Raw genomic sequence first — 144,179 nt, 5'->3', positions numbered from 1 at the left:
CTTTTACCGACTAATGAGTACATATTGACACCTCGAAAGCTCTGTACAACTGAACCCTACTTCACATCGAAACTGGGATATCCGGCTATTTAATACACAGTGAAAATTTACTATCCTGTACTTGCAGCGTTCGGTGTTCTTGGTAAGATAGAAGATCTGGCTTCTCCCTGTGTTGTTACTTTTCCTTTCTGTACCTACTGCATCGTAGAGCATTCGGCTTGAACCCAGCTCTGTTTATCCTCATCAGTGTTTATAAGTTGTTCCGGTATATAGACCGTTCTTCACAATTTGAGGCCGATTTATGCTCAACTGTATTAACTAATTTATTGCTGTGTGTGACATTGCAATCAATATCAAATCCCTAACTCACGGGGGTTCGAGTTTCCCGGCTCCCCACACCTGGTTTAGCCCGCCTGTCGAAACGCCGTACCAGGGGTTGCCACTGTCGGATGCAAACAGTTACTCGGAGCCACCAGTAAGAGCTAGAGGACTAAAAGTGGACGACCCGCCTCTTGGTAGAGTGCCACTGGCCCGCCACAGTCGTGCAAATAAGTTACTCTTTATAACACTTTAAAATGAAGGATTTTCGTGACTTCAGTTTGGCACTAAACTTGAGTTCCTAATTTGATAAATATTAATAATAAATGTTTACGATATTTATTTGACCGTACAAATTAACATCGTCAGCATGACAATGACAGTCTTTGTATTCACCGGAGAGACACCATCTGGAATTTTGTAGCGGATTTGGCAGAACAACACTTTCTCACAAGGAAATATGTCGTCGGCCTGTGCACTTAGAAACCTCCCACTGAACGTGCTGAAAAAACACCTTCACACGCTTGAAATTTGGTGCAGTTTCCTACATTCTTATTTACTTGAGATAGTAATCATCCTTATTTGCAGGGTTCATTGTTCGATTTTAACAATATTCACCTGACCTTCGATTGACTGAACGACATGTATTGATCCAGTCTGCGTCGGGTCAGTCTGCGTCAGTCTGTTCTCCCTCCCGGCACTTATCCGTGTAAGCAGACCAAGTGCTACACATGCCCCTACACTTCCTCCCTTACCACCATTCAGGGCCCCAAACAGTCCTTCCAGGTGTGGCAACACGTCACCTGTGAGTCGACTGGGGTGATATACTGCGTCCGATGCTCCCGATGTGGCCTTTTATATATTGGCGAGACCAATATCTTAGCCCAACCACACGCGGTTTCACATCATATTGTCTCTAAACTTCAGTAAATTCAGATGTGTTCTGCTGAATCTTTTTCCGCAAAAGAACACCCTCAACCCAGCGAACAATCCTTAAAACCTTCAGTAGGTGATTTTGAATTGAGAAGCAAGTCTTTCCATATTTAAGGAGAAACTCAGCGCTGTATTTCAGCGTGTTGACATCAAAGCCCTGTTCAGTGATACCATCAAGTCCACAGTCGCTAACTCTAACACGTTGCAACAGAAGCCAGTCTTCCATCGGCTCTCCTGTCTGGATTCCTTACGGTCAGTGATCAACAATTCGGTCGCATAAATTTGACCATCCGGAGTTCACGAAACATCATCAGGACTTGGAGAAATAGGTGTCTGATTAAATTTCAAAGTTTATCAAGCCAAAGCAGGATGACATGTTACTGCACAGAAACAGGCGCATCACCCAAATCTTCCTTGTCCACCAAGATCCCTTCCTTCATGAGTTTCATGTGATTGTCTTGCATCTTTACTACATTTTCCCGTCCAGATGTATATTTGTAATTATTCTGTTAGCGCCTCCACCACTTCTTTCGGATCCGTAAATGCATTAAAGTCTCTGTGGACAGATTGTTCTCCGGGCCCTTTTAACATTTTGCCTTTGCACCTTGAAAACCTGGCATCTAACATGAACTCCCTTACGCTGAAATAAATAATTTTCTATCTACCCTATCTACTACCCTTGGGAAGATAGAAACCTGTCTATATTTATCCCCCAGCTTCAGTTACTCCAGGGAAAACAGCAGCAGCCCGCTCAATCTCGGCTAAAGGCCCAGTCACGGCAACAACCTTGTGAATCTTCTCAGCACCGTCCGTAAGCTAATCGGAGCTAAACCAAAGCGTTTTGCAATGAGTACAGGTGACATGCAACTCGGATGCCATGGGCTCTGGCAAGCTTTCTCGATGCGTTTCACGTCCGGTACTCTGGATGAACGTCGGCGATTCCATTCAAATGCCCTGTTCCGTCCTATTTGTTTCTCTCTGGTGAAAGTGCTTCAACTAGTTCACGAACATTATCACCTTGATTCCGAACAGTGGGCTGCCGCCTTATGTTCCAGCTGAGGGTTCATGTCTCTGAACCGATAAACGCGCTGTGGAGTGCAGAGGAACACTGCTCAGTGACGGTGAAATGAAGGAAGAAATTTATGAGAAGATGGTATGAACCGATTGTCACACTCCTATGGTATACATACAAAACTGCTCTTCCTGATGCTCACCATTACCAGCGTGCCGGGTCCGTCTACCTCGCCGTCCAGCGCATTTGCATTCAGTTTCTGATACCAAAATTATGACATGTGCTGTGCCGGGATTACTGAAGGGAGTCACTGTGTTGACACTTGCTCCTCTCCCACCCCCACCGACCACCCCCACCCCGGCACAAGAGCACTGGTTGTCATTAGGCTCAGACATGATGTATTCGCCCATACGCCAGATCATCCAACTAAATGCCGGCCACAAAACCTGCTCAGGGAGTTAGCTGCTGTGCTCGTCATGCCCGAGCGCGAATGCCCAGGACGCATTGGGAAAGCTTAATAATATCACTGGCTTTCTACCAAACAAGGATCTGAACGGTCTTTTTCATAAACGCGAGGGACTTTAACATGCAGGACATTTATACCCAAATTCTACCAACATGTCACAGTGCGGCACACAGACAGGACCATGTTGATGAAAACAGAAGTGGTACTTACAAAGACACCCCATGCACTCATGTCTGCCCATCTGATTTCTTCTGCATAATCCCAGCATACCGAGCGCTGCAGAAAGCGGAGAAATCAGTAACGTAGATCCTGACTGTACAGCTTACTGAGGCATATGTCCCAGATGGAAGCCCTGGCTGATCGAGGTGATACGCTCCTTCTTAAAACCCAAGGTCAGAGACTTCAAATCCAGCAACACAAGAAAAGCTCTGAAAACAGCTTAGAGAATCCTCGTCACAGACAATCCTTGTCCAAGACAGAACACCATTCTAGCAACGACGTTTATCTGGGCATTAGAGGCAGAACATAGGGGAAAGGGAAGGTGGGGACTCAGGGGGGAAGGGATAGGCAGCTGAGAAGACGTAAAAGGCCAGAGTGGGTCATAGAAGAAGCTGGTGGGCAGGGTTGTTTTAACCGATTAATAAATCGATAATCATGCCATCAGGTTGGAGGCGGCCCAGAAGGAAGAGAAAATTATGCTCCTCCTCATTGATGCGGGCCACGTCTTGCGCAAGGGGAGAACATGGACCGACATTTTGGAACGGGAATGGGAATTCGAGATAAAATATTTGGCCACTGGAAGGTCTGCTTTTGGCGCATGAAGCGGAGGTGTTTGGACTAGAAGTACCGCAATTTATGCACCGGAGGCTGCATCGGGAGTGTCGGACAATCAATACAAGTCACCAGCGGATTGGCCTCACCTGTTTGGATTGCTGAATAGAGATAAGGGCGGGGCTGAATGGGCAGGTGTACCATGCTGGCAGGTCGCAGGGCTGAATTTGGATGGCAATATTGGCGAAGGATGAATCGGTACGTGAATCACGGAAGGAGCGATACTTGCAGAAAGTGGAGAGGGAGGGGTTGAATGTTGGGCGGGGAGTAAAGATGTGACTGGTAGTATGAGATAGTAGAATTTGAGGCAGATGATGTGTTGGACTCAGAGGTTCATGAATTCTAGTTCAGAACCACAGGACCTCTACCACTGTTGAGGCGGCGGGAAGATATGGTGAGCGCGAATGTCGGGAAGTGGAGGAGTTGTAGGTGAGGACACCATTCATGGTGGAGGAACGAAACACTCATTCTCTGAAGGTGGAAGCCATCTTTGATGCCTCATCCTGGCAGCAGATGCGGCGGAAACTAAGGCACGGGGAAAACGTCATTGCATTGTACAGGAGACGGAGTACAAGAAGTTTCAGCAAGGGAACCGCTATGTTTACAAACGATGCCGACAGTGTTTCCTCAGAGATCGATACAGATAGATCTAGGAAGGGAAAGGAGGTGTCAGAAATGGACCAAATTAATTTCAAATTTCGAAATTGAAGCAAATTTCTTATCGAATTACATATACGGCACCATATACAACCCTGAGATTCATTTTGTGGCTGAAATACTCAGCAAGGGTATATAATAGTAATTAAACAGGATCAATGAAAGAGGAGAGCAGGAGCAGGCAGAGACAGTGAACATAACCGAACATCAGGTCTGTGAGACTTGAGGATGGGTTTGACGGAATCAGTTTGTGGTAAGGGAACCGTGAGTTTGGAGACAGTGGATGGGAGTTCTCCAGAGTTGATGATGTCACTGATGGTGTCGGAGACAGATTCCCGATGGTCTGCACTGGGATCCTCTTCAAGGGTGGGTATGTGAAGGTGTCTGAGAGTTACTGCCTGGTCTCAACAAGGTGGGCTACAGTCCGTCACATTACAACAGCAAACTCTTTGACTGCTGCTCGATGGCCATTTTGGTGTTGCCCTTGAGAGAGTGGAAGGGGGAAGTGCGTTCAGATTGAATCAGTTTCGGCGAAGAGTGAGGAGTGCTAAAGTCGAGCAGGATGATGTCTCGTTGGCAATTTGAGGTGAAAAGATCCGGTGGGGGGGGGGGGGGACGGGGTGCTAGGCATAGAATTAGAGCGGATGTTCCAAGAATTGGAGGAGGTTTTCGAGACAGGAGAAGTGATGATGACTGCAGGATGGGATATTCTTTCAGAACAGGTAGCGTCGGAAACGAAGCTAAATGTGATGTACACATCAGCTCGTCCCGAAAGATTGGGAAGCTTCAACGCGCTGTTTACGAAAGTTTTTTTTTATTTGTCGAAATACATCACAGACACGGCACATAGCATTATATGTTGTGTCTAACGACGACATGACATTTCGCTCCGTTTCCGAGGAGGGGTGTAGTAATCCGGTTAATCCCCGTGCGTGCTGTTCATTCAGATGAGGCAACTGTGCTGCAGAGACAGAATGGAACCAAAACCGTCAGGTTGGTAAAACGACCGTGCCGGGACTCATACCTACAATCTTCTGATGACTTCGAATCAAGCGCCGAAGTCAGACGCCTTCTCCATTAGGCCACACGGCCGTATCCTGCCAAACATGCCAAGAGAAAAAAAATGGTAAACCTTCTAACTGTTGTCCAGAATTTCTCGTGTAAAATAATTTGTTGACCGATCTGAGAGTACTTATTAAGCGCAGTGTTTTCATCCCAGATGAATATTCGACCAGATAGTGTTAATATGAATACATTTGCAAATTTCATTTATATATAATATTCCGTTTGGCTGTTTCTCTTACATAAAAAGCCATCCATCAAGGCACACGCCACTGACTTTTGAGGCCCCGTTATATTCTGAGATTGGAATCAGCGACAATGGCCAATACTATCGATACATCATTGATAGAGAGGGCGTGGTTCCCTTTTATATCTTTCAGCCATCACTTGCATATGCCAGAACCGAGCAGCCATGCGCTTGTGTCGGTTAAGCATTAGGATATTCGGATAGTCGGATATTCGGTTAACAGACAGTGCTAACTGCCCTTCAGCGTTTCTGTAATTTAGTAGCTATCCGGTTCTAACAATTGCCAATACACGAAAAGTCGTTGCTTTGGAAGCAATTGGCAAATACCTATAATGCCCCTTTACTTGATATCAAACAATATGATAAACAAACTGCTGGATTTTTTTTTTGTTCAATTCGGTATGAGGTTATCTCACTGTACAGCTCAAAATACTCACCATTTCTCAGAGTTACAGAGCATGGAGTTGGCATAGCATGGCAGTAGCGTCTGAAATGCCAATAAAAGCATGTTCTGCTTTTCCTGTGTTTAGCACCTACCTCCAGAATCCTTCCTTTCCCATGTCCATGAATCCTGCTGAGCATTCCAGGCAAAGTAAATAGAACTGGAATCGGAAAACTAATGTGTGGAACATAAACACGAGGAATTCTGCAGATTCTGGAAATTCAAGCAACACACATCAAAGTTGCTGGTGAACGCACCAGCAAGTTTGATGTGTGTTTTGTGGAACATAAGCCGACACTCACAACACGCTGGAGGAACTCAGCAGGTCGGGCAGCATCCGTGGAAACAATCAGTCAACGTTCCGGGCCGGAACCCTTCATCAGGACTGTAGAGGGAAGAGGCAGAGGCCCTATAAAGAAGATGGGGGGAGGGTGGGAAGGGGAAGGCTGGTAGGTTCCAGGTGAAAAACCAGTAAGGGGAAAGGTAAAGGGGTGGAGGAGGGGAAGCAGGGAGGTGGTAGGCAGGAAAACACAATGGGTAGTTGAAGGAAGTGGAACCATCAGGGAGGTGATAGGCAGCTGGGACTGGGGGCAAAGTGACATAGGGTTGGAGGAAGGGAGGGGGAGGGAATTACCGGAAGTTGGAGAATTCTATGTTCATACCAAGGGGATGGAGACTACCTAGACGGTATATGAGGTGTTGCTCCTCCAACCTGAGTTTAGCCTCATCATGGCAGTAGAGGAGGCCATGTATGGACATATCTGAATGGGAGTGGGAAGCACAGTTGAAGTGGGTGGTTACTGGGAGATCCTGTCTGTTGTGGCAGACGGAGCTGAGGTGCTCGAGGAAGCGGTCCCCCAGTCTGCGTCAGGTTTCACCGATATAGAGGAGATTACACCGTGAGCACCGAATGCAACAGATGACCCCAACAGACTCACAAGTGAAGTGTTGCCTCACTTGGAAGGACTGTTTGGGGCCCTGAATGGTGGCAAGAGAGGAAGTGTAGGGACAGGTGTAGCACTTGCTATTACAGGGATAAGTACCGGCTGGGAGATCCGTGGAGAGGGACTTGTGGATCAGGGAGTCGCGGAGGGACCGATCCCTGTGGAAAATGGAGAGGTGTGGCGAGAGAAAGATGTGCTTAGTGGTGGGGTCCTGTTGAAGGTGGTGAAACATAAGCCGAGTTTGCAAGTGCTCGGAAGAAATTCAGAACTTTGAATCAGAAGAGTTAGAAGAACAAACGAGGTGGCCGAGAGGTTAAGGTGATGAACTGCTAATCCATTGTGCTTTGCACGAGTGGGTTCGAATCCCAACGTAGTCGCAACCTGTTTATCTGAGGGGACATCAATTGAAACTATTATATTAAAACTTCCCAGCCTCCAATGTTTGACAGGTTGTTTTGTGAGTCATGAAAAATGATGTTTACAATTGGAATTTGTCTCCAAATTTGGCCATAATACCATAACATTAGGGGAAGAATTAGGCAATTCGGCACTTGGGACTGCTCTGCTATTCTATCATGGCTGATATATTATCCCACTCAACCCCATTTTTCCGCCTTCTCCTCATCTGATCCGACACCCTTACAGATCATGAAACTGTCAGCATCCTCTTTTAATATATTGAATCACTTGGCCTCCACAGCTATCTGTGACAATAAATTCCATGAATTGATTACTATTTGGCTACAGGAATTCCTCCTTATCCCTGTTCCTAAAGGGCGTCCTCATATTCTGGTGTGGGGGTGCTCCCTGTACCATATAGCCTACTGTATAATATAGGACTATTTTATGCCGTTGTAACACGTTGTTGAGCAAACGCTATTAGGCGCGTATTGATCTGTATATACTGTATGCGTTCAGTTCGACTTTCTGTTAGTGAAGAAGCTGGTTATCGTCGCTCCCGTCTCCAGTGTTTTTATTAATGATATTGTGTGCAAACGGCCACAGACACAACAAACTGGCGACGAGGTTAATGAACCTGAATCGCATAGGAACACCGTGTTTTAATCTCGCAAGTAGACCGCAAGGTACGAGTCCGAAAGAGAACGGAAGCACAGCCGCTGTCGGGAGACCGAGACACAGTCGGAGCGGCAGCACGTCGGGAGACTGAGAGACCACAGCCGGCGCTGACCCCAGGGGCTGAGGGTCTGCCTGCCCCTGAAGGGAGATTTTTAAAAAAAGGAACGGCACACACGTCCGAATAGAAGGCGCTCGTGACGCTGGACACGTGAGTAAAGCAAAACGCGCAGTAACTCCCAGGAGCTAGTCTAAAAGAAAACAGGGAGAAAACCGGCTAAAATAACGTAACAAGATGCAAACACGAGGAAATCTGCAGATGCTGGAAATTCAAGCAACACACACACAAATGCTGGTCAACGCAGCTGGCCAGGCAGCATCTGTAGGAAGAGGTACTGTCGACGTTTCGGGCCGAGACCTTTAACTATCTTACTGTCTCTTCTTTCAGTTAGTCCTGATGAAGGGTCTCGGCCCTAAACGTCGAGTGTACCTCTTCCAATAGATTGTGCCTGGCCTGCTTCGTTCATCAGCATTTTGTGTGTTTGTGTAGTTTAACTTAACAAGCATGGCGTTAATTGGAACCATTAAAGCATTTGATAGTGGCATTGAAGACTGGGCAATTTCTTTTGAAAGAATAGAGTTATATTGAGATACTAAGGATGTCAATGAGGACAAGAAAGACTGTGTATTACTTAGCGTAATGGGCGCGAAAACATACGGCCTGCTACGGAGTTTGTTAATCCCTGAAGAGCCAGCTGACAAAACGTTCAACAAATAGTAGATACCCACCAACAGCATTTAAACCCCAAACCACTGGTCATTGCTGAAAGATTTAAATTTTACAATTGGAATCAGAGCAAAAATGAAACCATTTCTGAATATTGTGCTGAATTGCGCAGATTATTAGAAGACAATGTCAATTTGGAGCGGGTCTATTATCAGACGCATTGAGGGGCAGGTTACTGTGCGGCATGTACTGTGAAACCACACAGAACAAGCTCCTGTGAAAAAGACCTTACATTCGAGGAAGCGCTAAACATCTCCATATTATTAGAATCAGACACATGAGGTACCGCAGAGATACAACAAAACTCTCTGGAATATACTACGAATAAAATGTCACTGAGCAGAAATAAAGGAAAGATATGTTACCGTTGTGGGAACGGGTCACATGATCCTGATGGTTTCGGTTTAAAGACAAAGAATCCAGGAACTGTGCCAAACAGGGCCACGCTGGCAGATTATACAAAGCTAGTAAACAGCAGGAAAAGGGCAAAATACAGAGAAACAAGAAACCCCAAAAAGGAAAATACAACAAGGTACACAAAATGAAAGAATCAGTTCTGAAGGATCATGCAGTTCTGATGAAAACGACTCAGAAAAAAAATGAATTGTCTTGTCTGCAATTAGCAGAATGATGAAGACTACCTGAAAGTAAAAGAGAACATGTACCAGGAGAAATTGACATCTCTCAAAACACAGCGACAACATTTACAGGAAGGCACTTCACAGGAGTCTCAGAAAAGGACGAAGAAACTCGATCAACTATACAAGCAAGGAATACGAAATACAGAGCTTTTTCTGCAACTGGAGACAGAAAAAGTGGAAAGGAATTGTATTAGAGAGAAGAAAGAAGTGGAGAGAGCGCAGGAGCCCCCACCTCAGACTGGCCCGAGCCGCAACCACCTCAGGCAGGCTGTCAACACCATGAGCGAGGCCGAGACGGAGTAGCAACCCGAACAGCAGCAGCTGCAACAGCCAGACAAACCCAAATCCCCCGGGGAGAAGAAAGTAATCGCAACAAAGGTTCTTGGAACAGTAAAGTGGTTTAACGTACTCAATGGATATGGTTCCATCAACAAGAATAGTACAGAGGAAGATGTGTTTGCACATCAGACTGCTATAGAAAAGAATAACCCACGGAAATACCTCCGCAGTGTGCGAGATGGTGAAACTGTGGAGTTCGACGTAGTGGAAGGCGAAAAGGGTGCCGGAGCAGCAAACGTAACTGGTCCCAGAGGAATCGATATCATCGCTACAACCCTCACCGGACCGCAAAGCATGCGCTACCGGGCCGCGAGGAAACGATATGATTTGGCGATAGGAGTCAGCTGCACCTTTCCTCGTTCCCTGTCACGCCCACTGTTGAGCTTGAACGCACGCGAGGTCATTACCCGGGCGTCATCCATGTCAGCGCGGGAAGGAGATCAACTCCTCCAGCTTGCAAATGACGGTGGGCTGAAAAGTATGTTTGACATAACATCTCTGCCGGTATTCTGGATCAAAGTCAAGGCCAAAAATCCTGAGATAGCCACGAAAGCACTGAAAACTAATTGCTTCCATTTCCAACATATCTCTGCAACGAAAACTAAATTGCGAAATAGACTGGACATAATGAACCCACTTCGAGTATCGCTGTCTCCATCACCCCTCGATAGGACCGTCTTGTTGCAGGGAAACAAGCCCAGGGCTCCCACTGATTCAGCGACATTGGTATGTTGCAATGATTTTATATGTTCATACGGAGAAAACGTATTGTGTGTTTAATATTTAGACGTTACTTAAAATATTATGATGCTATTGACTAAGTGACTTATATAACTATATAACAATTACAGCACGGAAACAGGCCATCTCTGCCCTTCTAGTCCGTGCCGAACCCTACTCTCACCTAGTCCCACCGACCTGCACTTAGCCCATAACCCTCCATTCATTTCCTCTCCATATACCTATCCAATTTTTCTTTAAATGTCAATATCGAACCTGCCTCTACCACTTCTACTTGAAGTTCGTTCAATACTTACTTCAAACTCCCCTCTTCTCCCCTGATAATTGACTTATCACTATATTCATGCGAGGAAAATATGCGCTGTGTGTTTAATATTAAATTCGTCAGTTAAACCCTTTTAGAAACAAAATTGAGTGTATTAGCCACTTATCACCTATATCCGGGTCATGATTAACACCTTCACCCCCCCCCCCCGGACAGAATCGCCAAAAACGATTTGTAGAAAAAAATCGGCACGCACAGGCATGCGCACTGGTGCCCGCGCGAGGCTTCATTGTCATTGTAGTCTTTTTCGGAGTAAACACAACGTATTTGAATGCTACTGTTGTCCGTTGGCAACCGTACCCCGCCCCCCCCCCCCACCAGGTCGGCCGGTCTGCAAGAATATTGTCAATAATAAACCGGTCCACGGTGCAAAAATAAAATGGGGACCACTGCGATAGGGGTCTGTAGTCAATGTCAGACGCCTGGGAGCTGTGGGGTCTGCTGGGGAGGAGTAGTCGCAGTGTGAGCTGATGGGGAGGAGTGGAGTCAGCGAGAATTTGGGCGCTATGTAGTCATTGGAAAATCGGGAGGTAGGATTCAGTGGAAGTCGGTCTAGTGGTTGTTATGGCCATTGGGGCCGTGTGGGCGGTTCACATTAAGTGGGAACTGATGAAGAGGGCTGTGATCACTGGAGACGTGTACATATTCGAGGGCAGTAGGTAATGGTGAAGGTATTGTAAGGTCAGTTGTAACGCAGAGGAAGTGCAGCGTCACTGGGAACTAGTAGGTGTTACTGGACATTCCGACTTGGGCCGTAAGTAGAATCAACCGGGAATGTGCGGATGCATCCGGGACGTAGAAGTGTGTGGTCTCACTGGCGACTAGCAGGAGGTTGAGAGTTGTGGAGTTAATCGGAACGTGAACGAGGTGGGATGTGTTGAGTTCTTGGTTATTGGGGACATGGAGCGGTGTAGGGTCAGTGGGAACTGCTGGGCAGATGTGCCGTTCTTTGGAGCGGGGAGAAAGTATGCTGTCAGCGATAACCTACAAGGAGGGGTGTAACCAGTCGAGGTTGGTGGAGTGGTGTGGGGTCATTGGGAACTTCGGGAATGAGTGGGGTCAGCGGGTAATCGCAGGGTAGTGTAGAGACTGTGTCCTGGTGCGGAGGTAATGGGCTCAAAGAAGCTGTTGCTGATGCGCTCCGTCAGACGAAACTGGTGCGGAGGTGGAGGCTATGGAGGCTGGAGCTGAGGTGGAGGCCATGGTGACTGGTGCAGAGGTGGTGTCCGTGGATACTTTTGTAGGGGCTGAAGGCTGTGGAGGCTGATGAGGAGGTGGCGTCACTAAAACCGGTTGGTGAGCGTTGGGGTTAGAGGAAAATCGATCAGAATGTGTATGCGTGGTTAGTGGAGGTGTTGCTGAGAGAGTTGGTCAATGTAGATTCTGTTGAGAGATTGCAGAATCAGAGATTAATAGGGCGGCCTGGCCATAGGGTGCATCCTGTTGGATCTGATGAGACCACTGGTTTTATCCAGACCCATCAGTCCCGTGCTTCCAACTGACTTTGTATATATTGACAAGCAAAATAACCTCATTTGTAAACGTTGTGATGTTGCATCATTTGCCCTCCATGAAAGATAACAGAAATCCAGCTGCCGCAAGTGCCCGATATCGGAAATGAAGCACAACTCAGCTACAGAATCTCAGAAACTATTAATGTTCCAGTTCTTATAGTAAATAGTATTAGTAAACGGATGTGGAAACGGCGGCCCAAGGGGTTTGTACCATCTAAACTATCCTCATTTGCCCCCCTTTCGACCTTACCCTGTTAAGTCATTCCCATCAATGGACTGTCTAATTACATTGTGAATGTTCTTAAAGTCTGTACCTCAGAATCATCCTCGGGTACCTCTTCAAAAACTTACCCTCTTACTTGGTCAAAGTGGTCCCGCTACTTCCTATTAAATCTCTCTTGTCACCTTAAATCAACCTCCATTAGTAAGTGATTCTCTCACAACTGTTTCTCTCTGGTAAGTCTGCAGAGACAACAGTATTGTTAGTCTGGTCAGTGATGGGCCTGGATTACCAATGTCGTCATCATCATGGTCAGCAATGACATTGCAGTGTGTCTGCAGTAATTGTTCTGAAAAAGCAGCAATTGAAATATTCTTCATGACAAGAAACCGCAGTAACGTTCTGTTGTAAAATATTAAGTTCTACTATCATTGCACAGCCATTGATTCAATGAAAACACTTCTCGATTCCCAGACCATTACTTCTAGCCACTGAATACAAGCAGCATATGTTTATGCAACCACTGATTCTGTTTCCATGGACCCGCATACGAGTCCAGATTGAAACTTGAACGGATAGGTCAATACTATGTTTGTAAGAGGATTTCATTGTAAGTGTACCAAATTCTGCCCAGTCTTACAAATGAAAATACGTGTCGGAATCTGGGAAATGGCAGGAGGAAAAGGCAAAGACCTGAACAAGAAGGATATCTCTCCCACCTGTTTTCATCTTTAACATTCTAGAACGTGTCCATATTCATCCATTTGTGTTTCAGGTTACCGCTCTGTTATGGTCCGGTCCGTGAAGTCCGGATTCGCTAGGTAGGTCCGGCCGTTTGCCGCTACCTTGTGTTGGCAACCGTCTCTTTGTGCTGTCCCCTCCGCTATGTAGGTCCGGCCGTTTGCCGCTACCTTGAGTGGAGATCTGCCTCTCAGTGTTCTGTGTATGAGTCCCAGCCCTAAGTCCTCTTTCCAAGCAGGGGTCCCGGCTCTGTGTTCCATGTTCCTGTCTCTCAAGATTACCAAGGCTCTAGGCTCTGTGCTCCTATCTCACGATCGACCAAGGCTGTGCGTTCCTCTCTCTCCCACGACCAAATGAAGACTTCATGTTCTTGCCCAGCCCAGGAGTACCTCTTCCAGCCCGGTGCTGAAGTTCCCTCGTCCTGTGCTGGAGGCTATCGTCCTGCCCTTGAACCTCGTCCTGTCCAAGCCACGTCCAAGAACCTCGTCCTGTCCAAGCCACGTCCAAGAAACTCGTCCTGTCCAAGCCACTTCCAAGAACCTCGTCCTGTCCAAGCCAAGGCTTCGTGTTCTCGTCCTGTCCATGTGCCTCGTCCTGTGCAGGAGTTCCATGTCATGTTCTGTAGCCAAGTCTTGCCCTCGCCTACTTTCGGAGTCTGAGCCCGAGTCAAGACCCAGGTTCTGTTTCCTTCTCCAGTCTCTGGCTCGGAGTCCGAACCTAAGCCTCGTCATGTCCTCCCCTCGACGAACCCAAGCCATGAAGATACCAATCCATGTCCAGTCCTGTAGCCACGTCATGTCCTCGTCTAGTTCCGGGGTCCGAGCCCGAGTCAAGACCCAGGTTCTGGATCCTTGTCCAGTCTCTGGCTCGGAGTCCCAGCCCAGGCTCCTAGTTTCCAGTTCCTTGTCCTGGTTCCACTTGCCTAGCCAATGTGCTAGCCGAAGTCTGTGTTCTTGTCCCAGCTCTCTAGACAAGTCCTGCTCCTAGTACTTCAGTGTCTGTGTCTTGCATTTGGGTCCGCTCTCGCCGCCCCACCCCCCGCCCCCCAATTATGACATGCTCATCCTGCAGAGACCTCTTTCTGCTCCTTACAAACTACATCAAAATCTTTTTTTAAACTATCTCAATTTTATTGTACACAAACATATAACTGAGCGTATCTCGTAATTCTGCATATCTCACCTTGACTGTAATTAATCTGACTAGTGATGTGCAATAATTCTTCTACACCAATGATTCGCAGGTAGATTGGCAAAATGAGTTTCAAACTGCCTTGCAACAGGATGCATAGATTCACGTTGGAGCCTTGCTCTGTGACTCCCCTCTTAAAATATCCTACTTTTGGTCCAGAGATGAGGAATGTTGGTGCCATCCAGCAAAGGACCCCGCTTCATCACAATTCTTTCTGCAGTGTGTGCTGTGTACAGTACTCGTCCAGGCAGCACCTCCCGCGTCTGAGCATTGACCAAAGTTGCAGGGAAACTCGCCATCTCAGAGTCTCCGTTTTAATCAGAAACCTGCTTTGCCGAGAAATATATCTCCTTCCGTCACTGTTAATCTCTACCTCTTCCTATTCGCTACTTGAAAGGCCGCAATCCTAAAAATCTTTGCCATCGGAGGAGCAATTGGAGACAGATAATAAATGATACCTTGGTAGCAACACAAATATAACAGAAGTCAACAAAACTAGTATGAGCGTTGATGTGTCGATCAATGAACGGATGTATTGATTAATAACGCAGTGGACAATGTAATGGCGGAGTACGTATAGAAATCAATTGCTGTCGGGACAAATGGCAACTGTTCACAAGTTACTGATAGAAAGCAATTTACAAGTAAAGATGAATCACACGGTGAGACTAGCGCAGTCAGACTCACAAATAGTTTTAAAGTGTGAAAAGGAAAAGTGTCTTCTCAAAGAGCCGAGGGCCACACATGAGTACGAGTTCCACAATGGATACAGAGTGGTGAGTCAGCCTACAGTGATAATCCAAGTTCCGCACATCACGCATCGATACCAGCTCCACGATGGATACTGAGAGCCAAGTCATCCTCCAGTGGATTCAGAATTGGCTTGCCTGCAGAAGGCAGAGGGTGATGGTGGAGAGAGAACATTCAGATTGGAGCATTGCGACAAGTGGTGTCCCACAAGGATCTGTTCTGGGACCTCTACTTTTCGTGATTTTTATTAACGACCTGGATGTGGGGGTAGAAGGGTGGGTTGGCAAGTTTGCAGAGAACACAAAGGTTGGTGGTGTTGTAGATAGTGTAGAGGATTGTCAAAGATTGCAGAGAGACATTGATAGGATGCAGAAGTGGGCTGAGAAGTGGCAGATGGAGTTCAACCCGGAGAAGTGTGAGGTGGTACACTTTGGAAGGACAAACTCCAAGCAGAGTACAAAGTAAATGGCAGGATACTTGGTAGTGTGGAGGAGCAGAGGGATCTCGGGCTACATGTCCACAGATCCCTGAAATTTTCCTAACAGATGGATAGGGTAGTTAAGAAAGCTTATGGGGTGTTAGCTTTCATAAGTCGAGGGATAGAGTTTAAGAGTCGCGATGTAATGATGCAGCTCTATAAAACTCCGGTAAGGCCACACTTGGAGTACTGTGTCCAGTTCTGGTCACCTCACTATAGGAAGGATGTGGAAGCATTGGAAAGGGTACAGAGGAGATTTACCAGGATGCTGCCTGGTTTAGGAAGTATGCATTATGATCAGAGATTAAGGGAGCTAGTGCTTTACTCTTTGGAGAGAATAAGGATGAGAGGAGACATGATAGAGGTGTACAAGATAATAAGAGGAATAGATAGAGTGGATAGCCAGAGCCTCTTCCCCAGGGCACCACTTCTCAATACAAGAGGACATGGCTTTAAGGTAAGGGATGGGAAGTTCAAGGGGGATATTAGAAGAAGGATTTTTACTCAGAGAGTGGTTGGTGCGTGGAATGCACTGCCTGAGTCAGTGGTGGAGGCAGATACGCTAGTGAAGTTTAAGAGACTACTAGACAGGTATATGGAGGAATCTAAGGTGGGGGCTTATATGGGAGGCAGAGTTTGTGGGTCGGCACAACACTGTGGGCCGAAGGGCCTGTACTTTGCAGTACTATTCTATGTTCTATGTTCTATGTTACCAGTTCCACACATCGATACCAGTTCCACGATGGATACAGAGAGCCGAGTCATCCTCCAGTTAGCCGCGGGCTGCACATCGATACCAGTTCCACCATTGTTACAGACGTGAGACGTTCTCCAAGCAACCGAGGACTGCAGAGAAAGGTGAGACTTTGTTCTCCCAAAGAGCCGCGGGCCGATCATCGATACTAGTTCCAGAATAGGCACAGAGTGGTTTGTACTACAAAAACAGAAGGAAATGAGATTGAAAGGTGAGCTTGAACACACCCTCTATTCTTTATTTTTCACATACTTAGATTGTTAATGAAGTGGAAAATGCGAAGACACTGAATGGGGAAATAGGATAGGGATAGTCATAAGGTCACAGATTATTATTATAGAGAAGCAGGCTCTTCCGTCCATCTAGATCATTGCTCTGTGGTTCCGCCTCGCCATACTTATCTGCACCCTCCGTCCCACTTTCATTCACGTACCTACACAACCTCCACTGAAGTGATACAATTGAATCCGCATCTACCAGTTACGCTTGCAGTTCCTTCCACACTCGCTCGACCCTCAAAGGGAGTAACGTCTACTATATACACTTCCTGCATATGTCAACTTTCTCCCCAAGCCTATGAACTCTAGTTGTAGATTCATTCAAGGGATAGAACATAAAACATAAAAATTTGCAGCATATTACAGGATCTTCGTTCCACAATGCTGTGCCAAATATGTAACCTACTCTAGACACTCCCCAGACTTTCCCCAGCGCATTGCCTTCTATTTTTCTGAGCTCCATGTACCTGTCTAAAAAGCTCTTAAAATACCCTATTGTATCCGCTTTCACCACCGCCGCCGGCACTGCATTCCATGCACACACCACTCTCTGTGTGGAAAAACTTACCCCTGGCATCTGTGGTTTGTGTTAGCCATTTCAGCCCTGGGGGTAAAACAGAACCTTTGACTATCGACACGATCAATGCCTCTCATTATCTTATACACCTCTATCATGTCACCTCTCATCCTCCATCACTGCAGGGAGAAAAGGCCAAGTACACTCAACCTGTTCTCCTCAGGTGCACTCTCCAATCCAGGAAACTTCATTGTAAATCTCCTCTGCATTCTCTCTGTACTATCCACGCAGCTCTCTATTGAATCTATATGATAGACCTTGTGTGGGGAAAATCTGCGTGAATTCACCCTGGTCATTTCCAGAACTCTGTCTTTCAATTTATCGCTGCACTCTTTGAAGCTTATTGATATTTCAAACCTGTAAGTAGGTGACGAGAACAGCCCCCAATATTCTATCTGCGGCCTCAGGAACGTGTTTTACAGCTTCAACATAACGTCTGTAACTGGTGTACTCAGTGATCTGATTGTGACGGGCACTGTGATCAGAGCTCAATACGAGCCGATCTGCCCGTGACGTCACTTTCCTGGAATTGTCGATCTGTATTGCCAGGTCTCGTTTTAAATACTGCACACTAAAGTCCACATATTCAATATGTGTGTCCTAACCTGCTGTATCATTCCTCTCGTAGCAGAACACCCTATACTTATCTGTATTAAATGTTATCTGCCATTTTTCAACCCATTTCCCAGCCAGTCAACATCAAGCTACAAACTTGGATAGAGTTCCTGGTTGGACAAACGCCCCCGACCTAAGAGTCGTCCGTAATTCTTCTGATTCCGTTAACTACATCGACCTCTGAGTCATTACCCTACATGATAAATAACAACGGGCCTAACACCAATCTCTGCCGTACACTTGTCAGAGTCAACTCCACTCTCTGCTAATCCAGAAATGAACGTTTACCAATCCGTCCACAAACCGCAGATAAATCCGTGTGCGTGCCTAACTTTTTATTAGCACAGCTGCCTGGATTATTGCTTTCGATAATTTTATATGCTTAGAATAACATACGTACAACGTGTTTTTTGTTTTGATACACGTCATCAGGTGAAACTGCGACTTTCGTCGTTCAAATGACTCGAAATGACTAGAAAAAGCGACAGAAAAAAAATGATCCTATCCTCTCCTTCAATAAGGTATACTCCATTTCACCTGCCGAGCTGATGTCCCGCCCGCAATGTCAGAAGCGAATGTGCTCCGATGAATGGGACACAATAAATCTGTTTGAAGTTGATTGTTCATGTTGATTGTTCAGGATAACTGTCTACGTTAGAAACAACATTGATCAGAAAATGTCCCATTTCAGCAGCTGACGTCAGATGTCTTGGAAAGTACAGTGGCAACGTTCATAATATTTTTTTTTAAGTTATTAACTTGAAACATCCCTTGGGGATACGAATTCATGGCACGGTGACAGAGTAAGAAAAACACTTTAATGTAAGTGTTTGTGTAACCGGTTGTCCCTAATGCGAATGATGTGATAACCACACTAATTGCCTCAGTGGAATTACTCTGAATTGCACATAACTCTGTAAAACCTGCCATCAGTCCATATGACCAGTTGGATCCTTCCGTGCAACTGAACGCTGCCTCTGACGCAATATGGGATATCCAGTGATTTACTACATCGCGGGCATTTTCTATCCTGCAATTGTAGCGATCGGGATCCCTGGTAAGATACTGGAGCTGGTCACTCTTTGTATGGTGCCGTCATCTTGCTTTCGTTCGGTTGCACTGTTTGGACTTCTACTGAGCACAGATGCTACCTTCGTCTGAAATGTGTTTCCAGAATTGAGCATTCAAGCATCTGATCGTTTTGTTATTCAGCTTCCATATTGTTTCTATGTGATGCTTTTTATTTCTTTTGTCAATTACTTTCATGCCGAAATTGCCATAATTGCATTGTTTCACCTTTATCGGATTTCTGAACCGACAGTGGTCGTATTTCCAGTTCAAAGGCTTTTTTTATCTGATCGGTCAGTCGAATATCGACACTCAGGTCTGTTCTCCCATAAAACGTTAAATTATAATTTATGCATTACATCTCATGATTTCAGCTAGTTCACTTCAAATAATGGAAATGGTGTTGTTTATGGAGCGATCAAACTTCACCGGTACGTGAGTCGTGGAAATCAGACGCCCGTTTCTAATCTTTCGGAAGTTCGCCAACCCACTGCTAATTCTGTCCATTATTGTCCAGCCGGAGTGCACGGACGGAGTCCGCACAAATTGGATTCCTGCTTTTCACTTTCAAAAAAAGCATTCCCTGCGTATCTTTGGAAAAATGGTAACTATTCAGATATTTGCAGCTAACGGTAATTCTGTGTTGGTTTTTATTCTCTCCAAATTTCTTGTAGTTAATTTAACGGCCATCGTAATCCTATCTCGGGGAAAATGCGGACTCTCCGAATGCATCACCCGCTACCTGGTTGGAATGGCAACAGCGGATCTGATGGCGATTATAGTTTTCGCTTTAGTGGAACAGACCAACAATATCTACATTTATTCCAGATCCCTGCTCATCACTCCTGTGTGCGCTCTGACACTTGTTCTTATGGTGGTGACGAGGGATTGTTCTGTTTGGTTTACCGTCAGTTTTACCTTTGATCGTTTCATCGCAATATGTTGTCGAAAACTGCAGGAACGATACTGCACTGAGAGAACAGCAACGGTGATTATGGTGACCGTGGTTTTAGTGAGTTGCGGGAGAAATGTCCCGTTTTACTTTACTGTTGAACCTTACGTCATCATTGACAACGTGCCGTGGCGTTGCGTCCTCACACATGAATACGCTACTTTACCCATGTGGAAAGGACTCGAAATACTAGATAGCATTTTAACACCGTTGCTACCAATCGGCTTAATTCTTATCTTCAATGGGTTAACAGTAAGACATATAATTGCGGCGAACAGAGTCCGCAGAGGGCTTCGGAAGAGCGACGATAAACGGAAAGATAACGTGGTGGAAAACCGCAGAAAATCGATGATTTTATTGTTTGCAATTTCAGCTAATTTCATATTATTTTGGATGTCCTATGCAGCTCATTCCCTGAAATGGCAAACGGAAAATTACTATTACCTGAACAAATATTTAAGTTCCCCGGTATATATACTGCAGCAATTTGGGTACATGTCGCAAACTCTCAGTGTGTGCACCAATACTTGTATCTATACACTGACACAGAGGAAATTCAGACGAGAGCTGAAGGATGGAATGCAGTACGTTTTTACGTTAAATGGCCGTCTGTGTAGATAACGTCTTCTCCAATTGCAATTCAACGGAGTTTTAGAATAAAACAGTTTAAAAAATCAGTAGGCTTGGCAAATATGTCATAAACTCAAACAATCATGTGCCTGGTCATCCTGAAATGAATAAATTCCAAACTATGGCAGAGGTTTGACAATAATCCGGGAAACTTTATGCAGCATAAAAGCCAGGAGCAACAGGCCCCGGGACAGCTTCATCCAGCAGGCCATCAAACTGATTAACTCAAGCTGATTTGAGTGTTTTTTCTGTGTTACATTGACTGTTCTATTTATTATAAATTATTATAAATTACTAGGATTGCACATTGCGTATTTAGAAGGAGACGTAACCTAACGATTTTTACTTATTCTTATGTGAAGGATGTAAGAAATAAAGTCAATTCAATCGCAAGGGGAGGAATGACTTCGGACTTTTCGGGGTTCAGATGTTTCAAAATGCTCGCAGTCGGGTAAAACAGAGTAAAGGGAAAGCCTTTTACACACAGGGAGCTTGTGATGGTATCACAGCTGCGAAAATGGAGGGCACTGTGGTAGTATTGTATGTTGTTACGTAACCGGCAAATATGAATATCAATCGAGACAGGTTATATAAAAACAACCAAACATTTATTAAACACGGATAAACAATGAAAAAACAAACGAAAACCTTAACCGGAAGTTAACAACTATGCAGCCGTTCAACAAATCGTCACTCGGCACTGGTTCTTAAAGCGTTAAATATGAAAACAGTTATTAAAGTGGTAAAGTCAAATACAGCTCTTAAACTGATAAATTTGAAAGTCCAGCAGATTTATACGTTCAATTGGGAGAGACTTCTCTGGAGAAGGATTTCTTCATGGACGCGACTTTCTTGTTGGTTCTGTCCAAAGGATTCACGATGCAGGAAATAAACGGCTTAAGACAACGGACCTTAGTTTCTAGAAAGCAAACCCCGCATGAATGTCCTTGCTCTTTTCGTAAGAGTTATCTTTGATGCAGGTCGCTACTTCTTCAACGAAGACTCAATAAGGTCGATCCTTTGTTAAACTGTAGGACGATACCAACTTCTCTTAATCCTTCGGGTCCTGTACTTCGATAAAGTCTTCACTCACCAGTACTGCTGGAAAAAGGTACATCAGCAAATCTAGCAAAAATTGCCAGTCCAGCACTATTGTACCTTGCAACAGAACGTAACACTCCGTTTTAAATATGAAACTGTGTCATAAAAACAAATATGCAACAGAAACAGAGACAGAGCTGCACGTTCTAGCTAGAAAACTAAAAACTAAAAAAACTAACTGCGTCATCTGAGGTCCTCCCTTATCTACCCGTGGTGAACATGTCATCACGTGACCTCACATCGGCGGGAAAATTACATCAGGTGACCTCCAAAAGACCATTACATCATTCTCACAAAAAAAGTCACAGATCTCCTTGAGGTATGTAAAACCTCCCTCCAAAAAAAATTTGGTCTCAAGGAACAAAATTTTAACAAGTAACAATTTACACAAAAAAATACAAAGGTATAAAATTTACAACATACACAATACATACAGTCTTAACTTACAGCACTTTACAAACTAGTATACAGTAGGAGAGTAACAAACCTTAAAATATCACTCCATAAAACAATTTTTCATTGTACATTTAACATCTAGATAGACAATCAGCGATCACATTATCTTTACCCTTAATATGAGTGATCAAAATATTTTACTCCTGTAACATTAAACTGTGTTACTAAATTGGAGTTTAATTTCCTTAACCCTTTTCCTTAACGGTCACAGTGGAATGACCAAATTCACTTTTAGCTAAGTTAACAGTTAAGTTAGCTTTTGAAAGTCTCTCAAATAGTTTCTCCACCGCAGTAATATGTGCTTTCCACGTAGTATTTCCTTTAACTAAATCATCAATACAGACATCTGTATCTTCTCATCCCTGAATCACGCTATTAATCATCCTCTGAAAAGAACCTGGTGCATTCTTCATCCCAAATGGAAGAACATTTTATTCATATAACCCAGATAGGGTTACAAATGCAGATATCTCTCCACCTCTATCGGTCAATGGAACACACCAATAACCTTTTAACAAATCAATTTTTGTAAGGAATTTGGCCTGTCCAACTTTATCCACACAATTATTTACCCTAAGGATTGGATACGCATCAGTTTTTATCACTGCATTCAGCTTCCTATAATCTGTACAAAACCTAATACTATTGTCTGGCTTAGGCACCATAACACACGGTGAACTCGAATTCGAATCAGAATGTCTAATATTTAGATTATTTAGATGATGAAGACACGCAGTCCCCTTTTATTGTCATTTAGTAATGCATGCATTAAACTGTGATACAATATTTCCTCCGGTGTGATATCACAAAACACAGGACAGACCAAGACTGAAAAAAACTGACAAAACCACATCGTTATAACATATAGTTACAACAGTGCAACAATGCTATTACTTGATGAAGAAGTCCATGAGCACAGTCAAAATTCAAAGTCTCTCAAATATCCCACACTTCACGCAGACGGGAGAAGGAAGAACTCTCCCTGCCATGCCGACCACAGTCAGACTCTGAGTCATCCGCAAACTTCGAGCTCTGATCAGCTCTCCGACACGGAGTACTGGTCGCCACCTCTGTCCGAATCATTCTCTAACATATGCTTAATTTCTTGTTCAGCGTTCACATTTTTCCCTGTTCACTCGAGATGGATGTTGTTTTATGGGTTTTTCATCTCTAACGTCTACATCATGTGTAGCTACGGTGGTTCTTCTAGGAACACCTGGAAATAAATCTCTATATTTTAAAATTAACTATTTCATCTGCTCTGTCTGCTCTGGCTGTAAATGAGCTACTTTTCAGCAATATTGTCTAGAATATTTGAATTTGGTAGCCTGGCTGAAATAATATTGTGTTTCAAATGAGTTTCAGATGAATCATCCATTAAGTTTTTATCAAGATCCGACTCGTTATTTACCACAACAGACATAGCAGCAGTCTCTCTCTCGTAATATGGTTTTATCATATTTATATGCCACAGCTGTGTTGTCTTTCTTCGATCTGGGTTTTTTACCACGTAATCCACATCATTTATCTTAGATTTAATCTCATAAGGACCATGAAATTTAGCTTGTAATGGGTTTGTTTGCCCGGGAAAAGAACCAACACCTTAACCCCAGGCTTAAATGACCTCATTCTAGCTTCATTATCATACCAAGTCTTCATTTTCTCTTAAGCTAATTTTAAATTTTCCTTGACCAAGCTACAAGATTTATATAATCTTTCTTTAAATTTTAAAACACAATGTAACAAATTAGTGTGTACCTCTTTATTAATCCACTGTTCCTTCAACAAAGCTAAAGGTCATCGAACTCTATGCCCAAACACAAGTTCAAAAGGACTAAAACCTAATGATTCCTGTACTCCCTCTCGTACTGCAAAAAGTAGCAGTTGTATACGTTCATCCCAGTCCTTTTCATTTTCCACACAATATGTCCTAATCATAGTTTTTAATGTAGAATGAAATCTCTCCAAGGCTCCTTGTGATTCCGGATGATAGGCTGATGAAATAATCTGTTTTGCTCCCAGTTTATAAACTATCCGCTGAAACAATTTGGACATAAAATTACTACCTTGATCCGATTGTATTTCCTTAGGCAACCCAAAATAAGTTAAAAAAAATACATAACAGCCTTTGTCACAGTTTTGTCTGTTATATTCCTAAGAGCCACTGCCTCTGAAACCTAGACGCTGTGCACATAATAGTTAACAAATCCTGATGTCCAGTTTTAGTGTTTGGCAAAGGACCTACACAGTCTACAATGATTTTTGAGAACGGCTCACCAGCTACTGGAATTGGTTGCAGTGGGGCCACTGGAGTAACCTGATTAGGTTTACCTACAATTTGACACGTATGACACGTTCTACAAAATGTCGCCACATCTTGTCTTAAACTAGGTCAATAAAAATGTTCAGTAACTTTGTTCATAGTTTTCTTTACACCTAAATGACCGTCCAAAGGAATACTATGAGCCACGGTTAAAATCTCATTTCGAAAAATTTTAGGAACTACCACCTGATGATTAACCTCCCATTCCTCACTAGCAGGAATTGTAGGTGATCTCCACTTTCTCATTAATACCCCCTTTTCTAAATAATATCCTACTGGTACTTTTTCAACTTCACTATCTGGAAGAGCTTGTTCTTTTAATATAACTATCTCAGGATCTCTACCCTGCTCTGCTATTATCTCCTTTCGAGATAAAGACAAATCTTCCTGATCAGACTTACCACCAAAATCCTGATCAAATAATGTAGGTAAGAAAGTTTCTGATACATGCTTAAAATTCGAATCTTCATTTGAATAGTCTTGGGTAACAAACTCATCCTCTACATCAGTCTTCTTAGCCATAGCTCTTGTTACAACACAGGAAGAATCTGTGTTAGTATCCCTCTTTGTTTCCTCAGGATTTGAATTTATTGTCAAATGCACTTCAGGAAAAACTTGTCCACCTGCTAAAACATTCCCTAACAAAAGAGAAACATCATTCACAGGTAAACTTGATTGTAGTCCTATTTTAACAACCCCTGTAACTAATCCTGACCTTAAATTTATTCTATGTAAATGTACTGGCATAAGGGCACTCCCTACTCCTCTTATATAATTCACCTCACTAATGTCAGGCTCATCACTAAATTTTAGCCCAATGTCTAAAATTAGTGACTGAGAAGCTCCAGTTTCTCTAAGTATTCTTATTGGTACTGAATTGGATCTTTCTTTCAAGGATACAAATCCTTCTGTTATCAAATGTTCATATCCCCTCTTAACTTGGTCAGGCTCTGACACATGTTCATTAGTACTTTATAAACCCTGTGAATTTACAGGTGCTTCAATATGCTGCACACAAGCATCTGGGACTACTTCTTTCTATTTCTTTTTCAATCGAAAGCAATTAGCTACTACATGTTCAGGTTTCTTGCAATAATTACAAATAATACCACAATGTTTTTCCTTCACATTTCTCCCTACATCCTTACCTTTCTCACTAACTTCAGGTTCAATTTCTGATTTACCTTGACTCTCTGTGCTATTTTTCCTATTAAAACTTCTACCTGGAGAAAATGTATTCTCATGAATTAAAGCATACTCATTAGCTAATTTAGCAATTTCCTGCAATGTAGCAGTGCCGCTTTCATCTAAATATGCTCTCACTTCAACAGGAATGCTTCTTTTAAATTCCTCCTGCAAAATCAACTCTTTTAATTTATTATACTCTCCATTCACATTTTTAGATAAAACCCATCTCTCAAAACACACAGATTTCTCATATGCAAATTTCACTGATTTCTTCAAAATTCTTTATCATTCTCTATACGCTTCCGGAACCAACTCATATGCCTTTAATATATGCATTTTAACAATATGATAATCCAGTGCTTGCTCAGCATTTAAAGCTGTATACACTTGTTGTGCCTTGCCTTTAATTACACTTTGTAGCATCACTGGCCATTGCTCTTTCGGCCACCCTAAACTCAGAACAATAGTTTCGAAATGCTGGAAATATTTGTCCACTTCAGCTTCATTAAATGGAGGAGCCAAAATAACCTCACGACTTGCAATAAACTGCTTCTTAGAACCAGAAGACTGATTCGTGGACTTTAATTTCTCCATCTCTAGCTCAAATTTCCTCTGGTTTTCAACTTCTCTTTCTTTAAATTCCATTATTTATGGACATCTCTAGCCTCGAATTCCTTCTGTTTATTTTCAGCTTCTAACCGACTTCTTTCCAAATCAGCTTCTATTTTTTTTAACTTTATTTGTTCAAGATGTAACTGCATTACCAGATTACTCATTGGAAACCTATCTAACACCTCATAATCAAACGTTTTTAAAGTAATATAATACTCAGTGATTTTTCTTTGTATTTGTGGTATTCTTCGTAATTCCTTTGATATCTAACCTCCTAGCAATCTCCAATTTCTCAGGATTTCTCGCATTCACTGAAGACCCCGGTCAAGCGTGTCCGTAAACTCGCCAATATTCATTGTTGCCAAATACCACTGACACACCAATCACAGTAAATCAGAATGACAATTACCAGCACTTAAACTCAAAATCGGAGCATCTCCTGGCCGAGCCCTCACAAATTATGTTACGTAACCGGTAACAATGAATATCAATCGAGACAAGCTATATAAAAACAACCGAACATTTATTAAACACGGATAAACAATGAAAAAACAATGAAAAAACAAACGAAAACCTTAACCGGAAGTTAACCGCTATGCAACCGTTCAACAAATCGTCACTCGGCACTGGTTCTTAAAGCGTTAAATGCGAAAACAGTTCTTAAAGCGGTAAAGTCAAATACAGTTCTTAAAATGGTAAATTCGAAAGCCCAACAGATTTAAACGTTCAATTGCGAGAGATTTCTCTGAAGAAGGATTTCTTCATAGACACTACTGTCCTATTGGTTCTGTCCAAAAGATTCATGATGGGAGAAATAAATGGCTTAAAACAACTGACCTTAGTTTCTAGAGAGCAAATCCCGCATGAACTTCCTTTTCTTTTGCAAAAGTTATCTACGATGCAGGTCGCTACTTCTTCAACGAAGACTCAATAAGGTCGATCCTTTGTTAAACTGCAGGATGATACCAACTTCTCTTAATCCTTCGGGTCCTGTACTTAGATAAAGTCTTCATTCTCCAGTACTGTTGCAGAAAGGTACATCAACACATCTGGCAAAAATTGCCAGTCCAGCACTGTTGTACCGTGCAACAGAACGTAAAACTCCGTTTTAAAAATGAAACTGCGTCATAAAATAAATACGCAACAGAAACGGAGCCACAGCCGCACTATCTAGCTGGAAAGTTAAAAACTAAAAACTAAAAACTAACTGCGTCATCTGAGTTCTTCCCTTATCTACCCGTGGTTAACATGTCATCACGTGACCTCACATCGGCGTGAAAATTACATCAGGTGACCTCCAAAAGACCATTACATCATTCTCACAAAAGAAAATCACAGATCTCCTTGAGGTATGTAACAATGTTAATGGACTGTGAGTTGGGCAGTATTCTGAAGTAAGAAGGGAAGAAACACTCATTTGAGAGTATTCTGTACCGAGATCCCATCACCAAAACGAAAACAACACACAGAGACAGTGACAGATATGGAGATAGATTTTGCACAGGTGCGTAGATTAACACTGCTGTTGTCACAGGCAACTTCAACTTCACTGATATTTATCGGCAATTCCTCTGTTTAAAAATTTTGATGTGACAGAATTTCTCAGCTGTGTACAGGAAGGAGACCTGGCACAAGTAGCGGGCAGGCGGACTAGTGAACAGTCCATCTTGTGCTGATACTAGGAAGTGAAATGGATCAGGTAACTGATCTCTTCGCGTGTCAGCATTTCAGAACGATAGAGCACAGCTATTCGACATACCTTACACTGGGATAAGAGCAGACAACATGGAATATACTTAATTGATACTATTGGGTAGGAACGTGGGAGCCGAATTAGGGAGCGATTTGTTCCTTCAAATGCACAAGAAAAATATGGAGATTATTAATGGACACTTGATTGGAGTTCAGCATGGGTTTGTTTCATTGAGGCGAGGATCGGATGGCCCCGTAAAGCAACATTGGTGGATAAGAGATATGGAACACCTCTTCAAGAAGAAGAAAGAAATATATTTAAGGTGTTGGAAGAAAGGAATAGGCAGGGCTATGGAAAGTCACAATGTGTCCAGGAGAGATTTAGCAATGAACTTAGAAGAATTAAAAGGGGACATGAGAGGACATGGGAGAGCCGCATTAAGGTAGGTGATAAACAGGAGGATGACGAGAACGGGAGTGGGAGAGATCAGAGATAAAAGAGGAACATGTGTTTGTAGTGCAAGGAGGCAGTGATACTTTGAAATTTTGCTTCGGTATTCACGAGTGAGACCTTGATGAATGTGGATACAGCGAAAAAAGTCAGGTGTGCTGAGGCATGCAGAACTTCGAATTACGAGCTGGAAACTGAGAGTACACGAATATAAACCATTTCCCGGTGCTAGAAGGTATGCAATCCAGGTAATTAGAGAAAGCGAGCGAAGATATTGCTGCGATTTTGGACATGACATTTGCGGCTTCACTGGCTACAGATGTGGTACGGGAGGATGGGAGAATGGCAAATGTTATTTTTTTGTTCAAGAAATGTAATAGGGATAGTCTTTTATAGGACGCCAGTCAGACCCCACTTGGAGTACTGTGCTAAGTTCTGGTCGCCTCACTAAAGGAAGGATGTGGAATCCATAGAAAGGGTGCAGAGGGGATCTACAAGGATGTTGCCTGGATTGGGGAGCATGCCTTATGAAAACAGGTTCAGTGAACTCGGTCTTGGAGAGTCGGAGGATGAGAGGTGACTTGATAGAGGTGTACAAGATGATGACAGGCATTGATCGTGTGGATAACCAGAGGCCTTTTCCCAGGGCTGAAATGGCTGCCACAAGAGGACACAGGTTTAAGGTGCTGGGGTGTAGGTACAGAAGAGATGCCAAGCATATGATTTTTGCGTAGAGTGGTGAGTGCGTGGAATGGGCTGCCGGCAAGGTGGTCGAGGCGAATATATTAGGGTCTTTTAAGAGACTTTTGGATAGGTACATGGAACTTAGAAAAATAGCTGGCTATGGTAAGCCTAGCAATTTCTAAGGTAAGGACATGTTCGGAAGAACTTTGTGGGCCGAAGGGTCTGTATTGTGCTGTAGGTTTTCTATGTTTCTATGTATGTTTCTAACCAGCTCTTCCGTCTTACTGACGTTGAGTGCCAGGTTGTTGCTGCGGCACCATCTCACTAGTTGGCATATCTCACTCCTGCACGCCATCTCGTCACCTCCTGAGATTCTCCCAACAATGGTTGTATTGTCAGAAGATACGTACATGGTATTTGAGCTATGCCTAGCCACACTGTCATGTGTATACAGAGGGTAGAGCAGTGGTCTAAGCACAAACCCCTGGGGTGCGCCAATGTTGATTGTCAGCGAGCCGGATATGTTATCACTATTCCGCACAGACTATGGTCTTCTGGTTAGGAAGTTCAAGATCCGATTGCACAGGGAGGTACAGTTGCCCTGGTTCTGCAACTTCTCAATCAGAATTGTGGCAATAATGGTATTAAATGTTGAGCTATAGTCGATGAACCGGATCATGCCGTAGGTGGTTGTGTTGTCTCGATGCTCTAAAGCCATGTGGAGAGCCATGGAGATTACGTCTGCCGATGACCTACTCCGGAGATATGCAAATTGCAATAGGTTCACGTCTTTGCTGAAGAAGGAGTTCAGTCTAGTCATAACCAACCTCTCAATGTATTTCATCACTGTTAATGTGAGTGCTACCGGGCGATAGTCATTAAGGCAGCCCACATTATTCTTCTTAGGCATTGGTATAATTGTCGCCTTTTTAAAGCAAGTCGAAACTTCTGCCCGTAACAGTGATTTCAGAGCCTTACCAGGTACTCCATCGGGACCTTCTGCGTTGCCAGGGTTCACTCTTTAAAGACAGTCTAACATCGGCCTCTGAGACAGAGACGACAGTGTAATCAGCTGCAGCAGGGATCTTCACAGCTGTAGCTGTGTTCTCCCTTTCAAAGTGTGCATAGAAGGCGTTGAGTTCATCTGGTAGTGAAGCACCGCTGCCATTCATGCTGTTGGATATCGTTTTCTAGGAAGTAATGTCTTGGCAAACCCTGCCAGAGTTGCTATGCATCTGTTGTCGCCTCCAACTTCGTTCGAAATTGTGTCCTCACCCTTGAAATAGCCCTCCAGAAATCATACCTGGTTTTCTGGTGCAGGCCTGGGTAGCCAGATTTAAATACCACAGATCTAGCCTTCAGCAGACGACGTACCTCCTGGTTCATCGACGGCTTTTGGTTTGGGAATGTACGGTAAGTCTTTGTGGGCACACACTCATCCACACAGGTTTTAATGAAGTCGGTAACAACTGACGCATACACATCCGGATCCAAAAAAGAATCGCTGAATACAGTCCAGACCACCGATTCAAACCAGTCCTGTAGGCGCTCCTGTGCTTCCCTTGTCCAAACCTACTTGGTCCTCATTGATGGTGCTGCAGTCTTCAGTCTCTGCCTATACTCAGAAGTACAGCTAGGTGATCAGACTTCCCGAAGTGAGGGAGTGGATTAGCACGGTGGTCATTCTTGATGATCGTGTAGCAATGGTCCACTGTGTGTTATTTCCTCTGGTATTGCAAGTGATCTGTTGATGGTAGTTCCTTAGTAACTTTTTTTTTTTTCAGAGTTGCCTTGTTAAAATCTTCCAAAACGATAGTGAAGGCGTTAGGTTGCGTGGTTTCGTGAATGCGGATTCTCAATATTCCTGGATTTCAGTGCTTTAAAAGGGATAGAGAGGGCGGAAAAAGGGGAGGAGGGGTGGCATTACTTTTCAGGGATACTATTACAGCTACAGAAAGGGTGGGTACTGTAGCAGGATTGTCTTTTGAGTCAGTATGGGTGGAAGTCAGGAACAGGAAGGGAGCAGTTACTCTACTGGGGGTATTCTATAGGCCCCCTGGTAGAAGCAGAGATACAGAGGAGCAGATTGGGAAACAGAATTTGGAAAGGTGCAAAAATAACACGGTTGTTATCATGGGTGGCTTTAACTTCCCTAATATTGATTGGCACCTGATTATTTCCAAGGGTTAAGGTGGGACGGAGTTTGTTAAGTGTGTCCAGGATGGATTCCTGTCACAGTATGTGAACAGGCCGATCGGGGGAATGCCATACTAGATCTAGTATTAGGTAATGAACAGGGTCAGGTCACAGATCTCTCAGTTGGTGAGCATCTGGGGACAGTGACCACCGCTCCCTGGCCTTTAGCATGATCATGGAAAAAGATAGAATCAGAGAGGACAGGAGATTTTTTTACTTGGGGAAGGGAAAATTATGAGGCTATAAGGCTAGAATTTGCGGTGTGAATTGGGATGATGTTTTTGCAGGGAAATGTACTATGGACATATAGTCGATGTTTAGAGATCTCTTGCAGGATGTTAGGGATAAATTTGTCCCAGTGAGGAAGATAAAGAATGGTAGGGTGAAGGAACCATGGGTGACAAGTGAGGTGGAAAATCTAGTCAGGTGGAAGAAGGCAGCATACATGAGGTTTAGGAAGCAAGGATCAGATGCGTCTATTGAGGAATATAGGGAAGCAAGAAAGGGGCTTAATAAGGGGCTGAGAAGAGCAAGAAGGGGGCATGAGAAGGCCTTGGCGAGTAGGGTAAAGGAAAACCCCAACGCATTCTTCAATTATGTGAAGAACAAAAGGATGACAGGAGTGAAAGTAGAACTGATTAGAGATAAAGGTGGGAAGATGTGCCTGGAGGCTGTGGAAGTGAGCGAGGTCCTCAATGAATACTTCTCTTCGGTATTCACCAATGAGAGGGAACTTGATGATGGTGAGGACAATACGAGTGAGGTTGATGTTCTGGAGCATGTTGATATTAAGGGAGAGGAGATTTTGGAGTTGTTAAAATATATTATGACGGTTAAGTCCCTGGGGCCTGACGGAATATTCCCCAGGCTACTCCACGAGGCGAGGGAAGAGATTGCTGAGCCTTTAGCTAGGATCTTCACGTCCTCGTTGTTCACAGGAATGGTACCGGAGGAGTGGAGGGAGGCGAATGTTGTCCACTTGTTCAAAAAAGGTAGTAGGGATAGTCCGTGTAATTATAGACCAGTGAGCCTTACGTCTGTGGTGGGAAAGCTGTTGGGAAAGATTATTAGAGATAGGATCTCTGGGCATTTAGAGAATCATGGTCTGACCAGGGACAGTCAGCATGGCTTTCTGAAGGGCAGATCGTGTTTAACAAGCCTGATAGAGTTGTTTGAGGAGGTGACCAGGCATATAGATGAGGGTTGTGCAGTGGATGTGATCTATATGGATTTTAGTAAGGCACTTGACAAGGTTTCACACGGTAGGCTTATTCAGAAAGTCAGAAGGCATGGGATCCATGGGAGTTTGGCCAGGTGGATTCAGAATTGGCTTTCCTGCAGAAGGCTGATGGTCGTGGTGGAGGGAGTACATTCAGATTGGAGGATTGTGACAAGTGGTGTCCCACAAGGATCTGTTCTGGGACCTCTACTTTTCGTGATTTTTATTAACAACCTGGATGTGGGGGTAGAAGGGTGGGTTGGCAAGTTTGCAGACGGCACAAAGTCTGGTGGTGTTGTACATAGTGTAGAGGATTGTCAAAGGATGCAGAAGTGGGCTAAGAAGTGGCAGCTGGAGTTCAACCCGGAGAAGTGTCAGTTGGTACACTTTGGAAGGACAAACTCCAAGGCAGAGTACAAAGTAAATGGCAGGATACTGGGTAGAGTGGAGGAGCAGAAGGATCTGGGGCTACATGTCCACAGATCCCTGGAAGTTGCCTCACAGGTGGATAGGGTAGTTAAGAAAGCTTATGGGGTGTTAGCTTTCATAAGTCGAGGGATAGAGTTTAAGAGTCGCGATGTAATGATGCAGCTCTATAAAACTCTGGTTAGGCCACACTTGGAGTATTGTGTCCAGTTCTGGTCACCTCACTATAGGAAGGATGTGGAAGCATTGGAAAGGGTACAGAGGAGATTTACCAGGATGCTGCCTGGTTTAGAGAGTATGCATTATGATCAGAGATTAAAGGAGCTAGGGCTTTACTCTTTGGAGAGAAGGGGGATGAGAGGAGACATGATAGAGGTGTACAAGATAATAAGAGGAATAGATAGAGTGGATAGCCAGCGCCTCTTCCCCAGGGCACCACTGCTCAATACAAGAGGACATGGCTTTAAGGTAAGGGGCGGGAAGTTCAAGGGGGTTACTAAAGGAAGGTTTTTTTACTCAGAGAGTGGTTGGTGCGTGGAATGCACTGCCTGAGTCAGTGGTGGAGGCAGATACACTAATGAAGTTTAAGAGACTACTAGACAGGTATATGGAGGAATCTAAGGTGGGGGTTATATGGGAGGCAGGGTTTGAGAGTCGACACAACATTGTGGGCCGAAGGGCCTGTACTGTGCTGTATTATTCTATATTCTATGTTCTATGTTCTATTGATCCCATTGCTAAATCCTGCTTGACGTTGGGCTGAGGTGGAATATAAATTACAAAAAAAAATGACCTGAGATAACTCGCATGGTAGATAAAAGGGACGACACTTTACTGCTCGATATTCATTCAAATCCATTCGGTCACAATATTGTGCTGACCCTTCAACCTACACTAGAAACTGCTTAGAATTGCGCTACAGTATTATGTACAGGCATCTATCCAAGAGTTTCTTAAAAGACCCTGTTGTATCCGCCTTCACCAGTGAATTCCACGCACTCACCACTCAGTGTGAAAAATTTACCTCTGACACTTGCATGGAATCACAGCAACTTCGATATATCGAAAATGACCGTGGTCCCAACTTTATACCGATATGCGATATCCACCGTCATCTCGTCTCAAAAGCAAACGGTACCCAGTTTTCCTGCTCTACATCACCGTCATTATACAGGAACGTTTTAACCATTCTTTTCGACATTCTCGCAGAATCAAGATGTTTGCATTTGATCAGTTCTTCCTCCTTGGTCCATTAACAGCAATGGAATGTGCGATACCAATGGTGAGATATTAACTTGTGTCTGCGATGCAATATCACCAGAAGATCACAGAATCAAGTCCTGAAATTTTTAGGTGTCGATGTCCCCACCTGTTTCCACTGCGTCACAAACTGTGCGAAGCACAAACATTTGCCTCACTGACGGGGAGATGGGGTAGCTGTGGTGCTGCTAGCGAGAGGAAAAAGAAAGAGAATCACAAACATTGTGTGCGTGTGAGTGCGTGTGTGTGAGAGAAAGAGAGTTGGGGAGAGATAGAGTGAGAGAGTGAACGAGAATATTATGGAGGAGAATTTGAACAGAGAGTCTGTCATAAGAGACTAGGAAGGAGAGAAAACACGGGGAAAGGCCAAGAGAGCGAGTGAACATTTTAAAGTAGGTTTGAAATTTTGCAGCACACGGCATTTGCTCCGGATGTTTGTCTGGATGGGAACATTTGAAATGAAACCACAACGCATCCTCCGCTCTGCCACAATAGCTTCGAACCGCTAATTCTCCCGTTGCGCCATCTACGTCATCCAAGAACCTCCTTATGTTTAAATCCGTTTATGTTTTCCTGTCATTTATATATTATTTCTATTAATTATTCTTTCTTTACGTTACCTTTGTCAGGTTTGAAATACCATGCGCTGCTGCTAGAAATGCGAATGTTCATGACATTTAACCTGGATGCCCATGACAATAAATTTGATCACAAACTGAAAAGTTGAGTTTCAAGTTCGCCCCAAACACTGCAGCCTAAACAATGTTTCTGCCCAGAATTGAACTGAGAACCATTCGCGTGTAAAGCGAACGTGATAACCACTACACCACAGAAACCGTGCAAAGCGCTCATTGCTCTGCGTTATTGAGCAATGACCCGAGGCACCCCCTCCCCATCCTGCTCGACGGTACAGCCATAAGAACAAAACCTTGTCCAACGTTTCTCTCCGCTTTCAGCAACAAGTATTAAATTTATGCGACATATGCAGTTACATGCATGAACAATTTTTAGATTATGAGAACGCGCAGTCCTCTTTTATTGTCATTTAGAAATGCATACATGCACTGATATATGATACAATGTTTTTCCGGAGTGATATCTCAGAAAACAGGACAGACCAAAGATTAACATTGCCAGAACCACATAATTATAACATATAGTTACAGCAGTGCAAAGCAATACCATAATTTGATGAAGAACAGACCAGGAGCACAGTTGAAAAAAAGTCTCAAAGTAACCGAGTCGATCGACTCCCGAGTCCCCGATAGCAGGCGGCAAAAGGGAGAAACTCCCTGCCATAAACCTCCAGGCACCTTGCACAATTTCCTGTGGGGTGCTGGTCAGGTCGCGACATGTAACAGGTAACTACGTTGCTTATATACGGCAAGGAATTAAAACAGCTTCGGTACCCTAGCTTTCATCAGTCTCCACGGGGTGGCGCTCCAGCTCACCAGCTAAATTCAACGGCGCCTTTAAGATTTCTCACCCTGTCTCTCTCGTCCGTTCTCATCACCTCAGATTACAAGTTAATTGAGTAAAGTGACTGAACAATGTGCCGATACACTTATGGACAACAGGACGCGTTACAAGCCGGAATTACTTGTGAGATGCCGTAATGAATCACGGCCAATCGTCACACCGAATCCGCACTAACACCAGACACACCATCACACTGATATTTCATTAATTATCATGTTCCGATCTGATCCGTCGGATCGCAACCAGGCAAAGACATGAACGGCCAATTAAACGACCTATTGTGAAGGAAAATTATATTGGGAACAACAACCTTCAGGCAAGTAGATCACATCAAAGGTCGCAGTGGAGAGATCGCATTGCAGCTAGAGGGATCTGACCATTGGAAACGGAAGCTCAGCATGTCAGTAGGATCAGGGGAGGTGTCCTCTGTTTAACAGAGGCTTGGTGAACACGGGACATGTGAGAATTATTTTATAAACCGGTCCAGAAAGAACGCAGCTTCATGTTGAGAGAGAGGGAGAGAGATATCAGCATCTCGATACCATTTCCGGCCATTGAGGCTACAATTAATATCTCTTTTGTTCGCGTGGGCCTGAAACAATTCGCCGGTGCAAGGAAACATTGAGCTGAATCGACTGCACAACGAACCAAGGTGAGGTGCTATCAGAGCGTTTCTGAAACATGGCGTCAGGAAAGGTCGGGTTCGTTGCTTCACCATTTGGTTAATTGAATTGAAAAAACAGGAATGTGGAGACACGTGATGTCCTGATTCAACAAAGAAACCATCTGTTCAGACACGTTCAGCAACGGGAAGTGAGGCTACCCGTGTTGAACGAAAGAACCAAACAGGGAGAATGTTTGCAGCGCCGCGGGAACATGCCTTTTAGTGAATAAAGGTGATCTCCTGCAACGCTTGTAAGCTCACTTTCCCTTGCTCAGATCAAAATCAAAGGTACATCGATTCGAAGTTAAATACAAATAATAAGCTGGGCGTCTCACAAGTACAAAATTAAATATAACATTTCAGCTGAATGCTTAGCTTGAGAGATGCCCAGTCACCTGGCCCACTAAAATCACAAGTGCTCTAGGTGAGGCTCGAACTCACAGCCTCGGCATTTCTCCACCCTGTACTGCCATAGAAGTACTGGGCGCTAACCGATTGCACCACTAGAGCCCAGTGCTGCAAACACGTGGTTTTACATATCTGAAAAGAAAAATTAGAAGAAAGTTAAAGATATAGAGCATAAAACATAAAATTATACAGCACGTAAAAAGGCCGTTCGGTCCACAATGTATTGCCATACCAGTTAAAGAGCAAATGAAAGACTCTCAAACTCTAATCCCTCCTTCCTTACATGCCCATATCACGCGATTTTCCTTACATCCATGTGCATATCGAGTCATCAAATGCCACTTATAAACTTGCTGATGATGCAAACATTGTTGGTCGAAACTCAGATGGAGACGAGAGGGCGTACAGGGGCGAGATTGCTAACTAATTGAGTGATGTCTCAGCAACTACCTGGCACTCAACGTCAGTAAGACGAAAGAACTTATTCTGAACTACAGGAAGGAGAGAGATACCAATCCTCATAGAGAGATTAGAAATGGACAGAGTAAGCAGTTTCAAGTTCTTGGGTATCAAGATCTCTGAGGACTTAACTTGATCCCAACATATCGATGCAGTTATAAAGAAGGCAAGACAGCGGCCATATTTCATTAGGAGTTTAACGAATAAACTAAAAAAAAAACACTTTTGGAGAACACTCTGACAGGCTGCATCACTGTCTGGTATGGGGGCGGTGTTAGTTGTGTTACGTACCCCATAACGGGTTTTAAAGAACCAGCAGAAATGGAACACACCTCTTGTCTAGTATTGCTGTTAAAACCACTCTCTTTATTAGTATCTACTTATAATGTAGTAACTTAAGCAAGATGAACAAAAGTTAACAGTGTTATGTGTGTAAATATAACTCCCAAACTATTGAGCTTGGGGAAAACAAGGCCTAGAGTCTTGAGATGGTAAAGTATGAAAGTTCAGTTCATCCACGGAATAGGTGATGAGAGAGAGAGATTTGTAATCCAAGTGGCGAATGCTGTGAGAAGGCAATTCCGTCGATGTTCCACAGATTCCACGACAGCAATACAAAATAGCAATAGTAGTAGGTTTTATCTCCGAAGTTGTTCCACACCACACACGAAGTATCACCGACAGTGATCTTCAGCAAATATCCTTTCAACACAAGTGGTACCACACCCGGATTCAGCTACGAGTCACCCCAAAGTGGTGGCCACAAGATACTCAAACAGAATTCATATATGGATTATCACCAACAGTGGCTTATCACTGAGGGGACCCTCTTCAACGGAACTAACCTCAAACACACAACGTGGTAGTAACTTATCCAGTTCTACGATATACGAAATAACTCCAACACTGATTTGCCACAGGGGTGTCTTTCTTCAGTGAGCTACCACACCCAAACAAGGGTAACACACAAGTGGTATTCACAAAGGTTTCCCCCTCACCAGAGAACCCACTCCTGTGGATTCACTACGTGACAGTCACACCTTCGCATTCGAATGGAAGTCAAACTCACCCTACAGGTTACTTAGAGAGAGAGTCCAAACAGTGACCTCTTTGTCACTAGGTTTCTTCTATTTCAAACCTTCCTCTCCCCTCTTCTCTTCCTTTAAAGTCACCGAATGTGATCGCAAAATGGATACCGACTTCTGTGGTAAAGCATTCAACCCAGGCAAGGGTGCGCACACTAGTAACTTCCCAACGGTCACCCCTTATCCACAATGCGAGAGCAATTGATCGATTGTCCCGATCGATCCTCCAAGACCCACCCTTCTCTGGGCACAAAAAGCTCATCCAGTGTCCAAGTGCCTGTGTGTCCAGCGACCTGGCATTTATCCAAACATGCTGAACACCAGCTCTCCCTCTCCATCCCTCTCTCTCTCCATCCTCTCCATCCCTCTCCCTCTCCATCCCTCTCTCTCTCTCTCTCTCTCCCTCCCCCTCTCTCTCTCTGTGGGCACAAAAAGCTCATCCAGTGTCCAAGTGCCTGTGTGTCCAGCGACCTGGCATTTATCCAAACATGCTGAACACCAGCTCTCCATCTCCATCCCTCTCTCTCTCTCTCTCTCGCTCGCTCTCTCTCTCTCCCTCCCCCTCTCTGTCTGTCTGTCTCTCTGTCTCTCTCTCCTCTCTCTCGAGCAATTCGGTGTCCAAACGTCAGTCTCAACACTCCCGACTGTCTAAAGTGACAGCCTACAGAAAATGTGCACCCTAGGGGTACATAACAGTAGCTACTATACCTGATGTGGAGATGGAGAGATGGGGAGAACGGGAGAATTGGAGATGTGGAGATGGGGAGCCTAAATTTAATGCGGATGTAAGCAAAGAGCTATGGATGCTGGAGAAAAAGTGAGCACTGAGTACTCAGTGGGTGAACTTTAAGTACAGACTGTCCATGAACGATAATTACAGTCTGAATCTTAAAGGAACAGCGGCATCTAACCATTCTCCGGCGAAATATATTGCCGAGACTTGGATAGCAGCCTTTGTTATGTTGGAAAGTTGACGCTGGAGCTCTTCCCTGGTTGGGAACTGCAGGGTACTTGATGTTAATCTTCATCCAGTCTTGAATCTTTCTTTGTACGTTGTTACTTTGAATGTCCAGACTCCTCATTCGGGCTGAGAACTTGCATTTTCATTTAATTGATTATCCGCTCGCAGTGCTTCATTTTCTCAGCCAGATCATGTAAACCTTCACTTAGCTTTCGCACTCTGGGTCCGTTCAATAAGATGTCATCAATGCCGTTAAATCTGGGCCACCAAGTGAGAGATTGCTAGCTACCGACCCGCTAGCTAATGGATCATGCAATTCCGTCTGCCTTTGCACATCGGTCCAGTAAGACTGAGAAAATGATCATTTCCCAAATTACACATGTGCTTCTCATTGAAGCCCTTGAAGAGTCAAGGCATCTATGACCTTTTCAGGAGCTCCGCGTAATATTAGACCAGCAATAGCCGTTGCATTGGGTACGGGTAAAATGTGACCCGGAACAGCTTCAGTGTTGCAAAAAATTGTAGCTCCTGTACAAATGTGTAATTTTTAAAAAATCTTTTCATTTTTGCGCATTTTGGGTCATTTTAGGAAAAGTCATAAAATTTCGGCTGGAGGAAAACGTCATTCAGGGAGTTTTCACCGCGGTCGAAGGTCAAAATGGTCAAAGTTGACCCGAATAGTATGTAAGGTTTAATATCCGTGTCCACTTTAGCCAACCGCGGACAGCATCTTGTTAATTGTAACTACAGCCGGGTAGGTATTTGCAAACCATTGAACACACACATGCGGTATTGAGCAGATCGCGCGGCAGGTGGTGAGACTGCACCAAAATATGCAGTCCTCCTGTAACCTCAGTTCATATTGTTGATTTGTGAATAGTTTAAATTCGGGGGACAGACCTGTAACCAGCAAACATGGAGTGTTCTCTTTTTCTGTGACAGGAGTGGATACCGTGTGGGCCACTGCCTAATGATGTGACTTTAGATGCGTGTTTTCACTAGCCGTTGCAACACGTGAACTACTTCGAATTCTGATATGACGGATGCGGTGTCTTTCGCTACTAGTAATCTGCTCAAGGTTTCTGCCACCACGTTTTATATTCCGGGGGTAAACTATGGTGTAAGAATAGGCGGGTAAAGCCAATCCCATCATTGCATTCCAGGTGATGACATCAATTGGGTATCTCGTGCTACCCCATTAATCCCAGAGAATTTCACAGAACAAATAACTTTATTATCAAAGTGCATATATCATCATATACAATCCTTAGATATATCTTCGTGTGCGCATAATCAAGAAACCATAATAGAATAATAACCACAATTAAATCAATGAAAGACCGCACCAAACTGGGTGTAAAAATAAAACTACAAATGGTGCATATACATAAAATAATAGCAATACTGAATAATCAATAAATTTAGAGCATATAAGTTGAAGAGTCCTTGAAAAAGAGTCCATAGTTTGTGGGAATTTTTCAATGAAAAGGCAAGCAAAGGTGGGTAAAGTTGTCTCCTTTGGTTCAAGATCTTGATTACTGATGGGTAATTGCTGTTCCTGAACCTGTGCTGTGAGTCATAAGGCTTCTGCACCTTCTTCCTGAGGGCAGCAGCGAGAGGAGATCATGACCTGAGAAGTGGGAGGTGCCAGATGATACGCTGCTTTCCTGTGACAACGCTACGTGTAGATGTCCTCAGTGTTGTGGAAGGCTTTACACGTGATGGTTTGGACCTTACCTATGTTACAAGATTCACCTCTTATAACACCGAGCAGTGAGACACAGAGAATCTGTAGTTACCGGCAAGTAACTTTTATTGTTTCTACTAAAAGCTCGTAGGTTCACAAATGTCTCTGTTTGCACCATACTAGAATTCCCTGACACTCCATGAACAGTCAATGAACAGAAAAGGATATTACGCGGGAAAGGGATCTACGCTGGCCAGGCGTTCCTCGTGGTCCCGATCTCCACGTGTCCTGACGAAGGGTTCCGGCCCGAAACGTCGACTGATCTTTTCCACGGATGCTGCCCAACCTGCTGAGTTCCTCCAGCGTGTTGAGAGTGTTGTCCCGATCTCCACCTGTCCGTGGAGTCCTCCTTATCGGCGATGGTTGGTCTCTGGCTGCTGGAGAGTTGTCGCCCCTGTGTATTTGGAGCTCCTGAGTCTTATACTGTTCCTCATCAATTGAACCGTTGGATCTCAACCCCATTGGCTCAAAGTTACAGGGCTACAGCCAATGTTGTTCCATGGTTCCGCCCACACCAGCCTTACGTATTTGTGTCTTTACCTTCTGACTGGTCCAAAGCAGTTAAATGAGGCAACCCAGACACAGTCTAACGAGATTACCTATTGCAGGTCTGGCATTCTACATAACTAGTAGCTACTCCTCAGAGAATGGTCTCAGGTATATTGCTCTGATTAGATTGTCCAGGGATCAGTTCCGAGTCCATTCCCTTTACATAACAAATTGATTTCTTTCAGAATAGTCTCTGGTTTAGCAGATCATTATCTGGAGCGCCTGAATCCACATTCAGTTGCTCTGATTAGATTTCCAAGAGCAAGAAACTATTCAGAGTCCACAAAATGGGGGAAACAAAGCAACTTGTCTGCTTCCCCTGTCCTTGATCAGACTGCAGTTTCTTCTGGCCAACATCTCCCTCCTCTTGATCCAAAGATATTTATCTTTGAATCATTGTCCTCCTCTCATTCAGCTGACTGCCCATAGGACTGCCATGGAACGCAGCAGGTGTGCAACACTTGTATTCTATAAAATATTAACATTTACTAACTAATTCACAGCCGTCTCTGTTGTTTCATGAAAGCATTGTCCTCGATTTTTCCCATTATTTCAGCCTTCCATCTTCTCAGTTGATATACATTCAGCAATACAATTATCAGGGTACATAAAATTAGTATTACAGCAGCATTTTGATACTATTCCTACCCATGGATGTAATTGAACATTTGTCCCCCAATTTCAAAAGCCTGGGTCACTCAATAGTTCGTTTGCCTTACCAGCGTGTGTTTTAATTAGTTTAGTGTGTTTAGTCCATTAATGGATTATCTCCCTTGCCTGCTCCACAACTCGTGTCCAGTCTGCAGTCAAGTGAAGAACTGGTGGCAATTCACTAGCAACATAGTCCAACAGGTAGTCATCTGCATCAGTACGTTGAATCTTGCAGTATTCCTTCATTACTGTGTCTCAGCTGGCTGAGGCAAGGTTCGTCCTCCAATGGTCAGGTCTAAAGTCACATCCCTATGGCAACATTGTGACTTTCCAAAGGGCATTGTTTCCATCCCTTGGTATAACTTGTAATTCCTGTTGCTATATAATATGTCTGTCCCACCAATGCATATTGTAAGAGAGACTGATTAGTCACAGGCAAAATAGATAAAGAACAGTTTCTGATTTGTCATTTCTTCTAGACAAGACCAATGGTTTCCCCCTTGACGGCATCGTGATAAATTTACCCCTTTCCCAGTACTATTCATAACAATAGCATGTGTCGGTGGGTTACTTAAGGATATCCATGTATCCTCATGATATTTGCCAACATTGTGAACCCTTTTCAAAGGGTAGGTTGAATTATTTCCATGTTGGCGAATGTGGAATACTGCTCCAGCATAAAACCTTCCTTTTCCATCATCACAGGTACCCAGTACTCTGTCGGTTATTGTGAGGCTTCTAATATGAGACAATGGCGCCCTTTCTCTAACCCATTCTTTTAGCTGCTCATCTGAGACCCAATTTGGCATCTGATGTGCATCAAGTTTAATAAATTAGTGCCAATCATGGTAAGCAACCAACTAGCATATGTAGCACAGATCACAGCTTCATGTATTTTCTTAGACATAAGGTTCATGCAGTCAATGATCAGATTTGTTGTATTTTGAAGGGGCTTCAGAAATTTAACTGCATTCAGAGTTACCTGGAATGCATCTCCACCAATCTGATAAATTTGTGCCTGATTCTGGTAATTTTCTCCAGTAATATCCCGTGTTTTCTGCTGGAGACACTGTATCTGGGTTTCTAATTCTGTTATGTCTAGGGTGTTAATCGCTGCAACCACTGATGCATAACCTGCTCCCACTAATTCCAATAGTCCTCTTTTCCTTCTATTGTTTTTACTGGTTTAAACTCGCTCCTGCTTAATTGTCTTCCTAGAAGGTGAGTAATTTTTTTTTGTTGTTGCAGGTGAGCACCATTCGGCCGCCGTTATTTCAGTTAGATTAAAGATTACCTGCACATGCTGGTACCCTGGTACCAAAGTGACAAATTCCCCTGTATCCTCTAACACTAATCCTACCCCGTCTGCATTACGCTACATTTAGGCTCTGGTGTAGTTTTCTTTACTTGTGGGTGAGGAATAGTGATATTTCTGAAATTAACGATTATGATGAATTTATGCCAGGAGAGACAGTTAAGTTCCTGAGAAATGTTTCCATTTTACACAACATTCGCGGTGATGACATTCGAGACTGAAATAGCGAGTCCGTGGCGTGAGTCGTTCAGATTCTAAATTTAAGCCGTTCCCTCATTTTACAAGTTCACGTGTTGCTCTGCTATAATCATTCTGGTCACATGGGGCGATTTCCAAGTAAGATTGATGAACAGAAGAACTTTATTCAAGCAACATAGACCTCATGACTAGGACAAACCTTGCAACCTGGACATTGAACAAGTTTCACAATGAAGTGTCCATACTCATTGAGCAATAAGATACATTTCACAATGTCATAACGAGCAAAAACAAAGTTAATTGTGTTCGTTCAGTGGGTTGTGACTGATTAGAGTGACGAGTCGCTCCCGGGATTTTCCCAGTGGATCTCCCTTCAACTATATAAAAGCTGAATAAGCATTTTGCCAGCCCGCTGACATTTGGAACAAATTTGAACAACTGCTCGCAGCGCGTTACTGAAGATGGTATATGTAACTATTTACCACGTAGCCCGCATCTGTTATCCGATCCTTGCAGCGGCCGGAATTCCGGGTAGGACACACATCGGTTGTTATTTGAGTGGCTTCGTCTTCCTATTGCTTGTGGCAATTACAGCAAACTGAGCTGGCTGCTGTCCAGTCACCAATTCCACCATTTTAGTTGGTGGTAATGCTGTTTATTTTCCGACTGCTAACACTACTTGAAAATCGAAGAATCTTTGGAATGCATTTCTTCTGCCTGAGTTCGTATATTTACATTGAAGCAAATGTTCTTATCGGGGCAAATCCTTCATTTGGAGCCGCAGCAGCTCTTCCAAATTGATTTACCATGAACTGCGGAGGTCTGGATATATCATCCACAACACAACGAATTTCATCGCCATCACAAAACTACGTAAGAGCAAACTAAATTTCTGTTAGGTTGGCACTTTTCTTCCAAACTACCCCATTGTGGGTTCAGAAGAATCATGGTCCATGTTTCCATCCATCTGACACATTCCGAGCTCTCCGCCTTTTCCTGACAAAACAACTGAGATGTGGACTGCTCTGGACACAAAACAGGATGTTCCTCTTCCCTGAAAAGCCGCAGTAAAAGATTGATTGCACCTGCATGAAGTGTCAGTCTTCCACAAGCCTGAAGGTGGCCAAAGCGACCAATCTGACTTGGTTCTCATTTTGGGTGATCAGAGTGATGAGAGTCACTCCGTTGCTTTATAAATGACAGTCAGAACAGTGCGAATGCAAACACAATGAAGAGCGAGAGCAATTGAGGAAACAAATGATTTAGGAAAGAGAAAGCAGAGTTCACAACTTCTGTGATAAGAAAAGCAGACATGGTGTTTGAGATCGTAAACTCGTCATGGGCACTGGTCAAACGAGAAACTTGTTTCCCGGAGATGAAGATATATCAAACTGTATATCCGCATTATAAAGACACCGGGGCGACTGTACGAGATACTGTGTTCACCGAGTCTTCGAGAGAGCGGGTAACTTTGAATTAATTACATAACATCAAGCACATTGTACAGTTAGAGAGCGAGAGCACTGTTAGATGAATGTAAAGATTGTGAGATGCAGAGCTGCATCATATGCCCCTGTCAGACCGGAGGGGATGACTGGGTCAGGGTCACAGGTAGATGACTGGTCAGTGCGATCAGATGGAGAATGAGACAACTCGCTGCAGAGTGGTAACCAAAGAAAATTGGATGAGCGTTTCGAGAAGAACCTGGATAGTAATAAACTTTTCGGTATTATGTTCAGTCTCATTCCATTTTTGAAAATCTCCGTCTGTGGTGCCTTGGTCCTTCTGAGCGAAGCTCAGCGCAAACCTGAACAACACCAACTCCTCCACACGAGACACAATGCAGACTTCAGTCATGAATATCCAGTCTCCAATTTCCGGTATTTCGCACTTCCGACTATACCTCACCACATCGTCCTACGACAGTGAAACCGTTTTTCTTTTCTTTATCTATCCGCACAAAATCGGCAACAGGTGATTTGTCAGCTCTACGCCGTGAAGCTCTGCCAGTCTGCATTTTCAAAATTGTGTATTCACACCATTTTAACACATCAGGATCAAAGCAACATGTTTTAGGATTAACTTGACAGTCCATTGAATGCACCAGGCAAAGCTGCTTATCGCTACTGCACCGTAGGAGTCGCGGTGTCGAACACGGTCTATTTCCTCTCTTTCTCTCACCCCATTCCCGCTGAAACACAACAACACGTTTTCCTTCACTTCTAGTTTTACTGAAGGATTTATCGACTTGCATCATCAACCGTTTATTTCCACATCTTTCGCGTGACCAGTTAAGCATTTTGCTTCTTTTTTCAATATTTCTTTTGGAACATCTGCAACATTTTCGAGAGTCCGATGCACCCCAGCATATTCCTCCACGTGCATTACACCTCCACCTTACGAAGCATTAGTCAAGTCTGATATTCGCATCCTGAATTCCTAAGCGCAAGTACTCCGATAAAGCAGATGATTGGTGTGTGCTCAGAGCAATCAGCAGCTTTCTCACTTATTAATGAGGGGGAAATGATTCGTCTGAACTTCTCTAAAGTTAACCTCTGCTTTCTCTTTATATTGCAGTGAATTTAATTGCGATTGTGATCCTGTCCCGTGGAAAATGTGGACTCTCTAGGTGTGTCACTCGCTACCTAGTGGGAATGGCTGCGGCAGATCTCACTGTCGTTGTCATTGTAGTTATTGGGCAGGATATCAATAATCTCTACATGTACGCCAGATTCTTGCTCGTCACTGCCGTTTGCGCTCTGACGCTTGTGATTACAGTTGCAAGCTTGGATTTCTCCGTTTGGCTCACAGTGGCTTTCACATTCGATCGTTTCGTTGCGATCTGCTGTCAAAGTTTTCGGAAACGATACTGTACAGAGAGAGTAGCGACCATCGTCACAGTAATAGTAGCGTTTGCGGGCCTTGCGAGGTGCATCCCGTTTTACTTTGTAGTGGAGCCTCATGTAATAATTAATAAAGTACCGTGGCGTTGCGTCTTCATACATGAATACTTCACTTCTGCAGTGTGGAAGGCCTACGAATTGCTTGACAGCATCACCACACCGATACTACCAATTTGTTTAATCCTTCTGTGTAACGATTTAACAGCGAAACACATTATAGCGGCAAATAGAGTCCGCAAGGGACTCCGGAGTAACAGTGAAAATCAAAAAGATCTGGAAGTGGAGAACCGGAGAAAGTCTGTTATCCTGTTGTTTGCTCTGTCAGGTAATTTCATTTTACTGTGGATGCCCTACATAATACAGTCTATGAATTGGCAAGCGGTGAATTATTCCTTCACAGACAAATATCTGAATACTCCGATTTTCATCTTTGAAACATGTGCTATTATGCTGACGTCTCTCAGTACCTGCACCAACACTTGCATCTATGGGCTGACGCAGAGGAAGTTCAGAGAGGAGCTGAGCAATGGAGTGAAATATGTGTTGACATTAAATGGGTTGCTATGTAAATAACAGAAATAATATCCGACGAGAACATGGTGGAAATTGCAAATAAATATCCCAAAGCCTTCATTAATTTCGTCAGCATTCCATAAATCTAGTAATGTATATTGAGAGGATTCGCAGTATTGAAGGAAAGAAAAAACACTCTAAGCAAATGGAATAAATTGTTTCATTGTTGTAACTTTGCCACCTCAACAACATTAGTCACGGGGTTGGTTATGAATAAGAGTTTTTCATGCTGGTAACATTAACGCCCGCAGTTGCAACACGATATGTCTTATTCTCTAATTCTACGATTCATTGACCGTCGTCATTAAAATGTGCTTTTTAAGAATTAATTTTATAATGATGAAGATAGAGATTGCTATCAAATTCCTAATAATCATTATTCTCTGTGAATTCGCCCCCATTGGAGTGGCCGGTTGCTTTGCTGCATTGTTTTATGTTCAATGTGCTACGTTCAGGACTGAGCACAGTACTGTAAGTGTGCTCTCTCACAATTGTTTTGTAGACCTGCAGCGTTACGTCACGGGAAATGGATTAGCTCTGGAGATAGTGCCGAGGAATTGATTGTGGAGATGACGGGGTTAACCCTATGAATCTCCTGGGAGTAAACTGACTGCAATCCAGAAGAAAGAGAGGGGATCGGTCGGAAATGTAACAAATGAACCTGTTGACTCCTCTGTAGTTGAGGCTACTTCAGTAAATACGCAGTCAGTGGCCGGGTGGTCAGGTACAGGAGTGGAAGCCCGTGCGGCCTTTTGCCGCTGCAGCCCAGCCACTACAAGGTTGGACGTGCTGTGCGTTCAGAGATGCTCTTCCGCACGCCGCTGTGGCAACGTGCGTTTATTTGATTCACTGATGTGAGTGAAAATCCCAGAAGATTAGTCGCTTGAGAAATTCTCAAGTCATTCCGTCTGGCAGCAATAACTATCCCATGCTCAACGTCAGTTCAATCACATCTCTTCCCTTGTCTGACGTTTGGTCCCAACAGGAACATCTTGATCATGTCTGCAGAACTGTAATGTGTTAAGGTGCTGCCGGATGATTGACTGATTCGATATTTGCATTAACGAACAGGTATACAGGTGTACCAAAGGCTCTGTGTATTTTAGACACGGGCAGATTTCTGCATAGCGGGGAATTGAAGAGTGCAGGGTGAAAGGCAGGTAGCGTCACTGTGGTCGCTGGCAGGACATTGGAGAAATGACAGACTTTGTCACGGCGAGCGGAGACAACGACTCAACACAGCAGTGGGGTAATGGCAGATTCCTCAGTAGAGACAGAAACCAGAGGTCAGACAAGGGAATACAAGCAGACAGCGGAGGCAGGACTATGCGGCAGCGCGAGGAAAGCAATTCTCCCAAATACAAGGATCCCGCTGCAGCGCAAATAATCAACGCAGAGACCCCTGTAAATAATCGAGGTACCTGGGAAACCGGTTCAAATGTTCAAAAAAGGTTCAAAGGTTCGTTGGGAACTGGGTGGGTGGAAGCAGAGCCAGACGGAAGTGTTGGGGAGTGTGTGGTGAGTCCTCACTCTCTCCAGACGAGGGGAACCAGACAATCGTTCCCCATGTAGTTTCCTTTCAATGCGATCAACAGCGGGTCTCCACAAAGCGGAACAAACATTTCAAGTTGGAAGTACTTGTGTCAGTGTGTGATATCGACCTCTGGAGCAGAGAGGGGAGGAGAGTCGGTGAGAGATGGACATTCCTTCGTCGGTCCTCACCATTTCTATCACCCCTACTCGACTTCCCATATCCTCTACCCGCCTCCACAAACCTCCCCATCTCGGTCACCCTCATCCTCCCCTACGCCACACCGTCTCCGAGAACTCCCTCCTTCCCCTAAACAGTTCCCACTCTCCGTCATCTCCTCCCCTCCTGGCACGCCTTCGTGCGTTCATCACTCTCTCGCTCCCCTGAACCCCTCTCCAGTTTCCTCGTTTCTGCGCTGAACTAAGACAACAGTGATGACTGTCTTGTGGCTGTGGACGCTCGTACACCGTAGCTGTTTGCACAACATTTTTCTCTCTGCAAATTTGGTGTATGATTGTCTTTTTTTCTTTGCTTTGCAGAGAGTTTGATATTGTGCCCGAATGCCTGAACTATGGCCAGTTAGAAGATGGGGTGTTGTTCCTCTAAGTTATTTGAAGCTGTCACAAAGTTTGTATCAGACATCACCATGGAGTCCAAAATTATCTCAGCTGAAGTGTTGTCCTTGACCAACTGGCCATGCTTTGCAAACTTTTAACAGGCTGGAAAGGTGAAGGATTTGTGTACGCGAATCTCAATCACGTTAGTTCCGCTGTTTCTGTCAGTTCACCAGCGCTTGAATGCCGCCGATCCTTGAATGTGGAGGCGAAGATGCTGGAGAAGACAGCGCCCCACTCGCTACAAGGAGAGCCCGATCACGTGTCCATGTCCGTGATCTGATTGGATACATTGCCATGACGTTGCTAGCAGTGTGACGTCATTCACTGGCTCTCATTTTGGAAGGGATTCAGTCGGCCATTGCAGATCCATCCTCCCGCTACCCCACTAGGAATAGGGTTCCCCTTGTCCTTACCTACCACCCCACCAGCCTCCGGGTCCAAAATATAATTCTCCTTAAGTTCCGCCACCTCCAACGGGATCCCACCACTAAGCACATCTTTCCCTCCCCCCTCTCTCTGCTTTCCGCAGGGATCGCTCCCTACGCGACTTCCTTGTCCATTCGTCCCCCCGCCCCCCACATCCCTCCCCACCGATCTCCCTCCTGGCACTTATCCTTGTAAGCGGAACAAGTGCTATACATGCCCTTACACTTCCTCCCTCACTACCATTCAGGGCCCCAGACAGTCCTTCCAGGTGAGGCAACACTTCACCTGTGAGTCGGCTGGGGTGATATACTGCGTCCGGTGCTCCCGATATAGCCTTCTATATATTGGCGAGATCCGAAGCAGACTGGAAGACGGTTTCAATGAACAACTACCCACTGTCCCCCAGAGAAAGCAGATCTCCCAGTGGCCACACATTTTAATTCCATGTCCCATTCCCATTCTGATATGTCTATCCACGGTCTCCTCTACTGTCAAGAAGAAGCCACACTCAGGTTGGAGGAACAACACCTTACATTCCGTCTGGGTAGCCTCCAACCTGATGGCATGAACATCGACTTCTCTAACTTCCGCTAGGCCCCACCTCCCCCTCGTACCCCATCTGTTACTTATTTTTATGCACACATTCTTTCTCTCACTCTCCTTTTTCTCCCACTGTCCCTCTGAATCCAGATCCATGATCCTCTCATATCCCTTTTGCTAATCACCTCTCCAGCTCTTGGCTCCATCCCTCCCCCTCCTGTCTTTTCCTATCATTTCTGATCTCCCCTCCACCTCCCCCCCCCCCCCCCACTTCCAAATCTCTTATTAGCGCTTCTTTCAGTTAGTCATGATGAAGGGTCTCGGCCCGAAACGTCGACTGTACCTCTTCCCAGAGACGTTACCTGGCCTGCTGCGTTCACCAGCAACTTTTACGTGTGTTGCTTGAAATTCCAGCATCTGCAGATTTCTTCGTGTTTGCAGATACACCAATAGCTTCGCACTGGGAAGCGGCCATTCACCTGCTCGGTGTGAGCAAAGAGACTCATTCAGTTAACCCACCTTGTGATGCTTCACTGAGTTCACTATAAATAGAGGCCATATTTCTGTCCGGAGTGAGCAAAGAGTTTTACTCAATCAGCCCAGCTGCTGTAACACCAGCAACTTCACATCAGGGAGGAAGTTCAGATCAGCTCTTTGTTAAATGTTTAACCATCACGGTGACTGAAGGCAGCTGCAGGTTCATGAGGGACTGATACTGTCAGATTCTGCAGTTCTTGCGGCTGCTCATCGCACCCATGACTGAACCCTGGTCACTGAGCACTGGAGGAGTCCATTCTGCTGATGTTAGCCTTAAACTGGACTGATGTTTAATATTCTGGATCTATGAAAGATAAATCAGTTCTGTATCAAATCCCGTGTCTCAGGTACTTACTGTCTCTGCCACACTCACAATGTAAACTAGGGAGGCCACTCAAACTATTTGATCCCTGCCCATATTTCCGTTCCATATCAGTATATCAAAATCTATCCCTGCCTTTCCCCTCTCACTCTCCCTGTGATGACAGGTTGCAACCAGTCACCACTCCGTGGGAGAAGAGATCTCCCTTGAATTTCAGAGAATCATAGAAATCTACAGCACATTACAGACCCTTTGGCCCACAGTGTTGTGTCGACCATGTAACTTACTCTGGAAACTGCCTAGAATTACCCTACCGCATAGCCCTCTATTTTCCCGAGCCCCATGTATCTAGTCTCTTAAAAAAAAAAAACTATTGTATCCGCCTCTACCACCGCCACTGGCAGTGCATTCCACACACACACCACTCCTTGTTTAGAAAAAACTTAGCTCTGACCTCTCCTCTGTGCCTACTTTCAAGCAGCTTAAACAGATGCCCCCTCGTGTTAGCCGTTTCAGCCCTGGGAAAAAGCCTGTGGCTATCCACACAACCAATGCCTCTCATCATCCTATACACCTGCATGAATCTCCTGCATGATTGTCTCCAGGCTGAATAAGACGACGTGCTCACTGTGGTTTTGACGTTCTTCAAGGCTGTGGACGAAGTTGGTTAAACTCCTTCCCCGCTCTTTCCGACGTTTTGTGTCATTTCCACTAATTTCAATGGACTGTGCTTCAGGCAGCTGGATTGTTGCAATGCGCCTCTCAAGCCTGACAGCAGACTAGCGAATGAATTTTCGACAGAGCGGAGTCAGAAAGAGTTGGCAGTATGATTCAGGGCTTTAGGGCTCCAGAGAATGATGGGGTCTAGAGTTTACGAGGAGGAGGAGAAATCAGACCAGCAGGATATGGCGACAAATTAAAGATCAGAAACATTCGGAAACTGGTTGAATAAAAAAAAGGTGGTTAATTTCTGCAAATTACTGGTGGAAATCAACAGATCAGGCAGCAAATGTGGAGAGGAATAAATACACAACGTTTAGGCCGAGCTCCTTCAATATGCTTAGCCTGTGAACTCCGCTGCTTATTTGCTGCCTGAACTGCAGAGTTCCTCCAGCATTGTGTGTGTGTGGGTCTCTGTATTTCCAGCAACTGCAGAATCTCTTACATTTGTAAGAGGATTGTACTTTGGCAGTAGATACACGGAATACCTGTTGATATTGAGCAAATCGTTTATGGGATCCGCTTTCTGTGTTAAAACAGCTACTGAGTACTCTACACAAAAAAAAAACGGAGGTCTGGACATGGAACCGAAGCTTGCCGGAACATTTAATGGCACCGTGATTACCCAGAAAGCTCGGCATAACAATTTTCGCCGTCGCTGAAGCACCGATCAAATGCGCAGGCGTCAGGGTTGATGTTTGTTCCCGACTATCGCGCATGCGCGCAGTACACTAAAGGCCTCGGAAAATCGGCTCCAGGTAAGAGACAGTTCGCTGGTGGGGTTTTCAACACCGAATTCGGGATAATTACTGTGAGTTCCGGATACCGTGACCCGTAATCCCGGGACAGTCCTGTTCTCTTCCCTCTCTCTCAGCCCCACGATCCGTACACGGGCCCCGGGGAGCTTCCCAGTGATGAGGGAATGGGAACCGATGGATCTCTCAGACAGAGCTGGGCTCCAGCTGTCTAAATGCAAGGATTGGGAACTCGGAGAAAGGGAACAAAATCTTTTACATCACCTTTGTTCTACCTCGTATCACAAACGAGAGAAAATCTGCAGATGTTGAAAATCCAAGCAACACACACGAATTGCTGGAGGAATTCAGCATTAGTACTCTTCCTTGGATGCTGCCTGGCCTGCTGAGTTCCTCCAGCATTTTGTTGTGTGTTGTTTCTTCTACCTGCTCTTGTTCTGGACTTTTCTACTCGTGAGAACACGTTTTGACCCACTCTGTCTGGGTACATAATTATATCAAACACTTTTGTCCTGGGCAACAAGTAGCTTTCACATCACAAATGTGCCGGACAGACTGCTGCCTTTCCCTTTATATTCATTGGCATTGCCATCAATAAGCTCAGCACCGTCAGACGCCTGGGGGGAGGGTTCAGGGGAAATATTTATGTACGATACAGAAACTGTGTGTATTGTGGTGATGCAAAAGTTGCTGGAGAATTTGCAAGTGGGAGGAAGTGGAGTGATATTTGGAAATCTGACTTTTAAAAGTGTCATTTAGCAAGCAAATCAGATATGGATGGTGTGCAAAAGCTGGAGTGAGAAAATTCTTCCTAACCCTCTACAGGCCTGCTACGTAGGTTGTGTGAGAATGCAGATGAACTTGATCAAACCCAGAGGATATCAAAGTTCTTATTGACAGTGATTTACTAGCTGTTAAAATGAGTACCTCTATTTAAAGTTCAGTGTGCACATATTGTTGTCACTGGGTAAAAATTGCACAGCACAAGATTTTTTGGCACACGGCTCATTACAAATTAGATGGGACATTGGTGGGAAGGTGGAGAGACTTCAAGTGTCCTTGACACCCTCACCTGCTAGGTGTGCATCCAGCTGCAGCTTGTAACCCTGCACGTTAGGGAGTTGGAGCTGGAAATGGATGAATTCCAGATCATTTGGGAGTTGGAGGGGGTGATGGATATGACATGAAGAGAACTGAGTTACACCAAAGGTGCAGGACACAGGAAACTGGGTGAGAGTCAGGAAGGGGAATGAGGTTAAATAGCCATCACTGAGTACTCTTGTTGCTATCCCACACAACAACAGGTGGACCACTTTAGAAACTGTTAGGGGGGATTACCTAGCAGAGGAATTTCAAAGGGCTGATAGAGGATTTGTTAGTTAGGGAATTAAAACTAGCAGAGATCTAATATACTAGTGGTGAGGCTTGCTAGCTAGTGCTAGTGTGTGGCAGGGGTTGGTGGTTAAATTAAAGTTGCAGGCGGGATTGGAGCCAGAATGGCAGAACAGATGGGTGGAGAGGGTGAATTGAAATGACTTATATCCTTAATATACATGAGGAGTAGAAATCTTTACATTAATTCTCCATCTAAATGTGCAATGTGTAATTTCTAGTAATTTATAATAAATAGTACAGTCATTATAACATAGTAATACAATTTCATCAGTATGAATTAATCAGTCTGATGGCCTGGTGGAAGTAGCTGTCCAGGAGCCTGTTGGGCCTGGCTTTTATGCTGCAGTACCATTTCCTGGAGGGTAGCAGCTGGAACAGTTTGTGGTTGGGGTGACTCGGATCCCCAATGATCCTTCGGGCCTTTATACGCACCTGTCTTTGTAAATGTCCTAAATAGTGGAAAGTTCGCATCTACAGATGCGCTGGGCTGTCTGCACCACTCTCTGCAGAGTCCTGCGATTGAGGGAAGTACAGTTCCCATACCAGGCAGTGATGCAGCCAGTCAGGATGCTCTCAATTGTGTCCCTGTTGAAAATTCTTAGGATTTGGGACCCCATCCCAAACTTCTTCAAGCTTCTGAGGTGGAAGAGGTACACAGCCACATACCACACAGCCGGTGTGCCAAGACCAGATGAGATCCTCGGTGATGTTCATGCCGAGGAACTTAAAGCTGTTTCCTCTCTCAACTCCAGATCCATTGATGTCTCCATTCCTTCTGTATTCCAAAACCAGTTCCTTTTTTTTTGTGACATTGAGGGAGAGGTTGCTTTCTTGACACCCAGACAGATGTTGTTCAGACAAAGTCAGCAATCAAAAGGTTGAGCATGGTGTGATGAATGTGCAGAGCTGTGTTTTTCAGAATGCAAGAAGCATCGTAGGAAAGCCAGATGAGCTCAGGTCATGGAATCATAATATTGTAGCCCTTACTGGGACTTGGTTGCATCCAACAGTCTGAGGGATTTAGAGGAACAAATTTGTAGAGAGATTGCAGACTATGCCAAGAAACATATGTTGATATAGTAAGTGATTTTAACTTTCCAAATATTGACTGGGTCGACCATACTGGAAAAGGACTATCTGGGGTAGAGTTTGTCAAATGTGTCCTTAATCAACATGTAGAGTTCCCAATGTAGAAGTGTGCAAAAAGCTATTAGGAAATGATCGAGGGCTAGTGACAAAAAATAGTGTATGGGAACACTTGTATCTGGTGATCATAATGCCATGAGATTCCAAGTCTTTATGGAAAAAGAGAGGTCTGGACCACGGGTTGAGATTCTTGGGAGTCCTCGTACAGGATTCCCTTAAAGTTAACCAGCAGGTTGAGTCAGTAGTGAAGAAGGCGAATGCAATGTTGGCATTCATTTCTAGAGGAATAGAGTATAGGAGCAGGGATGTGATGTTGAGGCTCTATAAGGCGCTGGTGAGAGCTCACTTGGAGTACTGTGGGCAGTTTTGGTCTCCTTATTTAAGAAAGGATGTGCTGACATTGGAGAGGGTACAGAGAAGATTCACTAGAATGATTCCGGGAATGAGAGGGTTAACATATGAGGAACGTTTGTCCGCTCTTGGACTGTATTCCTTGGAGTTTAGAAGAATGAGGGGAGGCCTCATAGAAATATTTCGAATGTTAAAAGGCATGGACAGAGTGGATGTGGCAAAGTTGTTTCCCATGATGGGGGAGTCTAGTACGAGAGGGCATGACTTAAGGATTAAAGGGTGCCCTTTCAGAACAGAAATGCGAAGAAATGTTTTTAGTCAGAGGGTGGTGAATCTATGGAATTTGTTGCCACGGGCAGCAGGGGAGGCCAAGTCACTGGGTGTATTTAAGGCAGAGATTGATAGGTATCTGAGTAGCCAGGGCATCAAAGGTTATGGTGAGAAGGCAGGGGAGTGGGACTAAATAGGAGAATGGATCAACTCATGATAAAATGAAGGAGCAGACTGGATGGGCCGAATGGCCGACTTCTGCTCCTTTGTCTTATGGTCTAAATTGGGGAAAGGTCAATTTTGATGGTATCAGAAAGGATCTGACAAGTGTGGTTTGGGACAGGCTGTTTTCTGTCAAAGGAGTACTTGGTAAGTGGGAGGCCATCAGAAGTCGAATATTGAATGTGTAGAGTTTATATGAGCGTGCCAAATTAAAAGTTGAAAGGTAACTGGTGCAGGGATCCTTGGTTTTCAAGAGATATTGAGGCCCCGGAGATCTTGTTCCTCTAAATGCCTCGGACTGTTGGGTGCTACCAAGACTCATTAATGACTGCACATCATAAATCAATGTCCTGAGCATATCTGATTTTTTTTTTTAGTTGTCTTCTGTTGGTTTTAAAAACTTTCCAGTAGTTTTTGTTGTATTATTTGCCCTCTCTTTGGCTTTTATATTGGCGTTGGCTTTGGCTTCTCATTTCAGCCACGGTTGTGTCCTCCTGCCTTTCCAATGCGTCCACTTCTTTGGGATGTATCTGCCATGCGCCTCCCGAGTTGCTCCCAGAAACTCCACCCATTGCTGCTCCATCGTTATTCCTACCAGTTTCCCCTTCCAATCAAGTTTGGCCAGCTTCTCTGTCATAGAAACATGGAGAAATTCTGTGCAGAAACAGGCCGTTTGTCCCCTCTAGACAATGATGATAACATTTAAGCTGTCTAATGCAACCACCTGCACCGGGACCATCACCCTCCATACCCCTACCATCAAGGTACTTATCCCAGCTTCACTTAAATGGTGAAATTGATCTGGCATGAACCACTTGTGCTGGCATCTCATTCCACACTGTCACAACCATTTCAGTGAAGAGTTTTCCCACATCTTCCCCTTAAATTTTCACCTTCACCACTTACCCATGACCTCTGGTTATAGTCCCACCCAACCTCAGTGGAAAAAGCCTGCTTGCATTTTCCCTCGTAATTCTGTATACTTTGAACAAACCCTCAAAGCAATGTATAATTTCCTTGTTTATGTTCAGAGCCTTTTTTACGTGTATAAGATGATGAGAGGCATTGATCGTGTGGATAGCCAGAGACTTTTTCCCAGGGCTGAAATGGCTAACACGAGGGGGCACAGTTTTAAGGTGCTTGAAAATGTGTATCAAGGGGATGTCAGAGGTAAGTTTTTCACACAGAGAGTGGTGGGTAAGTGGAATGCACTGCCAGCAATGGTGGTAGAGGCGGATACAATAGGATCCTTTAAGAGACTCTTCGATAGGTACATGGAGCTCAGAAAAACAGAGGGCTTTGCGTTATGGAAATTCTACGCAGTTTCTAGAATCGGTTACATGGTCGGCACAACTTTGTGGCCTGAAGGCTCTGTTTAATTTTTTTGATTTCTATGTTCTATGTTAAACAGCAAAACAACATTGGCTGTTCTCCAATCCTCTGGTACCTCCTCCTGTCACTAAGGATGATTTAATTATCTCTGCTAGGGGCCCCGACAATTTCTGCACTTACCTCCCGTAGAGTCCGAGGGAGCACCTTGTCATGCCCTGGAGATTTATCCACCCTAATCTGCCTCAGGATAGCAAACATCCTCTCTTTAATCTGTACAGGGTCCACGATGTTAATGCTGCTTTCCCACACTTCCATAGACTCTGTGTCCATGTAGAGATGATCTTCCCCGTCTGCTTTGGTTCCAAACATGGATTACCATTCTGGTCTTTCAGAGGACTAACCTTGTCCCTTGCAATACTTTTGCTCTTAATCTATCTCTGGAATCTGTTAGGATTCTCCTGTATGTTTTTTGTGAGGGCAACCTCATGCCTTCTTTTAGACATCCTGATTTATTTCTTATGTGTTCTCTTGCTTTTCTTATACTCCATAAGAACCTACCTGCCTCTCCCTGTTATGCAACTCCATTTTGTGCTTCACCAGGGTCTCAATATCTCTTGAAATCCAAGGTTCCCTACAGTTTTTATCTTTACCTTTTATTCTGACAAGCACATACCCGCTTTGTACTTTCAAAACTTCACTTTGAAGGCCTCCCATTTACCAAGCACACCTTTGTCATAAAGCAGCCTGTCCCAGAAAACAGTTGCCAGATCCTAGTGTCATAATTCCAGGGTTTGTTCCATGCCCTGAACACATCCGCCTTTCCTACGCTGCTCCCTGTATTGAAATATACAGGGCTCAGCATATTCACTGCACCATGCTCAACGTTTTCACTCCTGACTTTGTCTGAGGACTGAACGACATCTGTCTCCACAACCTCTCCACTATCTGTTCTGTTATTCAGGCTCCCATTCACCCTGCAACTTTAGTTTAAACATCCCCCCCTACCCCCACCTCTCGACATGCAGCTCTATCACCCCTTTGGCTTTCATCTCCCCGATCAATAAAAAGGAGTTGCATACCAGGTACAGGAAGATAGGAACAAATGGGATACTTATGAAGTTCGAGCCTCAGCTGTGGCAGCGTGTTTGTGTCCTTGAGCAAGGCACTTAACCACACATTGCTCTAGTGTCTGTGCGAGGAGTGGCGCCCCACACAGACTTCCAACCTGCGTCTTGTAAGGCATGAAAATGCCCGATGCAGGCCTGTCATGGTCTGAGTCGATGTTCTTTCCTTCCTTCCTATGAAGTACAGGAAATTCAAGTGAACACTTATGAAAGAAATAAAAGATGGCATGAGGTTGCCCCAGCAGACAAGGTTTAGGAGACTCTTCAGGGATTCTGCAGACCTGTTAAGAGCAAAAACGTTGCAAGGGAAAAAAATAATCCTCTGGAAGATCAGAATGGTAATCCATATGAGGAGACAACATAGATGGGGGAGATTTTTTTTGCATCCGTATTTACACTGGAGATGGACACAGTCTATAGAAGTGAGGCAAAGCAGCATCAACTTCATGGACCCTGTACAGATTACAGAGGTGGAGGTGTTTCCTGTCTTAAGGCAAATTACCATGGATAAATCCCCAGGGCCTGACAAGTTGTTCCCTGGGACCCTGTGGAAGACAAGTGAAGAAATTGTCGGGGCCCAAGCACAGATATATAAATCATCCTTAGTGACAGGTGAGGGACTGGAGGATTGGAGGACAGCCAATGTTGTTCCACTGTTCAAGGCAGGCTCTGAAAGTAAACTAAGAATTTGTATGTTGGTGCGCTTGACATCAGTACTGGGAAAGTTATTGGAATGTATGTGCAGGAACCAGATATATAAGTATTTGGATAGATGTGGACTGATTAAGGATAGACAGCATGGCTTTGTGCATGGTAGTTCATGGCTAACCAATCTTATAGAGTCTCTCAAGGAAGTTATCAGGAAAGTGGATGAAGGCAAGGCAGTGGATGTTGTCTACATGGACTTTAGCAAGGCACTTGACAGAGTCTCATATGGAAGGTTGGTCAAGAAGGTTCAGTCACTCAGCATTCAAGATGAGATAGTAAATTGGATGAGACACTGGCTTTGAGAGATGCCAGAGTGTGGTAGCAGATGGTTGCCTCTCTGACTGGAACCCTGTGACTTGTGGTGTGCCACAGGGATCAGTGTTGGGTCTGTTGTTGTTTGTCATCTATATCAGTAATCTGGATGACAGTGTGGTTCACTGGATCAGCAAATTTGTGGATGGCACCAAGATTGGTGGTGTAGTGGACAGCGAGGAAGACTATCATGGCTTGTCGTGCAATCTAGACCTGCTGCAAAAATGGGTTGTGAAACCAAAAAATGGAATTTAATGCAGACAAGTGTGGGGTGTTGCTTTTTGATAGGACATAGGCTGTACTCAGTGACTGGTAGGGCACTGAGGAGTGTTGTAGAAGAAAGGGGATCTGGGAATACAGGTCTATATTTCACTGAACGTAGTATCACAGTTAGATAGGGACAGAAGTTAGAAGATGATTTCTCCAACTTGCGTTGACCCTCACTGTAACAGTGTGATGTCAGATCACACCTTGGTGACTAAAGTGATCTGGTGTGAAATGTTGTCCTTCACCCACTGATGGATTTTGTAAATGTTTTTACAGGTTAAAAACGACAAGGAATCTATCTACAGGAATCTCGAACACAACACGCCAGTTTTTCTGTCTCTGTCCAGATATTTAAGAACTGGAGTAAGAGATTCACTCGATCATCCTTCCTACTCAGACTGTGGGGAGGGATTCACTCGCTCATCTGACCGACTGGCACGCCCGTCACTTCACACAGGAGAGATCCCATTCATCTGCTCAGACACTGGGAATGGATTCAGTCCCTCATCTCAACTGAAGGAATATCAGCAAGTTCACACTGGGACAAGGCCATTCACCTGTTCTGTGTGTGAGAAGGGATTCAGTCGGTCTTCCCACCTGTGGACACACCAGTCAGTTCACACTGGGCAGAGGCTGGTCATCTGCTGAATTTGTGGGGAAGGATTCACTCGGTCATCTGACCTGATGGCTCACCAGTCAATTCACACCGAGGAGCGGCCATTCACCTGCCCAGACTGCGGGAAGGGATTCACGTACTCATCTAAACTGAAGGGACATCAGAGAGTTCACACTGGAGAGAGGCCATTCACCTGCTCAGACTGCGGGAAAGGATACACTTGGTTATCTGAACTGAAGGTACATCAGAGAGTTCACACCGGAGAGAGGCCGTTCACCTGCTCAGACTGTGGGAAGGGATTCACTCGGTCATCCAAACTACTGGTACACAAGTCAGTTCACACAGGGGAGTGGCCGTTCACCTGCCTAGAATGTGGGAAGGGATTCTTTTGCTCATCTAATCTGAAGGTACATCAGCGAGTTCACACTGGAGAGAGGCCGTTCACCTGCTCAAACTGTGGGAAGGGATTCACTCGATCATCCCAGCTACAGAGTCATCAGCGAGTTCACACTGGGGAGAAGCCATTCACCTGCTCAGACTGTGGGAAGAGATTCACTCGGTCATCCCACCTACAGAGTCATCAGCGAGTTCACACTGGGGAGAAGCCGTTCACCTGCTCAGACTGTGGGAAGGGATTCACTTGCTCATATGAACTGAAGGTACATCAGAGAGTTCACACCGGAGAGAGGCTGTTCACCTGCTCAGACTGTGGGAAAGGATTCACTCAGTCATCTCAACTGAAGGTACATCAGCGAGTTCACACTGGGGAGAGGCCGTTCACATGCTCAGACTGTGGGGAGGGATTCACTCAGTCATCCCACCTACAGAGACACCAGCGAGTTCACACTGGGGAGAAGCCGTTCACCTGCTCAGAATGTGGGAAGGGATTCACTGAGTCATCCAGCCTACAGAGACACCAGTCAGTTCACACTGGAGAGAGGCCGTTCACCTGCTCGGACTGTGGGAAGGGATTCACTCGGTCATATGAACTGAAGGTACATCAGAGAGTTCACACTGGAGAGAGGCCGTTCACCTGCTCAGACTGTGGGAAGGGATTCACTCGGTCATCCCACGTACAGAGTCATCAGCGAGTTCACACTGGGGAGAAGCCGTTCACCTGCTCAGACTGTGGGAAGGGATTCACTGAGTCATCCAGCCTACAGAGACACCAGTCAGTTCACACTGGGGAGAGGCCATTCACCTGCTCAGACTGTGGGAAGGGATTCACTTCATCATTTCACCTACTGAGACACCAGCGAGTTCACACTGGGGAGAGGCCGTTCACCTGCTCAGTCTGTGGGAAGAGATTCTCTCGGTCATCCAGCCTACAGAGACACCAGCGAGTTCACACCGGGTCGAGGACGTTCACCTGCTCAGATATTGGGAAGAGATTCTCTCAGCCATCTCCACCAAATGTGCATCATTGAGTTCTCACTGGGGAAAGGCCATACACTGCTGTGAATGTTGGAAGGGATTCGCTCAGTAAACTAAACTTGTGACACACTACAGGGTTCACACTGGGGAGGAAGTTTCAATAAGCTGCATACCGGATATTTGTCCATCACCATTGCTGAATGCAATTTTGAGAGTGACTGTTGGTGCTGAACTCTGCAATTATTGCTGCTGGTCACCACACCCAGTTCTGCACCATCAGCACCCAGGACATGCACTTTTCTCACTGTTGCCATCAGGTGGGAGATACAGAAGCCTGAAGGCACACACTCAGTGATTCAGGAACAGCTTCTGCCCTTCTGCCATCCGATTCCTGAATGGACTTTGAAAGCTTTGGACACTTTTTTAATATGCAGCATTTGTGTTTTTACACATTTTAATCATGTATTCATTATGCATAATTGATTCACTTGTTTATTTACTATGTTTTAATTTATTTATTATTATTATTATTATTATCTATGCCAAAATATGTATTGCATTGAACTGCCGCTGCTAAATCAACAAATTTCACTTAAAATGCCGGTGATAATAAACCTGAAACCTGAAACCCTGGTCACTGGGCATGGGAGGAGTTTCTTCTGCTACACATTCACCTTTAATGGGACTGGAGTTCAATATTCTGGATCTGAGACAAATAAATCAGTTCTATTGTAAACTCTGTCTCTGGTACTTAGTGAATTTATAACACACCCTGTGTACAGTAAAGAGTCAACTCAGGCCGGCTGGACCCTGCCAGTGATTCTGTTCCATGACAGTCCTTTTAAATCCTCCCCTGTTGTTCCCCTCTTGCTCTCCCTGTGGTGATGGGTTCCAAAAGTCTCCACTCTGTGGGTGAAGAGGTTCCCCTTGAATTTTCTGCAGACTGAAGAAGTCAAGTTGACTGCAGTTCTGTCTGAGATGTTCTTCACCCCTCAAATCTCTGGGCTGAGGAAGAATGACATTGGTAGTTAACCTCCTTATTCATGGCTCATTTCCACATTATGGGTCATTTTCCCTGCTTCTGAAGTGTTTACATAGAATAACGTACAGCACCATACAGGCCCTTCAGCCTACAAAGTTGTGCCAAACATGCCCCTACCTTAGAAATTACTAGGGTTACCCATAACTGTTTCTAAGCTCCATGTACCAATCCAAAAGTCTCTTAAAATACCCTATAGTGTCCGCCTCCCCCACTGTTGCCGGCAGCCCATTTCATGCACTCACCACTCTCTGCGTACAAATCTTACCCCCAACGTCTCCTCTGTACCGACTCCCAAGCTTTGTACCTACTCCCTGTGCCCTCTTGTGGCAGCCATTTCAGGCCTGGGGAAAAGCCCATGACTATCCACACAATCAATGGCTCTCATCATCTTTTACACCTCTATCAGGTCACCTCTCATCTTCCTTCGCTCTGAGGAGAAAAGGATGAGTTCAGTCAACCTGTTTTCATAAGGCATGCTCCCCAATCCAGGCGACATCCCTGTAAATCTCCTCTGCACCCTTTCTTTTGTTTCCACATCCTTCCTGTAGTGAGGTGACCAGAACTGAGCACAGTACTCCAAGTGGGTTTTGACCAAGGTCCAATATAGCTGCAACATTACCTCTCGGCTCTGAAATTCAATTCCACGATTGATGAAGGCCAATACACCGTATGCCTTCTTAACCACAGAGTCCACCTGTGCAGCTGCTTTGAGCGTCCTATTGACTTGGACCCCAAGATCCCTCTGATCCTCCACAATGCCAAGAGTCTTACCATTGATACTACATTCTGTCATCATATTTGACCTACCAAAATGAACCATTTCACACTTGTCTGGGTTGAACTCCATCTGCCACTTCTCAGCCCAGTTTTGCATCCTATCAATGTCCCACTGTAACCTCTGACAGGCCTCCACACTCTCCACAACACCCCCAACCTCTGTGTCATCAGCAAACTTACTAACCCATCCCTTCAATTCCTCATCCAGGTTACTTCTAAAAATCACGAAGAGTAAGGGTGCGAACAGATAACTGAGGCACACAGCTGGGCAACGACCTCCTGGTTGTGCCCAGCTGGGAATCAGCATTTCTGGATTTGGTGTTGTGCAATGAACAGAATGAGATCACCTAAGGTAAAAGAACCCTGAGGGGAAAGCGATCATAATATAACTGAATTCATCCTGAAATTTGAGAGGGAGAAGCTAAGGTGAGATGTATCAGTACAACTGTGGAATAAGGACAATTACAGAGGCATGAGAGAGGAACTGGCCAAATTTGATAGGGAGAAAAACACTGGCAGGGATGACGACAAAGCATCAATGGCTGTAATTACGGGAAGCAATTCTGAAGACACAGGATAGATATGTTCCGAAAAGGAAGAACTATTCTAAAGACAACATCATACAACCACGGCTGATGAGAAGGCAAAGCCAACGTAAAAGCCAAAGGGAGGGCAGATAACAGAGCAAAAACTGGTGGGAAGTTAGATGATTGGGAAACTTTTCTATACCAACAAGAGGCAACTAAAAAAGTAATTAAGAAATGAAGGATGGAATATGAAGCTAGCTTATTACATTAAACATGATACCAAATGTTTCTTCAGATACATAAAGTGTAAAAGAGAGGCAAGAGTGGGTATCGAACCAGGGGAACCGATGCCTGGGGAGGGTGGGGTGAGTAGTAATAGGGGACAAGGAGATGGCGGGTGAACTGAATTAGTACTTCATATCAGTCTTCATTGTGGAAGCAACTGACGGAAAGGTGGAAGTCCAGATGTCCGTGGTCAGAAGTGTGTGAAGTTGCCATTACTCAAGAGAAGGTTCCTGGGAAACAGAAAAGGTCTGAAGGTAAATAGATAACTGGACCAGATGGTGTACATCCCAGATTTTTGCAAGAGGCGGCCGAAGAGATTGTGGAGCTATTAGTAATGATGTTTCAAGAATCAATGAAGTCTGATATGGTTGCGGAAGACTCCAAATTTGGAAATATCACTCTGCTATTCAAGAAGGGAGAGAAATAGAAGAACAGAAGTTTTAGGACAGTTAGTCTGACCTCATTGGTTGGGTAGATATTAGTGTCAGTTGTTCGGGATGTGTTCTCAGGGCACTTTGAGGCACATAATAAAATCGGCCTTCAGCATGTTTGCCTCAAGGGAAAATCTTGCCTGAACAGTGTGTTGAAATTCTTTGAATTTATTGAAGTGGTAATAGCAAGATAGACAAAGGAGAATCGGTTGATGATGTGAACCTGCAGTTTCACAGGGTGTTTCACAAGGTGCCACACATGAGGCTGGTTAACAAGTTATGAACCCATGATATTACAGGTGTTGCATACCTCATGGGTATCTTGTGACTGTCTTATGACCATGATGATACAATGATACAAAGATTGGAGGTGTAGTAGACAGTGAGGAAGGTTTTCAGAGCCTGCAGAGGGACTTGGACCAGATGGAAAAATGGGCTGAAAAATGGCAGATGGAGTTTAATACAGACAAGTGTGAGGTATTGCATGTTGGAAGGACAAACCAAGGTAGAACATACAGGGTTAATGGTAAGGCACTGAGGAGTGCAGTAGAACAGAGGGATCTGGGAATACAGATACAAAATTCCCTAAAAGTGGTGTCACAAGTAGATAGGGTTGTAAAGAGAGCTTTTGGTACATTGGCCTTTATTAATCAAAGTATTGAGTATAAGAGCTGGAATGTTATGATGAGGTTGTATAAGGCATTGGTGATGCCGAATCTGAAGTATTGTGTTCAGTTTTGGTCACCAAATTACAGGAAGGATATAAATAAGGTTGAAAGAGTGCAAAGAAGGTCTACAAGCATGTTGTCAGGACTTGAGAAACTCAGTTACAGAGAAAGGTTGAATAGGTTAGGACTTTATTCCCTGGAGCGTAGAAGAATGAGGGGAGATTTGATAAAGGTATATAAAATTATGATGGGTATAGATAGAGTGAATGCAAGCAGGCTTTTTCCACTGAGGCAAGGGGAGAAAAAAAAACAGAGGACATGGGTTAAGGGTGAGGGGGGGAAAGTTTAAAGGGAACATTAGGGGGGGCTTCTTCACACAGAGAGTGGTGGGAGTATGGAATGAGCTGCCAGACGAGCTGGTAAATGCGGGTTCTTTTTTAACATTTAAGAATAAATTGGACAGATACATGGATGGGAGGTGTATGGAGGGATATGGTCCGTGTGCAGGTCAGTGGGACTAGGCAGAAAATGGTTCGGCACAGCCAAGAAGGGCCAAAAGGCCTGTTTCTGTGCTGTAGTTTCTATGATGTAATTAAGTATGAGATGAGCATGATGTAATCGTCTTGTGGAGATCACATGATGTAATTTTCCCACCGATGTGAGGTCACGTGATGACATGTTCTCACCAGGTATATAAAGGGAGACCTCTGGTGCGATGTAGTTAGTTTTTCCAGTTGAGTTTTAAGTTTAGTTTGTTATTTAATTCGTCAGATACTCTGTTATGCTGCATATTCGTTTAGTTTCCCTCTAAAGTGAAGGTCTACTTTCTATTGTGAGTAGTATTGGAGAGTGAAGACCTTACTAAAGTACAGGAACTCACAGAGTCAGGTAAAGCTGATGTCGTTCGGCTCTCTTGGAGAGGATCGACCTTTATTGAATCTTTGTTCAAGAAATAGTGACCTGCATCTGACATATCATCTGCTAAAGCAGGAAGAATTGTGCAGTAACTATTCTCCAGAGGAAAAGGTCAGTTCCTTTAAACCATTTTATTTCCGTCGCCGTGAATCCTGCGGACAAGGCAGGTTCCGGCTGGGGTCAGCAGTAATGTCACGTCCTCGAGGAATTCTTTACTTTAGGAAAGTCTCTCCTAACTGAATGTATAAATCTCTCGGACTTTCGAATTTACCATTCTAAGAACTGGGTTCGAATTTACCACCTTAAGAACTGTTTTCGCATTTACCCTTTTAAGAACTGTTTCAGAGTTGCCGTAGATCAGTTAACTTCTGATTAAGTTAGTCGTTTAAATACATTTCGCTACTTTTGAGCAGAGTTTAATAAATGTTTGTTTGTTTTTATAAAACCTGACTCAATTCTATATTCATTGTTACCGGTCACTTGACATGGGAAAGATTATTGCATGGATAAAACAGTGGCTGATTGGCAGATGCAAAGGATAGTAATAAGGGGACGTTTTCTGGTTGGCTGCCGGTGACTAGCAATGTTCCACAGGACTTGGATGACAGAATTAATAGCTGTATTGCAAAGTTTGCCGATCATATCAAGAGAGATGAAGGGCCGGGTAGTTTTGAGGAAGCAGAAAGGCTATAAAAGGACTTTGGCGTTTAGAGGAAAGGGCGTAAATGAAGCAGATGAAATACCGTGTCGGGAAGTGTATAGCCATGCACATTGGGGAAAGAAATACCGAATACACTATTTTCCAAATAGTCTAAGCTTGGCAGCACTTGTGCAGGATCCCTTAAAGGATAATTTGTAGGTTGAGTCGGCGGTGAGGAAGACACCGAGTCCTAGCCCAGACCCTGAGTCCCAGCCTAGTCCAGTGCCTGAGTCCTTGTGTTGTCATGGTCCGGTCCGTGAAGTCCGCATTCCGGTTCAGGGTCAGGTCCGCGGACTCAGGACTCCGGGTCTTCCAGCTGGCCCTCGTTTGGTTGAGTTAATCTTAGGCACTTGATTCCCATCTTTAGCTTGGAATATAAGTAGCCTTGGGGTTGAGTGTGGTCTGCTGGTTTGTCTCGTTAGTCCCCTTTGGAGCAACCTGCTGATGGAAGGCTAGTGAAACCATCCGTGATCTCTCGGCCTGGTTGGAGGACCAACGCTTCATTGAGCCTTGTTGCCACTCGTCAGAGCAGTCATCGTGGTATGGATTGGCCGTTTCTGTAGCCAGCCAAGGTTGCTGACTGCCACGAGACTCAGAGCCACCCCAGGTTGAGCTGCTTTCCTGTCCTTGCCTCTGTTGGGTAAGCCAGGCTGTAATTGCCGTTACCCTGTGGTTGGGTCGGTCCCTCCCTGTACCTTGTCTCCGTCGGGTGAAGTTCTGTGTCCTTCACAGGGGTCCCATGTCCTGCCCAGGAAAAGGTCCAAGAACCCAAGCCTTGAAGATCCCAAGCCAAGTTCCAAGAGCACAAGCCTCGAAGACCTAAGACCTCAGCCTGCAGCCATGCTCAAGACCCAGGACCCCACCCTGCAGCAAAGCTCAAGGCCCAGGACCCCAGCCAGCGGCAAAGCTCAAGGCCCAGGACCCCAGTCTGCAGCCAAGCTCAGGACCCAGGACCCCAGCCTGCACCCAAGCTCAAGACGCAGGACCCCAGCCTGCAGCCAAGCTCAAGACCCAGAACCCCAGCCTGCAGCCAAGCTCAGGGCCCAGGACCCCAGCTTGCAGCCAAGCTCAGGGCACAGGACCCCAGCCTGCAGCCAAGCTCAAGACCCAGAACCCCAGTCTGCAGCCAAGCTCAGGGCCCAGGACCCCAGCCTGCAGCGAAGCTCAGGGCACAGGACCCCAGCCTGCGGAGAAGCTCAGGGCCCAGGACCCCAGCCTGCAGCGAAGCTCAGGGCCCAGGACCCCAGCCTGCAGCCAAGCTCAGGGCCCAGGACCCCAGCCTGCAGCCAAGCTCAGGGCCCAGGACCCCAGCCTGCAGCCAAGCTCAGGGCCCAGGACCCCAGCCTGCAGCGAAGCTCAGGGCCCAGGACCCCAGCCTGCAGCCAAGCTCAGGGATAAGGACCACAGCCTGCAGCCAAGCTCAAGACCCAGGACCCCAGCCTGCAGCCAAGCTCAAGGCCCAGGACCCCAGCCTGCAGCCAAGCTCAAGACCCAGGACCCCAGCCTGCAGCCAAGCTCAGGACCCAGGACCCCAGCCTGCAGCCAAGCTCAAGGCCCAGGACCCCAGCCTACAGCCAAGCTCAAAACCCAGGACCCCAGCCTGCAGCCAAGCTCAAGGCCAAGGACCCCAGCCTGCAGCCAAGCTCTGGACCCAGGACCCCAGCCTACAGCCAAGCTCAAGGCCCAGGACCCCAGCCTGCAGCCAAGCTCAGGGCCCAGGACCCCAGCCTGCAGCCAAGCTCAGGACCCAGGACCCCAGCCTGCAGCCAAGCTCAAGGCCCAGGACCCCAGCCTGCAGCCAAGCTCAGGACCCAGGACCCCCAGCCTGCAGCCAAGCTCAAGGCCCAGGACCCCAGCTTACAGCCAAGCTCAAGGCCCAGGACCCCAGCCTGCAGCCAAGCTCAAGGCCCAGGACCCTAGCCTGCAGCCAAGCTCAAGGCCCAGGACCCCAGCCTACAGCCAAGCTCAAGGCCCAGGACCCCAGCCTGCAGCCAAGCTCAGGACCCCAGCCTGCAGCAAAGCTCAGGACCCAGGACCCCAGCCTACAGCCAAGCTCAAGGCCCAGGACCCCAGCCTGCATCCAAGCTCAGGGCCCAGGGCCCCAGCCTGCAGCCAAGCTCAGGGCCCAGGACCCCAGCCTGCAGCCAAGCTCAAGGCCCAGGGCCCCAGCCTGCATCCAAGCTCAGGGATAAGAACCCCAGCCTGCAGCCAAGCTCAAGGCCCAGGACCCCAGCCTACAGCCAAGCTCAAGGCCCAGGACCCCAGCCTGCAGCCAAGCTCAAGGCCCAGGACCCCAGCCTGCAGCCAAGCTCAGGACCCAGGACCCCCAGCCTGCAGCCAAGCTCAAGGCCCAGGACCCCAGCTTACAGCCAAGCTCAAGGCCCAGGACCCCAGCCTGCAGCCAAGCTCAAGGCCCAGGACCCCTGCCTGCAGCCAAGCTCAAGGCCCAGGACCCCAGCCTGCAGCCAAGCTCAGGACCCCAGCCTGCAGCAAAGCTCAGGACCCAGGACCCCAGCCTACAGCCAAGCTCAAGGCCCAGGACCCCAGCCTGCATCCAAGCTCAGGGCCCAGGGCCCCAGCCTGCAGCCAAGCTCAGGGCCCAGGACCCCAGCCTGCAGCCAAGCTCAAGGCCCAGGGCCCCAGCCTGCATCCAAGCTCAGGGATAAGAACCCCAGCCTGCAGCCAAGCTCAAGGCCCAGGACCCCAGCCTACAGCCAAGCTCAAGGCCCAGGACCCCAGCCTGCAGCCAAGCTCAAGGCCCAGGACCCCAGCCTGCATCCAAGCTCAGGGATAAGAACCCCAGCCTGCATCCAAGCTCAGGGATAAGAACCCCAGCCTACAGCCAAGCTCAGGGCCCAGGACCCCAGCCTGCAGCCAAGCTCAAGGCCCAGGACCCCAGCCTGCATCCAAGCTCAAGGCCCAGGACCCCAGCCTGCATCCAAGCTCAGGGATAAGAACCCCAGCCTGCATCCAAGCTCAGGGATAAGAACCCCAGCCTGCAGCCAAGCTCAAGGCCCAGGACCCCAGCCTGCAGCCAAGCTCAAGGCCCAGGACCCCAGTCTCTCTCTGTGGTAATCGGTTCCAAACAGTCACCACTCTGTGGGTGAAGAGGTTTCCCTTGAATTCTCTGCAGACTGAAGAAGTCGAGCTGACTGCAGTTCTGTCTGAGATGTTCTTCGCACCTCTAACCTCTGGGCTGAGGAAGAATGACATTGGGAGTTAACTTCCTTAGTCACTACTCATTTCCACGTTATAGGTCATTTTCCCTGCTTCTAAAGTTTTGTTGAAAACACCACTGTTCTCTAAAGACTGAAAACAGAATGGGAAACCATCAGTTGAATGTTCAACAGAGCAGGGTCAGAAACCAGAGGCGGGTTTGCACAGGGCAGAGTTTGGGGATCTTGACGACGGTCGGGGTAAGAACGTATGATGAGGAGAAGGGAATCAGCAGTGGGGTGTGGCAACGAATGACAGAGTAACAACATTTGGAAGCTGATTGAGAGAGAAAATCTTTCGGTTGTCTGACTGGTGACGCAAACAATGCCTGTGGTGAGATGCTCCTCTGGTCGAGGAACATGTGTGTGTTGGGAATGGTTTTATCTATTGAGGGAGTTGTTCCTGCGTGTTTATCCTGTAATATTATATCTGAATGGTTATTATGGATTGTCCTATCTGAAATTATGTATTGATTATCATATAATTTGTAAGATTTTGACTCTAAAACTGGATCTGGCTTGAATTTATGGTGCCTTTATGAAATGGTGGAGGGCATTCATGAGTTTGTATTTGAAAGCAAGATGTTGGTGAATGACACTTGCAACTTGATGGTACCAGCGTAATTAATCAGATTGAGTTAAACTGCTGCAGGATCCCAGAATGTGTTGGATTGTGTCTGGTTTCTCTTGGCATTTTCTGCACTTGTTACCTGGTTTCTTTGTCTTTTATGTACTTTTGATATTTTAAATGTTAGTCACCTTGTCCTGTATTTCCGAAAGTAACCCCTGTTTCTGAGAAGAGGTCTCCAACTCTCAGTCAGGTGCTTGATGCTTCCCTGTCACCATCTTGTCTGCTCAGATCATTGGGATGTCTCCCATGGAGGGTCATCCTCATTCCACTCGTTATTTTTCCATAGTGATGAATAATGTTTCTGAGTTGGCCTCTCATTTAAGTTTTCTGGTCTGTATTTCTTATCAGAATTGCACCTACCTGCATAGTGTGGTGAATCCTGTTTATTTTGTATGAAAATATATACTTCACTTTACTTTACTTCACTTTATTGTTGCTAAGGAATTGATACTAGAGCGTACAATCATCACAGATATATTTGATTCTGCGCTTCGCGCTCCCTGGAGTACAAATCGATAGTAAATAGTAAAAATTCAAATTATAAATCATAAATAGAAAATAGAGAAGGGAAAGTAAGGTAGTGCAAAAAAAAAATGGAGATGCAGATCCGGATATTTGGAGGGTACGGCCCAGATCCGGGTCAGGATCCGTTCAGCAGTCTTATTACAGTTGGAAAGAAACTGTTCTCAAATATGGCTGTACAAGTCTTCAAGCTCCTGAGCCTTCTCCCTGAGGGAAGAGGGACGAATAATGTGTTGGCTGGGTGGGTCGTGTCCTTGATTATCCTGGCAGCACTGCTCCGACAGCGTGCGGTGTAAAGTTAGTCCACGTACGGGAGATTGGTTTGTGTGATGTGCTGGGCCGTGTTCACGATCTTCTGCAGCTTCTTTCAGTCTTGGACAGGACAACTTCCATACCAGGTTGTGATGCACCCTAGAAGGATGCTTTCTGCAGTGCATCTATAAAAAATAGTGAGGGTTTTAGGGGACAGACCAAATTTCTTTAGCTTTCTCAGGAAATAAAGGCGCTGGTGGGCCTTCTTGGCAGTGTACTCTGCTTGGTTGGACCAAGTCAAGGTCATTTGTGATATTGACCCCAAGGAACTTAAAGCTTTTGACCTGTTCCACTTGCTCACCACTGATGTAAATGGGGTCGTGCTGTCCGCTTCTCCTTCTGAAGTCAACAACCAATTCATTCGTCTTGCTGACATTGAGGGATAGGTTATTGTCTTCGCACCATGCCACCAGGTTCTTAATTTCCTCTCTGTACTCAAACTCATCATTACCCGGGATACGGCCTACAATTGTTGTGACATCAGCAATATTGTACGTTTGTATATTGTATATTTATGTACGATACAGAAACTGGTGTCACCTGTGTGTGTTGTGGCGATGCAAAAATTTGCTGGAGAATTTGGAAGTGGGAAGAAGTGGGGTGATATTTGGATATCTGACTTTCTAAAGCATTATTTAGCAAGCAAACCACAGATGCTCGGTGTGCAAAGCTCTGGTGAGAAAATCCTTCATTACCCGTTACAGGCCTGCTACATAGGTTGAGTGCGAGTGCAGATGAACTCCATCAAACCCAGAGGAGATCAAAGCTCTTATTGACAGTGATTTGCCAGCTGTTAAAAGAAATACCTCTCTATTTAAAATTCAGTGTGCACATGTTGTTATCAGTGGGTAAATATCGCACAGCGCCAAGATTTTTTGGCACACCAGTCATGACAAATTAGAGAGGACATTGGTGGGAAGGCGGGGAGACCTCCAGTGTCCTTGACACCCTCACCTACAAGATGTGCATCCAGCTGCAGCTTGTAACCCTGCACTTCAAGGAGCTGAAGCTGGAAATGGATGAATTCTGGATCGTTAGGAAGTCGGAGAGGTTACAAATATGACATTAAGAGAGGTGAGTTGCACCAAAGGTGCAGGACACAGGATACTCGGTGAGAGTCAGGAAGGGGAATGAGGTTAAATAGCCATTGTAGAGTACTCTTGTTGCCATCCCCCACAAGAACAGGTGGACCACTTTAGAAACTGTTCGGGGTATTACTGAGCAGAGGAAAGTCAAAGGGGTGATAGGGGATTTGCTATTTTGGGAATTAAAACTAGCAGAGATCAAATATCCTAGTGGTAAGGCTTGCTGGTGCTAGTGTGTGATGGTGGTATGGTGGTTAAACTAAATTTGCAGGAGAGATTGGAGTCAGAATGCCAGAACAGATGGTGGAGAGGGTGAATTGAAATAAATTGTATCCTTAATATACATGAGGAGTAGAAATCTTTACATTACTTCTCCATCTAAATGTGCAATGTGTAATTTATAATACATTGTTTGTACATGGGACAGTCATTATAACTCAGAAATACAATTGCATCAGTATGAATTAATCACTCTGATGGCCTGGTGGAAGGAGCTGTCCCGGAGCCTGTTGGTCCTGGGTTTTATGCTGTGGTACTGTTTTCCGGATGGCAGCAGCTGGAACTGTTTGTGGTTGGGGTGACTCGGGTCCCCAATGATACTTCAGGACTTTTTACACACCTTTCTCTGTAAGTGTCCTAAATAGTGGGAAGTTCACATCTACAGATGCACTGAGCTGTCCGCATCACTCTCTGCAGGTTCCTGCGATTGAGGGAAGTACAGTTCCCATACCAGGCAGTGATGCAGCCAGTCAGGATGCTCTCAATTGTGTCTCTGTAGAAAGTTCTTAGGATTTGGGACCCATACCAAACTTCTTCAATCATCTGAGGTGAAAGAGGCACACAGCCACATACCACACAGCCAGTATGTACAGACCACGTGAGATCCTCGGTGTTGTTCATGCTGAAGAACTTAAAGCTGTTCACTCTCTCAAACCCAGATCCATTGCTGTCAATAGGGGTCAGCCTGTCTCCATTCCTCCTGTAGTCCACAACCAGCTTCCCTGTTTTTGTGACATTGAGGGAGAGGTTGCTTTCTTTACACCCAGACAGATGTTGTTCAGACAAAGTCAGCAATCAAAAGGTTGAGCATGGTGAATGTGCTGAGCTGTGTATATCACAATGCAAGAAGCATCGTAGGAAAGCCAGATGAACTCAGGACAGGGAATTATGATATTGTAGCCATTACTGGGACTTGGTTGCACCCAACAGTCTGAGGGATTTAGAGGAACAAATTTGTAGAGAGATCGCAGACCATGCCAAGAAACAAAAGTTGATTCAGTAAGTGATTTTAACTTTCCAAATATTGACCGGGTCTCCCATACTGGAAAAGGACTATCTGGGGTAGAGTTTGTCAAATGTGTCCTTAATCAACATGTAGAATTCCCAATGTAGAAGTGTGCAAAAAGCTATTAGGAAATGATCCAGGGCTAGTGACAGAAATTAGTGTACGGGAACACTTTGTATCTAGTGATCATAATACCATGAGATTCCAAGTCAATATGGAAAATGAGAGGTGCATAAGAGAGATTTTAAATTGGGGAAAGGTCAATTTTGATGGTATCAGAAAGGGTCTGACAAGTGTGGTTTGTGACGGCTGTTTCCTGGCAAAGGAGTACTTAGTCAGTGGGAGGCTTTCAGAAGTGGAATTTTGAGTGTGCAGAGTTTGTATGAGCCTGCCGAATTAAAAATTGAAAGGTAGCTCGTGCAGGGTACTTTTTTTTTAAGTTATCTTCTGTTGGTTTTAAAAACTTACCAATACTTTTTGTTGTATTATTTGTCCTCTCTTTGGCTTTTATGTTGGCTTTGGCTTCTCATTTCAGCCATGGTTGTGTCCTCCTGCCTCCCAATGCTTCCACTTCTTTGGGATGTATCTACCATGCACCTCCCGAGTTGATCCGAGAATCTCCAGCCATTGCTGCTTCGTTGTCATTCTTACCAGTTTTCCCTTCCAATCAAGTTTGGCCAGCTTTTCTATAATAGAAACAGGGAGAAGTTCAGTACAAAAACATCCCATTTGGCCCAGTTAGCCAATGCTGAAAATACATTTAAGCTGACTAATGCAACGTCCTACACTGGGACCACTGCCCTCCATACCCCTACCATCAAGGTACCTATCGAAGCTTCTCTTTAATGGTGAAATTGATCTGGCATTAACCACTTGTGCTGGCATCTCATTCCACACTGTCACAACCATTTCAGTGAAGAGTTTTTCCACATGTTCCCCTTAAATTTTCACCTTCACCACTTATCCATGACCTCTGGTTATAGTCCCACCCAACCTTAGTGGAAAAAGCCTGCTTGCATTTACCCTCATAATTGTGTATACTTCAAACAAATCCACAAAGCAGTGTATAATTTCCTTGTTTATGCTTAGCGTATTTTTTACATGTATAAGATGATGAGGGGCATTGATCATGTGGATGGCCAGCGGCTTTTTCCCAGGACTGAAATGGCTAACACGAGGGGACATGGTTTTAAGGTGCTTGAAAATGTGTACCAAGGGGATGTCAGGGGTAAGTTTTTCACACAGAGAGTGGTGGGTAAGTGGAATGCACTGCCAGCAATGGTGGTAGAGATGGATACAATAGGGTCTTTTAAGAGACTCTCAGATAGGTACATGGAGATTACAAAAATAGAGGGCTATGTGTTAGGGAAGTCCTAGGCAGTTTCTGGAGTAGGTTACATGGTCAGCACAACTTTGTGGCCTGAAGGCTCTGTAATATGTTGTATATTTCATTGTGGGGATCTCATCCACGGACGATTCTGCTCATCTATTGTCTAACTCTTCCTTCTGTAGCAGTGTTTCCCAACCTATTTTACCCCTAGTGCCGCGAGTCAAGGCGAACTGTCGAGCATCCAACTTGCTAATCTATGCATCCCCAACAACGTCTGTGAGGTTGGTAAGGTCGGTCGAGATTGCCGAGGGTGACGATGATTGCTCAAGGCCTGCAGTGCTTTGCTTCTTCCTGTGTCCCAGTGCCACATCCTGTTTTGGAAGTGCCTGCTCTACTAAAGGTCGGTCAGGTCTGATGTCTCAAATTGGGGGTGGGGGTCGCTGACCGCTCCACCAATTATCTTGAACGCCCGCCCCCCCGCCCGGTGATCGTTATTTGCTCCTAAAGGCATCTTCGGACACGTCACCGTCCCCAGAGGTAATCACTGTTTTATTGTGATAATTTCCTCATATTTCTGGTTTGAGCTTTCATTTCAGTTCAGAATAGCACATGCTCGCACCGTGTTGGATCCTGCTTTCGTTGATGGAAATATATCCTCAGATGATTGACTGTGAGTGGGACAGAGGGAGTAGAACTCCCCCAACACTGTGTCTGAGTGTGCGCAGCTCCCTCAACATCTCGCTACCTCCTCTCTCCATAGTGAGCTCACTTTATCTGTCATCCCTTTCCTCCCTACCCTTCACCCTCCTCACTCCTCAGCACACCATCCTGTTTCTCTCCTCCATCTTCTCTTACTCTCCCCTTCCTCCTCTCCTCCTCTCCGCTCACACTTTTACACCCATTCCGTCTCCCTCACCTCCCTCTCTTACTCCGCTCACCTCAACTTTCTATCACTCTCACTTCTCCCCTTTCTGTCTCCAAAGCACCACCATCATCACCCGCTGCCCCCCGCCCCCCAACCATGACAGACTGACACTGAATCTCGGCCCGTGTTCACACCAGGATAGCACCCCGTCCTACGTCACAATGTGCGATGGTGACAGAGACACAATTGTCGACAAGGCAACCAGCCTTGGTGTTCTGTCTGGACATCGGAACTCACTGACATTCGGAGTCGGATGAAGCAGACACTGAGGGAGAGAGAACCAAGGGGAAGAGGGAGACTGGTTGAGTGAGAGTGAACGGGACAGACTGAGGAGAGTTGGGAGGGAAGTGTCCGAGGCGAGAAACAGAGGGGAGAGAGACGGCGGAAACAACCAGTGAGCGGAGAGAATGGCGGGAAGTGAAATGGACGTGGGTGAGAAATACTTGGGGAGTGAGTGAGGGGGCAGAGAGTGGCGTTGGAGGGAATGACAGAGGAGAGAGATTGGAGGGAATATGGGATGGAAGAGAGATGGGGAGTTAAACTGAGATAGAAACCAGGGATTGAGACGGTGGAGATAAGCGAAGTAAAGAGACGGGCGATTTGATACCTCTGTTGATCAGTGGGAGAGAAGCGGACAGGAATCGAAAAGGGCCACTCATTTTAAATTGAGATGTATGGAAATTATTGGAATTCTAAAGCTTCCTTGTAATTTCTTTTAGGATCAGTGAAGTGTTTATCTATCTACCTAGCTGAGTTGAGTGTACGTTTTTCTTAAGATTCGCTGCCCCGAGGGCGTGAAGGCGGGTGTCTGGGTACATTTGAGGTGGAGATAGAGGGGAATGGGCACAGAACCATAGATCAGTCACGGCCGTGTTGAATAAACATATTACCACAAGACTTCCTCCTCATCTCCCTTCTGAATTGATTTCCCTGTAGTCTGGGGGTGTGCCCCTGGTCCTGGGCTCTGCCTTAAGGGAAACATCCTGTCCACATCCTCCCTATCTGGGCTTTTCAGTATTCGGGAACTCTCCCTCTAAGCAGCGGGAACAGGCACAAAAACACCAAATACCATGAGCTGTGGCCTTGTTAATCAGCCTCAGGTGCAGCACCTTGTTTGTTAAAGACCATCTGAAAATCCAAACAAACAACATTCACCGCTGTTCTTATTTCACCACAGAATTCCAACAGATTTATCTGGGAATATTTCTCCCGAGGAAAACCATGCCGACTTTGGCTGTACTTTATCATCCGCTCCAAGTACCCTGAAACCTCATCGTTAATGGACTCCAACATCTTCCCAACTACTGAGGTCAGACTAACTGTCCTGTAATTTCATTTCTTATGCCTCCCTCCCCTCTTAAAGAATGGAGTGGCATTTGCAACTTTCTAGTCCGCCATAACCATTCCCAAATCTAGTGATTCTTCAAAGATCATGGCTCATTCTTTAAGAGGAAAATGAGGGGGAGCTTCTTCAATCAGAGGTGGTGATATTGTGGAATGGGCTGCCACAGCAAGTGGCCGGTTGGATTTCAACATTTAAGAGAAGTTTGGATGGGTTCATGGATGAGAGGGGTATGGGGGATATGGTCACGGTGGAAGTTGCTGGAATTTGGCAGATTGATGGGTTGGCACAGACTAGACTGGCCGTATGGCATTACTCTGTGCTGTACTGCTCTATGACCCGAATGTCTGCACAAACTCTTCAGCTAATTGTTTCTAAACCCTTGAATGTACACCATCTGTCCGGGAGACTTGCCTGCCTTCTGTCATAATGGGGGAACCGGGGCGGACCCAAATACAGGGCACAAACACGTTTTGTAGTAGGGTTAACAAAATTGACTTCATTACTCGTTACAGGAAGAGCAAAACGGAAGCGGGAATAAGCGTACTGGACATGTCACAACGGGGGCGTTCGGAACGGACGTAAATGGAAGACACAGACACTGAAGTACAAGGAACAGGACTCAATTAGATTAGGGACGTGACAGGATACAGGCAAGAAGCAGGGACAAGAATGCAGACTTGGGTTTAAGAAAGTGGGACCAGGACTAGAAACCATGGACTAGGAGACAAGGCTTCGATTCCGAGCCCAAGACTGGACAAAGACCCAGAACCTGGGTCTTGCCTCGGGCTCGGACTCCAGAACCAGGCAAGGACATGACATGGCTTCAGAGCAAGACGAGGCTGGGGTCTGCAGGCCTGAGCCAGGAGACAGGCTTGGGGTCCTGGGCCTTGAGCTTGGCTGCAGGCTGGGGTCCTGGTCCTTGAGCTTGGCTGCAGGCTGGTGTCCTGGGCCCTGAGCTTGGCTGCAGGCTGGGGCCCTGGGCCCTGAGCTTGGCTGCAGGCTGGGGCCCTGGGCCCTGAGCTTGGCTGCAGGCTGGGGCCCTGGGCCCTGAGCTTGGCTGCAGGCTGGGGCCCTGGGCCCTGAGCTTGGCTGCAGGCTGGGGCCCTGGGCCCTGAGCTTGGCTGCAGGCTGGGGCCCTGGGCCCTGAGCTTGGCTGCAGGCTGGGGCCCTGGGCCCTGAGCTTGGCTGCAGGCTGGGGCCCTGGGCCCTGAGCTTGGCTGCAGGCTGGGGCCCTGGGCCCTGAGCTTGGCTGCAGGCTGGGGCCCTGGGCCCTGAGCTTGGCTGCAGGCTGGGGTCCTGGGCCCTGAGCTTGGCTGCAGGCTGGGGTCCTGGGCCCTGAGCTTGGCTGCAGGCTGGGGTCCTGGGCCTTGAGCTTGGCTGCAGACTGGAGTCCTGGGCCTTGAGCTTGGTTGCAGGCTGGGGTCCTGGGTCTTGAGCTTGGCTGCAGGCTGGGGTCCTGGGTCCTGAGCTTTGATGCAGGCTGGGGTCCTGGGTCTTGAGCATGGCTGCAGGTTGGGGTCTTGAGCTTGGCTGCAGGCTGGGGTCTTAGATCTTCGAGGCTTGTGTTCTTGGAGCTTGGGTTGTGATCTTCAAGGCCTGGATTCTTGGACCTTCTCCTGGGCAGGACATGGAACTCCTGGGCAGGACAGGGAACTTCACCCTACGGAGGTAAGAACAGGAAGGGGCCGACCCAACCGCAGGGTAACGGCAAATGGCCTGCTTACCCAATGGAGACAAGGTACAGGAAGGGACAGAACCAACCACAGGGTTACGGCAATTACGGCCTGGCTTACCCAACAGAGGCAAAGACAGGAAAAGAGCTCAATCTGGGGTGGCTCTGAGTCTTGTGGCAGTCAGCAACCTTGGCTGGCTACAGAAACAGCCAATCCATACCACGATGACTGCTCTGACGAGTGGCAACAAGGCTCAATGAAGCGTTGGTCCTCCAACCAGGCCTAGAGATCACGGATGGTTTCACTAGCCTTCCATCAGCAGGTTGCTCCAAAGGGGACCAACGAGACAAACCAGCAGCTCATACTCAACCCCAAGACTACTTACATTCCAAGCTGAAAGATGGGAATCAGGTGCCCATGATTAACTCAACCAAACAAGGGACAGCTGGAAGACCCAGAGTCCTGAGTCCACGGACCGGACCGTGAACCGGAATGCGGACTTCACGGACCGGACCATGACAACACAAGGACTCAGGCCCTGGACCAGGCTGGGACTCAGGGTCTGGGCTAGGACTTGGTGCCTTCCTCACCGCCGACTCAACCTACAAATTATCCTTTAAGGAATCCTGCACAAGTGCCGCCAAGTTTAGACTATTTGGAAAATAGTGTATTCGGTATTTCTTTCCCCAATGTGCATGGCTATACACTTCGGGACACGGTATTCCATCTGCTTCATTTATGCCCTTTCCTCTAAACGCCAAAGTCCTTTTATAGCCTCTCTGATTCCTCAAAACTACCTGGCCCTTCAGCTCTCTTGATATGATCGGCAAACTTTGCAATAAAGCTATTAATTTTGTCATCCAAGTCCTGTGGAACATCACTAGTCACCGGCAGCCAACCAGAAAACATCCCCGTTATTACTATCCTTTGCATCTGCCAATCAGCCACTGTTTTATCCATGCAATAATCTTTCCCATGTCAAGTGACCGATAACAATGACTACAGAATTGAGTCAGGTTTTATAAAAACAAACAAACATTTTATTAAACTCTGCTCAAAAGTAGCGAAATGTATTTAAATGACTAACTTAACCGGAAGTTAACTGCTCTATGGCAACTCTGAAACAGTTCTTAAAATGGTAAATGTGAAAACTGTTCTTAAAGTGGTAAATCCGAACACAGTTCTTCGAATGGTAAATTCGAAAGTCCAAGACATTTATACAGCCAATTAGGAGAGACTTCCCTAAAGTAATGAATTCCTCGAAGACGTGACATTGCTGCTGATCCCAGCCGGACCCTCCCTTGTCCACAGGATTCACAACGACGGAAATAAAACGGTTTAAAGGAACTGATCTTTTCCTTTGGAAAATAGATACTCCACAATCCTTCCTGCTTTAGCAGAGGATATCTCAGATGCAGGTCACTATTTCTTGAACGAAGATTCAATAAAGGTCGATCCTCTCCAATACAGCCGAACGACATCAGCTTTACTTGACTCTGTGAGTTCCTGTACTTTAGTAAGGTCTTCACTCTCCAATACTACTCACAATAGAAAATAGAACTCCACTTTAGAGGGAAACTAAAGAAATATGCAGCATAACAGAGTATCTGACGAATTAAATAACAAACTAAACTTAAAACTCAACTGGAAAAACTAACTACATCGCACCAGAGGTCTCCCTTTATATACCTGGTGAGAACATGTCATCAGGTGACCTCACATCGGTGGGAAAATTACATCATGTGACCTCCACAAGACGATTATATCATGCTCATAACATTATTAATTACATCATGGTCATAAGACAGTCACAAGATACCCATGAAGTATGTAACCCCTGTAATATCATGGGCTCATAACTTGTTAACCAGCCTCATGTGTGGCACCTTGTGAAACACCCTCAGAAAGTGCAGGTGGACATCATCAACCGATTCTCCTTTGTCTATCTTGCTATTACCACCTTTTCAGACCTTTTCTGTTTCCCAGGAACCTTCTCTCGAGTAATGGCAACTTCACACACTTCTGACCATAGACATCTGAACTTCCACCTTTCCGTTGGTTGCTTCCACAATGAAGACTGATATGAAATACTTATTCAGTGCACCAGCCATCTCCTTGTCCCCTATTACTACTCACCCCACCCTCCCCCAGGCATCGGTTCCCCTGGTTCGATATCCACTCTTGCCTCTCTTTTACACTTCATGTATCTGAAGAAACATTTGGTATCATCTTTGATGTAATTAGCTAGCGTCATATTCCATCCTTCATTTCTTAATTACTTTTTTAGTTGTCTCTTGTTGGTATAGAAAAGTTTCCCAATCATCTAACTTCCCACCAGTTTTTGCTCTGTTATCTGCCCTCCCTTTAGCTTTTACGTTGGCTTTGCCTTCTCATCAGCCGTGGTTGTGTGCTGATGTCTTTAGAATAGTTCTTCCTTTTTGGAACGTATATATCCTGTGTCTTCAGAATTGCTTCCCGTAATTACAGCCATTGATGCTTTGTCGTCATCCCTGCCAGTGTTTTTCTCCCTATCAAATTTGGCCAGTTCCTCTCTCATGCCTCTGTAATTGTCCTTATTCCACAGTTGTACTGATACATCTCACTTTAGCTTCTCCCTCTCAAATTTCAGGATGAATTCAATTATATTATGATCGCTTTCCCCTCAGGGTTCTTTTACCTTAGGTGATCTCATTCCGTTCATTGCACAACACCAAATCCAGAAATGCTGATTCCCAGCTGGGCACAAACAGGAGGTCGTTGCCCAGCTGTGTGCCTCAGTTATCTGTTCGGACCCTTACTCTTCGTGATTTTTAGAAGTAACCTGGATGAGGAATTGAAGGGATGGGTTAGTAAGTTTGCTGATGACACAGAGGTTGGGGGTGTTGTGGAGAGTGTGGAGGCCTGTCAAAGGTTACAGTGGGACATTGATAGGATGCAAAACTGGGCTGAGAAGTGGCAGATGGAGTTCAACCCAGACAAGTGTGAAATGGTTCATTTTGGTAGGTCAAATATGATGACAGAATGTAGTATCAATGGTAAGACTCTTGGCATTGTGGAGGATCAGAGGGATCTTGGGGTCCAAGTCAATAGGATGCTCAAAGCAGCTGCACAGGTGGACTCTGTGGTTAAGAAGGCATACGGTGTATTGGCCTTCATCAATCGTGGAATTGAATTTCAGAGCCGAGAGGTAATGTTGCAGCTATATTGGACCTTGGTCAAAACCCACTTGGAGTACTGTGCTCAGTTCTGGTCACCTCACTACAGGAAGGATGTGGAAACAAAAGAAAGGGTGCTGAGGAGATTTACAGGGATGTCGCCTGGATTGGGGAGCATGCCTTATGAAAACAGGTTGACTGAACTCAGCCTTTTCTCCTCAGAGCGAAGGAAGATGAGAGGTGACCTGATAGAGGTGTAAAAGATGATGAGAGCCATTGATTGTGTGGATAGTCATGGGCTTTTCCCCAGGCCTGAAATGGCTGCCACAAGAGGGCACAGGGAGTAGGTACAAAGCTTGGGAGTCGGTACAGAGGAGACGTTGGGGGTAAGATTTGTACGCAGAGAGTGGTGAGTGCATGAAATGGGCTACCGGCAACAGTGGGGGAGGCTGACACTATAGGGTATTTTAAGAGACTTTTGGATTGGTACATGGAGCTTAGAAACAGTTATGGGTAACCCTAGTAATTTCTAAGGTAGGGGCATGTTTGGCACAACTTTGTAGGCTGAAGGGCCTGTATGGTGCTGTACGTTATTCTATGTAAACACTTCAGAAGCAGGGAAAATGACCCATAATGTGGAAATGAGCCATGAATAAGGAGGTTAACTACCAATGTCATTCTTCCTCAGTCCAGAGATTAGAGGGGTGAAGAACATCTCAGACAGAACTGCAGTCTACTTGACTTCTTCAGTCTGCAGAAAATTCAAGAGGAACCTCTTCACCCACAGAGTGGAGACTTTTGGAACCCATCACCACAGGGAGAGCGAGAGGGGAACAACAGGGGAGGATTGAAAAGGACTGTCATGGAACAGAATCACTGGCAGGGTCCAGCCGGCCTGAGTTGACTCTTTACTGTACACAGGGTGTGTTATAAATTCACTAAGTACCAGAGACAGAGTTTACAATAGAACTGATTTATTTGTTTCAGATCCAGAATATTAAACTCCAGTCCCATTAAAGGTGAATGTGTAGCAGAAGAAACTCCTCCCATGCCCAGTGACCAGGGTTTCAGGTTTCAGGTTTCAGGTTTATTATCACCGGCATTTTAAGTGAAATTTGTTGATTTAGCAGCGGCAGTTCAATGCAATACATATTTTGGCATAGATAATAATATAATACATAAATTAAAACATAGTAAATAAACAAGTAAATCAATTATGCATAATGAATACATTATTAAAATGTATAAAAACACAAATGCTGCATATTAAAAAAGTGTCCAAAGCTTTCAAAGTCCATTCAGGAATCGGATGGCAGAGGGGAAGAAGCTGTTCCTGAATCGCTGAGTGTGTGCCTTCAGGCTTCTGTATCTCCCACCTGATGGCAACAGTGAGAAAAGGGCATGTCCTGGTTGCTGATGGTGCAGAACTGGGTGTGGTGACCAGCAGCAATAATTGCAGAGTTCAGCACCAACAGTCACTCTCGAAATTGCATTCAGCAACGGTGATGGACAAATATCCGGTATGCAGCTTATTGAAACTTCCTCCCCAGTGTGAACCCTGTAGTGTGTCACAAGTTTAGTTTACTGAGCAAATCCCTTCCAACATTCACAGCAGTGTATGGCCTTTCCCCAGTGAGAACTCAATGATGCACATTTGGTGGAGATGGCTGAGAGAATCTCTTCCCAATATCTGAGCAGGTGAACGTCCTCGACCCGGTGTGAACTCGCTGGTGTCTCTGTAGGCTGGATGACCGAGAGAATCTCTTCCCACAGACTGAGCAGGTGAACGGCTTCTCCCCAGTGTGAACTGACTGGTGTCTCTGTAGGTGGGATGACCGAGAGAATCTCTTCCCACAGACTGAGCAGGTGAATGGCCTCTCTCCAGTGTGAATTCGCTGGTGTCTCAGTAGCTGAGATGACAAAGTGAATCCCTTCCCACAGTCTGAGCAAGTGAATGGCCTCTCCTCAGTGTGAACTGACTGGTGTCTCTGTAGGCTGGTTGACTCAGTGAATCCCTTCCCACAGTCTGAGCAGGTGAACGGCCTCTCCCAAGTGTGAACTCGCTGATGACTCTGTACGTGGGATGACCGAGTAAATCCCTTCCCACAGTCTGAGCAGGTGAATGGCCTCTCTCCAGTGTGAACTCTCTGATGTACCTTCAGTTCATATGACCGAGTGAATCCCTTCCCACAGTCCGAGCAGGTGAACGGCCTCTCTCCAGTGTGAACTGACTGGTGTCTCTGTAGGCTGGATGACTCAGTGAATCCCTTCCCACATTCTGAGCAAGTGAACGGCTTCTCCCCAGTGTGAACTCGCTGGTGTCTCTGTAGGTGGGATGACTGAGTGAATCCCTCCCCACAGTCTGAGCATGTGAACGGCCTCTCCCCAGTGTGAACTCGCTGATGTACCTTCAGTTGAGATGACTGAGTGAATCCCTTCCCACAGTGTGAGCAGGTGAACAGCCTCTCTCCGGTGTGAACTCTCTGATGTACCTTCAGTTCATATGAGCAAGTGAATCCCTTCCCACAGTCTGAGCAGGTGAACGGCTTCTCCCCAGTGTGAACTCGCTGATGACTCTGTAGGTGTGATGACCGAGTGAATCTCTTCCCACAGTCTGAGCAGGTGAACGGCCTCTCTCCGGTGTGAACTCTCTGATGTCCCTTCAGTTTAGATGAGTACCTGAATCCCTTCCCGCAGTCTGGGCAGGTGAACGGCCGCTCCTCGGTGTGAACTGACTGGCGAGCCATCAGGTCAGATGACCGAGTGAATCCTTCCCCACAAATTCAGCAGATGACCAGCCTCTGCCCAGTGTGAACTGACCGGTGTGTCCACAGGTGGGAAGACCGACTGAATCCCTTCTCACCCACAGAACAGGTGAATGGCCTTGTCCCAGTGTGAACTTGCTGATATTCTGTCAGTTGAGATGAGGGACTGAATCCATTCCCAGTGTCTGAGCAGATGAATGGGATCTCTCCTGTGTGAGGTGACAGGCGTGCCAGTCGGTCAGATGAGCGAGTGAATCCCTCCCCACAGTCTGAGTAGGAAGGATGATCGAGTGAATCTCTTACTCCAGTTCTTAAATATCTGGACAGAGACAGAAAAACTGGCGTGTTGTGTTCGAGATTCCTGTAGATAGATTCCTTGTCGTTTTTAACCTGTAAAAACATTTACAAAATCCATCAGTGGGTGAAGGACAACATTTCACACCAGATCACTTTAGTCACCAAGGTGTGATCTGACATCACACTGTCACAGTGAGGGTCAACGCAAGTTGGAGAAATCATCTTCTAACTTCTGTCCCTATCTAACTGTGATACTACGTTCAGTGAAATATAGACCTGTATTCCCAGATCCCCTTTCTTCTGCAACACTCCTCAGTGCCCTACCAGTCACTGAGTACAGCCTATGTCCTATCAAAAAGCAACACCCCTCACTTGCCTGCATTAAATTCCATTTTTTGGTTTCACAACCCATTTTTGCAGCAGGTCTAGATTGCACTACAAGCCATGATAGTCTTCCTCGCTGTCCACTACACCACCAATCTTGGTGCCATCCACAAATTTGCTGATCCAGTGAACCACACTGTCATCCAGATTACTGATATAGATGACAAACAACAACAGACCCAACACTGATCCCTGTGGCACACCACTAGTCTCAGGCTTCCAGTCAGAGAGGCAACCATCTGCTACCACAGTCTGGCTTCTCCCAAAGACAGTGTCTCATCCAATTTACTATCTCATCTTGAATGCTGAGTGACTGAACCTTCTTGACCAACCTTCCATATGAGACTCTGTCAAGTGCCTTGCTAAAGTCCATGTAGACAACATCCACTGCCTTGCCTTCATCCACTTTCCTGATAACTTCCTTGAGAGACTCTATAAGATTGGTTAGCCATGACTTACCATGCACAAAGCCATGCTGTCTATCCTTAATCAGTCCACATCTATCCAAATACTTATATATCTGGTTCCTGCACATACATTCCAATAACTTTCCCAGTACTGATGTCAAGCTCACCAACATACAATTTCTTAGTTTACTTTCAGAGCCTGCCTTGAACAGCGGAACAAAATTGGCTGTCCTCCAATCCTCCAGTCCCTCACCTGTCACTAAGGATGATTTATATATCTGTGCTTGGGCCCCGACAATTTCTTCACTTGTCTTCCACAGGGTCCCAGGGAACAACTTGTCAGGCCCTGGGGATTTATCCATGGTAATTTGCCTTCAGACAGGAAACACCTCCACCTCTGCAATCTGTACAGGGTCCATGAAGTTGATGCTGCTTTGCCTCACTTCTATAGACTGTGTCCATCTCCGGTGTAAATACGGATGCAAAAAAAATCTCCCCCATCTATGTTGTCTCCTCATATGGATTACCATTCTGATCTTCCAGAGGATTATTTTTTTCCCTTGCAACGTTTTTGCTCTTAACATGTCTGCAGAATCCCTGAGGAGTCTCCTTCACCTTGTCTGCTGGGGCAACCTCATGCCATCTTTTATTTCTTTCATAAGGGTTCACTTGAATTTCCTGTACTTCATAGGAAGGAAGGAAGGAACGTCGACTCAGACCATGAGAGGCTTGCATCAGGCATTTTCATGCCTTACAAGGTGCAGGTTGGAAGTCTGTGTGGGGCGCCACTCCTCGCACAGACACTGGAGCAATGTGTGGTTAAGTGCCTTGCTCAAGGACACAAACACGCTGCCACAGCTGAGGCTCAAACTTCATAAGTATCTCATTTGTTCCTATCTTCCTGTACCTGGTATGCACCTCCTTTTTATTGATCGGGGAGATGAAAGCCAAAGGGGTGATAGAGCTGCATGGTGGGAGGTGGGGGAAGGGGGTTAAACTAAAGTTGCAGGGGGAATGGGAGCCTGAATAACGGAACAGATAGTGGAGGGGTTGTGGAGACAGCTGTTGTTCTGTCCTCAGACAAAGTCAGGATGAAAACGTTGAGCATGGTGCAGTGAATATGCTCAATCCTGTATATTTCAATACAAGGAGCAGTGTCGGAAAGGCGGATGTGTTCAGGGCATGGATCAACACCTGGAGTTATGACACTAGGATCTGGCAACTGTGGTCTGGGACAGGCTGCTTTGTGGCAAAGGTGTGCTTGGTAAGTGAGAAGCCTTCAAAGTGAAATTTTGAAAGTACAAAGCGGGTATGTGCTTGTCAGAATAAAAGGTAAAGATAGAATCTGTAGGGAATCTTGGTTTTCAAGAGATATTAAGACCCTGGTGAAGCACAAAACAGAGTTGCATAAGAGGGATAGGCAGGTAGGTTCTTATGGAGTATAAGAAAAGCAAGAGAACACATAAGAAATAAATCAAAATGTCTAAAAGAAGGCATGAGTTTGCCCTCACAAAAAAGATGTAGGATAATCCTAAGGGGTTCTAGAGATACATTAAGATCAAAAGTATTGCAAGGGACAAAGTTGGTCCTCTGGAAGACCAGAATGGCAATCCGTGTTTGGAACCAAAGTAGATGCGGAAGATCGTCTCTATTTACTCAGGAGATGGGCACAGCATGTATCGAAGTGTGGGAAAGCGGCATTAACATCGTGGACCCTGTACAGATTAAAGAAGAGGGGATGTTCGCTATCCTGAGGCAGATTAGGGTGGATAAATCTCCAGGGCATGACAAGGCGCTCCCTTGGACCCTACGGGAGGTAAGTACAGAAATTGTCGGGGCCCCTAGCAGAGATAATTAAATCATCCTTGGTGACAGGGGGAGGAACCAGAGGATTGGAGGACAGCCAATGTTGTTTCGCTGTTTAACGTAGAACATAGAAATCTACAACATATTAGAGTCTTCAGGCCACAAAGTTGTGCCGACCATGTAACCTACTCTAGAAACTGCCTAGAATTTCCCTAACGCAAAGCCCTCTGTTTTCCTAAGCTCCATGTACCTATCGAAGAGTCTCTTAAAAGACCCTATTGTATCCGTCTCTACCACCATTGCTGGCAATGCATTCCACTTACCCACTACTCTCTGTGTGAAAAACTTATCTCTGACATCCCCTTGGTACACATTTTCAAGCACCTTAAAACTGTGCCCCCTCGTGTTAGCCATTTCAGCCCTGGGAAAAAACCTCTGACTATCCACACGATCAATGCCCCTCATCATCTTATACACCTAAAAAAGGCTCTGAACATAAACAAGGAAATTATACATTGCTTTGAGTGTTTGTTCAAAGTATACAGAATTACGAGGGTAAATGCAAGCAGGCTTTTTCCACTGAGGTTGGGTGGGACTATAACCAGTGGTCATGGGTAAGTGGTGAAGGTGAAAATTTAAGGGGAATATGTGGGAAAACTCTTCACTGAAATGGTTGTGACAGTGTGGAATGAGATGCCAGCACAAGTGGTTCATGCCAGATCAATTTCATCATTTAAGAAAAGCTGGGATAAGTACCTTGATGGTAGGGGTATGGAGGGTGATGGTTCCGGTGCAGGTGGTTGCATTAGACAGCTTAAATGTTTTCATCATTGTCCAGAGGGGACAAATGGCCTGTTTCTGCACAGAATTTCTCCATGTTTCTATGACAGAGAAGCTGGCCAAACTTGATTGGAAGGGGAAACTGGTAGGAATAACGATGGAGCAGCAATGGCTGGAGTTTCTGGGAGCAACTCGGGAGGCGCATGGTAGATACATCCCAAAGAAGTGGAAGCATTGGAAAGGCAGGAGGACACAACCGTGGCTGAAAGAAGAAGCCAAAGCCAACGCCAATATAAAAGCCAAAGAGAGGGCAAATAATACAACAAAAACTACTGGAAAGTTTTTAAAACCAACAGAAGACAACTAAAAAAGAAAATCAGATATGCTCAGGGCATTGATTTATGATTTGCCGTCATTAATGAGTCTTGGTAGCACCCAACAGTCCGAGGCATTTAGAGGAACAAGATCTCTGGGGCCTCAATATCTCTTGAAAACCAAGGATCCTTGCACCAGTTACCTTTCAACTTTTAATTTGGCATGCTCATATAAACTCTACACATTCAATATTCGACTTCTGAAGGCCTCCCACTTACCAAGTACACCTTTGACAGAAAACAGCCTGTCCCAAACCACGCTTGTCAGATCCTTTCTGATACCATCAAAATTGACCTTTGTGCAATTTAGACCATAAGACAAAGGAGCAGAAGTCGGCCATTCGGCCCATCGAGTCTGCTCCGCCATTTTATCATGAGTTGATCCATTCTCCTATTTAGTCCCACTCCCCTGCCTTCTCACCATAACCTTTGATGCCCTGGCTACTCAGATACCTATCAATCTCTGCCTTAAATACACCCAATGACTTGGCCTCCACTGCTGCCCGTGGCAACAAATTCCATAGATTCACCACCCTCTGACTAAAAAAATTTCTTCGCATTTCTGTTCTGAATGGGCGCCCTTCAATCCTTAAGTCATGCCCTCTCGTACTAGACTCCCCCATCATGGGAAACAACTTTGCCACGTCCACTCTGTCCATGCCTTTTAACATTTGAAATATTTCTATGAGGCCTCCCCTCATTCTTCTAAACTCCAAGGAATACAGTCCAAGAGCGGACAAACGTTCCTCATATGTTAACCCTCTCATTCCCGGAATCATTCTAGTGAATCTTCTCTGTACTCTCTCCAATGTCAGCACATCCTTTCTTAAATAAGGAGACCCAAACTGCCCACAATACTCCAAGTGAGGTCTCACCAGCGCCTTATAGAGCCTCAACATCACATCCCTGCTCCTATACTCTATTCCTCTAGAAATGAATGCAAACATTGCATTCGCCTTCTTCACTACTGACTCAACCTGCAGGTTAACTTTAAGGGAATCCTGTACGAGGACTCCCAAGAATCTCAGCCTGTGGTCCAGACCTCTCTTTTTCCATATTGACTTGGAATCTCATGGCATTACGAGCACCAGATACAAAGTGTTCCCATACACTAATTTTTGTCACCAGCCCTGGATCATTCCCGAATAGCTTTTTGCACACTTCTACATTGGGAATTCTACATGTTGATTAAGGACACATTTGACAAACTCTACCCTAGATAGTCCTTTTCCAGTATGGTCGACCCAGTCAATATTTGGAAAGTTAAAATCACTTACTATATCAACATATGTTTCTTGGCATAGTCTGCAATCTCTCTACAAATTTGTTCCTCTAAATCCCTCAGACTGTTGGATGCAACCAAGTCCCAGTAAGGGCTACAATATCATGATTCCATGTCCTGAGCTCATCTGCCTTTCCTACGATGCTTCTTGCATTCTGAAAAACACAGCTCTGCACAGTCATCACACCATGCTCAACCTTTTGATTGCTGACTTTGTCTGAACAACATCTGTCTGGGTGTCAAGAAAGCAACCTCTCCCTCAATGTCACTAAAAAATAAGGAACTGGTTGTGGACTACAGAAGGAATGGAGACATCAATGGATCTGGAGTTGAGAGAGGAAACAGCTTTAAGTTCCTCGGCATGAACATCACCTAGGATCTCATCTGGTCTGTGCACACCGGCTGTGTGGTATGTGGCTGTGTACCTCTTCCACCTCAGAAGCTTGAAGAAGTTTGGGATGGGGTCCCAAATCCTAAGAATTTTCCACAGGGACACAATTGAGAGCATCCTGACTGGCTGCATCACTGCCTGGTATGGGATCTGTACTTCCCTCAATCGCAGGACTCTGAAGAGAGTGGTGCAGGCAGCCCAGCGCATCTGTAGATGCGAACTTTCCACTCTTTAGGACATTTACAAAGACAGGTGCATATAAAGGCCCGAAGGATCATTGGGGATCCAAGTCACCCCAACCACAAACTGTTCCAGCTGCTACCCTCAGGAAATGGTACCGCAGCATAAAAGCCAGGCCCAACAGGCTCCTGGACAGCTACTTCCACCAGGCCATCAGACTGATTAATTCCTACTGATGCAATTGTATTTCTATGTTATAATGACTGTACTATTTATAATAGATTACTAGAAATTACACATTGCACATTTAGATGGAGAATTAATGTAAAGATTTTTACTCCTCGTGTATATTAAGGATATAAGTCATTTCAATTCACCCTCTCCACCCATCTGTTCTGCCATTCTGGCTCCAATCCCGCCTGCAACTTTAATTTAACCACCACCCCCTGCCACACACGAGCACTAGCTAACAAGCCTCACCACTAGTATATTAGATCTCTGCTAGTTTTAATTCCCTAACTAACAAATCCTCTATCAGCCCTTTGAAATTCCTCTGCTAGGTAATCCCCTCTAACGGTTTCTAAAGTGGTCCACCTGCTGTTGTGTGGGATAGCAACAAGAGTACTCAGTGATGGCTATTTAACCTCATTCCCCTTCCTGACTCTCACCCAGTTTCCTGTGTCCTGCACCTTTGGTGTAACTCAGTTCTCTTCATGTCATATCCATCACCCCCTCCAACTCCCAAATGATCTGGAATTCATCCATTTCCAGCTCAAACTCCCTAACGTGCAGGGTTACAAGCTGCAGCTGGATGCACACCTAGCAGGTGAGGGTGTCAAGGACACTTGAAGTCTCCCCACCTTCCCACCAATGTCCCATCTAATTTGTAATGAGCCGTGTGCCAAAATATCTTGTGCTGTGCAATTTTTACCCAGTGACAACAATATGTGCACAGTGAACTTTAAATAGAGGTACTCATTTTAACAGCTAGTAAATCACTGTCAATAAGAACTTTGATATCCTCTGGGTTTGATCACGTTCATCTGCACTCTCACACAACCTACGTAGCAGGCCTGTAGAGGGTTAGGAAGAATTTTCTCACTCCAGCTTTTGCACACCATCCATATCTGATTTGCTTGCTAAATGACACTTTTAAAAGTCAGATTTCCAAATATCACTCCACTTCCTCCCACTTGCAAATTCTCCAGCAACTTTTGCATCACCACAATACACACAGTTTCTGTATCGTACATAAATATTTCCCCTGAACCCTCCCCCAAGGTGACTGTCGGTGCTGAGCTTATTGATGGCAATGCCAATGAATATGAAGGAAAAGGCAGTAGTCTGTCCGGCACATTTGTGATGTGAAAGCTACATGTTGCCCAGGACAAAAGTGTTTGTTATAATTATGTACCCAGAGAGAGTGGGTCAAAACGTGCTCTCACGAGTAGAAAAGTCCAGAACAAGAGCAGGTAGAAGAAGCAACGCACACAAAATGCTGGAGGAACTCAGCAGGCCAGGCAGCATCTAAGGAAGAGTACTAATGCTGAATTCCTCCAGCAATTCGTGTGTGTTGCTTGGATTTTCAACATCTGCAGATTTTCTCTCGTTTGTGATAGGAGGTAGAACAAAGGTGATTTAAAATATTTGTTCCCTTTCTCCGAGTTCCCAATCCTTGCATTTAGACAGCTGGAGCTCAGCTCTGTCTGAGAGATCCATCGGTTCCCATTCCCTCACCAGCGGGAAGCTCCCCGGGGCCCGTGTACGGGTCGTGGGGCTGAGAGAGAGGGAAGAGATCAGGACTGTCCCGGGATTCCGGGTCACGGTGTCCGGAGCTCACAATAATTATCCCGAATTCGGTGTTGAAAACCCCACCAGCAAACTGTCTCTTACCTGGAGCCGATTTTCCGAGGCCTTTAGTGTACTGCGCGCATGCGCGATATTCGGGAACAAACATCAACCCTGACGCCTGCGCATTTGATCGGTGTTTCCGCGACGGCGAAAATTGTTATGCCGAGCTTTCTGGATAATCACGGTGCCATTAAAAGTTCCGGCAAGCTTCGGTTCCATGTCCAGACCTCCGTTTTTTTTTTTGTGTAGAGTACTCAGTAGCTGTTTTAACACAGAAAGCGGATCCCATAAACGATTTGCTCAATATCAACAGGTATTCCGTGTATCTAAAGCCAAAGTACAATCCTCTTACAAATGTAAGAGATTCTGCAGTTGCTGGAAATACTGAGACCCACACACACACAATGCTGGAGGAACTCTGCAGTTCAGGCAGCAAATAAGCAGCGGAGTTCACAGGCTAAGCATACTGAAGGAGCTCGGCCTAAACGTTGTGTATTTATTCCTCTCCACATTTGCTGCCTGATCTGTTGATTACCACCAGTAATTTGCAGAAATTAACCACTTTTTTTTTCATTCAACCAGTTTCCAAATGTTTCTGATCTTTCATTTGTAGCCATATCCTGCTGGTCTGATTTCTCCTCCTCCTCGTAAACTCTAGACCCCATCATTCTCTGGAGCCCTAAAGCCCTGAATCATACTGCCAACTCTATCTGACTCCGCTCTGTCGAAAATTCATTCGCTAGTCTGCTGTCAGGCTTGAGAGGCGCATTGCAACAATCCAGCTGTCTGAAGCACAGTCCTTTGAAATTAGTGGAGATTACACAAAACGTTGGAAAGAGCGGGGAAAGAGTTTAACCAACTTCGTCCGGAGCCTTGAAGAACGTCAAAACCACAGTGAGCACGTCGTCTTATTCAGCCTGGAGACAATCATGCAGGAAATTCATGCAGGTGTATAAGATGATGAGAGGCATTGGTCGTGTGGATAGCCAGAGGCTTTTTCCCAGGGCTGAAACGGCTAACACGAGGGGGCACAGGTTTAAGCTGCTTGAAAGTAGGCACAGAGGAGAGGTCAGAGCTAAGTTTTTTCTAAACAAGGAGTGGCGTGTGTGTGGAATGCACTGCCAGCGACGGTGGTAGAGGCGGATACAATAGGGTTTTTTAAGAGACTAGATACATGGGGCTCGGGAAAATAGAGGGCTATGCGGTAGGGTAATTCCAGGCAGTTTCCAGAGTAAGTTACATGGTCGACACAACACTGTGGGCCAAAGGGTCTGTAATGTGCTGTAGATTTCTATGATTCTCTGAAATTCAAGGGAGATCTCTTCTCCCACGGAGTGGTGACTGGTTGCAACCTGTCATCACAGGGAGAGTGAGAGGGGAACGGCAGGGATAGATTTTGATATACTGATATGGAACGGAAATATGGGCAGGGATCAAATAGTCTGAGTGGCCTCCCTAGTTTACATTGTGAGTGTGGCAGAGACAATAAGTACCTGAGACACGGGATTTGATACAGAACTGATTTATCTTTCACAGATCCACAATATTAAACACTAGTCTAGTTTAAGGCTAACATCAGCAGAACGGACTCCTCCAATGCTCAGTGACCAGGGTTCAGTCTTGGGTGCGATGAGCAGCCGCAAGAACTGCAGAATCTGACAGTAACAGTCCCTCATAAACCTGCAGCTGCCTTCAGTCACCGTGATGATTAAACATTTAACACAGAGCTGATTTGAACTTCCTCCCTGATGTGAAGTTGCTGGTGTTACAGCAGCTGGGATGGTTTAGTAAAACTCTTTGCTCACTCCGGACAGAAATGTAGCCTCTATTTATTGTGAACTCACCGGAGCATCACAAGGTGGGTTAACTGAATGAGTCTCTTCGCTCACACCGAGCAGGTGAATGGCTGCTTCCCAGTGCGAAGCTGTTGGTGTATCTGCAAACACGAAGAAATCTGCAGATGCTGGAATTTCAAGCAACACACGTAAAAGTTGCTGGTGAATGCAGCCGGCCAGGTAACATCTCTGGGAGAGGTAGAGCCGACGTTTCGGGCCGAGACCCTTCATCATGACTAACTGAAAGAAGCGCTAATAAGAGATTTGGAAGTGTTGGGGGGGGGGAGGGGAGATCAGAAATGATAGGAAAAGACAGGAGGGGGAGGGATGGAGCCAAGAGCTGGACAGGTGATTGGCAAAAGTGATATGAGAGGATCATGGATCTGGATTCAGAGAAACAGAGGGAGAAAAAGGAGGGTGAGAGGAAGAATGTGTGCATAAAAATAAGTAACAGATGGGGTACGAGGGGGAGGTGGGGCCTTAGCGGAAGTTAGAGAAGTCGATATTCATGCCATCAGGTTGGAGGCTACCCAGACGGAATGTAAGGTGTTGTTCCTCCAATCTGAGTGTGGCTTCTTCTTGACAGTAGAGGAGACCACGGATAGACATATCAGAATGGGAATGGGACATGGAATTAAAATGTGTGGCCACTGGGAGATCTGCTTTCTCGGGGGGACAGAGGGTAGTTGTTCATTGAAACCGTCTTCCAGTCTGCTTCGGGTCTCGCCAATATATAGAAGGCTATATCGGGAGCACCGGACGCAGTATATCACCCCAGCCGACTCACAGGTGAAGTGTTGCCTCACCTGGAAGGACTGTCTGGGGCCCTGAATGGTAGTGAGGGAGGAAGTGTAAGGGCATGTATAGCACTTGTTCCGCTTACAAGGACAAGTGCCAGGAGGGAGATCGGTGGGGAGGGTTGTGGGGGGCGGGGGGACGAATGGAGAAGGAAATCGCGTAGGGAGCGATCCCTGCGGAAAGCAGAGAGAGGGGGGAGGGAAAGATGTGCTTAGTGGTGGGATCCCGTTGGAGGTGGCGGAACTTAAGGAGAATTATATTTTGGATCCAGAGGCTGGTGGGGTGGTCGGTAAGGACAAGGGGAACCCTATTCCTAGTTGGGTGGCGGGAGGATGGATCTGCGATGGCCAACTGAATCCCTGCCAAAATGAGAGCCAGTGAATGACATCACACTGCTATCAACGTCATGGCAATGTATCCAATCAGATCACGGACATGGACACGTGATCGGCTCTCCTTGTTGCGAGTGGGGCGCTGTCTTCTCCAGCATCTCCACCTCCACATTCAAGGATCGGCGGCATTCAAGCGCTGGTGAACTGACAGAAACAGCGGAACTAACGTGATGTAGTGTTTGTGATTCCCATACACAAATCCTTTGACTCTTCTACACTGTTAAATGTTTACAAAACACGTCAGTTAGTGAAGGATAACATTTCAACTCCGATAATTTTAGTCTCCATGGTTTCTTGTGATAAAAACACTGTCACAGCTCAAAACAATTTTGAGGAACAAGACTTCATCTTCTAACTGGCTACAGTTGCGGCATCAGGCACAATATCAAACTCTCTGCTTCCCTCTCTGTATCAAAATGGGTCATTCCTCCCCTTCATCAGTCTGTGACCTGGCTCAGTTTGTCTGTCTCCTTCGCATTCTGAGCATGCGCCACACACCCACTGAGATCACTTTTTATTTACGCGGCTGCGACTGGAGACTTTCTGATTATTATGTCCCTCCTGGCATTTGACGGTAGTGACGGGTTCCATTGCTGGGATCAGCATACCGTCACTGTGGTCTGTGAGGATTTTGTGAATAAAGCGCCATTCTCCAATTTAGAATCTCAAGCCGTGGCGAAAGCCTATCGTCTGCATATTTAAGTTGTATTTGTGGCATTGTGATAACCAGATTCTATCGCCCTCCACGACCTCTCTATCTCGTCCTTTCAATATTCGACTTCTAAGAAACGTTGCCAACACAAACCCCGAAGGAAAGGCAGGAGATGAGGTTTAATCACAGCCAGTGGGATGATTTACAGGGTAATAGAGTGGTGGTGCAGATAATACAGTAAATACTGGATTGAGAGTGTTGGATTTGAATGCACGCTGCATAACAAATAAAATGGACGATCTTGCAATTCAGCTGGAGGTTGGCAAATATGACATTGTGGCCCACTCAGAAATTTGTCTAAAGGATAGCTGCCATTGCGAGCTGAACGCCCAAGGATATACGGTATATCAGAAAGGTAGGTTAGTAGACAAATAATACAGCAAGGCCCTGTGCACAAGGTAGGTAGGTGGTTGGCTCTCGGGGTCCGAGGAAGACAAGACATTGTGCAGTCATCTATGGATATTCACGTGGCTTCGGAGGCGGAAGGCCGAAGCACACCTGCGGTTGCAGGTTGGACATGGAATGGCGGTTGTTGAACGGGTGCAGACACAGCTTTGTGGCGTCGGTCTCGTACTGCTGCAAGGCGCTGATTTCGGTCATCCTCAAAGTCAGATGCAGCTTTTCCGGTCAGGGTGCGCCACGCAGCCCTGTCGGCAGCGGACTCCTCCAGTTGTCGAGGCTGGAGGTCTGCCCATGTGATGTACGATTTAATCTTAAATCATTGGAAAGAGATGACATCGGATTGGAAGGTGTAGAGCCTCTATGGGTTGAATTAAGAAATGGCAAGGGTAAAAGGACCCTAATGACAGTTGTGTACAGGCCTACTAACAGCAGCCGGGATGTGGATTACAAATTTGGCAAGAGATAGAAAAGGCGTGTCAGAAAAGTAATGTCATGATAATCTTTGGGGATGTTAACAAGAAAGTGGATTGGGAAAACCAGGTCAGTTCTGAACCTGAAGAGAGAGGATTTCTTGACTGTCTAAAGGATGGTTTTTTAGCATTGCCTGTTGTTGAACCCACCAGGAGATCGGCTCTGTTGGATTGGGTGTTGTACAATGATCTGGAGGTGATGAGAGCGTAAGGTTAACGAACACTTGGGGAACAGTGATCACAATATGATCGAGTTCACATTGAAATTTGAGAGGGAAAAATAAAATCCAATGTCTCGGTATTTCAGTGGAATAAAGGAAATTACAATGGCATGACAGGGGAACTGGACGAAGTTGACTGGAAAGGGACATTTGCAGGAAGAACAACAGTGCAGCAATGGCTGGAGTTTCTGCAAAAAATGAGTGAAGTGCAAGTAAGATTTTTTTTCCAAATAAGAAGAAATTTTCAAAGGGAAGAAGGACACTACCGTGGCTGACAAGTGAAGTCAGAGCCAAAGTAAAAGCAAAAGAGAGGGCATACAAGGAAGCCAGAGCTAGTGGGATGATAGAGGATTGGAGAGCTTTTAAAAACTTGCAGAAGAAATCTAGCAAGGTCATTTGGAAGGAAAAGATGAATTACGAGAGAAAGCAAAGAATAATATCAAAGAAGATACTGGAATCTTTTTTATGTATATAAATGGTAAAAAAGAGTCAAGGTTAGATATAGGACCAATACAAAATGACGCTGGAGATATTGTAATGAGAGATGCTGAGATGGCAGTGGAACTGAATGAGTTGTTTGCATCAGTCTTCACAGTGGAAGACATCTGCAGTATATCAGTCATTCAAGAGTGTCAGGGAAGTGAAGTTTGTGCAGTGAAAATTACGACTTAGAGGATGCTCAGGAAGCTTAATTGTCTGAGTGTGTATCAATCTCCTGGACCTGATGGAATGCACCGTCGGGTTCTGAAGGAAGTAACTGGGGAGATTGTGGAGGCATTAGCGATGATCTTTCAAGACACGATAGACTCCGGCATTGTACCGGATGACTGGTAAATTGCAAATGTTATCCGCAATTTAAGGAGGGTGGGAGGCAGAAGAAAGGAAGCTATAGCCCTGTTAGCTTGGCATCAGTGGTTGGGAAGTTGTTGGAAACGATTGCTCGGGATGAGATTATGGAGAACCTGAGACACATGACAAGATATGCCAAAGCTAGCATGGATTCCTGGAAGGAAAGTCCTGCCTGAGAAATCTACTGCAATTTTTCGAGAAAATTACAAGCCGAGTAGACAAAAAGATGCAGTAGATATAATGTACTTAGATTTTCAGAAATCCTTTGACAAGGTGCCGCACATGAGGCTGCTTAGCAGGATAAGAGGCCGTGGAATTACAGGGAAGCTACTAGCGTGGGTGGAGCATTGCTAGTCGGCGGAAAACAGAGAGTGGGAATAAAGGGATCCTTTTCTGGCTGGCTGCCAGTTACCAGTGGAGTTCTATAGGCGGGACCGCTGCTTTTTACGATGCATGTCAATGATTTGGACTATGGAATTAATAGATTTGTGGCTAAATTTGCCGATGATACAAAGATAGCTGGAGGAGCAGGTAGTGTTAAGGAAACAGAGCGCCTGCAGAGAGACTTAGATAGTTTAGAAGAATGGACAAAGAAGTGGCGAATGAAATACAAAGTTGGAAAGTGTATGGTCATGCATTTTGATGGAAGAAATTAATGGGCAGACTACTATTTAGTTGGGGAGAAAATTCAAAATGCAGAGATGCAAATGGACTTGGGAATCCTTGTGCAGGATACCCTAAAGGTTAACTTCCAGGTTGAGTTGGTGGTGAAAAAGGCATATTTATTTCTAGAGGTATAGAATATAAGAGCAGGGATGTGATGGTGTGGCTCTATAAGGCACTCGTGAGATCACACAGACTATTGTGTGTAGTTTTGGAATCCTTATTTTAGAAAAGTGTAAGGGGTTTCTTCTTTCATGTTATTTGCTAAGACTAATAAAATGGCTTTTCCGTAGTGTTATAATAAAATGGCTCCTCTGTAATGTTAACTGCTGAGGTAAGGGGTTCTCTGTAGCAGCATGTTTGGGTTATAATTTGTGATATCGGGACTTGTATTCATTTGCTATCCAATGAGAGAGATATTATTCTTTTTTGTGTATCCGAAGCTGTTGTTTGCGTGGGATTTGGCCAGAACACGCCATGGGGAAGAAGAGAGAAGACGCATCCGAAGAGATGTTGTGACCTGGCAATTGAAGCGAACCCTGAGCGGGGGCTTGGGACCTGGCAGAGTTCAGAGGAGATCGAATGGTGGACCAAGGATACTGCATGAACTCCAACGAGGTGCACGAACTGTATAAAGATGTAGTGGCGCCTTTTTATTTTATATTTTGGTTCTCTGCTAACCCCATAGTTCAAGTCAGAGTTATAAAGTCTTAATTGTTTAACCACATACTGTGTACTGCTTGTTATTACGGGGTACTAATATGAAACAGGGGACACATCGCACAGCATCCACTCAAACGAGAGTTCTAAGGTTTGGCTGGACACGAGATATCACCCCTCGATCATACCACTAGGCTAAGCGCCCCTCTGACGGTGGTGTCTGAAAAGAGGATGCTGTCCAAGTTGCATGGCATCTTGGACAATGTCTCCCATCCACTACATAATGTACTGGGTGGGCACAGGAGTACATTCAGCCAGAGACTCATTCTACCGAGATGCAGCACAGAGCGTCATAGGAAGTCATTCCTGCCTGTGGCCACCAAACTTTACAACTCCTCCCTTGGAGGGTCAGACACCCTGAGCCAATAGGCTGGTCCTGGACTTATTTCCTGGCATAATTTACATATTACTATTTAATTATTTATCGTGCAACTGTAAAGAAAACCAATTTCCCTCGGGATCAATACAGTATGACTATGACTATAACTATTACTATGACTAAGCGAGGTTATAAATGATATACTGACATTGGAGAGGGTTCAGAGAAGGTTCACGAGAATGATTCCAGGAATGAAAGGGTGACCATATGAGGGAAGTCTGGCAGTTCTTGGACTGTATTCCCTGAAATTTAGGAGAATGAGGGGGGATTTCATAGAAACATTCTGAATATTAAGAGGCCTGAACAGATTAGATATGGCAAAGTTATTTCCCGTTGTATAGGATTCTAGGACCAGAGGGCACGAGTTCAGGATTTAAGGACGTCTATTTAGAACAGCGATGCGGAGAAATTACTTTTGGCAGAGGGTGGTATACTTGTGGAATTTGTTGCCATGAGCGGCTGTGGAGGCCAAGTCATTAGGTGTATTTAAGACAAAGATAGATAGGTTCTTGATTAGCCAGCACATCAAAGAGTATGGGGTGAAGACAGGGGAGTGGGGATGACAGGAAGAATTGGATCAGCCCATGATTGAATGGCGGAGCAGACTTGATGGACCGAATGGCCTACTTCTGCTCCAATATTTTATGGTCTTATAGTCTATTTCACTGTCTTGACCTGTCAAAGTGCAGCCAATATTTTTGGGTATATGACCCATTCACATGAGAATTTAGCCTTTTCTATTTTTCTGAGCTTTTCATAAATGTGTACAGCTTAGTTAAGCTTTGCTCCAGAATTTCCACACAATTAAAAGAGTTTATTAGATTTTTTTGCACCACTTATATAATTGAACTACTTAATATGTATATTATTGTAATTCACAATTGTTAAAATCCTTATTATGAATTAGGTTCTAATGCTGCCGCAGAGACAACAAATGTCATGACATATGCCGGTGCTATCAAACCAGATTCTGATCATTAGTATGGGAGACCCACCAACGGTCACCTGATCCCAGTTACCGCAGATCGTAAGGCGAGATTGAAACCTTCTCCATTATTTGTGTTCCTCAGTTCAGTTAAGTTTCCCACTGACGTTGCAAAGAAGAAGCTCAGTCTGTCTAATATTTCCACACAATTAAAATGGGGAATTTGTTTCTTCTAATCACGTACTGAGCTACAATGAAAATCTTGCCTGATGTACCATCCACACAGATCAATACATTACTACGGTACATTGAGCTGATATACGACGAAACAATAACTGTAACAAAGCATTATGGCTGCAGAGAAAGTGCAGTGCAGATAGACATATGGTGCAGGGTCACGTCGAGTTACATTGTGAGGTCGAGTCCATTTTATCGGACTGGAGACCACTCATTTGGCTTATAACCGCAGACAGGAAGCCGTCCTTGAGCCTGGTGGTACGCGCTTTAAGGCTTTTGTATCTCTTCCCCGATGGGGGAGCGGGTTCGCAGCAAGAATGTCCGGGTTGTGAGGATCTTTGAGTACACGGCCTGCTTTTCCGAGGCAGGGGAAGTGTAGGAAGAGTCCATGGAGGGGAGGCTTGTTTCTCTGATGTTCTCTGCTCTCCAAAGTTCTCTGCAGTTCCTTGCAGTCATGGACAGAGCAGTAGCCATACGAAGGCGTGAGGTATCAACAAGGAGCTCAGAGACCTCGGCCTTCACCCTGCCTTGTGTAGCTGGATCCTGGACCTCCTGTCAGATCGCCGGCAGGTGGTAAGAGTGGGCCCCCTCACCTCTGTCTCTCTGACCCTCAGCACTCATACCCCACAGGGTTGTCTCCTTGCCCCCTCCTCTACTCTCTGCATTCCCATGACTTGTGTCGCCACCCACAGCTCCAATCTGATGATTATATTTGCTGACGACACTACACTGATTGGCCTAATCTCAAATAATAATGAGGCAGCCTATAGAGAAGAAGTCATCACTCTGACACAGTTGTGTCAAGAAAACAATCTCTCCCTCTTTGCGACAAAAACAGAGGAGCTGGTTGTGGACTGGAGGAGGAATGGAGACAGGGACCAAATTCAACATTTTCAAATCTGTTATTGATACAAAATGCACATTTCAATATTGATCATGACACAACAAATTTACAGGCTGTTACCGACGGAGAATCGTATAATTTGTGTTCCGTGTGTTATCTGAATGTACTTGCCTGTGATGCTGCCACAAGTCAGTGTTTCTCTGTACCTGTACCTTCCCGTACTTGTGCACTTGGCAATAAATTCAACAGGACCTGAGAAATCTCAGTGAGATTTGATTAGTGATGATCATCTTGGCAGCTCGGTCGGTCGAATGTAGAGAGACAGTGCACTGTGAAATGTAAAGAGACAGTATGCTGTTAAATGCAAGACCCTGAACAGTGTCGATGAGCAGAGGGATATTGGATCCAAGTTCACAGCTCCCTGAAAGAGACTGCACAGATTGGTCGGGTGGTTAAGAGAGCTATAACGAGAGGTTGGACAAACTTGTGTTGTTTTCTCCAGAGCGGCGCAGGCTGGGGTGAGACTGGATGGACGTTTATAAGATTATGAGAGGAATAGATTGAGCGGAGAGACGATGTATTTTTCCTGGGGGTTGAAATGTCTAATACATTTAAGGTGAGAGGAGATGTGAGCGGTAAGTGTTACGTGATCACAGGTTTCATTTTGCTGTGGTGTTACATTAAGAGAGCCTGCAGGAGGCGGGAGTATGACGTCACTACACTGACTGCTGGAGCAGAGAGAGAGAGAGAGAAACTTTAAGTACTTGTTCCTAAACTTGACAGTGTGGGAGGCACAAACGCATAACAGTGTTAACTGTTTCGAAGAGTAGTTTGCTTAATTTTCTATATACTAATAAAGACAGTAGTTTACATTAAAACTGAGTTTGTGGTCTGTTGCTGCTGGTACATAACACAAGTTTGTGTCTTTCCACGGAGTGGCGGGCAGCTGGAGTCTCTGCCCCCACAGGTCACGTGATCCCATTCGCCCCTCCCATTGAACCGCAGACGGGCAGCAGCTGCGCGTCTGTTCCCGAGTCACTCCGCGCCTGCTCACAGTCTCCAGATGGAAGGTGTTTGCCTTTCCGCTCGGTGCTGAAGTGATTTTAAAATACTGATATGGAACATTGTGAGTGTGGTAGAGACAGTATGTACCTGAAACACGGGATTAATACAGAACTGATCTATCTTTCACAGATCCACAATATTAAACATCAGTCTAGTTTAAGGACTAGACTGCAGAACGGAATCCCCCAATGCTCAGTGACAAGGGTTCAGTCCTGGGTGCGATAAGCACCCGCAAGAACAGCAGAATCTGACAGTAATAGTCCCTCATGAACCTGCAGCTGCCTTCAGTCGCCGTGATGGTTAAACATTTAACACAGAGCTGATTTGATCTTCCTCCCTGATGTGAAGTTGCTGGTGTTGCAGCAGTTGGGCTGATTGAGTAAAACTCTTTGCTCACTCCGGACAGAAATGTGGCCTCTATTTATTGTGAACTCACCGGAGCATCACAAGGTGGGTTGACTGAATGAGTCTCTTCGCACACACGGAGCAGGTGAACGGCCGCTTCCCAGTGCGAAGCTGTTGGTGTATCTGCGATGGCCGACTGAATCCCTCCCAAAATGAGAGCCAGTGAATGACATCACACTGCTATCAACGTCATGGCAATATATCCAATCAGATCACGGGCATGGACACGTGATCGGGCTCTCCTTGTCGCCAGTGGGGCGCTGTCTTCTCCAGCATCTCCACCTCCACATTCAAGGATCGGCGGCATTCAAGCGCTGGTGAACTGACAGATACAACTGAACTAACGTGCTTGAGATTCGCGTACACAAATCCTTCACCTTTCCAGCCTGTTAAAAGTTTGCAAAGCATGGCCAGTTGGTCAAGGACAACATTTCAGCTGAGATAATTTTGGTCTCCATGGTGATGTCTGATACAAACTTTGTCACAGCTTCAAATAACTTAGAGGAACAACACCTCATCTTCTAACCGGCCATAGTTCAGGCATTCGGGCACAATATCAAACTCTCTGTAAAGAAAAGTAAAAAAGACAATCATACACCAAATTTGCAGAGAGAAAAATATCGTGCAAACAGCTACAGTGTACGAGCGTCCACAGCCACAAGACAGTCATCACTGTTGTCTTAGTTCAGCGCAGAAACGAGGAAACTGGAGAGGGGTTCAGGGGAGCGAGAGAGTGATGAACGCACGAAGGCGTGCCAGGAGGGGAGGAGATGACGGAGAGTGGGAACTGTTTAGGGGAAGGAGGGAGTTCTCGGAGACGGTGTGGCGTAGGGGAGGATGAGGGTGACCGAGATGGGGAGGTTTGTGGAGGCGGGTAGAGGATATGGGAAGTCGAGTAGGGGTGGTAGAAATGGTGAGAACCGACGAAGGAATGTCCATCTCTCACCGACTCTCCTCCCCTCTCTGCTCCAGAGGTCGATATCACACACTGACACAAGTACTTCCAACTTGAAATGCTTGTTCCGCTTTGTGGAGACCCGCTGTTGATCGCATTGAAAGGAAACTACATGGGGAACGATTGTCTGGTTCCCCTCGTCTGGAGAGAGTGAGGACTCACCACACACTCCCCAACACTTCCGTCTGGCTCTGCTTCCACCCACCCAGTTCCCAACGAACCTTTGAACCTTTTTTGAACATTTGAACCGGTTTCCCAGGTACCTCGATTATTTAAAGGGATCTCTGCATTGATTATTTGCGCTGCAGCGGGATCCTTGTATTTGGGAGAATTCCTTTCCTCGCGCTGCCTCTTAGTCCTGCCTCCGCTGTCTGCTTGTATTCCCTTGTCTTCTGGTTTCTGTCTCTACAGAGGAATCTGCCATTACCCCGCTGCTGTGTTGAGTCGTTGTCCCCGCTCGCCGTGACAAAGTCTGTCATTTCTCCAATGTCCTGCCAGCGACCACAGTGACGCTACCTGCCTTTCACCCTGAAGTCTTCAATTCCCCGCTATGCAGAATTCTGCCCGTGTCTAAAATACACGCAGAGTTTGGTACACCTGTATACCTGTTCATTAATGCAAATATCGAATCAGTCAATCATGCGGCAGCACCTTAACACATTACAGTTATGCAGACATGATCAAGATGTTCCTGTTGGGACCAAACGTCAGACAAGGGAAGAAATGTGATTGAACTGACGTTGAGCATGGGATAGTTATTGCTGCCAGACGGAATGATCTGAGAATTTCTCAAGCGACTAATCTTCTGGGATTTTCACTCACATCAGTGAATCAAATAAACGCACGTTGCCACAGCGGCGGCCGGAAGAGCATCTCTGAACGCACAGCACGTCCAACCTTGTAGTGGCTGGGCTGCAGCGGCAAAAGGCCCCACGGGCTTCCACTCCTGTACCTGACCACCCGGCCACTGACTGCGTATTTACTGAAGTAGCCTCAACTACAGAGGAGTCAACAGGCTCATTTGTTACATTTCCGACCGATCCCCTCTCTTTCTTCTGGATTGCAGTCAGTTTACTCCCAGGAGATTCATAGGGTTAACCCCGTCATCTCCACAATCAATTCGTCGGCACTATCTCCAGAGCTAATCCATTTCCCGTGACGTAACGCTGCAGGTCTACACAACAATTGTGAGAGAGCACACTTACAGTACTGTGCTCAGTCCTGAACGTAGCACATTGAACATAAAACAATGCAGCAAAGCAACCGGCCACTCCAGTGGGGGCGAATTCACAGAGAATAATGATTATTAGGAATTTGATAGCAATCTCTATCCTCATTATTATAAAATTAATTCTTAAAAAGCACATTTTAATGACGACGTTCAATGAATCGTAGAATTAGAGAATAAGACATATCGTGTTGCAACTGCGGGCGTTAATGTTACCAGCATGAAAAACTCTTATTCATAACCAACCCCGTGACTAATGTTGTTGAGGTGGCAAAGTTACAACAATGAAACAATTTATTCCATTTGCTTAGAGTGTTTTTTTTCCTTCAATACTGCGAATATACATTACTAGATTTATGGAACGCTAACGAAATCAATGAAGTCTTTGGGATATTTATTTGCAATTTCCACCATGTTCTAGTCGGATATTATTTCTGTTATTTACATAGCAACCCATTTAAAGTCACCACATATTTCACTCCATTGCTCAGCTCCTCTCTGAACTTCCTCTGCGTCAGCCCATAGATACAAGTGTTGGTGCAGGTACTGAGAGACGTCAGCATAATAGCATATGTTTGAAAGATGAAAATCGGAGTATTCAGATGTTTGTCTGTGAAGGGATAATTCACCGCTTGCCAGTTCATAGAGTGTATTATGTAGGGCATCCACAGTAAAATGAAATTACCTGACAGAGCAAACAACAGGATAATAGACTTTCTCCAGTTCTCCACTTCTAGATCTTTTTGATTTTCACTGTTACCCCGGAGTCCCTTGCGGACTCTATTTGCCGCTATAATGTGTCTCGCTGTTAAACCGTTACACAGAAGGATTAAGCAAATGGGTAATAACGGTGTGGTGATGCTGTCAAGCAATTCGTAGGCCTTCCACGCTGGAGAAGTGGAGTATTCAGGTATGAGGACACAACGCCACGGTACATTGTTAATTATTACATGAGGCTCCACTACAAAGTAAAACGGGATGCACCGCGCAAGGCCCACAACCCCCACTATTACTGTGACGATGGTCGCTACTCTCTCTGTACAGTATCGTTTCCGAAAACTTTGACAGCAGATCGCAACGAAGCGATCGAATGTGAAAGCCACTGTGAGCCAAACGGAGAAATCCAAGCTTGCAACTGTAAGCACAAGCGTCAGAGCGCAAACCGGAGTGACGAGCAAGAATCTGGCGTACATGTAGAGATTATTGATATCCTTCACAATAAATACAATGACAACAACAATGAGATCTGCCGCAGCCATTCCCACCAGGTAGCGAGTGACACCCCTAGAGAGTCCACATTTTCCACGGGACAGGATCACAATCGCAATTAAATTCACTGCAATATAAAGAGAAAGCAGAGGTTAACTTTAGAGAAGTTCAGACGAATCATTTCCCCCTCATTAATAAGTGAGAAAGATGCTGAGCACACACCAATCATCTGCTTTACCGGAGTACTTGCGCTTAAGAATTCAGGATGCGAATATCAGACTTGACTAATGCTTCGTAAGGTGGAGGTGTAATGCACGTGGAGGAATATGCTGGGGTGCATCTTTCTTCATATGATGACCCACCACTCCAGGGATCAGTCTGGTGAATCTTCATTGCACTCTCAATAACAAATGCTCTCTAACCTCTTTGTTAATCCTCTATGGAGTTAATTTCCATCTTCTGCAGCCCCGTGTTGCCCCAACCACTCACCTCCCACCCCTGTCACTATTTCCACCTTCCCACCTCCCCCTCACCTGGATCCAGCTCTTGCCCCATCCCCACCCCTCACCTCTTTTCTCGGACTATTTCCCGTCCACTCTCAGTCCAGAGGGAGGGTCTCGGCCCGAAATGTTGACGGTCCATTTCCCTCCACAGATGCTGCCCGACCCACTGAGTTCCTCCGGCAGTTTGTTCTTTGGTCTGTATAACCCGTGTTAGTGTGGGGAGCGGGATTTTACACCATATTCCCGGTGCAATCTCAACAAAACACAAATAATTGTCACTTTGCTCGGACCATTGGCCCCGCTTGCAGGGCAACAGTCTGCCGGTGTTTGCCCCCCAATGTGGTGAATCGCCACCACCGTGGGCTCAGACATTTCCACAGATGAGCCCCTCCTGTCCCCACCGGGACAAACATCCTGTCCGCCCCCTCTCTCACCGTCTTCATCCTCTCCCTCCCCGGGGAACCGGCATCAAACCGACGGGCCGAGCGGTCTCCTCCTACCTCTCAGCGATACATCAGACTCCGGCCGCAGGAGACGCTTCACAAACGCCCCAACTTCCCTCGGAGGGAAATGGAAATAAATCAGAAAGCGGACATTTACTTTGGGATTTTGTTCCGATTTGACGGGCAGGTCGCAATGCGGCAGGAGACCGGGTAACGCCCTCTCGGCTGGTCCGCTTCCACTATTGGGTGTAATCAGTGATTGACATCGCTTCGCACCAATGGGAATAGCGCAGCTCTGCAATCAATTCAATTCCTCTGTTGACTGTTCGGGCGGTGGGCGTGGCTCGTGCTCAGTAGCTCAGCCGTTAAACCGAAAAAGCTCGAGCACAGCAACGCGTGTGTGACGTAAGGCACCGTGCTCGTGACAGCAGATGCAGATACGGGGCGACCATGGGTGACGTCAGGCGTGTGTGGGGGGGGGGGCTGCTGTGTGACGTCACGTGAGGGGAGCGCTTCAATTTTAAAACACCTTTTGTTGGGTCCGATCCGGAACAACAAAATTAAATTCGGGTTTCATCGGGAGCGGATCCGGTGTTGTGAGATGTGTCCGGCTGTGCCGTGTTGTTGGTGGAGTGGGCAGCGGGGTGTTTGTCTCCGGGCTCTCCTCAGCCCCGGTTTTCACTTTGCGACCGAGCCCGGGCCGTGGATCAATTCCTTGTGGTTCTGCAGGGGGTTTGGGGCGAAGGGACAGTCTGTCTGTCTGTCTGTCTGTCTGTGTGGGTCGGGGTTATGAGTGGGTGTGGGTGTGGGTCCCGGGACACATTAACTTTTAAACACCGGACCATCTGGTGAATTGGTTCAGACAGCTTCGCTCGCCTGTCCTTTCAGGAAACAACAATTCTCTCTTCATATTAATGACTGTCTAAACTTGCTGTGAACAAGATTCTGTGTTACAAGATTGTGAGTTACAGAGTCTAGGACAGCTGTCACCGTCATGGGCTGCGAGTGCAGACAGGGATTGGGGTGACTGAGCTGTGCATCAGAGAAGGACACGGGTTTGTACAGCCTCCTGTGGGGTAGAAATGTCCACACGGTGAATTCGGATCTGCTGGCACATCGGGAGTCTGAAAGGGAAAGGGAATAGGGAAGGGGCTGAGCAGAGAGTTTTAACAGGGGTGGAGGGGTACAGGAGCTGTCTGATAGATCGTTTTTAATTGTTTTTTATAATCTCACAGATGGTGACTGAGGAAGGAGCTCGTTGACGGAGGATACCCGGAGGCGAGCAGCTCAGATACGGAATCACGAATTGAATTGCATTGACTTTATTTCTTACATCCATGAGGAGTAAAAATCTTTACGTTACGTCTCCATCTAAATGTGCAACGTGTAATCATAGTAATTTATAATAAATAAAATAGACAATGTAATATAGTGTACACTCAAATCAGCGTGAGTTCATCAGTCTGACGGCCTGGTGGAAGAAGCTGTCCCGGAGCCTGTTGGTCATGGCTTTTATGTTGCGGTACCGCTTCCCGGATGGTATCAGGAGAGTGACAGTGATGTGATTTCCTGTGTCACGGGTACAGACAGTCATCTCAAGTGAGGAGTTTGTGTGGAGATGCAGCTTCTCTGGAGGTGGAGGAAAGAGGACACACCAACAGGTGGAACCAGCTGTGGGAAGACATGGTTTGTCAGGTCTGATGATGAGCTGAATGTACCATAACCTTCAGACTGAATCAGAAAACCATTCTGAGGTTATTTGACATGTCAGAAGCAGGGGAGATGTGATCACATGTGCAGAGGGCAGGGGTTGTGTCTCCATGAGACCCTCAGTGAGATGGTTCAAGTTACAATGTGCAGGGCTGAAAGCACAGTGTTTGGGGCCGGATTTAATCACTGATTCTGACACAGTGAGAGGGTTAGTTTTGCTGTAAGGAGGAAACATTAATGGAGAAAGAGACAGGAACTTCATCAATTCTACACGGGTCCCATTTATCAGCACTTGGCTCTTAGCTGACTGTATCTCAGCAGTTTCTTTCTTTTTTCTTTTCAAATCTTTTTATTATTATTATATTATTCAAAAATAATACGAGTACATCAAATTAAGCAACACAATGTCTAGAGGAAAAAAAACATTATTTTAAAGATTGAAAAATGTTGCTGATAATTTAAAAAAAAAACACTACTAAGCAGAAAATCTGGGATAAAACCCCATTAGGTGTACAACCCGGAGCCATGCGTCATACAAAAAGCCTCTAAAAATAAACATCAAACCACCAGCAAGAAAAAAAATATATACCAAAAATTTACAATTAGATCATGGAGGAAATCTATCAATTAACTCAAATGATAATAACGAGCAAATGAACCCCATCTTTTCTCAAAATCAAATAAAGGTTCAAAGGTTCGACTTCTAATTTTCTCCAAACTAAGACATAGCATCACTTGAGAGAACCATTGCGACAAAGTGGGAGCTGATGTATCCTTCCACTTCAACAAAATGACCCTCCTAGCTATCAATGTAACAAATGCAATAACATGATGGTCAGACATAGAGATATCACGGATATTTTGAGGAATTATTCCAAAAAGCACAGTTAATTTGCTAAATTGTAAATTAATTTTAAGTGCTTTAGAAATTGTCGAAAAAACTGACATCCAGTACTGTTCCTGTATAGAACAAGACCAAAATATGTTGTCATCGTCCGGTCCATAAAGACGGTATTCCGGTTCACGGTCCGGTCCATCGACCCCTGATCCAGGTTTTCCTGTCTACACTGGACATCTGGTAGATCATCAAGTTTCGGGCCGACCAAAGAGCGTCTTTCACCGAGCTGATCTGCCAGCAGTACCGGACGTTTTTTTTTGTGTTTTTTTTTGGAGTTCCAAACAATCACACTTTATTTAAACAGTACAATTCCAAATTCAAATACTTTAGGACAACTGCCCACACTCAGTGATTTTAACCGTGGCTTTTGGTGTTCCATTCACGGTGCCACAGCTCTCCATCTTCCTTACCACATCCATTCCTTCTACCACAGATCCAAAGACAACATGTTTCCCATCCAACCAGCTGCTCCTTGTGATGCATATGAAGAACTGGGAACCATTTGTATTTGGTCCAGCAGTGGCCATGGACAGGATGCCTGGCCCCGTGTGCTTCAGCTGAAAATTCTCATCTTTAAACTTCTCCCCATAGATGGACTTGCCTCCAGTGCCGTTATGTTTTGTGAAGTCGCCACCCTGGCACATGAAGCCAGGAATGATTCTGTGGAACGTTGAGCCTTTGTAACCGAAACCCTTCTCGCCTGTGCATAATGCACGGAAGTTTTCTGCAGTCTTTGGGACAATATCTGGTCTTAGCTCCATCACTAGGCGACCCTGGGGTTTATCCCGAATAGAGATGTCCATAAAAACCTTGGGGTTTTTGCCGGCCATGGTTCTGCAGTTTCCGAGGTCGGAGAAAAACGCAAGCGGCAAGCTGTACACTGCCTTTTTTTTTTTTTTTTTTTATTTCAAAATATACTTTATTCAAAAATAAATATATACAATAAACCATTCAATAACTTTTCATCCTTTACATACGTTTCCATTATACTCAGTAAAATACCCGTGTTTATAGCCACCCACGTGGCACTCCAGTAGTTCAGCTTAGCATCTCATTGTTGAGGGGTATACTCCTCGCCCACCAACCCCTCCCACTCCCACGGGTGGAGAAACCTATACTGTGGTCCTTCCCCACCGGGCCCTTGCGGTGGCTGCACCAAGTTTCAGTGCGTCCCTCAGCACGTACTCCTGCAGCCGAGAGTGTGCCAGTCGGCAGCATTCTCCCACGGACATCTCCATGTGCTGGTAGATGATCAAGTTTCGGGCTGACCAAAGAGCGTCTTTCACCGAGTTGATGATCTGCCAGCAGCACCGGATGTTGGTCTCCGTGTGCGTCCCCGGGAACAGCCCGTAGATCAGAGAGTCCTCTGTCACGCAGCTGCTGGGGATGAAACGTGACACTAGCCCGTCCATCCTCCTCCACACCCTCTTTGCGAACTGGCAGTGTGCAAAGAGGTGGGTCACAGACTCCTCCTCACTGCAGTCCTCCCGTGGGCAGTGGGGTGCGGAGACGACGTTCCGGGCGTACAGGAGGGCTCTGACTGGGAGGGCCCCTCTTACCGCCAGCCAGGCGAGGTCTTGGTGCCTGTTGGTGAGATCTGGCGATGAGGCATTTTGCCAGATGAACTGGACAGTCTGCTCAGGGAACCACCCCACTGTGTCCATCACGTCCTTCTCCTGCAGTGCCTGCAGGACACTTCGTGCCGACCACTGCCTGATGGCCTTGTGGTCAAAGGCGTTCTCCTGGAAGAACTTTGCTACGTGGGATAGGTATGCCGGCAACGACCAGCTGACTGGGGCGTTGCGCGGGAGTGGGGCCAGACCCATCCTTCGCAGCCAGGGCGACAAGTAGAACCTGGGCACATAGTGGTACTTGGTGCCCACATACCTGGGCTCTACACACAACCTGATGCAGCCACATACGAAGCTGGCCATCAGGGTGAGGGCGACATTGGGGACGTTCTTGCCCCCGTTGTCCAGGGACTTGTGCATGGCGGTCCGTCTCACCCGCTCCATCTTGGATCCCCAGACGAATCTGAAGACAGCCCGGGTGATTTCCGAGCTGTAGGAGCGGGGGACGGGCCAGACCTGCGCCAAGTACAGCAGCCCTGAGAGCACCTCACACCTGATGACCAGGTTCTTGCCCATTATCGACAGGGAGCGCCCTCCCCACAGTCCCAGTTTCTGTTTCACCTTGGCAGTCCGCTCCTGCCAGTTCTTGTTGCACGCCTCAGCCCCTCCGAACCAGATCCCCAACACCTTCACGTGGTCAGACCTGATGGTGAAGGGGACGCTGGATCGGTCGGGCCAGTTGCCAAAGAGCATGGCTTCGCTCTTCGTGCGGTTGACCCTGGCCCCCGACGCTAGCTCGAACTGTTCGCAGGTGCCAATCAACCTGCGAACTGACCTCGGATCAGAGCAGAAGACGGTGACGTCGTCCATGTACAGGGAGGTTTTCACTTGGGTCCCTCCACTGCCTGGCAGCGTCACCCCTCTTATGCCCTCATCCCTCCTGATGGCTTCCACAAAGGGTTCTATGCAGCAGACAAACAAGACAGGGGAGAGGGGGCAGCCCTGCCTGACTCCAGACCTGATGGGGAAGCTGTCTGTTTCCCACCCGTTGACCTGGACTGCACTACGGATGTCTGTGTAGAGCAGTCTGATCCAATTCCGGATTCCCTCCCCAAATCCCATTTTGGAGAGCACGTCCGCCATGTACGTGTGCGATATCCTGTCGAAGGCTTTCTCCTGGTCCAAGCTGACCAGGCAGGCGTCCACCCCCCTGTCCTGCACGTAGGCGATGGTGTCCCTCAGCAGCGCGAGGCTGTCTGAGATCTTCCTGCCCGGTACAGCACAGGTTTGGTCCGGGTGGATCACCTGTCCCAGAGCAGACTTGACCCTGTTGGCGATAGCCTTGGACAGGATCTTGTAGTCCACATTCAGGAGAGAGATGGGTCTCCAATTCCTAATGTCCTCCCTTTCCCCCTTCTGCTTGTAGATGAGGGTGATGATGCCCTTCCTCATGGACTCAGACATACTGCCGGCCAGAAGCATAGCGTTGTACACTTCCAGCAGGTCTGGGCCCATCCAGTTCCACAGAGCCGAGTACAACTCGGCCGGTAAGCCGTCGCTTCCGGGAGTCTTACCCGACCCGAAGGAACGGATGGAGCCTGTCAGCTCGTCCAGGGTCAGTGGCCGATCCAGACTCTCCCGCTTGCCGTCGTCTAAGACCTGCGTGATAGACGACAGGAAGTTGCGGGAGGCTGTGGATTCTGTGGCCTTTTCCTCGTACAGACCGGCATAGAAGGACTTGCAGATCCTCAGTATGTCGGTCTGCGAGGACGCGACTGAGCCGTCCTCTTCCTTAAGGTTGTGGATCACAGAGCTCCCCCTGTGCACCTTTTGGAAGAAGAAGCGTGAGCACGTCTCGTCCTGCTCCACGGTTTGGACCCTTGATCGGAAGATGATCTTGGAGGATTCGGCGGCGAGGTGCTGGGCTTGCCGGCCCCTCACCTCTCGCAGTTCCTCCCTGACATCCACCCCCTTCGACTGCAGAAGGAGAAGTTGCTGCAACTCTGTCTGGAGTTTACGCAGTTCCCTCTGCTCCTGCCTTGCCTTCTGAATACCCTTGCGGATGAAGAACCTCTTAATGTTCTCCTTGGTGGCTTCCCACCAGTGAACCGGGGAATCAAAGAAGGCTTTCAAGGTTCTCCAACCTGTGTACTCCCTCTCTAGTTCCTCGATGTTCTCTGGGGTCAGCAGCTTTACGTTCAGCTTCCACGTCCCCCTGCCTGCCTTCTGGTCCTCCCGTAAGTGACAGGTGGCTCTCAGAAGGCAGTGGTCAGAGAAGAACACCGGCGTGACGTCGGTGGACCTGACCGTGAGGGACTCAGACAGGAAGAGGAAGTCGATCCGGGAGCGGGCTGAGCCGTCCGATCGTGTCCAGGTGGCTTGCGGCTGTGCTCCACCTGTGGGGGTGCCAAAGGCGTCGCGCAGCTTGGCTGTCTTCACCATTTCCCTCAGGAGTCTAGAGGTACTGTCTAGCCTGCCGTCGGCACTGCCGGGTCCTCCAGCCGCATCAATGGTGCAATTGAAGTCTCCGGCCAGAACGACCGGCTGGGTCGTCACCAGCAGCTGTGGGAGCTGCTCGAAGACGGCCAGCCGCTCGCTCCGCACGGGGGAGGCGTACATGTTGATCAGCCGGAGCGGAGTGCCCCGGTATTTGACGTCTGCTACCAGGAGGCGCCCCGCAACCACCTCTTTAACTTGGGTGATTGAGAAGTTGCCTCCCCGCAGCAGAATCCCCAGGCCGGAAGCGCGACAATCGTTGCCCCCCGACCACACCGACAAACCTTTTTTCCACCACCGTGACCACCTCCGGTAGTTACGGAGATGTGGTAGTCCACACTCCTGGAGGAAGGTCACATCGGCCTTTACAGTGTCCAGGTACTGGAGCGTGCTGACGCATCGCCCAGTACTCTTCAAACTTCGCACATTCAAGCACGCCAATTTAAGGTCTGCCATCGTTAAGTCTTTTATTTTGGCTGCTCTCCGTCCTCACTCTTGCCATCCTGAGCCTTCATCCCCACCGCCTTTGTGAAGTTTTCCACCTCCTGTGGGCTCAGGTACTGCTGGTAGTACTCCTCCGTGTGTGGCCGTTCTGGTTCTGGGTCTGGGCCCGGGGGGTTGCTGACTTCCTGGGCTGCTTCCCCTTCCGGCTGCTGGGTGCCAGCCGTGGCTCTGCTCCCGGATTCCCGGAGCTCTGTGCGTCTGCTGCTCTCCGCCTCCTGTACTTGGGGGGTGGCCAGCAGACTTTCTCCCCTCTCTCTCCTCCTCTCCACCTGTTCTGCCAGCCGCTTCTTCCGCCGGGGCTGCTGGCCTCCCCCAACTCCTTCCTCCTCTGAAGAGGACAGGGTACCAGGGGCTGCGTGGTTCCCTGCCCTTTTCTGGCGTTGCTCCGCCTTCTGTCGCTTGGCCGCCGCCTTTTGGGTCTTTTTTCGTTTCACGACCTTCCATTCGGTTTCCGCCTCAGCTCTCCCCTCCTCCATGGACTCCTGCTCGTCGTTTGCCTGGTCCTGGAGGGTCTGCAGTGGGGTGGCAGGTCTTGGGGTGCTTGCACCTTCCTCCCTGGTCTCGTCCTCCGTCCTGTCGGGTGCCTCATCTGCAGCGCTGGCGGGTACGTCCGCATCAGCCTGGGCCCTTTCAGGGCCAGCACCTCCCCTGGTCGCCTGTGCGTAGGTGCCCCCACGCTTCGGGCAGGCTCTGTACAGGTGGCCGGCCTGTCCGCAGAGGTTGCAGGCCTTGGCCTGCGTGCAGTCTTTGGTCAGGTGGCCTTCCATTTTACAGTTCTTGCACATCACCACCCTGCACTGGGCTGCGATGTGCCCTTCCTTGCCGCAGTTTCGGCACACCCTGGGTTGTCCCGCGTACACCATGTACCCTCGGTTCCCTCCGATGGCGAAGACGGAGGGGGGGTGGATGATGCCGCCGTTGGTATCCAACCTCAGCTTCACCTTCACCTGCCGTTTGCTGGTCCAGATTCCCAGCCCGTCCTTCACGTCTGCTGGTGTTCCTACGCTCTCCACATACCGAGCGAGGAACGTAAGGACATCTACCACTGGCACGTGCGGGTTGAACATGTGCACCGTGATTGTCCTTTCCTGTTGCGTAGCCGTTGCAAAGAGGGGCTGTGCTTTCAGCAGCGACAGCGGTGCCTCTGTCCCCTTCAGCTGAAGCTGCTGGTACAGCTTCTGCCACCCTGCAGCCTGCCGGAAAGTGACATCGAAGAAGCCTGCGAAGTCCTGGACGCAGTAGATGTCATCGGGCGTAAATCCGCAGCAATCCAGCAAGACCTTCCGGATGAAGGTCTCTCGGGTGAAGCCGGTGCCCCCGTTCCGGTCTCGCACTGTCAGCCTGACAGTGTTCTTGATACCCTGGCCTCGAGCTGATGTACTGCTCGCTGCTGCCATCTTCTAACTCACTGCTGTCGTCGCTGGTATGGGGTGTTAGATTGGAGGCCAATCAGCATTAGGATCCACCCCTGCGTCAGCGCGAACTCTCCTCCTGCGCCTTCTGGTCTGATAAGAACAGATACTACACTTGATCTTTTGTCACTGTGCGACGATGCAGCCAAAAAGCGGAGAAGCGATACCCACAACTGTCCGGACCCTTTCGGATCCTGCTAGTCTTCCCTCTATTAAGTTAGACCGACTGTCTACAGGACACCGATTTATCCTACTTCTCTCCAACGTTTGAAGTAGGTTTGGTGTAATTTCTCTCAATCTTTGACAGAAGTTGTCTTTTTCTCCCTCGTCGCGAAAGCTCTTTTGGAATATAGCTGATCGTGTAAAATAGCTGATATTTCACCAACCAAATGAGAGAGGCGGACCTGGTTTGTATGAATACTCCTCCTCTCAGCTGATAGTCCTGTCGAACTGTTCCGCCCGCCCTCTCTAGCGTCTGATGTCAGTGCAAGCACTCATTTAAGGAGGTATTTCTTAACTTACAGCAAAAGTCTGGAGGAAGAAACGCCCCACGAAAAGGGTGCACCATCTGTGGAGAATTCCCAAGGAAGTTAGGATGCTATATCTTTGAAATAATATACGTTGTAATGAGGATTAATTAATTGATGGTAGTCAAGAGGACTGGGAAAGTTTAAAACTACAAGGTATGCCACAAAAATTGTAAAGAATGTGGGACACATGAGTAAATTATTAAAAATATTGATGGGGTTTTTACAGAAATACAAGCAAAAAGCCAAAAGTAATGTTGGTTTTTGAGGCGGATTGTATAATTGGGAATGAGAAGGTACAGATTCTAAATAATGAAAGTAATAACAGATTGCAAAGGTCTGTAGGGAGAGAGATTTTTTTTATTTTTATCAGTGAAAAAGTACAGGACAAATTTGTATCTTTACAAATGAGTGGCATCAGAGATAGTGGATGCATTGGTTGTAATCTGAGGAGACCGGATGTATGTTCTCAAATTTGTTGAAAATATAAAGATAAGTGGCTTATCAGGTGATGCAGAGTACACAAGAGCCTGCAATGTGATGAGCACAGGTTAAGTGGATGAGCAGGAGAGTGGCCTTTGAAATATAATATAGAACAAAATATGAAGTTGCCTGCCTGCTCTGGAAAGAAGAAAGACAAACCTGATTGTTAAATAGAGAGGTGTTTAGAGAATGTTGCAGTGCAAACTCAATCTCTAGCACACAAAAAGGGTGTGTAGGTTAAACAAATATGCAGAAAGGCCAATGGAATGTTGGCCTTTATTGTAAGGGTTATGGAATACAAGGGTAAGGATATTTTGTAGCAACTTTATTGGGAGCTCCTGAGACAACACCTGGCGTTCTGTGTACAGTTTAGATCTCGTCTTTAATAAAGGACATACTTGAATCAGGGGATTCACATATGGGGGCGAGGGGTGAGCGTGTAGGGAACAATGAGAAGTGATCTTACTGAAGCAAGATTCTGAGGGTGTTGTCAGACAAGATGCTGAGACGATGTTTCTCCAAGTGAGGATATCGAGAAAATGGGATATAGTTTGAGTAATTGGTTTCCCATTGATCAGGAGATGAAGACGAATTTCTTCTGCAGGTTGTGATCCTTTGGAATTCTCCACGTTAAGAGTTATGGTAGAGCCATAGAATATACAATATATTGTAGGCATATGAACTACATGGAAATCTACAGGTGCAGAGAGAGAGTTGGAAAGTGGTGTAGAGGCCAAAACCAGATCAATAATGATCTTATTGCATGGGGAAGCAGGGATGAATAGCCATTTGGCTCATGCTCTGTTTCTGATGCATTTAACTCAATGGATCATTCAGAAGTTTTGCAATGTACACAACTGTTTTGTATTTGATCATAGGGTACAATCGGCACGTTGGAGAATCCATCTACTTGGGCACCTGAGTGAAATGAGGCCTGGGATTTGAGATTAAATTTAAGCATGATGTAAAATGACATAATTTCAGACAATATTAATGATTTGCGAACTGATCCCAAGTTCAGCCTTTGATTAATGTGATCTGCCTTCCCACAGAGCCTGACGTGGGGATGCCCGAGGCAGATGCTGATGGGTTTTTCCAGCAGCTGATAGCAGGAGTGGTAAGTGCTCCACATCATTTATCCCTTTGTTTTAAGTGAGTGTTTATGACGTGCAGCAGCAGTTTTCTCTATTTCGACGTACATTACTGAGCATGATCATAGATGGATTGACCTGCCCATGTTTGCTCTCGAAGAGCTTTGTCTGCCAGAATTGAACTAGCACTATAACCAGCAGTAAGGAGGTTAACAGTGCTTTGTCTCAATTTTCAAATGAGATCAATTTTGGAGCTCACCATAGTTCCCTTTGACAGTAAAATGCTGTTCATGGATGGGTGACCTCCCAAAGCATCTTCAGAAGTTTCATCATTCTTCCAGGCCAGCCTTCATACCCAACTTTCATATCGGCACTGGAAGTCTAGTGTGCACCCAGATTAAGTCACAAAATATTCTCTGAACCGATTGTCCAGCAATTGTATCTGACTTATTAGTGTCACTAATTCTGCCAGAAATCTGTTCCATTTCTACGATTGATATTTTGTGGGCTTGGAGAATTAGAAAAAGATGTAAATTCAGAATACCTGATTTATATTTGTCTTTGCCTACTTTCAGGAATATCTTCACAGCAATGGAATTACACACAGGGACATCAAGCCAGAGACTCTGTTACTTGATGACCAAGGTATAAGGATGCAAATCTCTTCACTTTTATTGTGTAATAGAACAAAAATTGGGTATCGTTATGCCTTATTCACAGCATTTGAGACATTTTGACAATAGGTGCAGGAGTAGGCCATTCGGCCCTTCGAGCCAGCACCGCCATTCACTGTGATCATGGCTGATCATCCACGATCAGTACCCAGTTCCTGCCTTATCCCCATACCCTTTGATTCCACCATCTTTAAGAGCTCTATCCATCTCTTTCTTGAAAGCATCCAGAGACTTGGCCTCCACAGCCTTCTGGGGCAGAGCATTCCATACATCCACCACTCTCTGGGTGGAAAAATTTTTCCTCAACTCTGTTCTAATTCTTAAACTGTGGCCTCTGGTTCTGGACTCACCCATCAGCGGGAACATGCTTCCTGCCTGCAGCGTGTCCAATCCCTTAATAATCTTATATGTTTCAATAAGATCCCCTCTCAGCCTTCTAAATTCCAGAGTATGCAAACCCAGCCGCTCCAATCTTTCAACATATGACAGTCCCGCCATCCAGGGAATTAACCTTGTGAAACTACGCTGCACTCCCTCAATAGCAAGAATGTCCTTCCTCAAATTGGAGACCAAAACTGCACACAGTACTCCAGGTGTGGTCTCACCAGGGCCCTGTAGAGCTGCAGAAGGACCTCTTTGCTCTTATACTCAATTCCCCTTGTTATGAAGGCCAGCATGCTATTAGCTTTTGTCAGTACCCGCTGTACTTGCGTGCTTGCTCTCAGTGACTGATGTACAACAACACCTAGATCTCGTTGTGTTTCCCCTTTTCCTAACTTGACTCCATTTAGATAATAATCTGCCTTCCTTTTCTTACCACTAAAGTGTTTAACCTCACATTTATCCACATTAAGCTGCATCTGCCCTATCACCCAGCCTGTCCAAGTCACCCTGCATTCTCATAACATCCTCCTCACATTTCACACTGCCACCCAGCTTTGTGTCATCGGCAAATTTGCTAATGTTACTTTTAATTCCCTCATCTAAATCATTAATATATATTGTAAACAGCTGCGGTCCCAGCACTGAACCCTGCGGTACCCCACTGGTCACCGCCTGCCATTCCGAAAGGGACCCGTTAATCGCTACTTTGTTTTCTGTCAGCCAGCCAATTTTCAATTCATGTCAGTACTCTGCCCCCAATACCATGTGCCCTAATTTTGCCCACTAATCTCCTGTGTGGGACTTCATCAAAGGCTTTCTGAAAGTCCAGGTACACTACATCCACTGGCTCTCCCTTGTCCATTTTCATAGTTACATCCTCAAAAAATTCCAGAAGATTAGTCAAGCACGATTTCCCCTTTGTAAATCCATGCTGACTCGGACCAACCTGTTACTACTATCCAGATGTGTTGTAATTTCATCTTTTATAGTTGACTCCAGCATCTTTTCCACCACCGAAATCAGACTAACCGGTCTATAGTTTCCTGTTTTCTCTCTTCCTCCCTTCTTGAAGAGCGGGACAACATTAGCCACCCTCCAATCCACAGGAACTGATCCTGAATCTATAGAACATTGGAAAATGATTACCAATGCTTCCACGATTTCTAAAGCCACCTCCTTAAGTACCCTGGGATGCAGACCATCAGGTCCTGGGGACTTATCAGCTTTCAGACCCAACAGCCTGTCCAACATCATTTCTTGCCTAATATAAATTTCCTTCAATTCATCCATTACCCTAGTTCTTTTGGCCACTATTACATCTGGGAGATTGTTTGTGTCTTCCCTAGTGAAGACAGATCCAAAGTACCTGTTCAACTCATCTGCCATTCCCTTGTTCCCCATAATAAATTCACCCGCTTCTGTCTTCAAGGGCCCAATTTTGGTCTTAACTATTTTTTTTTTCCTTTTCACATACCTAAGAAGCTTTTTACTATCCTCCTTTATATTCTTGGCTAGTTTACCTTCATACCTCATTTTTTTCCTCCACATATTGCCTTTTTATTTACCTTCTGTTGCTCTTTAAACGTTTCCCAATCCTCCGGCCTCCCACTCGTCTTTGCTATGTTATACTTCTCTTTTATTTTTAGAACTATACTCAAGCCCTCAGCAACAATATTCGTACCAGTTGACAATGATGAAAAGCTGAATGGGTCTTGAGTCAGTGATCGTTTCTGTATTTTTGTTCTCTTTGCTCAGTGTGCAAAGCATTTCTAGCAACGTAACAGGCTGAGATGTGCACATTCTTCAATAACTGCAGTCATCTCCATGCTATCTGATGGTGAGCATTTGTTGGATACGGTTAAACAGTTTTGAGATCCATTAGCCCATGTGGGAGGAGGCTGCCCATCAAGCTTGAACATTTCCCCGCATGTCACCGAAACTTTGGAACTAGAGCTTTGCTCTTCAGAGCAACATCTGAATCAATGGGAGTGCTGCAGACCATGGGTCTATTTGTTCGATGTGTATGCTAAGGGAAGGTGGTAGGGGTTCCAGCTGAATTTATTTTTTTTCTCCCCTTCCCCTGCAGTTTACCTCAAATTCATTTAATGGTGTTTTGACCTCGGCAAGTCTGGTGATTGAACAGACCGTTTTGGTTCTGCAGTAAGAAGATTTTGGGCAGGGTTCAACCCTGGTTATTATTGAATGGTTTGTGATATTTGGGAAATGCCCATGGCTGTGTTGGGTGTGCGATGGTTTAAAGTAGTGGTCACCAACCTTTTTAAGCCCAAGATCCCCTACCTCGACCTAGTGAAAGGCAAGATCTACCTACTAAATCGTTTGGAGAAAAAACAGCTCAGATTGTACTTCCAATTTGTGGCCTTTTATTTGGGCGAATTGTATTTGAATTACATAAAATACTTTTTCGTGCCGAAATGCTTTACGCCAAAGAAACAATTACCATTAATTTATATGGAAAAAAAAAATTTGAGCGTTTCCAGACCCAAAAAAATAACCTAACAAATCATACCAAATAACACTTAAAACCTAAAATAACAGTAACATATAGTAAAAGCAGGAATGATATGATAAATACACAGCCTATATAAAGTAGAAATAATGTATGTACAGTGTAGTTTCACTGAACAGAATCGCCAAACACGATTTGTAGAAAAGAATCGCCACATACACGCATGCACACATCATGCACGCGCACAGAGGTGCCCCCGGCCGGCCGGTCGGCAAGAATATTGTCAATATTAAACCGGTCTGCGGTGCCAGAAAGGTTGGGGTCCCCTGCCTTTGACCACAGGGCCACCAGGCAGTGGTCAGCACGTAATGTCCTGCAAGCCCTGCGGGAGAAGGACGTGATGGACACAGTGGGGTGGTTCCCTGAGCAGACCGTCCAGTTCATCTGGCAAAATGCCTCATCGCCAGACCTCACCAACAGGCACCAGGACCTCGCCTGGCTGGCGGTGAGAGGAGCCCTCCTGTACGCCCGGGACGTCGTCTTCACACCCCGTTGCCCATGGGAGGACTGCAATGAGGAGGAGTCTGTGAACCACAGCTTGTACACTGAGTTCACAGAGAGGGTGTGGAGCAGGATGGAAGGGACGGCATCGAGACTCATGCCCAACAGCTGAGTAACCGAGGATCCCTGATTTATGGGCTGCTCTTGGGGATGCACAGGGAGACCAACATCCGGTGCTGCTGGCAGAACATCAACTCGGTGAAAGACGCTCTTTGGTCGGCCCAAAACTTGATGATCTACCAGCACATGGAGATGTCCGTGGGAGAATGCTGCCGACTGACACATTCTCGGCTGCAGGAGTACGTGCTGAGGGACGCACTGAAACTCGGTGCAGCCACCGCAAGGGCCCGGTGGGGAAGGGCCACAGTTTAAGATTCGTCACCTGTGGGAGTGGGAGGGTCGGGTGGGCAGTGTACACCTCATCAGCAGTATGGATAGTTGAATCAACATCGTGTCACAGGAGTGGCTAGAAATGGAGAAAGGTATTGACTGTAATGGAACTTCGATAAAGGAATGAGAGTCAACGCCTGGCTTTTTATTGTAAATAAGTTTTATTTTTGACTAAGGTTTGAGAGTCAACGAATGATATATTGTAAACGTCTTTATTTTGAACAAGGACTGAGAGTCAATGCATGATTTATTGTAAATAACTATTGACTAAAGACTCAGTCAACAATTTTTTTTTGTAAATAACTTTATTTTGTAGTATTTCTGAATAAAGTACATTTTTGGAGAAAGTTAGTGAAGTGTCTTCTGTGGCCGGAGCCTGATCCTTCACTGAGAGGTGGGAGGAGACCACTCGGCCCATTGGCGATTCCGGCTCCCCTGGTTGGGAAGGAGGGATCCCAGCAGAAGATGGGAGGGGGAGGATTTTATTGGAAGGATGAAGATGGTGAGAGAGGGGGCGGACAGGATGTTTGTTCCGGTGGGGGCAGGAGGGGCTCATCTGTGGAAATGTTTGTGCCCACAGTGGTGGCGAGCAGTGGACTTCACCACATTGGGGGGCAAACACCGGCAGACTGTTGTCCTGCAAGCGGGGCCAATGGTCCGGGAAAAGTGACAATTATTTGTGTTTTGTTGAGATTGTACCGGGAATATGGTGTAAAATCCCGCTCCCCACACTAACACGGGTTATACAGACCAAAGAACAAACTGCCGGAGGAACTCAGTGGGTCGGGCAGCATCTGTGGAGGGAAATGGACCGTCAACATTTCGGGCCGAGACCCTCCCTCTGGACTGAGAGTGGATGGGAAATAGTCAGAGAAGAGAGGTGAGGGGTGGGGATGGGGCAAGAGCTGGGGAGTGAGACGTGGATCCAGCTGAGGGGGCAGGTGGGAAGTTGGAAATAGTGACAGGGTTTGGAGGTGTTCTGTTCACTGTTCAGTCTGCTGGCTGGGCTCATTACCCAACCCCCGATGCAGTACAGGCCTTCCGCTTGTTGGACAATACACATGTTGCATTAAGATGCGGCTAACAAATTCTACATCTAAATCACTTACAGTCAGCAGGTCCCAGTTTATATTTGTCCGTTCGTTCGCCATGTGCTGTGTCACATGATGTAGGTGGTTGTGGCCTTTCCATGACTGATTGCTCAGCAATTTTTCTACTGCGGTGGTTTGCCATTGCTGCTTTCTGGGCAGTGTCTTTTCAAGATGTTGGGATTATCAGTACTGTTCAGAGACAGCCGTTATCAGTACTCTTCAGAGACAGCCGTTGTCAGTACTGCTCAGAGACAGCCGTTATCAGTACTGGTCAGAGACAGCCATTATCAGTACTGCTCAGAGACAGCCGTTATCAGTACTCTTCAGAGACAGCCGTTATCAGTGCTGGTCAGAAACAGCCGTTATCAGTACTCTTCAGAGACAGCCGTTATCAGTACTGGTCAGAGACAGCCGTTATCAGTACTCTTCAGAGACAGACTGCCCGGTGTCAGTGGACACATTAGCAGAACTTGTGACACGCGCTGGCTACTCATAAGATCCCATGGCTTCACATCACCCTGATCGGGGTGGCGGGAGGGGTTGTGCTAAGTAGGAGCAATGCCTCGCCCAAGGGTGACATACAGGTCAGTGGAGGGAGGAAGAACCATCAAATTCATCCTTCCAAAGAGAATCACTCTACACTTTTCCATGTTGAACCCCATCTGGCACTTTTCATCCCTGTTCCGCATCCTGTCGATGTCCTGTTGTAAGCTACGACAATCTTCTATATTAACCACAACTCTAGCAATCTCCATATCATCTGCAAACTTACAAATTCCACCCTTCCACTTCCTCAAACAAATCATCTATTTAAAAAACTAAAAACAGGGGATCACAGAACAGATCCCTGCACGTCACCACTGATCATACGCGTAATTATCATCTACCTTCTGCTGACAAAAGCCAATTCTGAATGCACCAGCTAGTTTCAAAGGACTCTGCCTCAGACAGCTGGGTTGTTGGAATGTGCCTCTGAAGCCTGACAGCAGACCAGCAAGTGAATGTTTGATAGAGCAGTCAGAAACCGGAGTTGCCAGCCTGAGTCAGGGCTTTGAGGCTCCAGAGAGAGAGAGATGGGGTCTGGAGTTTATAAGGAGGAAGAATAGGAATCAGACCAGCATAATCTGCCTACATATGAAAAATCAGAAACATTTGGAAACTGGTTGTTCGAAAAAATGTGGTAATTTCTGCAAATTACTGGTGGTAATCAACAGATCAGGCAGCAAATGTGGAGAGGAATAAATAAACAACGTTTAGACCGAGCCCCTTCAGCATGCCCAGACTGTGTACTTCTCTGCTTAGTTGCTGCCTGAACTGCAGAGTTCCTCCAGCATTTTATGTGGGTGCGTCCCTGTATTTCCAGCAACTGCAGAATCTCTTGTGTTTTATATCTGCATTTGCAAGAGGATTGTACTTTGGCATTCGATACACAGAATGCATGATTTTATGGGAACCGGCTTCTATGTTAAAACAGCTGCTGATTTTTCTCTACACACAAAAAAAACTGAGGTATGGATGTGGAACCAGGGCTGGCAGTAATCTTTAATGGCACCGTGATTACCCATAAAGCCCTGTGTTAAAATATTCGCCGTCGCTGAAGCACCGATCAAATGCGGAGGCGTCAGGATTGCGGACGGTCCCGAAAATCGCGCATGCGCGCAGTATACAAAAGACTTAAAACAATCGACTGCAGGTAAGAGCATTTCTCCGGGCGGTTTTCCAACACCTACTGAGGGTCAATTGCTGTCAGCTGCGGACTCCATGGCTAGCAATCCGGGCACAATCCTGCTCTCGTCCCTCTCTCTCAGCCCACGATCCGTACACAGGTTCCGGGGAGCTTCCGGCTGATGAGGGAATGGGAACCGATGGATCTCTCAAGACATAGCTGAGCACCAGCTTTCCAAATGCAAGGATTAGGAACTCGGAGAAAGGGAACAAAATCTTTTACATCAGCAGGTGAGAAAATCACCTTTGTTCTACTTCCAATCACAAACAAGAGAAAATCTGCAGATGCTGGAAATTCAAGCAACGCGCAGAAAATGCTGGATGAATTCAGCATTAGTACTCTTTTCCATAGATGCTGCCTGGCCTGCTGAGTTCCTCCAGCAGTTTTTGACCTATTCTCTGTGCGTACATAATGACATCAAACAACTTTGCCCTGGGCAACAAGTAGCTTTCACACCACAAATGAGCCAGACTCCAACGAGACAGAATACAGCCCTTCCCTTCATATTCATCGGCATTGCCATCAATGAGTTCACCACCGTCAGTCACCTGGGGGAGGGTTCAGGGGAAATATTTATGTACAGTACAGAAACTGGTGTTACCTGAGTGATATTTGGAAATCTGCCTTTTTAAAGCATAATTTAGGAAGCAAATCACGTATGGAAAATGTGCAAAAGCTCTGGTGAGAAAATCCTTCATTTACCCATTACAGGCCTGCTACATAGGTTGTGTGAGAGTGCAGATGAACTCGATCAAACCCAGAGGAGATCAAAGTTCTTTTTGACAGTATTTGCTAGCTGTTAAAATGACTACCTCGCTATATAAAATTCAATTTGTCACTGGGTAAAAAATGCACAGTACAAGATTTATGTGCACACTGGTCATTACAAATTAGAGGGGACATTGATGGGAAGGTGGGGAGACCTCCAGTGTCTCTGATGCCCTCACCTACAAGATGTGCATCCAGCTGCAGCTTGTAATCCTGTACTTTAAGGAGTTGGAACTTGAAATGGTACTTGGTAAGTGGGAGGCATTCAGAAGTGAAATTTTGGGGTGTAAAGTTCGTATGAGCCTGCAAAAATAAAAATTGAAAGGTAACTGGTGTAGGGAACCTTGGTCTTCAAGAGATATTGAGGCCCCTTATATTTTGTTCCTCCAAATGGCTCAGTCTGTTGGGTCCTATCAAGACTCATTAATGACTACAATATCATAATTCCATGCCCTGAGCTCATCTGACTTTCTTTTTATATCATCGTCTGTTGATTTCTAAAAGCTTCCCAATAGTTTTTGTTCTTTTGTTTGCCCTCTCTTTGGATTTTACGTTGACTTTGGCTTCTCATTTCAGCCACGGTTGCGTCTTCCTGCCTTTCCAATGCTTCCACTTCTTTGGGATGTATCAATCACTCAGCTCTCAAATCGCTACCAGAAACTCCAGCCATTGCTGCTCCACTATCATTCCTACCTTTTCCCTTCCAAACAAGTCTGCCATAGAAACATGGAGAAGTTCAGTACGGAAACAGGGTATTTGGCCCAACTAATCAATGCCGAAAAAACATTTAAGCTGTCTAATGCAACTACCTGCACAAGGACCATTGCCCTCCATACCCCTACCATCCAGGCTCCCGTCCAAATGTATTTTAAGTGGTGAAACTGAGCTCATATTTACCACTTGTGCTGGCATCTCATTCCACATTCTTATGACCATTTCAGTACAGAGCTTTTCCAAATATTCCCGTTAAATTTTCACCTTCCCCACTTACGCATGACCTCTGGTTGTCATCCCACCCAACCTCAGTGGAAAAAGCTGCTTGCATTTACCCTATCTATACCCTCATAATTTTGTATACTTCTAACAAATCCTTAAAGCAATGTATAATTTCCTTGTTTATGTTCAGAGCCATTTTTAGGTATATAAGATGATGAGGGGCATTGATCGTGTGGATAGCCAGAGGTTTTTTTCCCCAGGGCTGAAATTGCTAAAACGAGGGGACATAGTTTTAAGGTGCTTGGAAATAGATACCAAGGGGATGTCAAGGGTAAGTTTTTTTTTTACACAGCGAGTCTTGGGTGCATGGAATGCACTGCCGGCTATTTGTGTGAGAGTGTTTCAGTTACTGTGGGGCCAGGCACCCATGCAGCTCAGTGGAAACAGGGAATAATACCAATGGAGAGAATCAAACTGAGTCAGTTCACAGACTGGAGATGACAGAAATGCTCCATTCTTATAGAGACAGGAAGAGCATCAGAGAATTTGTTGGTCATTCCAGTACCAGGTATGATATTGTGGCCATCACAGAGATGTGGCTAAAGGATGCATGTCTCTGGGAGCTGAACGTCCAAGGATACACGGTGTATCAGAAGGATAGGAAGGTAGGCAGAGGGGGAGGCGTGCCTTTATTGGTAAGAAATGATATTAAATCATTAGGAAGAGGTGGTATATGATTGGAAGGTGCGGAATCTTTATGGGTTGAGCTAAGAAATCGCAGGGGTAAAAGGACCCTGATGGCAGTTATTTATAGGCCTCCAAACAGCTACAGTGATGTGGACCAGAAATTACAACAGGAAATAGAAAAGGCTTGTCAGAAGGGCAGTGTTATTATAATTGTTGGGGATTTTAACATGCGAGTGGATAGGGAAAATCAGGTCAGCACTGGATCTCAAGAGAGAGAATTTGTAGAATGTCTGCGAGATGGCTTTTTAGAACAGCTTGTTGTTGAGCCCACTAGGGGATCGGATGTACTGGATTGGGTATTGTGTAATGAACCGGAGGTGATTAGAGAGATTGAGGTGAAGGAGCCCTTAGGAGGCAGTTATCATAACATGATTGAGTTCACTGTGAAATTTGAAAAAGAAGCCGAAATCTGATATGTCGGTATTTCAGTGGAGTAAAGGAAATTACAGTGACATGAGAGAGGAACTGGCTAAAGTTGACTGGAAAGGGACACTGGCGGGAAAGATGGCAGAGCAGCAGTGGCTGAAGTTTATGCGAGAAATGAGGAAGGTGCAAGACAGGTATATTCCAAAAAAGAAATTTTGGAATGGAAAGAGGAAGCAACAATGGTTGACAAGAGAAGTCAAAACCAAAGTTAAAGCAATGGAGGGGGCATACAAGGAAGTAAAAATTAGTGGGAAGACAGAGGATTGGAAAGTTTTTATAAGCTTACAAAAGGATACTAAGAAGGTCATTAAGAGGGAAAAGATTAACTATGAAAGGAAGCTAACAAATAATATCAAAGACGATACTGAAAGCTTTTTCAAGTATATAAAGAGTAAAAGACAGGTGATAGTAGATATAGGACCGATAGAAAATGATGCTGGAGAAATTGTAATGGGAGATAAGGAGATGGTGGAGGAACCGAATGAGTATTTTGCATCAGTCTTCACTGAGGAAGACATCAGTATACTGGACATTCAAGGGGGGCAGGGAAGAGAAGTGTGCGCAGTCACAATTACGACAGAGAAAGTACTCAGGAAGCTGAATGGTCTAAAGGTATATAAATCTCCCGGACCAGGTGGAATGCACCCGCGTGTTCTGAAGGAAGTAGCTGTGGAGATTGTGGAGGCATTAGCAATGATCTTTCAAAAGTCGATAGATTCTGACATGGTTCCGGAGGACTGGAAGATTGCAAATGTCACTCCGCTATTTAAGAAGGGGGCAAGGAAGCAAAAAGGAAATTATACACCTGTTAGTTTGACATCGGTGGTTGGGGAGTTGTTGGAGTCAGTTGTCAAGGATGAGGTTACAGAGTACCTGGAGGCACATGACAAGATAGGCAGAACTCAGCATGGCTTCCTTAAAGGAAAATCCTGCCTGACAAACCTATAACAATTTTTTGAGGAAATTACAAGTAGGCTACACAAGGGAGATGCAGTGGAGGTCGTATATTTGGATTTTCAGAAGGCCTTTGACAAGGTGCCACAAATGATAACAAGATAAGAGCCCATGGAATTATGGGAAAGTTACATACGTGGATAGAGCGTTGGCTGATTTGCAGGAAACAGAGAGTGGGAATAAAGGGATCCTATTCTGGTTGACTGCCGGTTACCAGTGGTGTTCCACAGGGGTCCGTGTTGGGGCCGCTTCTTTTTACATTGTACATCAATGATTTGGATTATGGAATAGATGGCTTTGTGGCTAAGTTTGCTGACGATACAAAGATAGGTGGAGGGGCCGGTAGTGCTGAGGAAATGGAGAGTCTGCAGAGAGACTTGGATAGATTGGAAGAATGGGCAAAGAAGTGGCAAATAAAATACAATGTTGGAAAGTGTATGGTTATGCACTTTGGCAGAAGAAATAAACGGGGAGAGAATTCAAAGTTCTGAGATACAATGGGACTTGGGAGTCCTCGTACAGGTTAACCTCCAGGTTGAGTCAGTGGCGAAGAAGGCGAATGCAATGTTGGCATTCATTTCTAGAGGAATAGAGTATAGAAGCAGGGATGTGATGTTGAGGCTCTATAAGGCGCTGGTGAGACCTCACTTGGAGTACTGTGGGCAGTTTTGGTCTCCTTATTTAAGAAAGGATGTGCTGACGTTGGAGAGGGTACAGAGAAGGTTCACTAGAATGATTTCAGGAATGAGAGGGTTAACATATGAGGAACATTTGTCCATTCTTGGACTGTATTCCTTAGAGTTTAGAAGAATGAGGGGAGACCTCAGAGAAACATTTCGAATGTTGAAAGGCATGGACAGAGTGGATGTGGCAAAGTTGTTTCCCATGATGGGGGAGTCTAGTATGAGAGGGCATGACTTAAGGATTGAAGGGCACCCATTCAGAACAGAAATGCGAAGAAATTTTTTTAGTCAGAGGGTGGTGAATCTATGGAATTTGTTGCCACGGGCAGCAGTGGAGGCCAAGTCATTGGGTGTATTTAAGGCAGAGATTGATAGGTATCTGAGTAGCCAGGGCATCAACGGTTATGGTGACTGGGACTAAATGGGAGAATGGATCAGCTCATTATATAATGGCGGAGCAGACTCGATGGGCCGAATGGCTGACTTCTGCTCCTTTGTCTTGTGGTCTTATGGTCTTATTCCAGCACTGCACGGTTAGAAGATGATTTCTCTCTCCAACTTGGGTTGAACTTAACTGTAAGTGTGATGCCAGATCCCACCTTGCAACTCATTTGAAATGCTGTCCTGCACTCATTGATGGATTTTGTAAATCTTTTAAAGGTTAAAAATGACAAAGAATTTGTCTACGGGAATCTCAAACACAACACACCAGTTTTGCTGTCTCTGTCCAGATACTGAAAAAGTGGAGCAACGGATTCACTCGATCATTCCTCCTGCTCAGACAGTGGAAATGGATTCACTCGCCCATCTCAACTGAAGGTACGTCAGCAAGTTCACACTGAGCAAGGCCATTCACCTGTTCTGTGTGTGAGAAAGGATTCAGTCAGTCTTCCCACCTGTGGACACACCAGTCAGTTCACACTGCACAGAGGCTGGTCATCTGCTGAATTTGTGGAGAAGGATTTATTCGGTCATCTGACCTAATGGCTCACCAGCGAGTTCACACCAGTGAGCAGCCGTTCACCTGCTCAGACTGTGGGAAGGGATTCACTTGCTCATCCACCTTAATGATACACCAGCGAGTTCACACTGGGGAGCGGCCATTCACCTGCTCGGACTGTGGGAAGGGATTCACTCAGTCATCCCAACTGAAGGTACATCAGTGAATTCACACCGGAGAGAGGCCGTTCACCTGTTCAGACTGCGGGAAGGGATTCACTCGGTCATCCGACCTACTGCTACACAAGTCAGTTCACACTGGAGAGAGGCAATTCACCTGCTCAGACTGTGGGAGTGGATTCACTCAGTCATTCACTCTAATGGCACACCAGCAGGTTCACACTGGGGACAGGCCGTTCACCTGCTCGGACTGTGGGAAGGGATTCACTTGCTCATCTAATCTGAAGGTACATCAGCGAGTTCACACTGGGGGGAGGCCATTCACCTGCTCAGAGTGTGGGAAAGGATTCACTCAGTCATCCAGTCTACAAGCACACTGGTCTGTTCACACTGGGAAGCGGCCATTCACCTGCTCAGACTGTGGGAAGGGATAAACTCATTCATTTCAACTGAAGGTACATCAGCGAGTTCACACTGGGGAGAGGCCATTCACCGGCTCAGACTGTGGGAAGGGATTCACTCAGTCATCTCAACTGAAGGTACATCAGTGAGTTCACACCGGAGAGAGGCCGTTCACCTGTTCAGACTGCGGGAAGGGATTCACTCGGTCATCCGACCTACTGCTACACAAGTCAGTTCACACTGGAGAGAGGCCATTCACCGGTTCAGACTGTGGGAAGGGATTCACTCACTCATCATCCCTCATGGCACACCAGCGAGTTCACATAGGGGAGCGGCCGTTCATCTGCTCGGTGTGTGGGAAGGGATTCACTCGGAAATCTCAACTGCAGAGACACCAGCGAGTTCACACTGGATAGAGGCCAATCGCCTGCTCAGACTTTGGGAAGTAAAGCCATTAAACATAGAAACATAGAAAATAGGTGCAGGAGTAGGCCATTCGGCCCTTCGAGCCTGCACCGCCATTTATTATGATCATGGCTGATCATCCAACTCAGAACACCGCCCCAGCTTTCCCTCCATACCCCCTGACCCCCGTAGCCACAAGGGCCATATCTAACTCCCTCTTAAATATAGCCAATGAACTGGCCTCAACTGTTTACTGTGGCAGAGAATTCCACAGATTCACCACTCTCTGTGTGAAGAAGTTTTTCCTAATCTCGGTCCTAAAAGGCTTCCCCTCTATCCTCAAACTGTGACCCCTCGTTCTGGACTTTCCCAACATCGGGAACAATCTTCCTGCATCTAGCCTGTCCAATCCCTTTAGGATCTTATACGTTTCAATCAGATCCTCCCTCAATCTTCTAAATTCCAACAAGTGCAAGCCCAGTTCATCCAGTCTTTCTTCATATGAAAGTCCTGCCATCCCAGGAATCAATCTGGTGAACCTTCTGTGTACTCCCTCTATGGCAAGGATGTCCTTCCTCAGATTAGGGGACCAAAACTGCACACAATACTCCAGGTGTGGTCTCACCAAGCCCTTGTACAACTGCAGTAGTACCTCCCTGCTCCTGTACTCAAATCCTCTCGCTATAAATGCCAGCATACCATTCGCCTTTTTCACCGCCTGCTGTACCTGCATGCCCACTTTCAATGACTGGTGTATAATGACACCCAGGTCTCGTTGCACCTCCCCTTTTCCTAATCGGCCACCATTCAGATAATAATCTGTTTTCCTATTTTTGCCACCAAAGTGGATAACTTCACATTTATCCACATTAAATTGCATCTGCCATGAATTTGCCCACTCACCCAACCTATCCAAGTCACTCTGCATCCTCTTAGCATCCTCCTCACAGCTAACACTGCCACCCAGCTTCGTGTCATCCGCAAACTTGGAGATGCTGCATTTAATTCCCTCATCCAAGTCATTAATATATATTGTAAACAACTGGGGTCCCAGCACTGAGCCTTGCGGTACCCCACTAGTCACTGCCTGCCATTCTGAAAAGGTCCCGTTTATTGCCACTCTTTGCTTCCTGTCTGCTAACCAACTCTCCACCCACACCTATACCTTACCCCCAATACCATGTGCTTTAAGTTTGCACACTAATCTCCTGTGTGGGACCTTGTCAAAAGCCCTCTGAAAATCCAAATATACCACATCCACTGGTTCTCCCCTATCCACTCTACTAGTTACATCCTCAAAAAATTCTATGAGATTCGTCAGACATGAGTTTCCTTTCACAAATCCATGCTGACTTTGTCCGATCATTTCACCGCTTTCCAAATGTGCTGTTATCACATCCTTGATAACTGATTCCAGCAGTTTCCCCACCACCGACGTTAGGCTAACTGGTCTATAATTCTCCGGTTTCTCTCTCCCTCCTTTTTTAAAAAGTGGAGTTACATTAGCCACCCTCCAATCCTCAGGAAGTAGTCCAGAATCTAACGAGTTTTGAAAAATTATCACTAATGCATCCACTATTTCTTGGGCTACTTCCTTAAGCACCCTGGGATGCAGAACATCTGGCCCTGGGGATTTATCTGCCTTCAATCCCTTCAATTTACCTAACACCACTTCCCTACTAACATGTATTTCGCTCACTTCCTCCATCTCACTGGACCCTCTGTCCCCTACTATTTCTGGAAGATTATTTATGTCCTCCTTAGTGAAGACAGAACCAAAGTAATTATTCAATTGGTCTGCCATGTCCTTGCTCCCCATAATCAATTCACCTGTTTCTGTCTGCAGGGGACCTACATTTGTTTTTACCAGTCTTTTCCTTTTTACATATCTATAAAAGCTTTTACAGTCCGTTTTTATGTTGCCTGCCAGTTTTCTCTCATAATCTTTTTTCCTCTTCCTAATTAAGCCCTTTGTCCTCCTCTGCTGAACTCTGAATTTCTCCCAGTCCTCAAGTGAGCCACTTTCTCTGGCTAATTTGTATGTTTCTTCTTTGGAATTGATACTATCCCTAATTTCCCTTGTCAGCCACGGGTGCACTACCTTCCTTGATTTATTCTTTTGCCAAACTGGGATGAACATTTGTTGCAGTTCATCCATGCAACCTTTAAATGCTTGCCATTGCATATCCACCGTCAATCCTTTGTGTCATTTGCCAGTCTATCTTAGCTAATTCACGTCTCATACCTTCAAAGTTACCCCTCTTTAAGTTCAGAACCTTTGTTTCTGAACTAACTATGTCACTCTCCATCTTAATGAAGAATTCCACCATATTATGGTCAGTCTTACCCAAGGGACCTCTCACGACAAGATTGCTAATTAACCCTTCCTCATTGCTCAAAACCCAGTCCAGAATAGCCTGCTCTCTAGTCGGTTCCTCGACATGTTGGTTCAAAAAACCATCCCGCATACATTCCAAGAAATCCTCTTCCTCAGCACCTTTACCAATTTGGTTCACCCAATCTACATGTAGATTGAAGTCACCCATAATAACTGCTGTTCCTTTATTGCACACATTTCTAATGTGTGTCAGAGGTAATTTTTTCACAAAGAGCATGGTAGGTGCATGGAATGCACTGCAGGATGAGAGGGTAGAGGTGCATACAATGCGATCTTTTAAGAGACTCTTAGATATATACATGGAGCTTAGAAAAATAAAGGACATTGCGGTAGGAAAATTCTAGGCAGCTTCTAGAGTAGGTTACGTGGCAGGCAGAGTATAGTGGGACAAAGAGCCTGTAATGTGCTGTAGATTTCTATTTTCTCTGTTCTATTTGTTATACCATGGATGTCTGCTTGGTAAATGTTCTTAAGCCGTGAAGCAAATGTTGTTAAAAGTTTTCCTTTTTGCAGTATTTTTCTATTGTCATTGTTTTTTGGTATTCCAGATAGCTGGGTGTCAAGAGTCCTGATGAAGGGTCTTGGCCAAAACATTGACTCTCATCCATAGATGCTACCTGACTTGCTGAGCTCCTCCAGCACTTTGTGTGTATCGCTCCAGACATCCAGCATCTGCAATATCTCGTGTCCCAGATACTGGTATGTTTATTGAAAGGACACGCAGGCAGGGAAAGAGGGTGGTGTGGCTCTGTTGGGAAAAAAAATCAAATCAAATCATTAGAAAGAGGTGACATACGGTTGGAAGATGTTGAGTCATTGTGGATAGAACTAAGGAACAGCAATGGTGAAAAGACCCTGATGGGAGTTTTTTGAAGATTCCCAAACAGTAGGACGTATATTATCCACAAATTACAACAGGAGAAAGAAAATGCATGCCAAAACAGCAATGTTACAATAGTCATGAGAGATAGTCATGCAGATATGTTGGAAAAATCAGGTAGGTGCAGGATCCCAAGAGGGGGATTTCCTACAATGCCCTCAAGATGGCTTTTTAGAGCAGCTCCTGGTTGAGCCCAGCTGGGGACCAACTATTCTCGATTGGGTGTTGTGCAACGAACAGGAATTAATTAGAGCACTTAAGGAGAAAGAACCCACAGGGGCAAGTGATCGTAAAATATTGGAGTTCATCCTGAAATGTGAGAAGGAGAAGCTGCTGTACTGTCTGTACACCCATGATTGTGTAGCCAAGTTTCCATCGAACTCAATATATCAGTTTGCTGATGACACAACAATTGTAGGCCGTATCTCGGGTAATGATGAGTTTGAGTACAGAGAGGAAATTAAGAACCTGGTGGCATGTTGTGAAGACAATAACCTATCGCTCAACGTCAGCAAGACGAAGGAATTGGTTTTTAAATCAGAAGGAGTAGTGGACAGCACGACTCCATTTACACCGGTGGTGTGCAAGTGGAACAGGTCAAAAGCTTTAAGTTCCTCAGGGTCAATATCACAAATGTCCTGACTTGGTCCAACCAAGCACAGTTCACTGCCAAGAAGGCCCACCAGCACCTTTACTTCCAGAGGAAACTAAAGAAATTTGGCCTGTCCCCTAGAACCCACAGTAATTTTTATAGATGCACCGTAGAAAGCATTCTTCTAGGGTGCATTACAACCTGGTATGGAAGTTGTCCTGTCCAAGACGGGAAGAAGCTGCAGAAGGTCGTGAACACGGCCCAGCACATCACACAAGCCAATCTTCCGTCCGTGGACTCACTTTACACCGCGTGTTGTTAGAGCAGTGCTGCCAGGATAATCAAGGACACGACCCACCCAGCCAACACACTTTTTGTCCCTCTTCTCTCCAGGAGAAAGCTCAAGAGCTTGAAGACTCGAACGGCCAAATTTGGGAACAGCTTCTTTCCAAATATGATAAGACTGCTGAATGGATCCTGACCCAGATCTGGGCCATGCCCTCCAAATATCCGGACCAGCCTCTCGGGTTTTTTTGCACTACCTTACTTTCCATTTTTCTATTTTCTATTTATGATTTATAATTTAAATTTTTAATATTTACTAATTTTTACTATTTTTAATATTTAATATTTGTAATCCAGGGAGTGGGAAGCGCAGAATCAAGTATCAGTGTGATGATTGTACGTTCTAGTATCAATTGTTTGGCGACTATAAAGTATAAAGTATATGTTTTCCAGGTCAACCACTCACCTCCCACCCCTGTCACTATTTCCAGCTTCCCACCTCCCCCTCACCTGGACCCACCTCTCACTCCCCAGCTCTTGCCCCATCCCCACCCCTCACCTCTTTTCTCGGACTATTTCCCGTCCACTCTCAGTCCAGAGGGAGGGTCTCGGCCCGAAATGTTGACGGTCCATTTCCCTCCACAGATGCTGCCCGACCCACTGAGTTCCTCCGGCAGTTTGTTCTTTGGTCTGTGTGACCCGTGTTAGTGTGGGGAGCGGGATTTTACACCATATTCCCGGTACAATCTCAACAAAACACAAATAATTGTCACTTTGCCCGGACCATTGGCCCCGCTTGCAGGACAACAGTCTGCCGGTGTTTGCCCCCCAATGTGGTGAATCGCCACCACCGTGGGCTCAGGCATTTCCACAGATGAGCCCCTCCTGTCCCCACCGGGACAAACATCCTGTCCGCCCCCTCTCTCACCGTCTTCATCCTCTCCCTCCCCGGGGAACCGGCATCAAACCGACGGGCCGAGCGGTCTCCTCCTACCTCTCAGCGATACATCAGACTCCGGCCGCAGGAGACGCTTCACAAACGCCCCAACTTCCCTCGGAGGGAAATGGAAATAAATCAGAAAGCGGACATTTACTTTGGGATTGGTTCCGCTCTGATGAGGAGTTTGCCGCTTTGAGGATCTCGGAGCTCGAGCGGGAAACGGAGTCAGTGGAGGTAACGCCCTCTTGGCCGGTCCGCCTCCGCGACTGGTTGTAACCAATGATTGACATCGCTTCGCACCAATGGGAATAGCGCAGCTCCTGAATCCTCTGTGGACAGCGGTGGGGGAGGGGCTGGTCACGTGATTTGTAGCCCAGCCGTTAAACCGGTAAAGCTCGAGCTCACCAGCGCGTGGGTGACGTAAGACACCGCGCACGTGAGGGCAGATCCCGGTGTGGGGGACCCATGTGTGACGTCAGGCACGTGGGGGGGGGAGCCTGTGTGACGTCACCTGTGGGGAACGCTGGTATTTAAAAACACCTGAATGGACATTTCTTATGATTTCAGTGGGACAACAACATTAATCACGGGTTTCATCACTGAATCCAGTGTTGTGAGATGTAAAGTCCCCTGTTATGTGTCCGGCTGTGCCGTGTTGTTGGTGGAGTGGGCAGCGTGGTGTTTGTCTCGATTCGGGTCACAACACCAGAATTGCCAGCGGGGTCCACACACAGTGTATTAGTGACCAGAAAACCTCTCGTCCCTGCAGTCTTTGTCTCCTGGTAAACTCAACACCCTGACAATGTGGATCATAGATACCCCTTCCTCTCAGAGTCCGGGAATCATTCTGACAGCTGATCGCTGAGAGGAATTATATTTAGCTCCTCCGCAATTGTGCGGGGTAGAGTTTTTTTGGGGGGGCAGTGTCGATATTAGGCTAATACGAGCGGGCATAGTTTTAAGGAGCTTGGAAATAGATACCAAAGGGATGTCAGGGGTAAGTTTTTTTACACAGACAGTAATCGGTGAGTGGAATTCACTGCCAACTATTCGTGTGAGAGCGTTTCAGTTACTGTGGGGCCAGGAACCCATGCAGCTCAGTGGCAACAGGGAATAATACCAATGGAGAGTATCAAAATGAGCCAGGTCACAGATTGGAGACGGTAGAAATGCCTCATTCTTTTAGAGACAGGAAGAGCATCAGAGAATTTGATGGTCATTCCAGATACCAGCACTGTGCCCAGTTAGAAGATGATTTCTCTGTCCAACTTGGGTTGAACCTCACTGTAACAGTGTGTTGTCAGATCACACCTTGGCAAATCAAGTGATCTCATCTGAAATCCTTCACCCATTGATGGATTTTGTAAATCTTTTTACAGGTTTAACATGATGGAATGTGGGAATCTCGAACACAGCACGCCAGTTTTGCTGTCTCTGTCTAGATATTTAAGAAGTGGAGCAAGGGATTCAACTGACCATCCTTCCTGCTCAGACTGTGGGAAGGGATTCACTGAATCATCTCATCTGAAGGTACATCAGCGAGTTCACACTGGAGAGAGGCTATTCACCTGCTCAAACTGTGGGAAGGGATTCACTAAATTATCTCAACTGAAGGTACATCAGCGAGTTCACACCGGAGAGAGGTCATTCACCTGCTCAACCTGTGGGAAAGGATTCACTTCGTCATCTCAACTGAAGGTACATCAGCAGGTTCACACTGGGACAAGGCCATTCATCTGTTCTGTGTGTGAGAAGGGATTCAGTTGGTCTTCCCACCTGTGGACACGCCAGTCAGTTCACACTGGGCAGAGGCTGTTCATCTGCTGAATTTGTGGGGAAGGATTCACTCGGTCATCTGACCTAATGGCTCACAAGCGAGTCCACACTGGGGAGGGGCCATTCACCTGCTCGGACTGTGGGAAGGGATTCACTCAGTCATCTCAGCTACTGATACATCAGTCAGTTCACACTGCAGAGAGGGATTTCACCTGCTCAGACTGTGGGAAGAGATTCCCTCACTCTTCCACCCTACAGAGACATCAGCGAGTTCACACTGGGGAGAGGCTGTTCATCTGCTCAGTCTGTGGGAAGAGATTCTCTCGGTCATCCCACCTACAGAGTCATCAGCGAGTTCACACTGGGGAGAGGCCGTTCACCTGCTCAGACTGTGGGAAGGGATTTACTCGATCATCCAACCTACAGAGACACCAGCGAGTTCACACTGGGGAGAAGCCGTTCACCTGCTCAGACTGTGGAAAGCGATTCACTGAATCATCCACCCTGTTGGAACACTAGTCAGTTCACACTGGGGAGAGGCCGTTCACCCGCTCAGAATGTGGGAAAGGATTCAGTCAGTCTTCCAAACTACTGGCACACCAGTCAGTTCACACCGGGGAGTGGCCATTCACCTGCTGTGAATGTGGGAAGGGATTCACTTGGTCATCCAAATTACTGACACACCAGCGAGTTCACACTGGGGAGAGGCCGTTCACCTGCTGTGAATGTGAGAAGGAATTCACACGGCCATCTGATCTACAGATACACCAGCGAGTTCACACCGGGGAGAGGCCGTTCACCTGCTGTGAATGTGGGAAAGCATTCACACGATCATCCCATCTGCTGAGACACCAGCGAGTTCACCCTGGGTCGAGGCCAATCACCGGCTCAGACTTTGGGAAGAGATTCTCTTAGCCATCTTCACCAAATGTGCATCATTCAGTTCACAGTGGGGACAGGTGGTTCACCTGCTGTGAATGTGAGAAGGGATTCACTCAGTCATCTAACCTTGTGATACATCACCGGGTTCACACTGGGGAGAAAGTTTCAAAAAGCTTCGTGCTGGATATTTGTCCATCACCGTTGCTGAATGCAATTTGGAGAGTGACTGTCAGTGCTGAACTCTGCAATTATTGCTGCTGGTCACCACACCCAGTTCTGCACCCTGGTCACTGGGCATGGGAGGAGTTTCTTCTGCTGCACATTCACCTTTAATGGGACTGGAGTTTAATAATCTGGATCTGAGACAAATAAATCAGTTGTATTTTGAACTCTGTCTCCGGTACTTAGTAAATTTATAACATACCTAGTGTACAGTAGAGAGTCAACTCAGGCCGGCTGGACCCTGCCAGTGATTCTGTTCCACGACAGTCCTTTTAAATCCTCCCCTGTTGTTCATCTCTCACTCTCCCTGTGCTGATGGGTTCCAAACAGTCACCACTCTGTGGGTGCAGAGGTTTTCCTTGAATTTTCTGCAGACCGAAGAAGTCGAGCTGACTGCAGTTCTGTCTGAGATGTTCTTCCCACTGAAATCTCTGGACTGAGGAAGAATGACACTGGTAGTTAGCCTCCTTAATTACGACTCATTTCCACATTATGGGTCATTTTCCCTGCTTCTAAAGGGTTGTTAGAAAACACCACTGTCCTCTAAAGACTGAAAGCAGAATGGGAAACCATCAGTTGGACATTCAATGGAGCAGGGTCAGAAATCAGAGGCAGGTCTGCACAGGGCAGAGTTTGGGGCTCTGGACAATGGTCGGGATAAGAACGTATGATGAGGAGAAGGGAATCAGCAGCGGGGCATGGCAACGAATGACAGAGTAGCAACATTTGGAAGCTGATTGACAGAGAAAATCTTCTGTTTGTCTGACGGATGACACAAATAATACCTGTGGTGAGGTGCTCCACTGGTCAAGGAACATGTGTGTGTTGGGAATGATTTTATCTATTGAGCGAGTTGTTCCTGCTTGTTTATCCTGTCATATTATATCTGGATGGTTATTATGGATTGTCCTATCTGAAATAACGTGTTGATTATCATATAATTTGTAAGATTTTGACTGTAAGACTGGATCAGGCTTGAATTTATGGTGCCTTTATGAAGTTATGGTGGTCATTCATGAGTAGGTACTTTAAAGCAAGAATTTGGTGAGTGATATTTGCCACTTGGTTGTACCTTTGTAAGTAATCAGATTGAGTTAAACTGCTGCAGGATCCTGCAATGTGTTGGATTGTGTCTGGTTTCTCTTAGCATTTTCTGCACTTACTGTCTTGCTTGTTTGTATTTCATGTATTTTCGATTTTTCTTCCTTTTGTTAACCACCTTGTCCTGTATTTCTGCAAGGAACCCCTCTGTTTCTGGAAAGAGGTCTCCAACTCTCAGTCAGGTGCTCGATGCTTCCTTGTCACCGTCTCGTCTGCTCAGATCGTTGGGATGTCTCCCATGGAGGGTCATACTCATTCCACTGGTTAATGTTTTCTTCCATAGTGTGATTCATTTCTCTGAGTTGGTCTCTCATTAAAATTTTCTGGTCTGAATTTCTTATCACGATTGCATATACACACATGGAGCGTTGAGTCCTGTTCATTTTTGATGGAAATATATACCTAGAAGTTTTATCTGACTGTTGTGTGATTTTTGTTTTCATGTGTGTTTTTTCTCTTCCTCCTTCTGTCTGAGGTATTGTTAATCTAAGTGGGTTGAGTTTAAATAGTCTTTTCTAAAGTTGTCATTTCAGTTCTTATTTATCTTTGTAAATTTTACTGATTGAAATGGGACCAAGATATTTTCATTAAAAAAGTCAATGTCGGCATTGGTGAAACTGTTTATTGCCTTTGTTGTATTTGTTAACTATTCAGCTCTGTTTGGCAGGTTTTTTTTTCAGCCTTGAACTAAATTTTGTCAAAGGTTTTCTCGATTTTGCACTACTTTCTATTGTATTTGCTTGTTGATATTCCAGATACGTGGGTATCAGGAGTCCCAAAGAAGGGTCTTGGCCCGAAATGTTGATTCCCATCCATAGATGCTGCCTGACATGCTGAGCTCCTCCAGCACTTTGTGTGTAGTTCTCTAGATTTCTAACATCTGCAGATCCTCTTGTTTCACAGATACTTGTATGTTTCTTGAAATAACAAGCCGGTAGTTGGGTTGCGTGGCTCTGTTGGTAAAATATTAAATAAAATCATTAGAAAGGGGTGGCAAAGGGCTGGAAGGTGTAGAATCTCTGTGTGTACAATTAAGGAAGAGCAAATGTAAAAATAAAAAAAAATCCCTGATGGGAATTGTATAGAGACCCCCAAACAGTAGTAAGTGTGCAGTCCACAAATTACAATGGGAGATAGAAAGTGCGTGCCAAAAGGGCAATGTTACAATAGTCACGGGGGATTGTTATGCAGGCGATTAGGAAAATTAGGACGGTGTTGGTCTCAAGAGGAGGAATTCCTAGAATGTCTACAAGATGCTTTTTTAGAGCAGTTCAAGGTTGAGACAACTTGGGGATCAGCTATTCTGGATTGGGTGTTGTAATGAACCAGAATTAATTAGGTCACTTAAGATCAAAGATCCCTTCGGGGCAAGTGATCGTAATATAATCCAATTCACCCTGACATTAGAGAAGGAAAGGCTGAAGTTGGATGTGGAATAAAGAGAATTTCAGAGCAAGAGAGAAGAATTGGTCAAAATTTTATTTGAAAAGAACATGGGCAGGGATGAAAACAGCAGCGATGGCTGGAATTTTTGGAAGGAATTGGAAAGGCACAGGATATACTCATCACAAAGAGGAAGTAGTATTCTAAAGGTAAGGTGACAAAACCGTGGCTGATAAAAGAAATCAAAGGCAACATTAAGTCCAAAGAGAGGGCATAGAGCAAAAATTACTAGGAAGTTAGAGGATTAGATTAGATTATGAGGACGCTCAGTCCTCATTTATTGTCATTTAGAACTGCATCCATGCATTAAGAAATGATACAATGTTCCTCCGGAGTGATACCACAAAAAAAACAGGACAAACCAAAGACTAACACTGACAAGACCACATAATTATAACATATAGTTACAGCAGTGCAAAGCAATACCATAATTTGATAAAGAGCAGACCATGGGAATGGTAAAAAAAAAACAGATGCAAAGTTCCCATCGACTCCCAATAGTCCTGATAGCAGGCGGCAGAAGTGAGGAACTCTCTCTGTCATAAACCTCCAGGCACCGACAACTGTTGATGCATTGGAAGCACCCGACCCCAGCCAACTCTGAGTCCGTCCGAAAAATTCGAGCCTCCAACGAGCCCTTTGACACCGAGCATCGAGCACCATCTCTGCCAAGCGCCTCGACCCCATCCCGGCCGCCGAGCAGCAAGCAAAGCCGAGGACTCCGGGCCTTCCCCTCCGGAGATTCAGCACCACACAGTAACAGCGGCGGCAAAAAAGGCATCTCAGAAGTTTCTCCAGGTGTTCCTCCGTTCTCTCACGTCTGTCTCCATCAAATCAGAATTGTGCACAGCACCCTACTTGACAGATTACAGATATCATTCACTGGAT

General features: G+C 45.9%; 2 protein-coding genes, 1 non-coding gene and 1 pseudogene across 3 annotated transcripts; 1 reads left to right on the top strand and 3 right to left on the bottom strand.

Annotated features, from left to right (window-relative positions):
• Positions 1–34,958: 34,958 nt before the first annotated feature.
• On the bottom strand, positions 34,959–35,031 carry trnav-uac (transfer RNA valine (anticodon UAC)). The gene has a single exon. It is a non-coding gene; the product is annotated as a tRNA-Val (tRNA).
• Positions 35,032–52,614: 17,583 nt separating this feature from the next.
• Positions 52,615–140,558, top strand: LOC140207914 (uncharacterized; annotated as a pseudogene).
• Positions 83,566–93,223, bottom strand: LOC140207583 (uncharacterized). The gene is made up of 2 exons (XM_072276130.1): positions 93,135–93,223; positions 83,566–85,730 (listed from the first exon to the last, which is right to left on the bottom strand). Exon 2 carries the CDS (start codon positions 85,320–85,322, stop codon positions 84,216–84,218), a length of 1,107 nt encoding a protein of 368 aa, XP_072132231.1. The 5' UTR covers positions 85,323–85,730; positions 93,135–93,223; the 3' UTR covers positions 83,566–84,215.
• LOC140206751 (uncharacterized) lies at positions 111,267–111,821 on the bottom strand. Its single transcript, XM_072274952.1, has one exon. It carries the CDS (start codon positions 111,783–111,785, stop codon positions 111,282–111,284), a length of 504 nt encoding a protein of 167 aa, XP_072131053.1. The 5' UTR covers positions 111,786–111,821; the 3' UTR covers positions 111,267–111,281.
• Positions 140,559–144,179: the final 3,621 nt, after the last annotated feature.

This window comes from Mobula birostris, chromosome 13, assembly GCF_030028105.1.
Source record: "Mobula birostris isolate sMobBir1 chromosome 13, sMobBir1.hap1, whole genome shotgun sequence".
Classification (NCBI taxonomy): domain Eukaryota; kingdom Metazoa; phylum Chordata; class Chondrichthyes; order Myliobatiformes; family Myliobatidae; genus Mobula; species Mobula birostris.
This window is presented reverse-complemented; position numbering and strand designations above follow the sequence as displayed.

Bases quoted from the DNA above. Each gene is read 5' to 3' on its own strand.
- LOC140207583 (XM_072276130.1), bottom strand. From the start codon at position 85,322: ATGGCTCGCCAGTCAGTTCACACCGAGGAGCGGCCGTTCACCTGCCCA.
- LOC140206751 (XM_072274952.1), bottom strand. From the start codon at position 111,785: ATGGCCGGCAAAAACCCCAAGGTTTTTATGGACATCTCTATTCGGGAT.